We start from the raw sequence: 144,179 nt of genomic DNA, 5'->3' as shown, positions 1-144,179 counted from the left end.
CTTGTTCTTAGGACAAAAATAAGTCAATTAATGCTTACAGATCTCCAGAACCAACCTATCACTCTCAACTTCCACATTTACCAAAAGCAATAAAAATAGCTGCTTTGTTTGTGTTAACCAGGTAGAAAAAAGAAAACATGGCCACACACAATTGCAGTAGCAACAAACACATTGTGACATCAGTTCTCTTTGAAGAAAGACAAGTGCTCTGGGCATGTCACAGATGTGCATTGCCACACCCATGCAAAACAGATTCCATTCTGGGCACTGTTGTCTCTATTCCTGTAACTTAAAAACTATTATGCAGAGGCAGGATTTTCCACAGGTGATCTCCATGGTACGCGTTTCATTTCTGTGATGTGCTGGCGAAATGAAATAGAATGTACAACCCCACACGTACATTGTTTTGTCATCACAAGATAGAAAATCCAACTGGGGGGAAAAGTGGATAAAGAAAGTAGCTCTCAGCCTAGACGGTTTCATTCTGCCTCTTCCCAGCTCCGTCATTACCTTTCATCTTGTATCGCAATGTCTGAGTTCTGCATCCTTGAAGCTTCATGTCAACTCTTTATTCTTTGGCTCAGATCTTGCCTAGTTACGTGCTGAAAAGTGGGATGCAATTTTGGCTCAAAATCTAACATCTCATTAGTTTTCAGATGATGCAGCCTCGTCCTTGCACAGATTTCTCTTTCTCAGTCACGACATGACACGCAGTTCTACTCACTTCAAAGGAACGACCTTTCGGCTCAAGTGCAGTTTCTGCCACATGCAATTCTAGAGCACAAAATGTTTTGTTGATTTGGTGAACCGTTACCTCTTCTGTGTGTTGTTAGCTGTCTATTTTTATGCAAGATTTCCTTGTTAGTACACAACTGATGCAGAAAAGTCTCTTCTGCAAATCCGTGCCCCACTTACAGTTTTTGGAGACAATCTACCTTGTAATCCCACAGGTCAAATTCCAGTTCAAAAGATATCTAAACCCCTTGCCTTCCTAGGAAAATATGCTATTTTCTTCATCTCCAGCTAACGTCCCATTTGTCATTTTTTTCAGGATCTCATTGACTTGATGAAATGTCAGTAAAACGTAAGAAGTGACGAATTTATTGTAGTGATATATCTGTTCTGATTTTTATAACAAGCTGCGGGATTTATCTAGATGTATTTTCCCATCATTATTTTATTGAGGGAGATTTTGTTTCTTTTCTCCCAGTGTCTCCTTTGCCTGGAATATAGGAGACTGGTGTGATTTTGACTTGTCATTTCAATTAATTGCTGTATACTCACCAGGGAGAACCACACAAATGTTCAGCCATGGCCACCTGGACTCTGTGCCCTGAGAATGCAGATTTGACATGCAACATCATAACATGTGATGTTGTGCTTGGCAGAATGGCAGTGCCAACAAAGTGGAAGTAACAATCACTGACAACAGAAGGAAGCCCTTTCCTGCTGCCGGAAATTAATTCTTCTCAATTAATATGCATGGTGCGCTCTGGAAGCTTGTGGGTCCCTGGCTTGTTCAGCTCTGTCCACAATGATGTGGAAACCACAGCATCTTCGTGTGTCTGCAGCGTTTTTGCTGGTGTCACCAGGTTAGAGTTCTGTGATGTGCTGGAAAAGAACCCAAGAGAGGTGATGCCATTTGTTATGTCTGGGCTAAATGGCACTGTTTCTTAAACAGCTGGACTTGGCCAGCCATGTTGGCCATCAGGATGGTTGTTTACAACCCTTATGCAGCACCCATCTCGCCCAGGCAGTCAGTTATTTACTTATGTTCGGCTTAAAACCCTTAGAAGTATCTTCTCAGTAGTTGCAAATGTGCTCACAGTTTGCCCACAGTTTGTCCCAGCTTGGGTCAGCAATTTTTTACATCCTTTTAAATCACCCACACTATGGTTCCCTAATAGAATATTATCCATCTGGTAGCTTAAGGCAAAGTGCTGAAGATGCTCTGTATGTATTGGGGGCTCACATTGACTCTAATCCCACGGTTCCTCTTGATTCAAAAAGTCTTTATTTACTTGCAAGACCCTCACGTCACTGGTTCTTGCTGTCAACAGAAGGCAGATAATGTCATCTGCTTGCACAAGCATGGTTTGCTTTCAGAACAACTTACAGATGCCAGTGCTTATAATTTCCTACCAGCGAAGGATGGAAATTTTAAGAATACTGAAAATGTGGCACTAATTTTGCCCACAAATAGCTAGATCTAGCAGAATTGTAACATCCTTATTTCATGGAGTCCCCTAGGGACCACTGAATGGCTAACCATGTACTCGCTCCCAGAGAAAGTCTGAACAATGGACTAAGAAAAGAAGGTCTCCTCTCTCTCTTCCCACACCCAAAGATTCTCCTATCAGTGTCTCCCACAGAAATACCTACTGGTTGGCAGCAAGGATGCAGGTAAGACTCGTGGGCAGCCTGAGAGATCCATGAACACGCTGAAGCTGAGCTGGCCACCGACTGCAGCCAGGAGCCCAGGAAAGTGGAAGCAGCCCAGTTGCACTGGGAGTCAGTGACCACAGAAGGAACGCCGCCACCTCACTCAGGGCTTCATTCTGTCCTCTGGCTCTGTGTGCTCCCCAGATTCACAGGCTCTCTCCAGTGGTCCAAGGACCTTCTCAAAGTGAGAGTTAAATATATACTTTCCCTCATCCATTGAAGCCTTCTCTCCAAGGGTGGGTCCCAAGAGTCTTAATGTTGAAAATGCCCTCCAGGCAATTCTTGTGCTCCCCACTTATGTTGGGGAGCCACTCTCAACCTCAGCACAAAGATTGACTCTCAGCCTTTCACGGTCATTGTTTTCCATTTGGAGGGTCCCTTGGTCCTTCCAGCAGGAATGGAAGGACCATCCACAGAAAACCTCCTCCAGGGAGCCTTCCAGAGTTACCACAAAAAGAAAAGGCAGCCAGTTCCCCAGAGCTCTTCTTGTCTGAACCACTGGGTTGGCTTGTGTTGTAGAGATCCATGCACTTGCCTTATTTCTCCTCCTGTGCACTTTCCTAACCCCACTCATTCCTTTGGCACTTTCATTCTCTTTTGCCATGTTCAGACCTCACCTTTCTATCGTTTACCTAATATTTTCTTTCATCCAATTCACTGTTCAAGATCTTATTTATGTTTGCTATAAATAGAAATTGTATAACACCACTATAAATGGAAAACCATGATCACATTCCAGAAATGAAAAGTAAACAAAAAATAAATGTAACAAAAACAAAAGAAAGTTATTAAATTCTCATTTGATTGTGTTATAGAAGGCTTAGCTATATTCCCCATTTCTTTCTTTGTTTTAATAAGGAGGGAGAGATTAGCTATTCAAAAAATGTTAAAGAGAGACTGCCCCACACTAAAATTGAAAATCGTTTCTCATTCTTCTGAAAACTATCTCATGAGTAAGTGTTGATAGTAAGGATCCCGGTCTCTAAGAAACACTGCCCCAGACATCAAAATTTTCTAAAAGACAAGGACGATATTTTATGGGAGCTGTAATGATTCAAAGATCGACAAATTGCCACATCATACATCAACATGAGCATTTTTTAGTATCGTCATGTACATCTTTAAACACTTCTGGACTTCACACAAGGGCCGTGCATATGGAGTACACTGAACAAATATTTGTTGAGGGAATGAATGGAGGAATGTACAAATATCCGGGCTGTGAAATTGATTTTGTACCTTTCCTCAGTTTAACTGCTCCATTAACCTCCAGTGGTTCAGTTCAGGGTCTCTCTATGATTTCCTTTTCCAGGGTGGTGCGTCTCTAATTACACAATCCCAGCAGACAGCACCTGATTTGCATGTGATTTTGATTGTGGACAGTTTGTTCATTCATGGAAGACCAAGTGAATTTTTGTTTGTTTATTACGCTTTACATTTTTCATGCCGAATCACTCCTTTGGTGTATCACGGGTCATGAACCACACTGTTTATTGGAGCCACTAGTTAGGTATTAACCTTGGGTTTTGATTTAGGGTTGGACATCTAATATTAATCCTCCAGTTGCTAGTTTCCCTGTATCCGAGGGTGTGTGTTTACAGCTATGAAACTTAAAGTAGTTTCATTCAACCCAGAGCTCTGGCTGCAGCTCACTAAACAAATTTTTGATGCTATTTTCTTGTTAAGTTAATGGTAAATATTTCCATTCCTAGCTCATGAGGATTCCAAAACATGCTAGCAAATTCTATGCACCCCAAATCAGAGAGTTCTTTCTAAATGCTTGTGTAAACTATATGTGTGTGTGTGTACATATATATAAGAGATAGAAGAAAGTATTTGAAATGGCAAACCTAGTTAATGGTCAATCTCCAGACTGTTTATTGCAGCTCAATTTACAATCGCCAAAATGTGGAAACAGCCTAAATGCCCACCGACCCAGGAATGAATTAACAAGCTGTGGTATATGTACACCATCGAATACTATTCAGCTATTAAAAAAAATGGAGCCTTTACATACTTCACATTAACCTGGATGGAAGACATTATTCTTAGTAAAGCATCACAAGAATGGAGAAGCATGAATCCTATGTTCTCAATTTTGATATGAGGACAATTTAGGACACAATGTGGGTGGGGGAAGGGGAGAGCAGAAAGAGAAAAGAGGGAGGGGTGGGGAAAAGAAGAGCAGAGAAAGGGAAGGAGGGAAGGAGGTGGGGCCTTGGTGTGTGCACACCTTTTGGGGGCAAGACGCAATTGCAAGAAGGACTTTACCTAACAAATGCAATCAATGTAACCTGGCTTATTGTTACCTCAATGAATCCCCAACAATAAAAAAAAAAAATTTTAAGTAACAAGAAAAAAAAAAAAAGAAAGAAGTGGGTGATTTTTTAAGGTCTCTATAGGAAATATGTACAAGAAAAAAAAAAACAAGGCTTGGGGCCTGTGGCTCAAGCGGCTAAGGCGCCAGCCACATACACCTGAGCTGGTGGGTTCAAATCCAGCCAGAGCCCGCCAACAACAATGATGGCTGCAACCAAAAAATAGCCAGGCGTTGTGGCAGGCACCTATAGTCCCAGCTACTTGGGAAGCGGAGCCAGAAGACTCGCTTGAGCCCAGGAGTTTGAGGTTGCTGTGAGCTGTGATGCCACGGCACTCTACCCAGGGCAACAGCTTGAGGCTCTGTCTCAAAAAAAAAAAAAATGCAAATATTGTAACCTAGTTATTTATACCCTCACATTAACCTGAAAAAAATAAATAAATAAATAAATAATAGAGTTTCTATATAAATAATAAAAAAGGACTTTCTCCCTTTGCTTTGCTTTTATGTGTGTCTAGACTTTCTTTTCACAATAGTTTATTTTCAAAATTTAGAACCACATGGAGACTGAAGACTGTATCCGTTTGCTTGAGCTGCTGTAACAAAACACCATAAGCTGGGTGGCTCAAACAACAGACATGTGTTTCTTACAGTTCTGAAGGCTGAGAAGTCCATGACCAAGGCACTGGCTGACTCAGATACTAGTGAGGGTCTTCTTCCTGGGCCACAGGTGGCCACCTTCTTTCTGTGTCCTCAAGTGGTAAAGAGAGAGATTTTTCTCTTCTCTCTCTCTCTTTTCTCATTAGCCTTGGCAGTTTTACTCATCCAACAGCCCAAACCAAATAAGACCCATATATTCAACATATGTTTGAGAAGCTACTAGAGGAATGAGGTCAATATTTTATCCCAAAGTTAAATCACAAAATACATATATGGTGATATATAGCCCTTTTCCATATATAGCCCTTTTCCACTTCAAATATTATTATAACCTGCGTATGTTACCTAAGTAACATTGGAAGCACATTTTCCAGAAGGCCACCAAAACTCTCAAAAGTGTTTGACTTAGAAGGTTCTACTTCCTCTAATGAAGGAAGCAGATCAACACACGACTGACCACAAAAGTTGGGAGATATATCATGTAGGGGCCAAAAAAAAGCCAAGACCCCCAGAAGAAAAAAAAAAATAGGAGGACTTTCGGATATCAAAACTTACTATGCAGCTTTCATAATTAAGAAAATATGATATTGGTGCAGAGATAGAAAAATAGACCATAGGCTAGAATAGACCAGGTAGCTCTATCACAGACTCAGGCACATGTGGACCCTGCATTGTGGCAAGGTTGGCACTGCAAAAGGGTCGGGCAGAGGCAGTCTTTCAAAAAATGATGTTTGGACAATTGGGTGTCCATGTGGGGAAAAATAACACTGGATACGTACCACATACTATCCATAAAACTCAATTCCAACTGAATTATATACCTGAATGTGAAAGATAAAGCACTAATAGCAAAATAGCTTAATGATTTCAACCAGAGAAAAAACTGTTAAATACAAAAGTACTAACCATGAAGAAAAATATGTATATATGACAACATTAAAAATAAAAGCTTCCTAGTGAAGAATAAACTGTGGTGCGGGAGAAAACACCTCCACACGTTAGTGACAAAGGACTTCTTTGCACATTACACAAACAATTCCACAGATCAATAAGAAAAAGGCAGGTAAACTCACAGGAAAAAAAATGCAAAATATTTGAACAGGCGCCTCACAAAGGAAGATGAAATTGCCAATGGACATGTAAAAGTTCTTGATGTCATTAGTAATCAGGGAGGTACGATTAAAAACCACAGTAAGATATTAGATGCCAACAAATTACCAAAAATGAAAAAATCTGGCAGTGCCAATTGTGGGTAATATTGGGAACTCTTATACACATTAGTACTACTTTGGAAATAAGGTTTATGTATTTCCCCAGCAAACTTGAAAATTTTCATACCCTATGACACAGCAATTCTTCTCCCTGGGGCTTATTCACTAGGGAATCTGTGGACACGTGCACCAGCAAGGATAAACCAGAATCTTCAAAATGACATTGTTTACAAAACCCAAACAGCAAAATAGATACATACACTGTATATTCAAACAACAAAGGCGGCGCTTGTGGCTCAATGGAGTGAGGCGCCGGCCCCATATGCTGGAGGTGGCAGGTTCAAACACAGCCCCGGCCAAAAAAAAAAAAAAAAAAAAAAGGCGTGAACTAGAGCATAACAAAAACATGACTGCATCCTGCCAACAAAGTGTTGATTAAAAGGAGCAACATACAGATTATCTCATGCATATAAAGTTCAAACACAAGTGATATTGCGCCAGGGATGGTGGCGTGCGCCTGTAGGGTCGTTTGACCCAAAGAATTTGAGTCCAGCCTGGGTGATATAGTGAGACTTCCATCTCAAAAAAAAAAAAAATGAGAAAAACAAAAAGAGCTAGTCACCCACCTGAAGTTCCAGCAACTCTGGAAACAGTAAGATGCTTCAGCCCAGGAGCTCAAGCCTTTGGTGCCCTAGGATTATGCCTCGCCACTGCTGGAATACAGTGGTTGTCCAGAGCAGACACCGCAAAACCCTCCTCTCTAAAAAATACACATCCTCAAAAACACACATAAATGATATTAAACTGTATTCTTTTGGCATATATACATAGATGGCAAAATTATACTTTAAAAAAGCAAGAAAATGCTTTTCATAAAATACACACGTGGTTTCCTCTGATATGGAGGCGAATGATTGGGAAGGACACATGGGGATAATGTGAAAAGACTCCTGATACTACGCATGCTGACTTAGATGGTAGCACAGCATTACTTCTTTTATTAGTGTTAATCACAATGTACATTTTTATGTACTTTTCTTATGTTTGGTTTAATTTATTAATACTTAAGATAAAAGGAAATAAATGAAGGAAGAAATTATGACAACACAAGGAAAGAACAAAGGAAAGAAGGAAGGGAGAGTGAGAAAGAAGAGAAGCAGGAGAAGGGAGGAAGGAGTGACCAAAGAACAGGGAGGGAGAAAAACAAAACTGGAGACAGAAAGGCCAGTACTCTGACCAGTGTTCTACTTCAGACATTTATCAAAAATAAAAATAAGGATGTGTTTAAAGTTTTAGTTAAGACTGTTCATTACAATGTTGTTTCTAATAGCAAATAAAGAGAACAATCTAAAAGTTAGAAAATAAGAAAGCAGATGAGCATATGCATATGACCAAAGTCTGTGTAACAATTACAAATGGTATTAGAGAAATACAGTTATTGACCGAAATAACAGTTATTAGCACGGCAGACACAGAGATGTGCTGCCCAATACCCTCTCAAGGAAAAGCGTGCTGCCCAGCTGCAGGGAGTAGGGTAAGCCAGCCCCCTCCAGCTGTCAGCTCCTTCAGGCTTGATCTCAGCTGTGGAGAGCCACTGGAACACAGGCCTGGGACCAAGAGATGATCATGTAAATGAGGGCAGTGCCCCATGGGATGCCAGAGCAACAAATGGAGAGAGCCTTGGTCCCTGAATGACCGTATGGAGCACAGTGGCCCCATCAGCCTGGGATATTGCTTCTATCTTCTTTTTTTTTTTTTTTTTTTTTATTAAGTTTTGTTTTTTTTTTTATTGTTGCAGTTTGGCCAGGGTTGGGTTTGAACTCACCACCCTCAGTATATGGGGCTAGCACCCTACTCACTGAGCCACAGGCACTACCCTGCTTTTATCTTCTTAAAGCCATTATATTTTGAGGTATATTTGTTACAGCAGCTTTGTCTTAACTTATACAATTGTCTCTACTGCAAATCAAAACGTGTCATGTAAAAACAAAAATTCAGCTTTCTGGCGTGCGTTGAAAAATCTGAAGATCTAGTGGGACTTGTTGTAAAACAATCTTCCAGAGCTTGGTGGCTGCCCTCTCAGAGGGGCTATGTGGTGTGTAGCTCACAGAGCCCCCATCTGGTCTGCAGCACGCTTTCCCAGTACCTGGCTGGCCTAAGAGGCATTTTAGAATTAAACGCATCTGTGTCAGTACATTCACTTGTCCTGGAAGTTTCATTCTCCTTCCACTACCAATATTTTGCCTGCCCAAGCTGCTCAGCCCCGCATGGGAAGTACTGAGTTTCCTCACCCTTCTAGTCTTGCCCACTTGGAGTCCCACTTCCATGACTGCCTGGAAAAAACAACCTCCTCCTCCCACTGCCAAGTTCCCCAGCTCCCACTGACTTTGTCACCCTCTGCACTGCGAGAACATACATTCAATGACTGCTTCTCAAAGGCACATAGATTCCCAGAGCCAGAAAGAACCATACAGAAAGACCAAGAAATGGAAAGAAAGTATTTGAAATGGCAAAACTAGTTAATGGTCAATCTCTAGAGGAAAAAACCCAGACTCCTCCACACTTTGCCCTTTTCATTCCATCTCATTCATTAACTTCTCATTTAAAAAAAAATTTACAACAGCTCACAATAAGAAACCAACTTTACATCACAACCCTGTATCCACACAATAAAATTTCAAAAAACAATATTTACAGTTACTGTATGAGATGCACTCTGATATTTTCTATTCTATTCTATTTTCTTAAAATGCTATTCTTATTTTCACGGTGCATTAAAGGATTATAGCCCATATTTGGAAAGACAATCTGTTCCATGAGGCGTTTGGCCAGATGGCAAGGAGTCCCTGGCTCAGTCTCTTCGTAGTCCTGGAGCCTTGGGAAAATTACTTGACCTGTTTGAGTCTCGGTGTTCTAATCTGTAATATGGGATGATGATGTTTACTAGGTTGTTATAAGGAGGCAAGAAAAAATATATGAAGAGTTTACTTTTCTCAGAGTTTCATAATTCTCTTTACAGAGACCTTTCACGTCCTTTGTTAGGTAAATTCCCAGATATTTCATCTTCTTTGGCACTACTGTAAAAGGAATAGAGTCCTTGACTATATTTTCAGCTTGACTATTGTTGGAATATATAAAAGCTACTGACTTGTAAGTATTGATTTTTAGTAAAGTATCTCAAGAATGGAAGAAAAAGTATCCAATTACTCAATACTATTATGAAACCAATATATAATTACCTACACTTTCATACAAATGATAAAACACAACTAGAGTCCAGAAAGAAGAAGGGAAGAGGAGGGAGAGGGGATGGGAGGGACACTGGGAACAAGGAGGATATTTGGTGGTACCTCACCTAATGTGCACAATGCAAGGGTACATGTCAAAACTATTAAGAGTAGAGTATAAATGTCTTAGCACAATAAATAAGTGAGGTGAAGGTTATGTTAACTGCTTTGATGTAAGCATTCCACATTGTATATCAAATCAGCACATTGTACCCCATAAATGTATTGATGTACAGAGTTATGATTTAATAAAAAAAATTTTTTTAAGAGTTTAGCACAGTGCCTGGTACATATGGAGAAGTTAATAACCAGTAGCTTTGGTATTAGTTTTTCTTTGTATTTTTGTAACATATTCATCAACTGCATGGCTACTTCCCTGGAATACCAAGGCACCCGAAAGCTGCCCCCAGGGACAGTGTCCTATCATCTCCTAGATCGCTGCTTGGGAGACCCAACTTCAGGAATCAGCTGAGCTGATAGATTCCATTGGGACTCGGGGGATGAGAAGCCTGAGATGAAGGGAGGAAGGAGAGGCCCTTTCCCTCTTTCCAATCTGTGAGCACGTTCCCCCTGAGCACAGATTCAGAGGCTGTCCTACAGTCTTTAAGGTAGACCAGGAAAAAATTCCTAATATAGAGTCCAAAGGAAACAGTCACCTGGAATCGGCAGGGAGGATGGGTTAGGGCAGTGGTACTCAGCTTAGGGAGATGCAATTTGTTTGGAGGGCAGATTTTAAAAATTGCACACCAACACATGCGCTTACACTCACACCCTCATGCACAAGTGCACACACACACACACACACACACACACGTTGGTTGGTGAGAGTAATAGTATAACAGAGCAACAGGCCCATTTTACTGAGCTAAAGTCCACACAGCGATTAGCTGACAGTCACAAGTTAATCTGGATGTAGGCTGGGAACAGAGTTCTCAGCCAATGCCTTTCTCCCCCTGCAACTGCCTGCTGCCTCCTTGCAAAACACAGCCCGGGATGCCCCCTGCCTCGCTCCCCTGGGTGCAGGGGGGTTGCATATTGGTTTTGGAAAGCCACGGGTACTTAACCTCTGCTTCTATTTTTTGTTTAAGAACCAAGGTTGTTTTGTTTATTTTTATTTTTTGTTTTTTAAATCTCTGCTGAAAGTGGCATTGGTGACAGGTGATGCTATAAAGATAGCTGCCCTCCAGGGCTGCTTATAAGTAACCCCAGAGCAGAAATGCCTCCTTCAGTGATTCTGAAGGCACTACAGCGGCCCTGTGAAAATTCCCCCTCCTCCTTCCCACCTTTACATTCGCCTCATTTGATTCTGGAAATCAGAAAATAATCATGGAACCATTAAAACACTGTTGAATCACTGATTGATGAGAAACCAACCCATTTCATTGGCAGCTGGCACTGCTGGCGCCGCCTTGGCTGAGGTAGACACGGAACATTTTTAGGCCTAAAGTCCAGCCCCTCCGAGTCTGCAAAAAGCAGGAATTTTCCATATACGGGAGGCCAAACAACAGCTAAGGCTCTAAGTTTCTAAGCTTTTGTCAGTTTAAGTTACTGCTTTAATGCAATTTTAATAGGTAGTGATTTTATTTTGTATCTAATGAAACCAACGGAGGCTGAAAATAGACATCAGAATTTGGAAGATAATGAGTCTGTTAGCTCTGGTGCCAACATAGCCGAGCGAGGTACAGTACTTAAGGTACGAAGAATCGGCTGCTTCAGAAGCAGCTTTTATTAGCTTCATTAGGGTGGTCATCAAATGAATGATTTCACAGCAGAATTAACCAAAGAACGTGCAGGAGCTGCATCTTCTCCCTGCTAATTGGGCATATTAGCTACCTTAGAAATTCCGCATACAGATAAACTTGATAGACTCTTTGGGAAAGTGTTTCATGACAGAGGAGTTTATAGCAGAATTTTGAACAACACAAGATAAAAACTTTCCAGCCTTCTGGCTTCTCTGATGGTGGACCAAGGACGCCTGTGGATTTTATCCCCTTCCATGGCCATCAGGAAAGGTGTCATGTCATCAGCAGACAAGAAAGTTTGTAGGAGCTGAGGAAACAGCAGTATTAGATAGCAAAGTTAAGAGTAGGGTGTAGATTTGCCTTAGAGAGCTCCTGAGAAGCTGCAGGCTCTGCCAGACACAATGGGCTGTCCTGGAGCAAATTATCGGATTGCAAAGAGCGTATTGGAAACAGTCAGGGCTCCCAGCCGAGCTGGCTCCAGTGGAGCAGAGGGCAGCTGGCAGTGCAGAAGCCATCCACCCCAGAATGAAACCCTCCTTGTGCTGCCAGTGGGGCTCTCCCAAGGCCACCTGCCTGGCTTTTCTGGTCCAAGCACCCATATGTTTGGTCTCTCAACATTCCCCAACCACTTACACAAAAGCACAAAGCTCCTATTTCAGGAAAATTCAGACCTACACATCCAAAAAGGAAATTTACATTAGGAACTGGGTGCCATGGGACATAGGCAATCCAGAAAGAAGAAAAGAAAATGTAGTGATTAAAAAATATAATATGATCCCTAAAATAAAATAAAATAGAAGGAACGGTGGAGAGGATTGAAGACCAAGTTGCTGACTTTAAAGGCAGAGTTAAAATCTCTCCCAAATACGGCTCAGAAAAAAAGACAAATAAAAAATATGGCAGACAAGTGGAGAAATGGAAATTGTATTCAGGAAGTTTGACATCTATCTGAGAGTAATTTTGGTCAAACCGTATAGTCATAGTCATACCTGAAGAGGAAAAATAATCAAAATGATAACAGAAGATGCCCTTGAACTTTCATGTGAATAAAGATAAGAAGTTTCAGATTGAAAGGGTTTATCAAGTTCTGAACAAGATTTTTTTTTTTTAACAAGATTTTTTTTAAAAAGACTCTCATCTAGATACATCCTGTTAACATTTCCTGACTCCAAGGATAAAAAGAAAGAAAAACTTCCAGAAAAACATCAGATTACCAACACGGAACAAAAATCAGGCTTTTCTTAAGCAACACAAGACTCTAGAAGACAATCTTGCAATGTGTTTAATAGTTTAATGAAAAATTACTTCCAGCTAAAATTTTATGCCCTGGAAAATCTTAGAGTGAAATAAAGATGTTTGCAATCAATTACCACCAATGTACCCTATCAAAACAACTACACAAATTCAAAGAAAGAAATAAATTCTAACTTAAGCAATAAAAGAGGGGCCACTGACTACGATGTTGTATAAGTGAAGGAAACTGGGAGAACTGAAGGGAAAATTCATTAGGCTGAAATATTTGAAAAATTCTCCTTCAATGAGCAAAGATTATTTGTTACTTTTTTTTTTTTTTTTTTTTTTTGCAGTTTTTTTTGGCCAGGGCTGGGCTTGAACCCACCACCCCCAGTATATGGGGCTGGCGCCCTACTCCTTGAGCCACAGGCGCCACCCCCCTATTTGTTCCTTTTTTAAAAAGCAAAGGATGACATCTTGTGCTACCTAGCTGAAATCATGGTTGGCTCTCCTTATGACATAGTAACATGGTCGCAAATGCTGTCAATAGAATTAACTTACAGACAGAACGGGTGCTTTGGTTAGAATTGCACGAACAGGATGTAATTGCGCTAAACCATGACCTTGTAAATATGACAACTATAAATATAACAACCGTGGCTGGAGAAGTGGAGAGAAGTCAAAAAAAGGGACATACGAAGAGAGGAAAGGAGGAGTGAGCTGATAATCCACAATCTCCCCGTGGAGTGGAGCCAATTCCTAGAATTGGGCGAAATAGAGGTACAAGCATGTTACATAAATGTCTGACTGTAAGAATTTAGGAGAAAAACTACAGACAATGATTGCCTCTGGGGACAGGGCCCAGTAGTTGAGGGAGGAGATTTTTAATTTCCGTTTTTCACTTTTGTATATAAAATATATTATTTGACCATATGCATATGTTTCTTATGGAATAATTTTTTAATTAAAACATGAATTTTCACTTTTACAAAGCTGTAGTCTTTGCCAGCGTTTTTCATATTCAGTTGTTAGGAACGTACTGAGCTGAATGGCCTCACAGCCTTCACCAGATTACAAAACCCACTTCTCTTTAAGGAACTGCATTTAGCTGGATGTTAAAGATCAAAATGAAGTCTTAGAACGTTTTCTTTTTTCCTCTTAAGAGAAAAAAATAAGTAGCTCTGTGAAAACTCTAAAAAGTGCAGACAATAATACGCACGTTTAGACTCATTTACAAGCAAATGGTTCCAAAACTCATTACTATTGCCTCCAAATGTTTTCTGCCAATAGTAAGGGGAAACGTGTGCGCTGTTTTATCCTCTGCCTCTCTCCTTTCTGAAGCCTAATTTGGGAGCTCAGTGATGATTATAATTAATGATGATGGTGATGATTTTACATGTTGGGATTGGAGGTGAGGCTGGGCAGGAAGACACCCCAAGGAACCCCAACTCCCTGTGGCACCTGGGGTCTTAGCAAACAACACCAGAAGACCCTAGCACCTTTGAAGAAGTCATTAGAAACAGAGTGTCTAAGAAGCATCCCCACCATAACCCTGGAGTTTTTGTAGAGTAGCAATAAAAATTTGTAGAGTAGCAATAAAAATGCTCTTTACAGTGACTGCCTATAATTTTATGTTGCCACAGCATTCATTTTGAACATAGCTTTGATGTTCTCGTCTTAGTTGCCTTTGACACAGTTTCCAGGTCCCTGCTTCCTCCCAATTCCTCTATGTGGTCCATCCAGATATCTGCCTTATCCAATCACCTCCTAGCAGCCGCCTCTCCCTGGGACCTACTTGCCTAGCCCCAGTGACCCACACACACCACATGCTCTGTGTAGCTTGGCCTCACCGACCACCACTTGGTCACAGCATGACTCCATGGCACTACGCCTGCCTGCTGGGAACCTACCAACTAGATGTCCCCATGGGAAACCCAGCCAGGTAATGGCCTACACCACAGTGGAGCCAGGCTGCTCCCCACTCACTGGTTGGGCACCCATGCTATAGGCGGCTCCCCGCTTCCTCGCAGCCCTGAGGCTGCTGCCCTTCTCTCTCTGGCTTCCACCACACATGTGTGTGTTGAGTTGCCTCCTCCATATCTCCCCTGACGGACACATCTGAACCTAACTTCTTTCCCAGTCAGGAAAGAGTGGCTCTCTTTGTAGAAATGAACTTGACACAGATCAGACAAGAGCCAAAAGGGGGTGTGTGCTCAGAATGGGAGAAAATATTTGCAGGTTATACCTCTGATAAAGGTCTAATAACCAGAATCCACAGAGAACTCAAATGTATTAGCAAGAAAAGAACACGTGACCCCATCTCAGGGTGGGCAAGGGACTTGAAGAGAAACTTCTTTAAAGAAGACAGATGCACGATCTACAAACACATGAAAAAAAGCTCATCATCCTTAATCATCAGAGCAATGCAAATCAAAACTACTTTGAGACATCACCTAACCACAGTAAGAGTAGCCCACATAACAAAATCCCAAAACCAGAGATGTTGGCGGGGATGTGGAGAAAAGGGCACACTTCTACGCTGCTGGTGGGAATGCCCACTAATACGTTCCTTCTGGAAGGATGTTTGGAGAATACTTAGAGACCTAAAAATAGATCTGCCATTCAATCCTATAATTCCTTTACTAGGTTTATACCCAGAAGACCAAAAGTCACAATATAACAAAGACATCTGTACCAGAACGTTTATTGCAGCCCAATTCATAATTGCTAAGTCATGGAAGAAGCCCAAGTGTCCATCGATCCATGAATGGATTAATAAACTGTGGTATATGTACACCATGGAATATTATGCAGCCTTAAAGAAAGATGGAGACTTTACCTCTTTCATGTTTACATGGATGGAGTTGGAACATATTCTTCTTAGCAAAGTATCTCATTATTAGCGTCATTGGAAGAAAAAGTATCCAATGTACTCAGCTCTACTATGAAGCTAAATTATAGCTTTCACATGAAGAGTATAACCCAACTATAGCACAAGACTATGGGGAAAGGGCCAAGGAAGGGGAAGAGAGAGGGCAGGTTTTGGTGGAGGAAGGGTAATGGGTGGGGCCACACCTACGGTGCATCTTAGAATGGGTACAGGCGAAACTTACTAAATACAGAATACAAATGTCTACATACAGTAACTAAGAAAATGCCATGAAGGCTACGTTGAACAGTTTGATGAGAATATTTCAGATTGTATATGAAACCCGCACATTGTACCCCTTGATTGCACTAATGTACACAGCTATGATTTAACAATAAAAATAAATAAATTTAAAAAAAAAAGGGGGGTGGGTGGCACCTGTGGCTCAATGGGTAGGGCATTGGCCCCATATATTGAAGGTGGTGGGTTCGAACCCAGCCCTGGCCAAAATGCAACAAAAAAATAGACAGGCATTGTGGCAGGCGCCTGTAGTCCCAGCTACTCGGGAGGCTGAGGCAAGAGAATCGCCTAAGCCCAGGAGTTGGAGGTTGCTGTGAGCTGTGTGACTCTACCAAGGGCAATAAAGTGAGACTCTGTCTCTAAAAAAAAAAAAGCCACAAGGGCGTCTGCTAGCATAAACAGGTTTCCAGCGAGAGGCACACCTGGTGTGGTTGGACACGCATGCATTAGGCCATCCACCAAGATATTCCACAGACTGGCAGAACTAGTTGCCCCTAAAAAAAATAAATTAATAAAAAATAAAAAATGATATTCCACAGAAAGCATGCTGTAAATATCCAGAACCAAATCCTCTGGTGCCCAATCAGGGCAGGTAGAGTTGACAGCCACCCTCATGAGAGAGGTCTCAAGACCAAAATAGGAAAAAGCACAGCACTATTAAGAACAAGGATCTGTCCCTGATGTCAGCAATTTCAATGCCTTTATAATGTCAGACCTGGAACCTAACTCCTGGCCCCAAAGCTAAAGACATATCCATTGCTCCCCACCCAAGGCAGATGTTTAGCAGCTGCAGGCCACTGCTGGGGTGAAAGTCCTGTGGCTTAGAGCAGCTGCTTAAGAATTTAAATAGTTTCGGGGCGGCGCCTGTGGCTCAAGGAGTAGGGCGCTGGTCCCATATGCCAGAGGTGGTGGGTTCAAACCCAGCCCTGGCCAAAAACCACAAAAAAAAAAAAAAAAAAAGAATTTAAATAGTTTTTAGCAACTTCCTTGATGGTGTATGTGTGTGGGGGGAGAAAAGCATAATGAAATGTTAGAATTTTAATTTTTAAAAGTATGGGTTTGTCTCACAAAAAATAAAAATAAACATAAAAAAGGAGTATGGGTTTGTTTTTTAATTTGGAATAAATGAAAGCAGCTGAATGTCTGTCCTCTGCAGATATTGCAAGACCAAGTGTGGTCCCAGTGGTAGTTTCAGAGTTCCAATTTCTGTTCTCTAAAATCCAAATGGACACTAAAAATCTTGTATCATTTATGCTATAACTGAACTCTGCACCAGTCACTACTTCATAAGTTCTCGGTGTATGTGCACTACCCAGTTCACACTATGACCCTGTGGTCATTATTAGCGTCTCCAACTTTTAGGAGGTAACTGAGACAAAGACAGGAAAGTAACTTGCTTGAGGTGACACAGCTAGAAAGAGAATTGAGATTTGATCCAAGGTACTTAACTTCACCCTGAAGCTATGCTTCTCTAGAAATGAAGCTTTCAACCTTTCCATCTTTGTGAGGATGATTTGGTTTAAATAATCAGCTTGGCTGGGCATGGACTATAGATAGGGCATGCACTGTGGGAGGCTGAAGCAGGAGGATCACTTGAACCCAGGACTTCAAGGTTGCAGTGAGCTATGATAGCACCACTGCATTCCGGCCTGGGCAACAGAGTGAGATGTTGTCAGAAAAGAAGAAAAGAAAAGAAAACTCCTTGTACCCTCAGTGAATCCCAAACAATTAAAAAAAAATCATTATGAAAAATTCCAAGAAAAGAGGGGAGGGGTAGGGGAGGAAGAAAAACAGAATCATAGTTTATACCAGAAGGGATTTGGGGGGGTTTTGTGTTTTTTTTATTTTTTATTTTTTTATTGTTTGGGATTCATTGAGAATACAAAGAATTAGGTTATATTGACTGCACTTGTTAGGTAAAGTGCCTCTTATAATTGTGTCTTGCCCCCAAGAGGTGGGCCATACACTATGCCCCCCAACCCCCTCTAGGGGGATTTTGAATATGAGGCAGATTGTTACAATAATCCCCAGCCCCTCCCCCTCATTCACACCCACATGACCCCCACACCCCTTTGTAATGTGAACTTGAGGCTCCTCCAGTCAAAAGTTGGAGTCCATCTCCCCACACCTTGTTTCCGGGCTGAATTTGTCTCTTGCTTTGACAAGAGAAAGTTGTGGAAGTGAAGCTGTGCACCTCAGAGCCTAGTCCTTAAGGAGCCTTGCAGCTTTCAATCTCTTCCTCTCATCCTGTAACCACCATGGCATAAGAAAGCCCAGGATAGGTGGGCGGAGCAACATGGCAGCCGAGTAACAGCTTCCTTGCATCTCGGCACCCTGAGTCTGGGGAGATAGCACTCCAGGCATCTCTGGCTGGTGGGATCTGCCTATCATCACCCCTGAGAGGATACAGGGAGTCAGCGAGAGACTTCTGGACCCCAAGAGGAGGACTAAAACAGTGGAAAACCGGCAAGTGGTCGTGTGTGTTCAATCCGTCTAAACCCGCCGCAACTTCCACAGGCACGAGAACTTAAAGAGCAAGAGGAAGTGAAAGGAAAATTAGGGCAAGGAAACAGATAAAAGAAATCATTCATGAGGAAGAATCAGCAGAAAACTCCAGGCAACATGAAGAACCAGCCCAGAACAACCCCGCCAAGGGACCATGAGGTAGCTACTGCAGAGGATTCCACCTATAAAGAAATGTTAGGAATGACAGAAAGGGAATTTAGAATACACATGTTGAAAACAATGAAAAAAATGATGGAAACAATGAAGGAAACTGCTAATAAAGTGGAAAATAACCAAAAGGAAATTCAAAAACAGAATCAAATAAGAGATGAACGATATGAAGAATATAAAAAGGATATAGCAGAGCTGAAGGAACTGAAACAGTCAATTAGGGAACTTAAAGATGCAATGGAAAGTATCAGCAACAGGTTAGACCATGCAGAAGAAAGAATTTCAGAGGTAGAAGACAAAGTTCTTGAGATAACTCAGATAGTAAAAGAGGCAGAAAAGAAGAGAGAGAAAGCAGAACGTTCACTGTCAGAATTATGGGACTTTATGAAGCGTTCCAACATACGAGTTATAGGAATTCCAGAAGGGGAAGAAGAATGCCCCAGAGGAATGGAAGCCATAGTAGAGAATATTATAAAAGAAAATTTCCCAAATATCACCAAAGATTCTGACACACTGCTTTCAGAGGGATATCGGACCCCTGGTCGCCTCAACTCTAACCGAGCTTCTCCAAGACACATTGTGATGAACCTGTCCAAAGTCAAGACAAAAGAAAAGATTCTGCGGGCGGCGCCTGTGGCTCAGTCTCTAAGGCGCCGGCCCCATATACCGAGGGTGGCAGGTTCAAACCCAGCCCCGGCTGAACTGCAACCAAAAAATAGCCGGGTGTTGTGGCAGGCGCCTGTAGTCCCAGCTACTCGGGAGGCTGAAGTAAGAGAATCGCTGAAGCCCAGGAGTTGGAGGTTGCTGTGAGCTGTGTGATGCCATGGCACTCTACCGAGGGCCATAAAGTGAGACTCTGTCTCTACAAAAAAAAATAATAATAATAAAAAAAAAAAAAGAAAAGATTCTGCAAGCTGCCAGGAGTAAGCGCCAGTTGACCTACAGGGGCAAATCCATCAGAGTGACCGCAGACTTCTCTAATGAAACTTTCCAAGCAAGAAGACAATGGTCATCTACCTTTAATCTACTTAAACAGAACAATTTCCAGCCCAGAATTCTGTACCCTGCTAAGCTAAGCTTCAAAATTGACGGAGAAATCAAATCATTTACGGATATACAAACATTGAGGAAATTCGCCACAACAAGACCAGCTCTACAGGAAATACTTCAACCTGTTCTGCACACTGACCACCACAATGGATCAGCAGCAAAGTAAGAACTCAGAAATCAAAGGACAGAACCTAACCTCCACACTGATGCAAAAGATAAAACTAAGCAATGGACTCTCACCAAATAAGACGAATAGAATACTACCACACTTATCAATTATCTCAATAAATGTTAATGGCTTGAATTCCCCACTGAAGAGACATAGATTGGTTGACTGGATTAAAAAACACAAGCCATCCATTTGCTGTCTGCAAGAAACACACCTGGCTTCAAAAGACAAATTAAGGCTCCGAGTCAAGGGTTGGAAGACAATTTTTCAGGCAAATGGAATTCAGAAGAAAAGAGGAGTTGCAATCTTATTTTCAGATACATGTGGATTTAAAGCAACTAAAGTCAAAAAAGACAAAGATGGTCACTTTATATTTGTCAAGGGAAAAATACAAGAAAACATTTCAATTCTAAATATTTATGCACCCAATTTAAATGCTCCCAGATTTTTGAAACAGACCTTACTCAGTCTGAGCAATATGATATCTGATAATACCATAATAACAGGGGACCTTCCTCTTACAGAGCTGGACAGATTCTCTAAACAGAAATTAAACAAAGATATAAGATATTTAAATGAGACCCTAGAACAACTGTGTTTGATAGACGCATATAGAACACTCCATCCCAAAGATAAAGAATATACATTCTTCTCATCACCCCATGGAACATTCTCCAAAATTGATCATATCCTGGGACACAAAACAAATATCAACAGAATCAAAAGAATTGAAATTTTACCTTGTATCTTCTCAGACCATAAGGCACTAAAGGTGGAACTCAACTCTAACAAAAATGCTCGACCCCACCCAAAGGCATGGAAATTAAACAATCTTCTGTTGAATAACAGATGGGTGCAGAAAGAAATAAAACAGGAAATCATTAACTTCCTTGAGCATAACAACAATGAAGACACAAGCTACCAAAACCTGTGGGATACTGCAAAAGCAGTTTTGAGAGGAAAATTCATCGCTTTAGATGCCTACATTCGAAAAACAGAAAGAGAGCACATCAACAATCTCACAAGAGATCTTATGGAATTGGAAAAAGAAGAACAATCTAAGCCTAAACTCAGTAGAAGAAAAGAAATATCCAAAATCAAATCAGAGATCAATGAAATTGAAAACAAAAGAATCATTCAGAAAATTAATGAATCAAGGAGTTGGTTTTTTGAAAAAATAAATAAAATAGATAAACCATTGGCCAGACTAACGAGGAATAGAAAAGTAAAATCTCTAGTAACCTCAATCAGAAATGATAAAGGGGAAATAACAACTGATCCCACAGAGATACAAGAGATCATCTCTCAATACTACCAGAAACTCTATGCCCAGAAATTTGACAATGTGAAAGAAATGGATCAATATTTGGAATCACACCCTCTCCCTAGACTTAACCAGGAAGAAACAGAGCTCCTGAACAGACCAATTTCAAGCACTGAGATCAAAGAAACAATAAAAAATCTTCCAACCAAAAAATGCCCTGGTCCAGATGGCTTCACTCCAGAATTCTATCAAACCTTCAAGGAAGAGCTTATTCCTGTACTGCAGAAATTATTCCAAAAAATTGAGGAAGAAGGAATCTTCCCCAACACATTCTATGAAGCAAACATCACCCTGATACCAAAACCAGGAAAAGACCCAAACAAAAAGGAGAATTTCAGACCAATCTCACTCATGAATATAGACGCAAAAATTCTCAACAAAATCCTAGCCAATAGATTACAGCTTATCATCAAAAAAGTCATTCATCATGATCAAGTAGGCTTCATCCCAGGGATGCAAGGCTGGTTTAACATATGCAAGTCTATAAACGTTATCCACCATATTAATAGAGGCAAAAATAAAGATCACATGATCCTCTCAATAGATGCAGAAAAAGCATTTGATAAAATCCAGCATCCTTTTCTAATTAGAACACTGAAGAGTATAGGCATAGGTGGCACATTTCTAAAACTGATTGAAGCTATCTATGACAAACCCACAGCCAATATTTTACTGAATGGAGTAAAACTGAAAGCTTTTCCTCTTAGAACTGGAACCAGACAAGGTTGTCCTCTGTCACCTTTACTATTCAACGTAGTGCTGGAAGTTATAGCCAATACAATTAGGCAAGACAAGGAAATAAAGGGAATCCAAACGGGAGCAGAGGAGGTCAAACTCTCCCTCTTTGCTGACGACATGATCTTATACTTAGAGAACCCCAAAGACTCAACCACAAGACTCCTAGAAGTCATCAAAAAATACAGTAATGTTTCAGGATATAAAATCAATGTCCACAAGTCAGTAGCCTTTGTGTACACCAATAACAGTCAAGATGAGAAGCTAATTAAGGACACAACTCCCTTCACCATAGTCTCAAAGAAAATCAAATACCTAGGAATATACCTAACGAAAGAGGTGAAGGACCTCTATAAAGAAAACTATGAAATCCTCAGAAAGGAAATAGCAGAGGATATTAACAAATGGAAGAACATACCATGCTCATGGATGGGAAGAATCAACATTGTTAAAATGTCTATACTTCCCAAAACAATCTACCTATTCAATGCCATTCCTATCAAAATACCAACATCGTACTTTCAAGATTTGGAAAAAATGATTCTGCGTTTTGTATGGAACCAGAAAAAACCCCGTATAGCTAAGGCAGTTCTCTGTAGCAAAAATAAAGCTGGGGGCATCAGCATACCAGATTTTAGTCTGTACTACAAAGCCATAGTGCTCAAGACAGCATGGTACTGGCACAAAAACAGAGACATAGACACTTGGAATCAAATTGAAAACCAAGAAATGAAACTAACATCTTACAACCACCTAATCTTTGATAAACCAAACAAGAACATACCTAGGGGGAAAGACTCCCTATTCAATAAATGGTGTTGAGAGAACTGGATGTCTACATGTAAAAGACTGAAACTGGACCCACACCTTTCCCCACTCACAAAAATTGATTCAAGATGGATAAAGGACTTAAATTTAAGGCATGAAACAATAAAAATCCTCAAAGAAAGCATAGGAAAAACACTGGAAGATATTGGCCTGGGGAAAGACTTCATGAAGAAGACTGCCATGGCAATTGCAATAACAACAAAAATAAACAAATGGGACTTCATTAAACTGAAAAGCTTCTGTACAGCTAAGGAGACAATAACCAAAGCAAAGAGACGACCTACACAATGGAAAGGATATTTGCATATTTTCAATCAGACAAAATCTTGATAACTAGGATCTATAGAGAACTCAAATTAATCCACATGAAAAAAGCCAACAATCCCATATATCAATGGGCAAGAGACATGAATAGAACTTTCTCTAAAGACGACAGACGAATGGCTAACAAACACATGAAAAAATGTTCATCATCTCTATATATTAGAGAAATGCAAATCAAAACAACCCTGAGATATCATCTAACCCCAGTGAGAATGGCCCACATCACAAAATCTCAAAACTGCAGATGCTGGCGTGGATGTGGAGAGAAGGGAACACTTTGACACTGCTGGTGGGACTGCAAACTAGTACAACCTTTCTGGAAGGAAGTATGGAGAAACCTCAAAGCACTCAAGCTAGACCTCCCATTTGATCCTGCAATCCCATTACTGGGCATCTACCCAGAAGGAAAAAAATCCTTTTATCATAAGGACACTTGTACTAGACTGTTTATTGCAGCTCAATTTACAATCGCCAAAATGTGGAAACAGCCTAAATGCCCACCAACCCAGGAATGGATTAACAAGCTGTGGTATATGTATACCATGGAATACTATTCAGCCATTAAAAAAAATGGAGACTTTACATCCTTCGTATTCACCTGGATGGACGTGGAAGACATTATTCTTAGTAAAGCATCACAAGAATGGAGAAGCATGAATCCTATGTACTCAATTTGATATGAGGACAATTAATGACAATTATGGTTATGGGGGGGGAAGCAGAAAGAGGGAAGGAGGGAGGGGGGTGGGGCCTTGGTGTGTGTCACACTTTATGGGGGCAAGACATGATTGCAAGAGGGACTTTACCTAACAATTGCAATCAGTGTAACTGGCTTATTGTACCCTCAATGAATCCCCAACAATAAAAAAAAAAAAAAAAAGAAAGCCCAGGATAAAAGATCACATGGAGGGACGAAACCAGCATGCCAGATGTCCCTGGCTGACCCACCGGTGGAGTACTCACAGGCAAGAGCAGGAAACAACAGTGCAGTCAACCCACAGAATTGTGACTTCAGTTGTGCTAGTAAAGCAATTTACTAGGTCCTTACTGGCAGAATTAAGATAGAGCCACTGTTCCTTGCTGGCGGTTCAGGGTCTTACTATAGAAAGAATGATGTCTGTGCTTAAGAAGCTGCTAGGTATTGAGGGGTTTGTGTCCACTGTGCCCTAGAAGGGTTGGTGGCTGGCTCAGAGACCAAAGCCAGGTAAGTGGAAAACAGATCTCACTTGAGGCCACAGGGATCAGACTTGACAAAGTACCCAGGAGATCTCCCGATTAGTATCTGGGAGCTGAGGTGGAGAGGGAAAGGGCCTGCCCTGGGTGCTGGAGGGTTCCATCATCTTGTCCTGAGCTTAGACCAGGGTTTTTCAACTTTTTTATCTCATAGCACACTTGAACCTATAGTTAAATTTCCACAATACACTTAAATTATGTTGATAAAAAAAAAGTAAAGAAAGAATATACATGTGAGCTTTGAACTTTCCAAAATAATTTAAGTGATGATCTTTAAAATTTTTCACAGCACACCTAAGATCTCACAGCACACCAGTGTGCCATGACACACTGGTTGAAAGTCACTGGCTTAGGGCGGTGCCTGTGGCTCAAGGAGTAGGGCGCCGGTCCCATATGCCGGAGGTGGCGGGTTCAAACCCAGCCCCGGCCAAAAACCACAAAAAATAAATAAATAAATAAATAAGTATTTAAAAAAAAAAAGAAAGTCACTGGCTTAGAGGCTGACGAATGGGAGAAACATCAGCCAAGGGACTCCCCCCGCCAATGCCCTGAGCTTCAGATGAGAGGTTGCAGAACTGGGGTTACACTCCACAGACATCCCCTTGTTGGGGGCACAGTGGCCTCCAATGCCCCACACTGCCACCACCCTGGCCTGCTCAGCCAGCAAAGCCAGACAAGCCTGAGCTGGGGACAGTGGGGACATGAGGTATGGTTAAGGGACACTAAATGATGAGTGAAGGAAGAGAGGAAGAAGAAAAATGGAAGAGAAAGGTAAGAAACCCAGGGAGGGCTTCTGAAATGCCCTCTCTCCAACCTGCCTCAGCTGATCTGCTCTGCACCTGCTGGCCAAGAAGGGGGCAGGTGAAGCATCACCTGGGGGTCTAAGAGCAGCTCATGCCCCCCTCCAATCTGTGCCTTGACCCCCTCCCTGGGCCATGGCAGAAGGCTCCTCCAGATCCTGGCCCCCTCCAGCCTCTCTTCTCCCTAACTTTCTCCCATGGTGGTAGAATGAACTCCTCAAAACTCAAATCTAATGCCCCCTTTCCTACAAAACTGTGGCAGTCCCCATGGCCTCCACAAGCTATTTGCAACATCACATCTGAGCTATTTCCCCCCCATGGCCAGGAACACCTGTACTATCTACCTAGTGTTTTTCTTCTAAATGACTCACTTTTTGACTTAAATAAATGTATTTAAGTCATTCTAAGCAACAATACCCATGACACTGTGGGTTTGATGTGCTGTTTATAAGTTTTTCCCAATGTACATTAAAATAATTACATAACTGAAAAATGTAAATGTTCCTCGTGTGTCACATGAAATCATCCTACTGATGGTGTTTTACTCTGAAACCGTATTGGAAGTCTATCCGTCAGAACATTTGGATTGTGAAAACTAGGAACTGAATCTGATTATCATAAGTGAAAAGAGATTTTATTAGAAAGCTGTGGGGGAGAGAGGAGCTTCACAGGTTACAGAGGAAGGCAGAAGATCCAAGTTCACAAAGGATAGGGCCAGAAGGTCTGGTCAGTGGGTGAAGGGGCCACAGGAACCGGACTCCAGCTCCCTCCGTGCAGGGCACCGAAATGAATCCCAGCCAAGCGTTATCTGTCTCCACGTCACTCTGGGATTCAAGTTCCCCTTAGCTATTGGATCAAATGCAATTATACAATGGATATGGCCCCATCAAAAAACTGCTGCTCCCATTTAGAGGACTCTTGCTTCTCTCCACTGAAAACCCCCTCTGCAAAAAAACAAATGTTCATGGGTACAGCAGTTTGCCAACTTCACATGTCAGGTGGAAATAATTTTGTGTCTTTGGAGCAGATTTGGTTCTTTGGGAACATTTTTATGTTCATTCATTTGATGTTGAAGCTTTTTTAGGAGGAAGAGTGGGCATTAAAGGACATGAATAACATTGTAATTGTCTAGCTTTTAAAAACAAATCCAATTTAAAACAATGACAAGCATGTTCATCATTACAATATCCTGATTACTTCGGCCCAAAAGAAATTCCTTCTGGCTCACGTTCTGCCACCAGTTTGTTCCCGCCTGGTTTGACTAGAAAGTTCAGAGTCAAGTTTGGGTCCACTGATAGTAACTGTATGGTTTCTAGCTTGATTCCATTTTTCCATTTTCCTTTTTACCATTACTCCTTCTTCAACTCTATCTACTTTCTTTTATTCAACGCTGTCTGCTTTTGGAGGCTTGCAAGCTACCCTAAGTATGCTACATAACAAGCTGGGCGGTATAGCTGACGGTAACCACAAGGAAGGCAAGTTGCGCACATTCACACACAACCCGGTGAAATGGTCTGCTTTCAGTCTCGGTTTTGGCCAAAGCTCCATAGTACCCAGAACAAACCAATAGGTGTCAACGACTCCCACATCTCACAGGTTGGTGCTAGACCACTCAAACAAGACTCCCATAAGAGAACGTCAAAAATCGCAATCCTTAGCCCAGTACCACCTTGAGGGTATTAAAGAGCTGATGTTGCCAAGGCTGAGAGGTTTCAGAAAATGCTGTTATTGAAATGTGAAATTTTCCTCTCCCTCCCTCCATGGGGAGAAGCAGGAGGACAGCACACTTACCAGGGAGTTGTGGGGCGAGCGGAGGGAGTACATGGTTTCTCATGAGTCCAGGGGATTACCACTCTTAGAACACCTGTTCCACAAACTCAGTCTCAACTCACATGGTTAAGATCAAGGAATAAATTCTTCACACAACATTCATCCCAGGGTCCCTGGATACAAGTCGACGTGATTTCCACTGGAATCATTTACTTCAGATTGGACCACAGAATTGTTCTGCATTTAACAAAATGCCCCTCCACTCAGAAGCCTAGACTCCCCCTAGGGTTCTTAGAATTTTATTTTCTTGATCTGGAGGCTTTCCAAATTTCCTCTCATTTTGCATTTGGCTGGCACTGGTCTTTTTAGGCTCTGAGGACTTTCTCACAAAACATGTTGGCAGAGGCCATGCCCTGTGGCTGTCAGGTATTTGCAGAGTTTGAATAGGGAACGGGTAAGGAAGAAAATGAAAAAGAACAGTGGTGGGCCCAGGCAGCCAGGAAATCCCAACATACAAGTGTTACGAAAGTCTGTGAAACCTCTTGACTAGGTTATCAAACCAGAAATCAAGAGTGAAAAATCCGTGCCTGACTTTTTTATCAGCTGGGATGTTCAACAGCCCTACTCTTCCATGAAATGGAGTAGCTAAGAAAAGTCAGGGCTCTCATGGGGAACCCACCCACCTCGTCAAACTGGTAACCGCTTCAAGACTGGGCCTTTCTGCGTCTCCTTAGTGATAGGTTGTAGTGAATGTTCAATACATTTCAACTGTTGTGTTTGTAAAAACAGATCGTGCAGTTTAAAGCAAGTGGTATGAAATTCTAGCAGAGCAATGCACTCAAGAGTTGAATGTTTTTATTACAATTACGGAAAAACTAACAGGTTCAAATAATTGATTCAAAGTCAGAAACTGTTCCTTGTTTGGTATTCTGAAGTATGGCTTTAGAACATTATCTTTCCTGAAAATAAAAAGGCAACAAATGAGATTTTTTTTTCAATTGTTTAATTATTTTTCATTCACCTCTGGGAATGTGCCTGATAGCTCAAAAAAAAATGAGCTGTATCAAGACATCCTAGGGTTCCTTATTAATTCCACACACATTTCTAAATAACCCAACAGGATACACTGCCAACAACAAATGTTTCAGTCTGAGAAACAGGTATACTTAATGTTAAATTTATGGTTTGAGGATAAGGCTTGACATTCCACCTCTTAAGTTTTTTTTTCCCAGAAATTCTCAAAGGTAAATGTTGAAGGACTTTTTAGAAGAAAAAAAAAAGTTATGTTTTTGGGTTTTTTTCAATGAATTATCAACCAAGGGGAAAAAAATAGGCAAAAGATTTGAACAGACACTTTATCAGTAACCAATTCTCTTTCCCACATTTGGGAACTTCTCCAACATGAGACCAGAGTCCATATTCCACTAGAGAAGCCCAAAGGCGGCTAAGACTAACATTCCCAGACTGCATTGCATCTGGGACCCTGTGACCTCAGCTTGGCTTAGTGAGCTGTGTGCAGAGGCTGGAAGACAGAAGAATCCCGTCGGTGGCACAAGTGGCGCCTGATGACAGTCTATGCTGCCATGCCCGTTTCCACTATTCTCTGAGCCTGGCCCACCTGCTTTCCTATGGATTCGAAGCTGTCCAATAATTCTTTTTCTCCTCAGTCAGCACAAGTCAGTTTCTGTTGCATGCAACCACAAACCCTGAATCATACAGTGGGAACAAGTGCTTGGATAAGATGCCAGACCTCAAATGTCCCTCAGTCTCCTACCTAAATTACGGAACTAACACTAACTCTATTTCATCGAATTCTTGAGAAAATTACCCTATAAAAGTGCCAAATCCTTTGGAATTGTGAAGTGATATGGACAAAGCAAGTGTGTGTTACATGTTTTTGAACCAGCTTATTTGACTAAAAGTGCAAATTTCAAAGCCAGAGGACAACAGAAGACTCCGTGCAGAAATGCTGTTCCACGTCTGGGTTCCATTTCCTTCAAGCAGTGGGCAGGGTCCAGCCCACCAGCAGCCTGCCTGGATTTCAGAATTTATGGAGCCACCTAGGAGAAGAGGAAGATTTTTTTCACAAACCCAACAATGCCATCTAAAGCTTGGAAAAGCATTCCACTTCGCCCTAATTCCAGCTGTGTGTCATAGCTTCTCTGTGCCTCTCTGCCTGCCCTGTATCTTTTCTTAAGCCACTAGGGGAAACACGGGCCCTGGCTCTGAAATGGGTCCGTGTGATGCCTTCTCCCAGCTACAACCTTCACGCATGGCATCTGAGGTAGGGGCTAGGGATGTGGTGATCATGTCATAGAGAAGGACCCCAGAGGGAAAAAAAGCAGAAAACACAGGGAAACCCTAAACCTCATTCCTCATTCCTGGAAGAAAAGGTCGCTTACTAGGAAGAAATAAAAGAAGGAAAGGCAGCATATCTAGAGAATAATCCTGCATTAAGATTTTCCTTTTAGTCTTACAAGGTTGAAATGACCACAAACTTCAGAGAATACACGTCTCACACACTTTCATTTACAAATCTGTCAGACAGCAGCATATCCCTTCACTGCAAATATGTCAGAGAAGATGAACAAGAGATTGACTCTAGGCTGGCACCACAGGGAAGGAAAAGAGCCACCAGGGGCTCCAGGGTATCAGACCCAACAAGCTGCTCTGAGTTAACATTTCTCTGCTGGTGTCAATGACTTGGAAAGTCAATTCTCTCCACCAAGCCCTTTTCATAAGTTATGATGCCCCAAACCCATCTTATTTTTCACACCTGCAGATAACAGAAAATTCTGCAAATCAATCTGTCACCTGCTTGTACTCACATGTCTCCAAAGTCACACATGTGGAGATTCCTTTTAGGGGAAAGTGCTAAGAGAATATCAAAATCTGGACGCACACAAGGGAGACCTGCAGACCCGCTGCTGTCTCCACAAACCAGGCACCTCTTACAGGGCCCAGAGAGAGAGCAGCGGAAGGGTGACTTGCCCAATTCTGCAGGCTGAATTAGTCCATCCTCCCACACTGGTGGAGGGAAGACCCCAGGAAGCAAAGGTGAGCTCACAAGGTACTTACAGAATTACTATGAAGGCAGACAGTGCATGGGGTCCAGTTCTGACCTCTCCCTGTGTCCAGTGAGAGGGTAACCTCAGGCCTGTGCTCCCAAGGTAGGGGACGTTGAGCAGCACCCCAGCTTGCCCTACCACTCCCCCAGTGCCCAATGAAAGGCTTCCACTCAACTAGAGGGGAGTACTTCCCCTGCACACTTCAAATGTGTGCAGCCCCCTGGCCACTCAAGTCCAAACAGCATCTGCTCTTCCTAGACAGTGTGACACTGCGGGGGTGTGTGGGGGGGGGCCTTGCAGACCTTCACTCACCCACCATACCTCTCATGTCTCTGTACTTTCCATTCTATGTAGGTCACTACGAAAGTTTTGAGAAAGACTGTTATGGTCTATTATTTCATTTCAAAGGAACAGTCAATAGCATCCTTTCTGAGTCACCCGTGTGAGTTTCAGCTTGCTTGGTTCACTGCCATTACTAGGGAAGGCTTCCACCTGGATTTTATGTTTCGTGATTTTTCTGTATCTCAAAACTTTCAGAATGACCCACATATACAGTGCATCCCCCACCCACTCTACCGGACTGCAGCACAAAGAACCAACTCTTCAGAGAGTTTCAACAATTTGCGTTGGCATTTTTCAATATTATTTCTAGATGAGACACAACTTTATTACCATCTCCAGCTGCCCTTTCCAATTCCAATATTCTCATATTCTGCACATCCCAAGAGGCCCCTTTCCTGACAAAGATATTTACCTTAGATGTGTATAACTTCCAGGACTCTAAAACACGATCATAAAGCTATTAGCTAACATGGTGGCTTTTAGCTTCTTGAAAATAGAATTCATATCATTAAGTCTTTTAGGATATTCATCTTTGCACAGATTTTCTTTATCCCTTATGGGGGGGAACTTATTATAGACCATATTTTAGATCTACCAGGGGACCCACAGAAATGAGGTCTGTGTGGCATTTTATTAGCCCAATAGATTATGTTCAAGATGGAGAGGAAAATAAGCAAGTTAACATCCCCAGGAGACTTGTAATGGTCCAAAGCTTTCTCTTCAGGCTGAGACAGGAGGGAGAAGCCCTGGCCTGGGCAAGAGAAAAGTCAGGCTCCTAAATCTCTTCTTGTAGGGCTCCTGGAAAGGCCAGAAGGTTGTTGCTTTTCTGGAAACCAATTCTTAGAGGTCCCTTCTGGATTTGGGGTTGATCTAGACAGTGATTGTTAAACTTGAGCTCCTACCAGAACCATATGGGGTGGGGGGCTGGCTTGTTGAAACACGAATTGCCAGGCCCCATCAGAATTTCTGGCTCTGGGGTGGGGCCTAAGGATCTGCATTTCTAACCAATTCCTGAGGCTGCTGATGCTACTGGTTTGGGAACCACACTCTAGAACCACTGGGGTTTTAAGAGGGGTCACTGCCTTAGGACACTCTACAGGAGCCAGTAAACATGGGCTCTTACAGACACCAAATCTAGTGTCTCCTTGGGCTCCTGGCCCTCAGCCACCAGCTGGGTGCACTGACAGCCCTCCTCCATAGGAGTATAATCTTACCAGGAGAGCTCCCAGACCCCTTCTCTTTGACCTCAAGTCAAGTGTTGTCCAAGCAGCTCCTTCCTCACCACAAAGACAGGTGCTCACTGGCCCTGTCTGTTGTTTTTTCCTGTGCCAAGATCAGCTCCTAATTTGTGGGGCCCAGTGCAAAATGAAAAGATGAGGCCCTTTTTCAAAAATTAAGAATTTCAATACACTGATAGTAGAGCACTGGGCCAAGCACATGTACTTGCCCCCAGGGACTGAGCCCTGGGCCCCAGCAATTCAGACCAGCTAGTTCTGATTTCTTCCCTGCCCCATCCTCCGATCTCCCCCATGTCTTTGTAGGAGAATCCATCCTCTGCACCATGCCTCACCTCCTTGACTCTACACCTTCTGCCCCTCAAAAGAGGAGGCTGGGTTTAATATCTTCGGAGGGAAATATAAATACCTGTCATCGTTGTGAAAGGCTCCTACTCTGATACAGCAATTCCACTCCAAGGGATTTATCCTTCAGCGGACAGATTCCTTGAAGTGCTCTCACAGTGCTCAAAGCCCGTGCACTGATAATGTTTGTAACAAGAAAAAAAAAAAGAAAACTTAAATGTCTATCAATAGTAGCTAAAGTGAGACAGAAGTATAGCCAAGATGCAATAAACATAAAAAGTTGAAAATGCATGTGTGTGTGTGTGCGTGAACAGGAAAAAAGAGAAAAATTCAGGAAACCTAACCAACTGTTAGCCACTACTAGGAATTTTCACTTTACAGATTGTACACTCTAAATTTTAAGCATTATTATGTCTCTTAATATTTCTGAGTTAAGTGTAGAACTAAAAACACTGAAGAGTTTTACCCAAACTGTTTTCACCCAGAAACCTTGGCCACCAGTGTGGGCAGCTCCCAAACTCCTGGGCCTGTGCCCTCCAGCCCTCCACCTTTCACTCTGCACGGCTCAGCCCTGTCACTGGCCACCCTCCCTGCCCCCAAGCCTCTTAGGTACCCGACCTAAGCCTGATGACAGCTGGATGTGCCACACCTGAATATCTCATTCTCCCCAGAAATGGGCTCCTGTGAAAAACCTAATGAAAAAATAGAAGAAGCATTTATGAAGTTTCTTTTAGATCTATTGTCTTATTTATTTTTTCACTCTGAGGTAGTAGATGTGTCCTTATTTTCACATTTGGATTTTGGCTATGAAACAGGAGGCTCGCTTGACACCTCAACGTTAAAGGTGTCCCAAGGTATACTCCAAGTCCCATCTCTATCTTGATTAAACAGTGGCTTCTCACTTAACCAGGTCCAATGTGGATGTCCCTCCGTAGCAGGCCACCTTCTGCTTGGTCATTCAGAGTCCCAGGTCCCTGTATCTTTTGCCCGCCACCCACTACCCACACGTCCTCAGCACAGAGAAAGAGAAAGACCACAGAGGAATACAAGGGAGCTTTTATAGGCCTGGCCTGAAAAAGCACATTCCTCTGGGCACTGGAAGAGTGTGTGCTAGACAGAACAATGGCCCCAGAGATGTCCATGTCCCAATCTCCGTGTGAACTGTGAATATATTACCTTAAGCTACAAGGGACTTTGAGAATGTGATTAAAATGAAGAATCTTGATAAGAGATTATCTGAGAGTATAATGCAGGTGGGCCCAATGTGATCACAGAGGCAAGGGGGCCACAGGAAAAGGAGATGAGAAGGTCAAAGCTGAGGACTCTGCTTGAGAATGGGGGGAGGAGCCACAAGCTGGGGAATCCAAGTGGTCTGAGAAGCTGGAAAAAACAAAGAAATGGATTCTCCCAACACCTCCAGAAAGAACCCAGCCCTGCCAACACCTGGATTGTAGACTTCTTACATCCAGAACTGTAAGAAAACACTTTTGTGTCATTTTAAGCCACTAAGTTTGTGGTACTTTGCTACAGCAGCCATGGGACCAATGCAAGAGATCCAGCTCTGCTCCAAGAAGGAAAAGGCAACAGAATTTGGAAAATAATAGTGGTCTTTTCCTCACTGGATGAACCCATCCCCTCCTTTCAGCTGGGCTTGTTCTGACAGACTCCAGGCTGGTTCCCCTTGAGCCACTGTCTTTCCCACTCAGCTGCCAGAGTGAAACTCTAAATTATATGTCAGGTGACGTCACTCCTTCAAAGGAGTGGTTCTTACAGTAGAAAGTGCAAAATTCTGAAGTCTGACATTCCAGATGCTCTGTAACGTGGCTCCTGCCTGCCTTTCCATCTGTACCCCTCACACACTCTCTCTGGTGAGCATGAAATGTTGAGATGACAAATGCCAGATGTGGTCCAGGGCTTCTCCTCAGTTTCCCCCTAAGCCTCACCTCAGGCACCACCTCCCATCAAAAAAAAGAAAGCAGGAGAAGGGCTTGCAGATGTGTGTGAGGGGAGGGGAAAAAGACACTTCATATATGGATAAATACAACCCAAAAGAGCTTGTCAAAGTCTAAATCACTAAAAGTAAAGCCCAAATTTTTATTGATTCCTTTGGACACCAAAATTCCTTAGCATGCTAGGCTGGACAGTTGTCCCCGCCATCAAGTCACACTTATAGATGTCCTTGGTGGGAAAGCTAATCCACAGTTCTTCCCAGGGAAATGCCTAGGGTGTCCAACAGGAGACTAAGGGACTTGGAGAGATCCAGAGCCCATGCCTGTGGCTGAAAAGTTACAAGCAGAATGAAGACAAGCTCGGGTAAAAGTGGAGAGGCCCAGTCATGTCCTCTGTCACCACCCTGGTCCTTCTCAGCCCAGCGCTCTGTCTCCACTCTTGTCCCTTTACTCCACAGGGAATGCTCCAAGTCTGGGCTGTGTCAGGGGCTCTGCGCCCTGTTTCCTAACCCCTGTTCTTTCTAAATGACAAAGGACTGCAAGTCACTCAATCACATAATACTATAGACCTACAGAATTTCAAAATACATGTTTTTAGTAACTCTTGAAAAACTTTTGGAAAAGGAGGGAGGATAGTGAGAAATTATCTGTAAAGTCTACTAACCTACTACTACCATTTTAATATATTCCATTTTAAACGTTTTTCATATGCATATTTTAACATAATTAATAAATACAATTTTGCATCTGGCTGCAGTGTCCTCCCAGGCATCATTTAATGGCTTCATAATATTATTTCCAGTAAATTCTCAGCAATCTACCAAAATGCTCCCCTCCTTTTAGATGTTTTGAGCTACGTTTAATGTTCCACTTTGCAAATTAGCTCTGAGGTTGCACTTTTTTCTATATTTTAAAAATTATCTCCTCCGACCAGATTTCCAAAAGTGGAATTTCTGAGTCAAAATGTATAACAATATTTAGAATATGATCCATTTAGTCAAACTGCATTTTAAAAGGTTGTACCAATTTAAAGTACATTAAGCAAAGGAAAAGAATATGGAATTAAAATAATTTTTATCTCATATAAATGTCTAACAACCATTTCAAATATAGTTGTGTGACTTTAATTGGCAGAAAGGGGAAAAAAAAAAGGTGTTCTGGAGTTAGAAGGAACCTCAGAGACCCAGCAGTTCTTAAACGTGGCTACACTAAAGTTAGAGTTACCAGAGGAGTCTTACAATATCAAGAGGTCCACTAAACTTCCTTGGAGACCTGGCTGTTTTAGGTCTGCAGTGAAATATACAAGATGAGCATGGAGAATTTATCATATCAGAAAATAAGAAAAACTATGAAAGAGGAATGCTGTGTGTCAAAAAGATTCAGGAGGCCCATCAAAGCATGAGCGGATCAACAAAACGTGGTTTATGTATATCATGGAGTACTACTCAGCCACAGAAAGGAACTAAAGATCTCCATCCTAAATGAAGTATCTAAAGAATGGAAAAACAAATACCACATGGACTCGCTATTAAATTGGAACTAAGTGATGAACACATGTGCACAGAGGGAAGTTAAAACTCAGTGGAAATCCAGCAGGGAGAAAGGGGGAGGAGAGGAGAGGTGAAAACCTGCCTAACAGGTAAAATGAACACTTTCTGGGTGATAGACACACTTATAGCCTTGACTTAAGCATTGCAAAAGTGACCCATATAACCAAAAATGAATTGTACCTCTAAAATATTTTCCTTTTTTTTTTGGAGACAGAGTCTTACTTTGTCACCCTCGGTAGTATGCCATGGCGTCATGGCCTCAGCAACCTCAAACTCTTGGGCTCAAGTAATTCTCTTGCCTTAGCCTCCTAAGTAGCTGGGACTATAGGCACCCACCCACAACAACCCAGCTGTTTTTTGAGACGAAGTCTTGCTCTAGCTCAGGCTGGTTTCAAACCTGTGAGCTCAGGCAATCCATCCGCCTCGACCTCCCAGATTTACAGGTATGAGCCACCACACCCACCCCCTCCCCTGTAATATTTTGAAACTTAAAAAAGAGGGGGCCTCAAAGAGGCTTTCACTGGCCAAAAAGAGGAATTAATTCTAATGATAATAATTGCAGTGGATTAAAACACTTCCAATATATTAAAATCCAGACCGGGTGTGGTGGCTCACACCTGTAATCCAAGGCTGGAAGATCACTTGAGCTCAGGAGTTTAAGAACACCTTAAGCAAGAGAGAGATCTCTGTTTTAAAAAGCCCAGAAAATTTAGCCAGACATTTGTATGTAGTCCCAGCTACTTGGGAGGCTGAGGCAGGAGCATCGCTTAAGCCTAGAGTTTGAGGTTGCCATGAGCTATGATGCAACTGCACTCTAGCACTTAAAATGTTGGAGGCGAGGGTAACCTATGAGTCAGGCCTTCTATCATGATACCTGATACAACCTGGAATAAAGGAGTAGGCAAATTTGATCCTGGTGCGTCGTAGGAAATGGTAGGTTGACCTTTGATGATGAGGGAAGAGACTAAGAGCGATTCACTCCTACCCTGACCCCAAAAGGAGCAAATCTACACTAGAAGACCTGGCTGCTCCCTGGCCCAGAAGCTGCGGGTGCCTTCTCACTCCTGATGATGGACGTAGGAAGCTTAGGGCAGATATGGCTCACTGTCTCTCCTTGTCACATTTATTTTGACATTTGGTATTGCTCCTTAATCAAACACAAGATTTAGAGGATAAAAATCTTGAGGTGCAGTTTCTGATTAACTCCCATGCAGGAGGATCCCACAGCATTCCATCTCAAGAGTTGTTTGGGAGAAGAATGTTCCCCCTCAGCATACACCCAACATACAGCAGAGAAATAGAAACCTGTCTATGTGGTTTCTTGACTGTAGAGGACACAGCATGGCTTGGCTTGATTTTTAAAAAACTGGCTGGGGGCAGTGGCTTATACCTGTAATCCTAGTCTTTGGGAGGCCAAAGTGGGAGGATGGCTTGAGAGCAGGAGTTCAAAACCAGCCTGGGCAACATAGCAAGACCCCATCTTTTTTAAAAAATTTAAAAATTAACTGGGCATGGTGCCACACACTTATAGTCCTGGCTACTTGGGAGGTTGAAGAGGGGGCTTCCCTCTTGGGGGCTCAAGAAGATTGCTTGAGCACAGGAGTTTTAAGATTGCAGTGAGCTACAAAGACGCTACTGCACTCTAACCCAGGCAATGAAGCCTGTCTCACACGCACACACGCAAATCATCAGAAATGTCTTCCCTTCTATCTTCCCCAATCCTCATCCCACAACACACACCCACATGCCCACACTTGTACATTTATGCACAAAAAACCCCTAACCTGGCAAAATTACACATAAAAATTGAAAGCAGCTGAAGTCACCCAAAAATGTACATTTAAATTATTATACAATTTCTCTCTTCTATAAATAGTATAGGGTTTTTTTAAAAAGGAAGTTACAATAGATTCATCCTGGGAGCCTGCCCTCCTGCCTCAGCTGTCAGAGGAAATCAGTGTGGATCCAAGGACAAGGGTGCCACTCAGTGTGGCTTGTGCAAGTTAAGATTGCTTTAGACTGGCAAATCTCCTCAGATGACTAGACCAGTTATTCACTCATCTCTACAGCCTGCCAAAATCGGCCTGTTTTATAGATTTCAGAAACCTCCCCAGCAGGGAGCAAGTAATTTTATCCAATTTAAATTATTTTTTAAAATAGTATGTCACAAATTCCCTGATGCTGGCAAAGGTGTGGTGAAAAACCCATTCTCCAACACTCCAGGAAGTCTAAAATGGTACATTTGTGGGGGAAAAAAAGTTGGTAACATACATCACATGGGCTTGAAAATGTTTATATTCTTTATAACCCAAAATTTTTTAAATGAATGAAAACAAAAGTCCTATGCATAGTGATGTTCATCACAACATCATTTAGAATAGAAAAAAACAAAACAGCCCAAGTTTCTAACAACAGGGTCCAGGTGAAGTAAACTACAATACGTGATCATATGGAACCATTACAGTGGTATTTTCTACATGAAAAGCTAGGTCCATCCAGTGCCCCCTTCCTAAAACATGAACCTCCAGCAGCAGGACAGAGTCTCAAGAACCTGGGGCCTGGCCAGACTGCCCCATCAGCTGTGGCTGCCTTGCCTGCCACCATTCTCCTGTCCTGTGATTCCCACATTTAGCTTTCAAGATGTGCTGCCAATTCTCTGAGCCCCCAGAGGCTTCTTGAATTCCTTTTCTCTTAGCTAGTGATGGTCTCTCTCATTTGTACACCTGATACACCTTAGCCAACTCATTAGACTATGAAAAATAACATGTCCCAATCACAGTTCAAAAGTATGTGGAAAACTTTAACCCTCTGAGATTAGTTATGCTCAGAAAACACATAATGGGTCCTGCATGGAGATTCATGGCACATCCCCAAGGTTCTGAGAAGTGCTGCTGTCAAGCCTATTTAGCCTAGTTGAACTCCCTAACTTAATTGACCACACAACTCCTTTTCCCAAGTAACACCTATTATCACTCTACCCTGCAATAGGCATTTGCAGCTGTGGATGGTAGTGAACTAAAGATAGGAAAGAATGCTTTCATTGCCCACACAATTTGGAGTTTCCTCAGAAGCCAGCCTGAGGGTAGTAGGCCTGCTATGTCCTGATCATCTACTGGCTGGATTTCTGTGTTAAGAGAGGTCAAATGACACTAATCTTGGAGTGAATACTTAACCTCTGTTACGGAGGAAAGTTATCACAAGATCCAAGAAGTGACGAGAGGAGAAACTGAATTATTCATTAGGGAGCTGTTACATGCTTGGGCAGTGCCAGACACTTTACTTGTAAGATCCTATTTTATCTTCACAGCTGGGAACTTCCTTCCTAACCGGTTCCCCTGCTTCTCTGCTTGCCCTTCTGATTCTGTCTCTACGCAGCTGCCAGTGATCTTTCAAAACTGTATCAGGTCACTTTCTTGGTTCCAACTGTTAAGCTCTACCTAACCTCATCTCATGCACCACCTCCCTTGCTCAACTGTACTCAGGCTACACTGACTGCTTTCCATTTTCTAACATACCAGTGTTTTCCCCCTTTAAAACACACTTTCAGCTCCCTCAGCCTGCCGTCTTACAGAGCCAGCTGCCCCTTGTTACCCAACTCTCGACATGGAGCTTACCACCACCATGGGGCTCTCCTTTACCTTAAAAATATACCCCTCACCCACTTTCTTTCTTTTTTTTTTTTTTTCAGACAGAGCCTCAAGCCATCACCCTGGGTAGTGTGTCATAGCATCACAGCTCACGGCAACCTCCAACTCCTGGGCTCAAGCGATTCTCCTGCCTCCCAGCCTCCCAAGTGGCTGGAACCACAGGCGCCCGCCACAAAGCCCGGCTATTTTTTGGTTACAGCCATCATTGTTGTTTGGCGGGCCCGGGCTTGATCCGAACCTGCCAGATCCCTGTATGTGGCTGGCGCCTTAGCTGCTTGAGCCACAGGTGCCGAGCCGGCCCTCACCCACTTCCTATCGCCTGCTCTATCATACCACTGTGTTGTTTTTCAGTACATTTTTACCATCTTAAGTTATCCTGTTCAGTTTTTTGTCTGGCTCCTCCCATTAGTATGTAAGTTCCCTAACAGTGAGGACCTTGTCTATCTTATTCATCCACATACATCCCCAGAGCCCAGAACACTACCTGCTGCAGAGGAGATGCTCAACTTGTTGACAAACACCATGGAGCAGATGGCACACTGGTGCTGCAGATGAGGAAACAGACTCAAAATGTCTCAGTTAAGCATCTTGAACAAAGGCTATGCGCCCAAGTGACTAGAACCCAGGCTTTGCAACGGTTGAAGGCTGAAGGAGTCTTTGTGTTTCTGAAATCCAGGCATTACGTTGTACGGCCTGGTCAAGTTCCCATGGGCCACGCAATACAAAAATCTAAGTTTTCAAGGAGGCACTTAGCTTCTGTGAACTGTCTCATCGAGCCCTGTAGGTGCTAATCTAGATTCATTAAAGATGATCGTGATCAGAAACCTATCTACAGAAATCATATTCCACACAAAATATCCAAAGAGCTCCAAGGTCTTGAGGTTTGACAACTAGATTAATCACATGAGACTATGAACTGATTATATCTAATATTTCATACTCTCGCTTGTCTTTCTTCTTACATTGGGCAGCATTTAGTCAACAGTGAATATCTGTACAAATTAATCAGTTAGACAGAATACCTTCTTAGACAAGAGCAGCCAGTTTATATTTACCTTGTCTGCAAGGAAAAAACTGAAAGCTAAAAACATAAAAGAAAAAACTGAAAGCTGCAGAGAAAGTGGGGGGAAAGAAAGCACTACAAGGCAATCAGAAGAGGTAACAGGCAAGGGCAAGCCCTGTTTTCATCAACAGAGGTAAACTATCTTCCATATAGTCAAAATGAGCTTTGAAAGGCCCTCAAGAGTCCTTGGATCCCCAGTGGGCACTCTGCAAGAATACAAGATAAACTGACAAAGGACCAAAGTGTGAAATAAATGGGGGGGTAGATAGGGTAAATGTTAGTATACTGAGGCACTAAAAATAGGCTTTTTTCCTATAATTCAAGTTATATTAGGAGCTATGAGGTGGTGACCTGTGTAGTAAAGTACTTTGAATTCCACTATAATAGGCTCTAGAACTTGAAGAGAATCAACTGAACTCTTCACTGAGTAGGACAATATGTATGTGATGATCATTGCTCATGAAGATTAAGATAAGCTATTCTACAATACACTAAACAGATGTAGATAGCCGAATTCTGCAATTTATGAACAGCATTACAGACTCTGGAAAAGATGGTAGACAGAGTCTTTATCTTAACAGCAAACCTTTCTCTCACTCTTCATACATTGTTAGACGCTTTCTTTCTTTTTTTTTTTTAAAGAGATGGGGGTCTTGCTATGCTGCCCAGGCTGGTTCTTGGCCTCAAATGATCCTCCCACAGTTCTGGGATTAGAGGCATGAGCCACCATACCTGGCTGATGTCTTCATTATAAAATATTAACAAAATAAACAACATACTAGGTTTTATTACAAAATATATGCAAATGAAGAATATTCTAAGAAATTTTGACAAGTTTCACGTCAGTCATAGAAACAAACCAAAAGACCATTCCTTGCTTAAGGACTTCCCCAACACACCTATTTTAGTCAAATTAAACATGCATTCAGGGTAATTAATTCAGAATCAGTATTTTTAGATGTAGCTATTTCTTGAGAAATACTCGATAGTGGTATTTCTGCTTTGTGGCACTTACACATACATAGTATTTGGCAAGAATTAGACATGCTGCAGTTTTTTCTAGGGAGTATACATCCTTAAAATAGGATGCAGCAAAAGTCAAGGATAGCAATCTATGAAATATGTAAGCTACACATGTGACCTTCAAATTTAAGAGTTTAAGTTCACTCTAGCTAAATGTTATTGCAATTTTAGAACATAAAATATCCTTACAAAACTTTTTAGTGTTGGAATCTTTCTACAGGCTGTAAGAGGTCTATATTAGGCCGACTTATTTACTTTCCCAACAGTGAAGGATATGACTTATTATCATATCCTTCTTAAAATGTTAGCATGGCCAAAAGCCATCTGAGAAGCATTTTCCTAAATGCTCTTAAAAACTGCTCACATCCAATAGCTATTCCACAGTGCAACAAAACAAAATAAGCTGCAACAAGAAAAATCACCTAATACTTCATGTAATAGGAATATGTGGTTGTATAGATAGCAATCTCTATAGTAAGATGTGTATTCTTTTCAAATTCAATGTTTCAGCTATATGAGGGACCTAGCGTTTTTAATCAAAGTTGTGCTCCTCCAGATTCACGCATGTGAAGCAGCAGGAACTCCAAAGAGCTTTACAGACATCCTGAGGACATTTCTACAAAACCATTATTTCTGAATAGAATTCAAAGTGTATTTTCCTTTTCAAATTCTATAAAATATTAGCTCTCTATTCTAAAAGTCATTTTAGGGAACATTTCTTATTCCTGTATAATCTAAAAGTATAAATTGTAACTTGCAATCACATACTAAATATAAGAGCTTAATTACGCTCACATCACTAACCTTTTAAGTTTTCTCTAAGGAGAAAAACTCTTGTCCATCCATTCTGTGAAAATTGCGTATTGATGCTCAGCTCTGGTTATTTATATAGATTTTTCTTTTTTTTTTACACTGAACTTGGTCAAACAATCCAGCTCTTCATTATATTTTATACTATTCTCCAGGCTTTTTCTTGCATCTACCATATTTCAGCTGTATACACTTAGCTTTTCCTTTATAGGGTTCCTCCTCTCAGGAACTATCATTAGTCGATTTCCACAATGATAAATAAGATAAAAAGTATTTTTTTAATCTACTTAATTTTTTTTGAAAGGAGATTAAGAATTAAATGTCATCTGAAAGGGGGGCAATGCCTGTGGCTCAAAAGAGTAGGGCACCAGCCCCATATGCCGGAGGTGGCGGGTTCAAGCCCAGCCTCGGCCAAAAACTGCAAAAAAAAGAAAAAGAAAAAAGAAAAGAATTTGGGCGGCGCCTGTGGTCAAAGGAATAGGGCACCAGCCCCATATACTGGAGGTGGTGGGTTCAAACCCGGCCCCGGGCAAAAACTGCAAAAAAAAAAAAAAAAAAAAAAAGTTAAGTGATAAGCTTATAAAAATGATATCTCCAAATGATAAGCTTATAAAATCTGTCAACCAAATACAAATTAAGTATAAAAAATCCTTTTCAGGTATTAGTGCTATGAAATTGTGTTACTTTTTATTTTGTTCTAGTTATAAAATGCTCCCACCATTAGTTTTGGGAATATTATTTAAGTACCACTATATGACAACCATGTGCTGGTGGCTTACATGTCATTTCATCCTTTCAATGACCACTCAAGGTGAACATCCCCATTTTATAAGTGAGAAAATAAGACTCAAAAAGATCCTACAGCTGGTAGACAAGAAATGCAAACATGACCTCACAGCCCAGGGTCTTCCTCTTCTACCACCATACCATGCCACATCTCATTTAAAAATCAAAAAGCTTTCTAAAGCAGTTTGATACAAGAAAATCAGAAAAGTTATTTCTCCTCTTTTTGTAACAAAATGAATATCTAAGCAACAGCTGAGTTTACATGTCAAAAATGTTAGCTTCCTTTCCATCAGCAGTAAGTAAAAAAGTATTCACATACGGTCATAAGTAATAACAGTAATCCACTGTAATTTCATAATTGGTTTGCTTCAGAAGTATATTTGTACCCCATGCTATGAAGTATTGATGGGAAATACATCACATATAATCGTTACAAAGAGCACAAAGCACAAGAAGTTGTGGAAATGGCAAAAAAATTTAATAAAGTGGTGTGGAGTAGTTGGCATGTACACTTGGTATTACACATTTTCTTTTTAAGTTTTTACTAAGAACAGAAAATGCTAATGAACCTTTTGGGGAAAATCCTTTCAAATTCCATAATAGAGAAACTTCAAAAAAAAAAAAGTGGGCTCTACGTTGAACAGTTTTTTTCGTTTTTTTTTTATAGAGACAGAGTCTCACTTTATGGCCCTCGGTAGAGTGCTGTGGCCTCACACAGCTCACAGCAACCTCCAACTCCTGGGGCTTAAGCGATTCTCTTGCCTCAGCCTCCTGAGTAGCTGGGACTACAGGCACCCACCACAATGCCCGGCTATTGAACAGTTTGATGAGAATATTTCAGATTGCATATGAAACCCGCACATTGTACCCCTTGATTGCACTAATGTACACGGCTATGATTTAACAATAAAAATAAATTCAAAAAAAAAAGTGGGCTTCCGATATACATGCTATAATATGAACCTCGAGGACATTATGCTAAGTGAATTAAGCCAGTCATGGAAAGACAAATACTGTATGACTTCACTTATATGCACTACCTAGAGTAGTCAAACTTAGAGAAACACAGTAGAACGGTAGTTGTGAGAAGTGGGAGAGAAATGAGGAGGCAGAATGGCAGTTTCAACTTCTCAAGACAAAACAGTTCTGGAGACTGGTTACACAATAATGTGAATACCTCTAACACCACTGAAACGATTAAGATGGTAAATTTTGTTATAACATTTTATTATAATTAAAATAAATGTCTAAAAAAATAAAATGTCTTTTTCCAAAGAACCCAATGACTTATTAATGGTTTTTGTTTTTTTTTTTTTTTTTTTTTGGCCAGGGCTGGGTTTGAACCCACCACCTCCGGCATATGGCACTGGCGCCCTAGTCCTTGAGCCACAGGCGCCACCCATGACTTATTAATGTTATGTTTTATAAACAGAACATTTAGAGAGCTATACTGTTGATATTTGCAGGTTGACGGGTGTATGTGGATATACTACTCTACCTTTGTAAATGTTTGAAATTTTCCTCATGAAATAAACAAAATAACCTTTATAAGAAAGGGAACCCGTAGGGAAACGAAATTTCCTTATCAAGAGAAAATCTATGAAAATCAAGAAAACATCTATGAAAATGTTTAATTATAGTTAAAACGTGTAAAATGCAGTAACATTTCAGCTACAACTGATAAACATGGCACATCACTTAATTCACTTAGGAGAAAGCTGCTGAAAACTAGAATGGTCTTCTGGGCTTGTATTAGAAAAACTATATGGAGAAAATGACATAACAGTCTAAGTCCGCTATGAAAACAATGTATTTTTATTAAGATAATTAAAAGTCAAAAAACAACAACAAATGGGAAATTCCACAACCTTTGTTTGCAACTATATAATCTTTATGTAGAAAAACTATAAAGTGACAGTTTGATCTGGAAAGCAGCTCCACAATAAACCTATTCCTTTCATCAAGAGTTAACTAAATTATGGAGTCAGTTCACCTAAAAGATTTTGCTGTAGAATATTCCAGCAGAGCTGATTTCAACTATATTATTCTCATTTCTAACTATCTTTCCTGATATTTCATATCAACAGAGATATACAAGAGACTGTTGAAGTAAAAAGATAAAACAAATATTCCAAGCACAGTTACATGTGAAAATGAATGAAGGCATTGTATCTAGAGATCTACAAAACTATACAAATTACCAATTATACATATAATCCATTTACACGGAAGCTCTATGAGGTGGTACTGGAAAAAAAACACTGAGGCATTGAATTTGCAACAATGGAACAAGGCTCACTCTGAACAGCAGCACATTCCCACCTTTTAGTCTATCACAACATTTCCCTTGGAATTCCCATTTATTTGTATAAGACCTAAGACCTAGAAAGTGGACATGAAAATTTTTTAAAGCCAAAAGAATAATGAATTAAACACTCCCTAAAATCTACTCTAAAACATGCGCGTGAAATATGAAGACGCCAAGCACCTTGTAAAACAAGAGTTTTTACAGTCACATATTTCTTTCCACTTACACTAGCATTATCACTAGTGTCTGTTCTGAATTTTCTATAATTAGGCATCCCAATGATATGTAATAGAAGAGGAAAAAAACAACAAAAAAAATGTTTTTGTAAGTGGTATTATTTATTTTTAAAAACAACTTCCTCTGCGTAAGAAATCACATTGCTGTGGTCATCAGAATAGTTTAAATCACTTTGGCAATACAGACTTATTTGCTCTTATTTTGAATAACAATAATGATAAAACTATTATCATGGCCATATAATTTTTCAGAATCTGGGGCACCGAGGCAACTGTGTACAGAATATCTTTAATAAACCTAAATTTTATCATTATTAAAATTTTTTAAAAATATTTTCAAGTCATCAAGAATATTAAAGGTTGGGGGGGGGGGAACGTAAGCCATAAACAAGTATTTTCTTCAAGATTCTTTAATTGGGATAAAAGTCTCAGGGTAAGCCCATAAAGTCTTCAATAAAGAAAAATCAAGTCAGGGTATACTAATTTCTGCCAACTTTGGCAGAAAAGCCAAAAACATTCTAAGTCAAATAAAAACATTCTTTTGGGTCAGGGCTTTTTGTTGTGTGAGTTCTTTGATCAATAACTTCTCAACATGTTATAGCTCAGAAACTATCACATGCTTAGTACCAGCAATAAGGAGCTACAATGTCAGAGAAAGATTCACCAACATGATCCTTTTAGATCACAGGTCTCTCTCTCTCTGATAAAAAAGAGACGAACATTTATTTATTTTCTCTCACCTACAGAAAAGAAGAGAGTTAAATGGCATTTCCTGGTAAGGAATCTCTGTGTATATAAGTGTTAAGCTGCAAGGTAAAGAGCTTAAATCATGCCCTTCATAAGAAGTAGATGACAGAGGATTTTCTCTTAGGAGTTAACTGTGGTAGAGGACAGCACTGCTCTGACATAGCTAGAACAGTCTTTCCTGTACCTAGAAGACCATACCTATGAACATTTTAGTCAACCTGTAGAAATTTTGCTATGTAACTTAGTCATGTTCTTTAGGTAAGAAAAAGACGAATAACAAGCTATCATAAAAATATGGTAGAATGTCTTCCCCCTTATAAGTCACCAATTTCTGATCCCATTAAGCTTTCATAGAATCCACGGGAAATTAAATAGGCTTATTTGAGGTATTTTCTCATAACGTAAAATTGGAAAAAATCCTAACAATACCACTTGCAATTCAAGAAAAAAAAATCCAATCCTGTCTAATTAAGGTATTAAAAATGTCACAGAATATATATATTTTACTAGCAATCCCCACCCTCCCACCCAAAAGGAAGCCAATTTTACCCAATGTAAGATAAACTACTGATAGTTGTATCTGGTTCCAGATAAAGAGAACTGCTAAATTCCACTGGGAAAAACATTACAAATAAGCACCAAAAGCTGACCTAGTATTTTCTACTCAATCCTATTTCTTTAGGATATTTTTTTAAAAAGAGAGATCCCTTGCAACTTGACTAGAAAAATCATGACTTGACCAATTATTTCTAAGTCTATGCAGATAAGCAGTGAATGATGGAGAGCCAACATCACCAGCAACTTATCAACACTGTTTGTTGTTTTTGCAAAAAAAGGTAGATTATATAAAATTCCATTCTCCCAAGCAACAAACAGGGAAGAAAAACATGTTACTTTTTAAATGGCTATATTTATAGGTTTTTAAATATCAGCACCAAATATTCACTTTTAACTATTCTGACCAAGTTTTAGGAATTAACATCTCCTTACAAAATGAGTAAGACAGTAAATGATAAAGGAATAACTTTCAAGTAATATTTGCATGCTGATAAGAACTATTAAGTAAAATAATCTGATTGGCTCATTTTCAAAGCTACTGTAGACTTGCCCAGTTTGGAAATAGCATGCCTCACTGCTCAGCTAATATAGCTACTCCCCAAATTATGAGTAATCTATCTTATTTTGTGACTAGGCAAGATTAAGTAAAACAAGTTAAAGGGGTACTTTTTTAAAAGCAAGCTAAATCAAAACAATCCATTATTACAATAGTTTCCTACTTTCTCTTTTGAGGAAACCGCTGTATGAAGTGCCTAAATAAAAAACTAAAAGATTCACAACTAACAGTGTCAGTTCAAGTCTATATAACCCTTTATTATATTTATAGCAATATTATGATTAACATTATACAAGTTTTCTTATTTCTTCCTCATTCTACAAAATTTTATTCTCATTGAGTTCAACTCTGCAAATAGTTTAAATCAACTTTTTGAACCTTGAATTTATAAACCACTTAATTTGCTAAGTTTCCTGAAAAATATTTTAACTCTTACTTAAAGTTATAATGAAAACCAAATCTGTTTTAAAAAAAAAAAAAAACCACTAAGCTGTTTTAAACAGAAACTTATAGAAATATTCTGATACCAGTGTTTTAAGACAGCCTACAGAAGGCTTTATAAAAAGGCAACTATCATACAAAGGAATTCTATGGCCAACCATTGTTAGAAAATTTCTTTCATAAATAAAACTTCTTTCATGATAAAAGATGAACTCAAAAGATGGAGATTTAATTTTCTCCTAAAAATCAGATGCTCAGAACATGGATTGGGCATATTAAAATCACATCACTTCTTTGAAAAAAAGAAAAAAATGTTGCAGCCAGGCATTCCATTCACGAACACCATGCCCGTATCCACCTAGTCTTTTGATCTCTGGCTATTAGTATTATCCAAGAGAACTTCACTGAAGAAATTGGTTAGTAAACCTACCAAACAGGAGTCTCAGGTGCCTTAATCTGGATAATTAGTTATTATAAAACTTTTAGCTACTAGAACATCAGAGCTTATAAAGTGCACAGGGTATAAGGAAACACAACAGTAGTGCCAAACTCACTTATTAATATGACTATAAAGGACTTGGTATCATCAATAGGGCAAAAAAACAACATTATAGTTTTCTGTTCAGATTTTATTTGAAATCTAATTTAAATTGTCAAAGCTACAAAAGGGGGGGAAGACATCTGTATTATTTTTGCTAAGTCACAACATCCTAAAACAAAATACTATTACTGCCAGCAGATCCATTATACACACTTCTGATGAAATTCATTAGCACAATAAAAATTTCATCTTGAGTAACAGCCACAACGAAAGTAATTTACACAATATAAAACAATGACAGATCTACAGATGCAGTTACTCAGGAGTTTACACATGCATTCACAAACAAACAAAAAACCCCAGGAATGCCTTTCATTTGATTTTTGTTTTGTTTTTTTTTTTAAAAAAACAGACCGTTCAGGCACAAAACAAAATCGCATTTCCAATAAGTGACGGAATCTTAAAAATTTATGTCAGTGTTTGTTTTTCTTTGACTTTTTATGAGACCTGTGTGGAGATCGGGACTGAGATCTGGATTTCTTCCCTGATTTTTTAGGGGATCTAGACCGTGACCTCCTAGATCTTTTAGGTGTCCTTGAACCAGATGGAGATCTGAGGAAACAAAACAAAAAAAAAAATATCCCCCAATTTATCAAAATATTCAAGTGATCAAAACTGATTATCTTTAAATTATCTAAAATGATCTTTAACAGAGTACAATGAAAATCACTGAAATAAACAAAACTGAACTTTTCAAACTTATTCTGTCACACACATAAACACACAAAACTATATTTTGCGACTGCTACGCACTGCATCGATGATCATCAGTATAGCACTTGTTTATAATGACAGATTTCTGAGCCTTACCACTGCTCTACTGATTCAGAAACTCTATAAAGGTAGGGAATATTTGCATTTTTAACAAGCTCCCAGGTGATTGATACCCTCCAAATTTAAACCTCTACTCTACAAAATAAAGTTCAAAATTGCATCTAAGATCATTCACAAAATTAAAAAAACAAAGCAGCTTTGCATTCTATCATCTTGAGGAAAAAGCATCAACTACCGCAATATCATACAAGGGCATCATTCAAGACATTTTCCAAGTGTGGTTCATTTAGATTACCAATACACGTACAGCAGTTCCCAACCTTTTTGGCACCAGGGACCAATTTCAAGAAAGACATTTTTTCCATGGGGTGGGGGGGGGGCATATTCAGAATGATTCAAGCACATTACATTTCTTGTGCACTTTATTTCTATTATCATTACACCATAATATATAATAATTATATAACTCACCATAATGCAGAATCAGTGGGAAGCGCATGCTTGTTTTCCTGCTATACCAGCAGGCAGTCAGACCATCAGGCATTAGATTCTCATAAGGAGTGTGCAACCTAGATCTCTCACATGTGCAGTTTTCAGTAAGTTTCACACTCATGAGAATCTAATACACTCACTGCTGATCTGACAGGAGGCAACACTCAGGCAGAGCTCAGACAGCAATAGGGAGCAGCTGTAAATACAGATAAAGCTTTGCTCCCTCACCCACTGCTCACCTCCTGTTGTGCAGTCCGGCTCCTAACCGGCCATAGACCTAAATGGTCCGTGGCCTGGGGGTTGGGGACCACAGCACATACATATCTATACACATATATATATGCAAGTGCCAGTTATAAAAGTAAGAGTTATCTATTTTATAAATCTTTTACTAAAAATTGTTACAATAAAAAAATGTTAGCATATAAAACAGTTTAAAGAAAATTCCTCTACGTAACACCAGATATATAAAACAATTCTGGAACCACTTTTCTGTAACAAAAAGGAAAAAAATATATAAAATACTAAGTTACATACTGAAGAACTTTTTTGGAGTATGTTTACACAAATTTCTACCCAATAACTTGCTAATAATATTGCTATGAGAAAAAAACGTGTTTTTCTTTAAGCTTTGGCAAAAATAAAAAAAATACCCTATTAACACTAAAGAACAGAATGAAAAGAAAAACAGCGAATCCTATTGCACAGGAAATAGTGTATATGATGTTTAAAATTCTTGGCTAGTCTTTGCTGAAAGCCTTCTTACACTTTAGACATGGAAGGAACTGGGATAGGGAGGTAGGGAAGAAAAACCTAAAATGAAAGTGTTATCTCCTTGGTTTTCTAAACTCCTTTTAAAAAAGTAAGCCAACCAAATTATTTTCAAAAGCTGGTGAAATGACAAGGAAACCGGTATTTGAAATATTACCAAAAATGACTTGCATTTACCTTTTGGTTTTTTTGCTAACGTCTCTAGGAGAATCTTTGTGAGATGACCTCGACCGTGAGCTCTCTTTATGAGATCTTTCTGAACGCTCCGATCGCTCGGATTTTGGTGATGGGGATTTCACTCGTCTACCACTGCTACTGCGAGATGGGCTGGGGGATGTACTGTGTCTCCTTTTCCTATGGAAAAAGCCCCCCAAACATGCCACAAGTGAGCAAAAGATCAGATATTCATTTTCCTTTACTAAGTTAGCTAATAATTCCTATCACTTTAATGTATTCCCACTAGTCATATAAGCGTTATTCTGTAACAATATTCAAAGACCTTTATACCATGAATAAACAAGTCAAAGATAAGGTGATCAAGCAACAAATGAATATGACTTAGACTTTTCTTTGGTTATAAGAGGTATTATTTGAATAATTAGCAAATTTTAATTAATGTCTCTGGATTAAAGTACTTTTTAAAAAATATTAATTTCCTGGGCAGCTCCTGTGGCTCAAGGAGTAGGGTGCTGACCCCATATACCGGAGGTGGTGGATTCAAACCCAGCCTCGGCAAAAAAAAAAAAATTAATTTCCTGAACTGGTACTTTTATTATGGTTAAATGAATGTGGATAAGAGAATGGGGCATCGTGTTGACAAATTATTCTTTAATGGTTGGAGGTGGGACAGAAGGGAATATAAGGCAAAAGTAGAAATACCGTATTTTAACATTTGAGTAAGGTTGGTGATGGCTATATAGGAAGTCTTTATACTATTTTTGTAACTTTTCTATAAATCTGAAATTATATCAAAACAGTAATAACAAAGACAAAACAATGACAGACCTTTATTTAACCAACTGGTATAACTTTATTATTTGTAACTACTATAGAGTGACTGAGCCAGAATTTTTTTATTTGCAATCACTATGTTTTTGTATTAGGAAAAGCCTCAGTTCTGTTAACTGACACAATTTTCTTTACTAAATCAGAGATTCAGAAATTGTGAAAAAAATAAAAACTAAACAAAATGTTTTTGAATAGAATGAAGACTTAAAGTGAGGGGCAAGTCCCAATGGTCTATACAATCTCCTTTCAAGGTAAGACGGAAACTCAAGTTTACAGGTAGCATAGGGACTTAGGAAAAAAATGCTTATATTGTAGGCAAGAAGTAAGATCTTAGCAGGCTGCTTTGTTATTTAAGCCTCAGGTTGATACCTAATACTGTAACTGAATTCTTGCACTGAACTGAGGCTAAGGAAACCATATGAACCATGTAAAAGGATGATACCCCAGTTAACTACGCCAAGTGCCAACTAAATGCCCCATTTCTCAGCTAATTCCACCTCCTGAAGGTAGGAGCCCAATATGATTTCCATGAAAAAACAGTGCAGTTAGCATCAGTGATAAAAACATAAAATGAAATACCATTCCAAATCTTCAAATCAGTAATGCATTGAATAGGAGAAATGTTATACCTTTCTTTCCTTGTTGGAGTACATTCATCTTTTTCTTTCTTATCTTTGGATCGAGATTCCAATTTTTCTTTATCCTTCTTGTCTCTTTCTCGTTCTCGTTCTAATTCTTTCTCTTTCTCCTATTATTTTTTTAAAAAACAATTTGTCGTTTAAAAATATACCAATTTGGTTTGATCCCATTTATGTAACACAATATTTCTCTTCTGAAAAATAATTTTTTAAATCACCATTTTGGTATAATACCATTTTCAAAAAAATAAACTAAAATAAAACCCTACCTTTGAGAGAAACTATTTATTTCTTCTTTTTATACTGAATAATAATTGTGCTATTATTGAATAGCACTGAATAATAACAATGCTTACTACAGGCCAAGCAATGTACTAAACAACTTTCCACAGACAATTTCATGTAATCCTTTAAAACACCCCTAGGAAAAATACTACTATCCTCATTCTAGAGATGAAAATTGAGATTCAGATTAAGAATCATGTTCGTATTCATACAGGATAGTAAAGTCAGGATCTGAACCCAAGCTCTACAGCAGTTGAGTTTTAACTGATATGCCATGAGAGGAACCTAAGTGTGCCCTGAAAAATTTAAGATCATTAATTAAATTATTTTCAAAAAAAGTTCAAAGCACAGTAAATATATTCTTTTTTTACTTTTTTTTTTGATCAACATAATTTAGGGGGGAGGTTTGACAGAGGGAGGGTAAACGGTAGCACCACACCTATGGAGCATATTGCAAGGGTACAAGTCAAAACTTCAAGTATAGAACATAAATGTCTTAACACAATAACCAAGTAACTGAGGTGAAAACTTATTAATTAGTTTGATGTAAGCACTCCAAACTATATAAAAAAATCAACACATTGTACCCCACATATGCATAAATGTATTCATGATCTATGTGTATACGACTTTATAAAATGAAAAAAAATAAACTGTTACAAAAAAGAAAAAAAAAACATAATTTAAGTGTGCTGTGGAAGTTTAAATATAGGTTCAAGTGTGCCATGAGAAAAAAAGGTTAAACAACATTTATAGAGTCTGAGCTCTTCCCCTCCCAAATTAGAAAAAACTAACAATGCACTGGCCTTTCCATTATAGATAATAAAATAATCAGTAAAAAGTGATCCTTCTAACTTCATGGCAAGTGTTTTTTTTTTTTTTTTTGGAGATGGGAGTCTCATTCAGTTGCCCCAGGGCTAAGTGCTGTAGCATCACAGCTCAGAGCAACCTCAATCTCTTTGGGTTTAAGTGATTCTCTTGCCTCAGCCTCCCAATTAGCTGGACTACAGGCACCCGCCACAATACCTGGCTATTTTCTTGTTGTTGTTTGTTTGTTTAGCATGATCGGGCCAGTATGAACCCCCCAGCCCAGGTGCATGTGGCCGGCGCCCTAACCACTGAGCTACTGGCACCAAACCAATGCCAAGTTTATTTACCCAAAAGAGCTCTTATCAAAGGAAGATAAGATGGCTACTTACAATAATCTTCCATCAAACTTTATTAATGAGGAACAAGTGCCAATTGTATTAGATTTTTTTTTTTGAGACCAAGTCTCACTCTGTTGCCCCAGGGTAGAGTGCTATGGCTTCATTATAGCTCATAGCAACCTCAAACTCCTAGGTTTAAGAGGCAATCCTCTTGCCTCAGCCTCCTAATATAGGCACCTGCCACAACACCCAGCTAGTTTTTCTATTTTTAGTAGAGACAGAATCTTGCTCTTGCAAAGGGGGTCTCAAAAACCTGAGCTCAAGCTATCCAACTACCGTGGCCTCCCAGAGTGCTAGGATTACAGGTGTGAGCCACCACGCCCGGCTTAAAATATTAGAAATTTTAAGTTCTGGTTGATAAAAAATACAAACTGATTACATGTCTATACAACTATGTAAATCAGAGAAATAACATTTCCTTATCTTCAGATGTTACAACTGCCACTTCTCACTTGAAATTCTAATTTCTGTTAGTAACAGCATAATTAAAAGAATAGCTACAGATAACAAACCCACAAGACAAACTTAGTTCTTCACTAACAAGAATTTCTCTATTGGGCGGCGCCTGTGGCTCAGTGAGTAGGGCGCCAGCCCCATATGCCGAGGGTGGCGGGTTCAAACCCAGCCCCGGCCAAACTGCAACCAAAAAATAGCCGGGCGTTGTGGCAGGCGCCTGTAGTCCCAGCTGCTCGGGAGGCTGAGGCAAGAGAATCGCGTGGGCCCAAGAGTTAGAGGTTGCTGTGAGCCGTGTGACGCCACAGCACTCTACCCGAGGGCGGTACAGTGAGACTCTGTCTCTACAAAAAAAAAAAAAAAAAAAGAATTTCTCTATGATTTGTATTCATTAGGAAACGTATCTGATAACTGACTGTTACACTTTTTAAAAGGTAAAACAAAACATATACCAGATATTGGCAAATGTTTTTAGCATGTAGCCAGGTAGCAAGTATTTTCTGCTTTGTGGGCCACATACAGTTACTGTCACAACTACCCAACTCTGCCAGTGCAACATGAAAGCCACCATAAACACTACATAAGTGAATAATAAAACTGGCAAAGACCATATTTTGCTGAATCCTGGCACCCTCAGGAAAATACCATAAAAAACAAGGAAACTAAAGTGGCAATGTATGTGTTCTTCATTTTGAGGTTGCTTCATTTTGATGGTAATCAGGACTGGTGAACATCTCAAGGTATAATAACCTAATGTACTGAAACATACATGTGGTGCATTCCGGTCTATGAAAATTAGGTGAACTTAAGGAGTTCAGCAATGAAGGCTCTATTGTATTTTGTTATCCACAAGAATATGAAGTCCTTCAAATGCTTAGAATCCACCAGTGTGGTATTCTACCACTTGCTGCCCTCCTTGAAACAATGGGAATTGAGTCCTAAATGAACTTCTCAACACCAGAACTTCCTTAATTCTACATCCATCTTTGTGCCACCTCTCAGGGTTGTTAGTGTCTCACTGTCAGAAATGTGACTTCCTGAAGGGTCTTCCAGTTTCAAAATCATGCTCTTAGCAGGATTAATCTTCTAGCCCACAAATAGTACACAGAATAAAGTAAGTGTACTGTTGCCTTACGATTCATTTTTCAAGCTAAAATGTTTTTAAAATATCAAATTTCAAATATTTCTAATTATATCCCAAGTATTCAACATTTACATACCAAAAGATATAATTGTGAAAAGACTTTAAGCATACCAATATTCTAGGAAGTCAAATAAATAACTTAGGAAACACATTATTAAGTATACTTATTACTTACTCGTTGAAGAAGTTTATCTCTGTAGTGTTCTACTTGTTCCTGAAAACTCTGGCCTGGTTTCTTAGGTCTTTTCCCAGATTCCAATTCATCCTGAAACTTCATAACTTTTAGCTGTAAAACAAAGCATTTTATAAGTAAGTATTTTTATCACTATAGCTTCTCAAGCAGTGCTTTGCACATTTTCTACAGCACAGTGGTTAAGTTAACCACTATCAAAATACAACCTCATCTGAAGGCCATTTATCAGGCAAGCCCAACTATGCAAAATTCCACTGACCAGACATGAGCCTGCATGTTCTGCACAGCCATTAAAGAACTCAAAAACCATGCCTGTAAGAACCTACTCATCCTCTCTCAGTAGAATTATAATGAATTTGGTATCTGGTTCCCCAAATTAGAAATGCAAGGCAAAGTTGCTAAAGGAAAGCATTCTGCCAGCAAGACATAACAACCAACAGAACACAGATAAACAGATGGGGGGAAAAAAGGCGACGGCACTGTAGTTTAGCTACGTAGGGTCAAACACAGACCTGCACTGAATGAAGGTTTCTATTTACAGCATAGTGCAATCACCAGACATCAAAACACAAAGAGGACATCAAACACAGAGAAAAGGTTAAACCATATTAGGAATGTACTTTTTTAAGACAATAAGAATATATAAGTATTAAAAAGCCCAGAAAAACTTTCTATTTCATTTTTACAATTTACCTGTTAGAAGGCAACTGCATGATGAAAATGTGTCAAACGGTCTATAAAACCAGTGTATGGTGCCCCATGATTGCATTAATGTGCACAGCTATGAGTTAATAATAAAAAAAAAAAATAGAAGGCAAGTGCACAAAGCTATAGGATATTCACTACAGCACTGTTTGTAAAAGTATACCACCAAAATACCATGTTTACCAAAAGATTTGTAGCTAACTTATGTATGTATATATGTACGTGTTAAACCATATTAGCCACATATAGTTTAACACACACACACAAAAGTATATGTGTGGTGTGTAAATGCAAGCACAAACATGAGCCATGGATAAAAATCTGAAAGCATATACAAAAAACTGATATAATCAGTTACAGGAAAAGAAATGAGACTAATTTTAGTTTTTATTCTGAATATTGAAGTAAAAATATGTATTATACACATACAAAAATGGTAAAAATAGAAATTTATTATTCATTTTGACCTTAAAAATAAGGTTAAAATAAAAAATATCTGAAGGCTTAAAGGAACTCAAATTATCCAAGAAATTTACAAAGATGAGCATACCTTTCTCTTATACTAAGGGAGGACAAAAAAGCTAAAAAGCATGAGATCTTGGAGGCAGAGGTGGGAAGCACATGGATCATGGACAGTACCACGGAGATACATTCCCAAGCCGGTCCAATCTTGTTCCACATTTGACGACAGCAAAACATTTCTTTATTGCATATGCATATGCTAACATCTTATCCTATTTTGTTCAGACACTGGATGAGTCTTTTCTTTTTGTAGAGACAGAGTCTCACTTTATGGCCCTCGGTAGAGTGCCATGGCATCACACAGCTCACAGCAATCTCCAACTCCTGGGCTTAAGCGATTCTCTTGCCTCAGCCTCCCGAGTAGCTGGGACTACAGGCGCCCGCCACAACGCCCGGCTATTTTTTGGTTGCAGTTCAGCTGGGGCCGGGTTTGAACCCGCCACCCTTGGTATATGGGGCCGGCGCCTTACCGACTGAGCCACAGGCGCTGCCCTGGATGAGTCTTTTAAATGGACTAAATGCTACTATAGCATTTTATTTCTATTTCAAAAACAAGAACTCGTTTAAGCTTTTTCCCCCTTTTCTATTGGAAATGAGGCTTTCCAATAGAACAGAAACAAGTATAAATACATTTCCTGCATTCAAAGTGGTGTTACCACTATTTTTAACTTACTGAATATTTCTTTTAAATTCTCCAATTTAAATTCTATCTAATTTCACTTCTATGATTAGGGTCTTTTATAATCAGAGCTTTGAGGCTCTTTCCTTCCCTTCTTTCCAAACTCTTAAGACCAAGTGCTATGGTTCACACATGTAACTCCAGCATTTTGGGAGGCCAAGGCAGAAGAAGCACTTGAAGCCAGGAGTTCAAGACCAGCCTGGGGAACACAAAATCCTATCTCTACAAAAATGAAGAAATTATGTAGGCACTGTGGCACACACCTATAGTTCCAGCTACCTGGGAGGCTGGAATGGGAAGATCGCTTGAACCTAGGACTTTGAAGCTGCAATAAATCTTTTTAAAAGTCTGCATTTTTTTTTTTGTTTTATACTTATATTTTAAAATTCAGTAAGATGTAGGATTGAAAGTATGGGGGGGTGCATAAATGGCCAAGTTCATCACTATGTGAAGTCTCCCATGACCCAAAGGATTCTTCTGTAGGATGTATTTGTAGTAAAACACTTAAGAGTTAAGTGTCTAAGAGTCAAGCAACAGACTTGAATGTAACTTAGGAGAAAGTAGGCATTCCTAGAGAACCTTTTTTAAAAGCATCATAAAATCACTATGTTTTGTGCTGATATGTTCTAACTCGGGCTCTAGCACAAGTCCAACACACCCAGAAAAAAGATGACCAAGGGTCTCAACACAAAAAGAAGTGGTCCGTGCAATGGCCTTTTGGTTACCCATCAAGGTAACCCACCCAGGTATCACCTCTCCACGCCACTCCAGCATTCCTCAGGGACTAGGGCAGACCCTTCTCCTCCAATAACACAAAAGACCCACCACTAGTCTACTCCTCCAACTCCTGGTAGAAATGGGGTAACAGAATACGAAAAGGTAAGTGCTGCTGTAAGTGATATCTGAAGATTAAGTATTATTTCTGATCAATACTAGTGTCATATGGTTTATCAACAGGTTTTTTTGTGTTTTTACACAGAGTTAATTAGTATTTTCTGATACAAATCATTTGGTTTTTATTAATCTCATGCTAAAATGGTTACCTACAGTCATCTTTATTAGGGACGGGAATAACTTTTTTTTTTTTTTTGTAGAGACAGAGTCTCACTGTACCGCCCTCGGTAGAGTGCATCACACAGCTCACAGCAACCTCTAACTCTTGGGCTTCCGTGATTGTCCTGCCTCAGCCTCCCGAGCAGCTGGGACTACAGGCGCCCTCCACAACGCCCGGCTATTTTTTGGATGCAGTTTGGCCGGGGCTGGGTTTGAACCCGCCACCCTCGGCATATGGGGCCGGCACCCTACTCACTGAGCCACAGGCGCCGCCCGAGAATAACTTTTAAAAAGCAAAATTATAGTGTCGATACTACAGTATATAATAAAACTAATTTAGAACTTTATTCTCTATTAAATGATTCTCCAATAAAAGGATTAGTTCTCAAAGGATTTTTTTTTTTTTTTTTTTTTTTTTTCAGTTTTTGGCCAGGCTGAGTTTGAACCTGCCACCTCTGGCATATGCGGCCAGCACCCTACCCCTTTGAGCCACAGGAGTCGCCCTAGTTCTCAAAGGATTTTAAATCTAGAAACTGATACTAAAATTTAGGGGCAGAGAAGAGAGACAAAATAAGCACAGGGTTATGAAGCTCATGAGCCCTGAGTTCTAGTCCAAATTTGCCACTAGCTGTAGAAGTTTTCCATGTGACTAAACCTTTTTATTTTAAGACAAAGCCAAGATCTACATTTTAAAACTGAGATTTACTTCACAGTCCAAATCCCAGAAGGACAACTAAGTCATCAGTGGCAGTCACTATGAAAGCAGGAGAAACAATCACTGAAGATATAACAAAGCAGGGAGAGGCCAGATTATAAAAGAGCACATGAGGTATGGAAACCTATGCACATAAGGTACACCCATGTATAAACACAGAGTGTGGAAATGACAATGTTCATGAAAACCACCCAAGTTAACAAAAAAAACTAAATTATATGGTTAAGTTAATAAGGAAAAAGAACATTTTAAAAGGATTAAACAGTCTGCTTTGGCATTTCCAAAGAGGCAACTTCAATTATCAAGACAATACATTTTTACTGAACTCAGTCTCTGTTTCTATTCCAAAAGTTCCATTAGGTCAATAAAACAGAGCTTCTCAGTATGTGGAAGGAGTGAAAAGGGGGCATATGCAAGTAGGTGAGTGTGTCCACTGACACACACATTATTTCCCTTACGTCTTACTAAAAATGTGTTTAAATACACGCCAGGAAAAATTAGCCAACTTAATAAACCTGAAAATCCCTTATCTTCTAACTGGAATCATGCTGATTCTGCACAGAGTTAATACAAAATACTCCATTTCCTTTTTAATTTGGTGATATCTGAGCAAGAGGTAGGCATCAGCTTGTACAAGCTCAACAGTGACTATGTGGAGAAGAAGAAATGAAATGACTAATAAGACAGGTATTATAAATCGGTGAGAGGAACAGTAGTGACAAGTAGGCATTCAGAAATACTCTTTTTTTTCTTTGAGACAGTTTACTATGCCGCCCTCAGTAGAGTGCTGTAGCGTCACAGCTCATGGCAACCTCAAACTCTTAGGCTTAAGCAATGCTCTTGCTTCAGCCTCTCACATAGCTGGGACTACAGGCGCCTGCCAAAACACCCAACTATTTTTCTGTTGTAATTGTCATTGTCTAGCAGGCCCAAGCCAGGTTCGAACCCACCAGCCAACCTCGGTATATGTGGCCAGCGCCCTAACTGCTGAGCCAAGTCTTAAATGAATGGACAGAGTATTAAAACGCATTTTCATGCATTCTTTTAAGGTTCTATATTGCTACAGCTACTTCATCCCTAGCATTTACTGGGATTGTTTCATCACCTTGGGGCATTATAAACCTTTCTCTCTCTGATATGCCTGAACACCCTTTGATAAAACATTAGGATTAGAAAAAAAAAAAAAAGAGGATTGAAAAAAGAGAGGGAAAAGTCTGCTTGTGATAGTCTGGGCTCTCCCATACATGATCCCTCCCTTTTAATGTTAAGACCTACCTAGTGTCTACTCTCCTTCCTATCACTAAAGGTACATTTAACATGGGCCTACTGGGCAGTGCCTGTGCTCAGTGGGTAGGGCACTGGCCCCATATACCGAGTGTGGTGCGTTTGAACCCAGCCACGGCCAAACTGGAACAAAAAATAGCCGGGCATTGTGGTGGGCGCCTGTAGTCCCAGCTACTCAGGAGGCTTGAGGCAAGAGAATCATCACCTAAGCCCAGGAGTTGGAAGTTGCTGTGAGCTGTGATGCTACAGCACTCTACTGAGGATGATAAAGTGAGAGTCTGTCTCTAAAAAAAGGAAAAAAGGTAAAAAAATGGGCCCACTATAATAAAATGTAAACATAACTTGAATATGTCAGAATTTTTTTTCCTATTGTTCACACTTCCATACGAAACCAAAGAACATGAAGATTCAAAGAAAAAAAAACAGAAACTTCTGCTTTGTGTCTTTGATACATGCCACAAGAAAAAAAAACAGAAACTTCTGCTTTGTGTCTTTGATACATGCCACGTCTTCCTATTTAAAAAAAAAAAAATCAACTTCCTTCGCAATGATTTAAAAAGTGTCAAGTGATTCCTAAAAACTACCAATACAAACCTGCAGGAGAACTGGGGAGTAGAGAATGATACAAACACAGTATCAAGTACAAAAATAATTATGAGGTGATTACCAGAGAGCAAAACTCAAATTTATGCACAGGAAAATATTTTCCTCTTTTATTCTAAGCTCCATGGTCGTCACTCCTCATGGAAACTGCAGTGTAGAGGGTAAGACAGACATTAAACAAGCAAGCAAGCAAAGAAAACGCACATAGATATACATACATCATAATACATATAAAATCACATAAACAGAGGGAAGTAAACAGGTCCAGAAAGGTAAGAAAAGGCTACTGTGAGAGAAGGAATGCTTGAACTAGGAGGCCTGAAAAAGTCACCTGGTATAAACATTTCAAAGCAGAGAACAGCATGTGCACCAAGGTGTGATGCCAAGAGGGAGTTTAGTTTGGTGGAGAAAGTGAAAGGCCAGTGAAGTGTAGTTTAAATTTCATCACAATACTAACCTCAATTTCACGAAGTTTGGCTCGTTTTTCCTCACTCATTTCAGAGTACTTAGAGAACTTGGACTCAGTCATTTCTTCTTTGATTGGATTAGAGTACAGATGATGTTCTTCAGATTTAGAACTTTGAGTATCTTCTTCATCTTCACTTTCTTCTTCTTGACTTTAGAAATAAGCAGAATACATTGTATGGCAAGGCAGCAAAAAAAAAAGTGTTACGCTTTACAGTCTAGGTATTTTATTTTTCAGTGTTAGAGCTTAAGTAATGTTAGCAAAACATATGAGGACAATTCAACCTGATCATAATTTCTGCAAAATATTTCAACAATAATATTTTATAGATAATTTTATAACTATACTCTACAAACTGCTGACATGGGCATTTCCCTAACAAGCTAAATGCCCATATATTGAATCTACACAAATGCCCATACTGTGCTAGCTAGGACACAAAGGGACTTTCCTATTGTTCACACTTCCATACAAAAACAATAAAATAACGTGAAGATTCAAAGAAAAAAAAACAAACAGAAACTTCTGCTTTGTGTCTTTGATACATGCCACGTCTTCCTATTTTAAAAAAAAAAAAATCAACTTCCTTCGCAATGATTTAAAAGTGTCAAGTGCTTCCTAAAAACTACCAATACAAACCTGCAGGAGAATTGGGGAGTAGAGATTGATACAAACACAGTGTCAAGTACAAAAATAATTATGAGGTGATTACCAGTAGAGAGTAAAACTCAAATTTATGCACAGGAAAATATTTTCCTCTTTTATTCTAAGCTCTGAAGTATTACATTTAAATAACAGAATGATTATAATGTAATATTTTTCTTAGTAATGAATAATCAAAAGTAAAGGAGCATAACTTTCCCTCACATTAAACTCACATTTTAGAAATCACTTTTTATAGAACCCAAAACAACATTAGATGACAAAGATTCTAAACAAATGCATTTGATTAGTTAACTATGAAGTGAGAACATATAGCTTAGCATAACAAACTCAAAAGCTAAGAGAAACCAAAGCATCAAAACCAGAAACCAAAAGCTCTTTATTCACTGGAAAACCAATGGAGAACTAAAAACGATCCTCTCACAAGCTTTGTAAAAGTGAAGTTTTCCGCTTCACTATTATTTCAACCATACCTCTTAATGAAAATGAGAGTATTTACGAAAAAGAAACTGAGAATATTTGAAACTCAGATTCTTACTTTTGATTTTCCTCTTCTTCTGATTCTTCATGCTGGTCAAATAACTCCCATTTAGAAGTTGTTACAGCTGAATGGAAGGAAAAAGAGGATGTAATTCCATAAGGTAAATTAACATTTTTACAGAAACACAGTAGAAGCCAAGCTTTAGAATTGAAAAGTTTATATTACAGAAGTTTTTATCTATGTTTATCTATTCCTTGAATAGCCATTCATATGTGCTAAATCCTTCTTTTTCCTCACACCTATATTATTAATTTTATTCAAATTCATAAAGTGACAAATAATGTTATCCTTACTCCTGCGTTGGATGGTTAAGATTTATTTTATTAGAACCTACAAATATTAACACCAAGGACACAGGTCCAAGTAAGTTTGAAAGGCAGACCTAAACTGCATCTAATAAGCCTAGCATGATGGGAGGGTCAAAGCTTAGTTTCTCTGAAACTGACCTCTAAGTAGATTTCTAAGTAGGTACAGAGGTCCCATCTACATTTTCTACTAAAATGCTTTAACCCAAAAAGTTTTCAGTGATTTCTCTGATTACTCTCAAAGCTTCCAAACTGAAGGACCTAAGAAAACTATAACAGCAACACCAACCACAATAAAAACTAACTTTAGACACAAAATATGATAACAGTGGGTATTAATGTTGTAATGTATTAACAAAAGGAAAACACACATACACACAAACCTATCAATGATTAATTTACAAATACTTAATTTTTTAAGGCTCAACAGTTCTTGTGCTTTTACTTACCCTGTGCTTCCAATTCAGATTCATCTACAGCTTCCCATTTTGATGGGGCTACTTTAAATATAGGCTCATTCTTCTTCGAGTCTTCGGTTGCATCCACTATTGGGGGAAAAGGAGCCATTAACCCTAACTACTAGGAGATAACCCAAATTACTGGATTCATGAGTATTCACTGTATTATTAAAAAAGCAAAGCAAAATAAAGCTACACATTGACAAATAATGACAGTATTAAGAACAAGGATTATAATGTGACCAGAAAAAAAAAGCCCTTTTCTTGGCCAAAACATATTACTGGGTGTTTAAATTTTTTAAAGTCAGAAACAAAATAAAAAGTTAATAACTTGATATCTTAATGAAAAAGTATAACCTTTTTCTTTATATGGAAATTAAAGCATTTTGGTAATCAAACTTATTACCAAGATTTAATCAGTTTGAAATTTGAAATACAAACTTACAAGGCACACCATCAAGATCATCATCAAGACTTTTTATAGGGACTCCATCGAGATCATCGATGGGAGTAGCATCAATAGGAATGCCATCCACATCTTCCAGAGGTGCACCATCAAGCTCTTCCTCAATAGGGGCACCATCAAGGTCATCAGGTACATCCTATGGAAATGTGTACTGTTGTAACATTTTCCTGTTTCCTAAACCCATATTGCCATTAGATTAATATGCGATCCAGCACAAGCCCACTTAGCTGGATATCCACATCCCAGGTACAACGTAAGGACATAGTTAAGAATGTACTTTTATAATTAACTCTGCCTAAGAAGCAGTTATTTACCCATTTATCTGGTATTCCCCAACTGCTTCTTAGTGCCAGGTACCACATGATGTAATGATGAGCAAAAACAGATTTGGTTCCCCTGTCACAATGCCTGGTAAAGGTTGTTATTGTTGTTTGGGGGTGGGGGTGTCGGGAAATCAGATAATCACAACAATATACATACAACTGCAGCTATAATTAACTGTTGCAACAAAGAGATATACTATTAAAATGTATAATAACTCTTACTTAAAGAGGTCAGAGAAGGCTCTCTGAAGTTACTCTTATGCTAAGATCTGAATTATCTCAGGGAAAAGGAAGTTCCAGAAAGAACATGTATAAAGGCCAACATTAGGTAGAAACATACATTTGAGAAATTGTAACAAGGACCATGTGGGTTAGAGCAGTTATGCCAATTAGGATGACCATGTAGGAGTGTAAGGGAAAATATGATAGCCTGATTATGGTGGTGGAAATGAAAATGAAGGATTCAATAATTACCTAGCATGTCAAAAGTAACAGAATGGTAATAAAACAGCACCCGCTACCACAGAGCTCCAACTTTTCATCTATTGATAAAGCTACCTTTAATAAAATGAAATCATGCTATACACAGCGCCATTACTTGTTTCTACTAATGTACCATAAATCTTCTCAAATAAAAAAACACCCACCAATTTTCATTGAGGACACAACACAGAGAATCCCTGTTACATGTAATTTTGTCTCCTGGGCTCTAACAATAAAAATCCACTAATTCATGGTACACAGAAGATATTTTTCACAAAGAAATATTACTCCAATATGCAGCACATCACACCTTTACAGCACCCTCTGCCCCCAAAACAAATTAAAAAATAATCACACAAACACACTGAGTGCCTACCTCTGTTTCCTTTTCTTCAATAATATTTACAAGTCCTAAGAAAATATTCTGTAGTTTGATCAAAAATGGTTCTGGATAAATTGCCCAATCTTCCCATGCTCTGAAGCAGGTCATTACCCGTTGCTAGATAAATAGGAAACAGAAAATGAATTATTATTTTGGGCTATAAATCTCAAACTTCAATACATGAGAATGACCATCAACATTTACTAAATTTTTGGTTGAAGTGACAGTCTTTAAAAAGTTTAAAGAGAATATGTATTACTATTTTTTAATTTTTTTATTACTTTTTTTAAAAATCAATTGTCATCTTCCAATTAAAAAGGAAAAAACAAAGTAGGCTCAAAAGAGTAGGGCACCAGCCCCATGTACCAGAGGTGGCAGGTTCAAACCCAGCCCCAGCCAAAAACTGCAAAAAAAAGAAAAAAGAAAAAAAAGTAATAACCTTGAAAATAAACAGTTTAAAAAAACTAACTTTTTTCTTTACCATCTAAGATCAACTCCCACACTGTTAGTATTATAGTTGAGCCATGTTCTGGGAAATCACCCATTGAAACTTACGAAAACTGAAAATCAAAGTAACTAAGTTATCAACTGAATCCTTTATGGACCAATGAAGTATTTCATAATTCTGGCTAACATTTTTCTCTGTTCTTAAATATTTCCATAAGTGCTAACTTATTGTCAAATTCAAGGTCAAAAACTTTTAAAAATGGGAGTTGTCTGAATCCCCCAAATGGTGGTGTCACTGGGCATTTTTTTTGAAACAGCGTCTCACTTTATCGCCCTCGGTAGAGTGCCGTAGCATCACAGCTCACAGCAACCTCCAACTCCTGGGATTAGACGATTCTCTTGCCTCAGCCTCCTGAGTAGCTGGGACTACAGGCGGCTGCCACAACGCCCAGCTTTTTTTTTTTTTTTTTTTTGGTTGCAGTTTGGCCAGGGCTGGGTTCGAACCCTCCACCCTCCGTATATGGGGCCGGCACCCTATCCACTGAGCCACGGGCGCCGCCTGGGTCACTGGGCATTTTCTTAAGCTAGAAAGTTTTATCATCTCACTTATAAGTAGGAGCTAAGCTATGACTATACATGGTCAAATTGGTATAATAGACGTTGGAGACTCACAAGAAAGGAAGGTGGGGAGAAATGAAAAATTGCATCCTGGGTACAAAATACACTAATTGGGGTTATGAGCACATCAAGACTTTTTAACCTAGACTCTACCACTACACAGTGGATGCACCTAATAAAACTCAATCTGTACTCCCTAAATCTATTAAAATTCTTTTTAAAACATTTTAAACATGTTTCTCAAAAAAATAAATTCTCATTCAATTCTAAGGTTCTCGTTTATTTTTATAAGGGACAGCATCTTGCTCTGGTGCTCTGCAACCCAAGCTGGAATACAGTGGCACAATCCAAGTTCACTGAAGCCTGGAAATCCTAGGCTCAAGGAACTCTGGGGTTCAAGCAATCCTCCCACCTCAGTCTCCCAAGTAAATGGGATTACAGGAGCATGCCACCATGCCCACCTAAGTTTTTAACTTTTTGCAGAGATAGGGACTCACTATATTGCCCAGGCTGGTCTGACACTCCTGGTATCAAGCAATCCTCCTACCTAAGCCTCTCACGCTGCGGCCACACAGGCATGAGCCACTGTACCCAGCCTGTTAGGCTTTTCTTAACATTGGTCTATAACGCTGGAGGTTATAAAAATGTAATAACTGAATATACTTTCTAAACATGGCTAATTAAAATGTATGTTTCTTACTCTAGCCAAATATAATAATACCATTACAAAACAAGTGATTTTCCGAATACATTTTGTGGAAAACAAAAAAAACTATAAATTTTTTTTTCTTTTTTCAGACTGGGTCTTGCTCTGTTACTCAGGCTAAAGTACAAGAAAGTATCTTAGTTCATTGCTACTTCAAACTCCTAGGCTCAAGCAATCCTGCCTCAGCCTCCTAAGTACCTAAAATTACACATGTACATCACCATGCACAGCTTAATTTTCTATTTTTCTTTTTTTGGAGGGGTATAGAGGACCTATGTTGCCCAGACTGGTCTCAAACTCCTGGCCTCCCGCCATCCTCCAGCCTTGGCCTCCCAAAGTGCTAAGATGATAGGAAAGAACCACCATAGTTGACCTAAAGTTTGTAACTTTTTTTTTTTTTTTTTGGCAGTTTTTGGCCGGGGATGGTTTTGAACCCACCACCTCTGGCATATGGGGCCGGCGCCCTACCCCTTTGAGCCACAGGCGCCACCCCTGACCTAAAGTTTATAACTAACATTTAAAACTAAAATTAAGCACCTGACAAAATAACACTAGTTAATACATTTTAAAATTCCAGAAATTCTTTGATAATGACAATTAAAATGACAGAATTTTAAAACAGTAATTTCTAAACCATCTAAGTTTTTAATTTATGTCTTATATACTTTTCTAGCCCTCCTAAAGCCGTTCCACCCGTTTCAAGCACTAGGGCAAAAATAGTAAAACAATATACGTACCTTAAAGTTTTCAGATTGCAAATGGCCTTGAATTGTACGATAGGTAGCATTGAGGTCTGAAAATATCTGACATAACTTGGTTTCAAAACTGAAATTCAAATAATATATTCTTTAAAATGGAATTTGTTTCAAAATCTCTATCCCATCCCGTCCAACATGTTAGGCAATGAAAATCCCTCCTAGACTTAAAACACTTATAAATAAACTAATCAATGAGTTATTAAAAAGAACCGGATGTTTAAATTCCAGAACCGTAACTGAATTGCTTTAATTCTTATTCTGAATTTTTCTCCTGCTAATTCCTCACGTGTCTGAAGTATCAGTTCCCCTTATTAGCAAGAAACTTTACATCTAAGATATTTTGCACCATCTAATCCAATTTATTTTATAAAATAGGAAATTTACAAAAGTTAAGTTACTTGTCCAAGTTTAAAACAGACCCCACAACTCTAAATTTCCTTTCAATACCAGTTTCTAGGGAAAAGCTTCCTTGAGACTAATTTATAAAATAAATACACAGAACTCTAGGGAACTGAGGAAGAATTATATATTAATTACAATATAGCAACATAAATTCCTACCACCCTAGGAAACATTAACAATGAACTACAGTAAGTACAATAATCATGGGAGAATACAGATACTATAAATAGTTACCATTGTATCTATGTCTCTTATATTATGTTTGCCACTATAAGCATTGTTTTCAGTTTACTTATTAATTACATAAGTAGCTAAATATTCAATAAAGTTACTTTTAACTCCAGCTATTTCTTAATGTCAATAATTAAGAAACTAATATGAAATGAATGAAAACTTTCTAAAACATTGATGATTTAGCTTAGAGTGGGTTTTTCTATGAATGTAAGCCAATTGGTTAAAAAATTGTACAAACCATGAAGAAATTCAAATTTCCAAACACTCTTTTCCTTGGTACCTACTGGGGGATTGATACATTGATTCTAGGACGTCCCCGCAGATATCAAAATGTACAGATAAAATCTGCTCAAGTCCCTGACATAAAATAGCAAAATATGTGCATATAAGCTATGTATATCCTCCCTTATGTAAATCATCTCTAGATTACTTATAATATCTAATACAATATAAATGCTATGTAAATAACTATAATACTATATTGTTTAGAAAATGACAAAGGAAAGTTCTAAACATGCTCAGCACACCATTTTTTCCCCAAACATTTTCACTCTGTGGTTGGCTGAATCCACAGATGCAGAACCCAGACACAGAAAGCTGATTTTATTGCTTATTATTAGAGAGTATTAACAAAACAATCCTCTTCTATGAACTCCTTAGCCTTAAAAATTTTATTTTAGGAATATCAGTTTTATCATTATACTCACAATTTTCTATAATATGAAGCATTGGCAACTTTGGCTGAAGAATTGTATAAAACATCAGAAACCAAATATAATCTGGCAATCTGTAATACCAAAAGATAACACCAAGTGAGTTAAAAATAAAAATCAGTAGCCAAGAATACACCTAAAAAAGTTTTGCATTGTCATGTTTTATACTCAGCAGCATAAGGCCAATGCATGGCTGTAATTTAGTAATGATTACTACTAATTAGAAGAGTTAAACGTGGCATGAAGTTCAACATCATCACAACCATGACTTTGGCAGAGATAAAATTTAACTCATTTACATTTCAACTTGTTGATAACTTATATGTCAATGAACATAAGCTCCCCATGAAGAAGTGACATGAAACTACATGGGAAAGATTTAATCAGACAAGTTCTTCCTGCAAAAAGAAAACAAAATCCAGTCCAAAAAAGAGTCAGGTATTACCACCCCTTTTCTAAATTAAACGTTCATAAAGAGAAATCATTCCCATACCTTTTTAGGAAGGGGTGTCTTTAAGATGGACAATGATTCAGTAATGCAATCCACTATTTCTTCAGCAGCTTCAGCATTATTAAGACAGAAAACCATGGCATCTCCAATATCATTTTTCCTCGGAGTTAATCCCCGCAAGATTTCTTCTAATTTATCCCTCTGTCTGAATATAAATTTTTAAACTTGTATTAGATACAAATTCCAAATGCCACTGTAGACTTTGCTCATAAACTAATGTCTTTAAAACCTAAGTAATTCTAAGGACTGACACGTATTAAATATGACTTGTGTTAAATTCCTCATATTTGTTACAATTTTTTAAAGAATTTATAGAAGATTCTCCTGGACCTAAGAATTCCAGTGATTTTTTTTCAACTTACAAATTAAGTAAATTTTAAATTATGAGCATGTTTTCAAGAGTCTTTAAGACTGCCTATTATCCTATTATAATGAATAACAACCTTCATGTGCTTTACTCCCCTTTTCTTTGAAGGAAGTCTACTACTTTAACACTTCTGTACAGGATCACAACAGACTGACTTTCTCTGTAAACATAAAATTGTAAATATTTTAGGCTTTGTAAGCTATACAATTTCAGTCAGTTCTTCTGCTCCCATAGCACCAAACCAGCCACAGAGAACATGAAAGGAGTGAGAGTGGTTGTGTTCCAATAAAACTTTACCAAAGAAGGCAGTCAGTTAGACTGTAGGCTCAGTGTGTGGGTCCCTGGGCTGAAGTAATTGATGACTAGGTACACTGAGAACGAACAGTAATATTGAAAGTACTTTTTTCTGAGCAGTTCTCAACAGTAGGTTTAAAATATTCATAAACCATGCTATAAACAGACATACGCTGTCATGTAGGCTTTGAGAGCACAGGTATCATACTTCTTAAGGGCCCTAAGATTTTCAGGATAGTAAAAGTCACCAGTTACATTAACCCCTATCAAGAGAGTCAGCCTGTCCTTTGAAGCTTTGAAGCAAGGCATTAACTTAACTTCTCTGCCTCTGAAGTCCTAGATGGCATCTTCCAATAGAAGGCTGTTTCATCCACATTAAATACCTGTTCAGTGTACCTATACTTGCACTGTACTGGTGGTAAGTGAACACTAAATCATATGCTGCCAAAGTAGCCATTGCACGGATCACTACAAAGCTCTACACCAGGCATCCTCAAACGTTTTAAACAAGGGGCCAATTCACTGTCCCTCAGACCGGTGGAGGGCCGGACTATAGTTTAAAAAAAAAAAAACTATGAACAAATTGCTATGCACACTGCACATATCTTATTTTGAAGTAAAAAACCAAAACAGGAACAAATACAATCACACCGCCTTATGTGGCCTGCGGGCCACAGTTTGAGGACCCCTGCAACAGAGGATTTTGCGCAGTCAACATTTGATCCCACTAACCATACAATTTTTCTTCTTTATGCTGCATTCAGAGAATTCTAAGGGTCCCCAAATAACTTGTAAAATTCTGAAGTATTCCATCACTAAAGAAAGAAGTCAACCATATTTAAGAGATCATTGCTAATTTTATCAGTAGGATAAGTCAAGATCAATAGGATACACACTTATTTTGTTGTGTTCTGTTTTGAGACAGAGTTTCACTATGTTGCCTTCAGTAGAGTGCTATGGCTTCACAGTTCACAACTACCTCAAACTCTTGGGCTTAAGCGATTCTCTTGCCTCAGCATCCCAAGTAGCCCGCCGCAACACCTAGCTATTTTTTTGTTGCAGTTGTCACTGTTGTTTTAGCTGGCCCGGGCCGGGTTCAAACCCACCAGCCTCAGTGTATGTGGCCAGCACCCTACCCATTGAACACAGACACTGCCCAGGATACATACTTCTTATTTGCCAAGATGTTTACAACTGTAAAGCTTATGATACTTTACTATTTTAAACACTCACAAGTAAAAAAAAAAAAACACTTTATTTTAGGATCAACATCTTAGTAGGACCATTAATTAAAGCAACTTTTTTGAAAATATATTAAAAAAACTTACTCTTCCTTAAGTGCTCCCTTTTTACTAGGCTCCTCTACAAAAGCTTCTGTTTCTTGTTCTTCTGACATTCCATGCAGGTATGGATTTAATGGTGGTGGCCTCCAAAAAGATCCATTTTTGAACATACGAAAATCTTCCGTCCGCCACTTAGTTGGAGAATCTCCCTAATAAACATTCAGAAAGTTATTAGAAAGGTCTCATAACTCAGAGTCAAAAATTATTTAAGTAACTGATTCTACTTGCCTGAAGAATAGAATAAAGTTTCCACCTATAGTAAACATGGGCTGGTGTCTGGTTTTCAAATAAGAACCTAAACAAATAAACAAACAGAAAACATTAAATATCATATCCTATGGTAAACAGCTATCTTCAATTAAATATAAATAAATGAGAAATATTTTCTGATTATTTAGTTCCAAATAGAACTGAAAGCAAAGATCCTGGAAGAGAAATCTCACCCATTGCCACCTACTACCTATCTCTTTCCTTGCCCTGTCCTGGACTGCCTTAGTGACTAATGTTAATACTTAGAGAGCATGCAACCTGCTGAGTGTTAGGATCATTTTTACTGAACACTCATGTCAGATACTGTGTCTGGCACTGGAGAGATTTTTCCCAGTGCATAATTTAAAAAGCAGTGATTTTACACTATTTAAAGGGTTTTAAATTAGTGTCTTAGATTCCATGGCAATTTAGAAGATAAGCAATTTCCTTCTATAATTCATTTGACTATAATCTCACTTATGAAAAATTCATTGTAGTTTTCACTGAAAAGCATAATGAAAACTATTTTCTCCTAAAGAATGCTAAAAACAATGCTATTTAACTAAATCAAAATCTGATAGAAAATTAAAGTATATTCAACCCTGGTGATCAATGGGGTGACAGATGTCGCAGCCAAATGGCCCTCACATCCATAACCTAAGTATATTCAACTCTATAATGCCTAAAACGGTCTTCTCATCCCATTGTTCAACTAATCCTATACTTTCAGAACTTTATTCTACATAGTATTTATAATTCCCCCTCAAAAGTAAAAGTAGTTTCAAAATACACACCTGAACACAAATAAAATAGAGTAAATATATACAATGGAATATTAGCCTTTGAAATAAGCCACTCACAAAGGGACAAATATTCTATGCTTATAAGGTACCTAGAGTAATCAAGGGGGGCCAGGGCAATGCGGAAAATTACTGTCTAATTGTACGGTTTCAGTTTTGGAAGATGAAAAAAGTTTCAGACATGGATGGGGTTGATCGATGAATGAAAATGTAAATGTACTTAATGCTACTGAACTGTACAATTAAAATGGTTAAAATGGCAAATTTTATACATATTTTAACACAATTTTTAAAAATGTATACCTGAACATAGGATTGTTGATTTCTCTGTTCATAATCATAGCTTCAAACATTGGCCCTTCACGTACAACAAACTCTATCATTCGATGTATCAGGGCGAGCAAATTCCTACAACAACAACACAGTTAAAGAAAATGGATTCAGACCTACCACTATATAAAACTACACTTGACCTAAGCTACTATAATTGTGCAGAAAAAGATTATTCTGCTAATACCAAATTAATACCAAAAAAGTAACCTGGAGCGTATGTTAACACCTTGTGCATTAAGAGGGAGTGGGCAGTGGGGATAGGGGAGTGGGAAGGAAAGGTGAAGGGAGGGTGGGAAACCACAACACAGCCTCATAGTAATACACTTAATTTTCTAAATGCCATTTAATTTTATTTTCCAAAAGCAAAACATTAAATTATAAATCACAACTAACTGGAAAGCTGTAAATATATAAAATCAGTAACTTAAAGCTTGCATGTCATGACACCCATTTAAAATTTACACACTAACTCAGTTTTAAAAGAAAATATTCCTAAACCAAGCACTTTTGTCGTGGTACTAAAATATTATAACCACAACTATAATTTATTAAAATGCAAAACTATTTAACAAGTTTAAGACCTGATTTAATAAAAAATCCATCCAACTCCTGTGCTTTTCTGACACACATATCAGATGGAGTTTTTATTGAATCTGACCTTTAATGAGGCAACATCCCTTTGGACCACACTTCGAACTAGCTCACAATTCATGACACGAACAATTCTGCCCCTATATTACCAATCAATGAAGACATATATTGTGAAACTCTTAAGTGAATGGAGTCCTACTCCTTTCAAAATGTTCTACAATGGGGGACATGGTGAGATGCCCTTCCCACTTTCTAAGACAGTTTTCCAACATCTTAGCCAAAAATAAGCATATGTGCATAACTTTTTAAAATAATTGTTTTATTGGCTGGACTCATAAAAAGCCTTTATTTTTAGCCTGAAGCTGGGTCCTAAACCATGTGATCCCTTATTAGACTCCAAACACAATTTTAGACATCCATTATAGTGTCAGGCAAAATAGTTCAGCTTATTTATAAGCTGCTTTTGATTTCTCATTTTACCAGTCCCCCAACATACACAGCTGACAAACAATTGGAAAAACAAAAGGATATTGGCTCTTGGTACAAGGCATAAACCAAATTACACCTTTAGCATTCCCAGCTCAAATTACGTTCATATAACTGCTGGAATATAAATAAATATATAGTTATAGATTAAAACAGACTTTGGGGGTCTATAATGCCCTGTTTCAGAGTACATGAGCAGTAAAATAATCTAAGTCATTGTGACTATAATTATTTTCTTACACTTTTCAAACAAAGCCACCTAAGTGGACGCTAAAATTTCTCAATAGTAAAAAAATTAATTTAAGCCTTTAATAAAAGGTCAAAAAACTGTATTACAGTTTAACTCTTTACAAAAGGGAAAATATATATTTAAAACTATTAATTCAATCTCAAATTACTAACCCAAAAACATAACTTAATTTTTGAAAATTACTTTTCTTTCACAAAAGCATTAGTTAAACTCTGCAAAAATGCAGTCCTTGATATCCAAATGAGAATGTATTCTCAGCATCCATATAGTTAAAGGTATTATTTTAAAGGAAGGGAGGTAACATAAAATTATGATTCAGTTCCAAAATTCCCATTACTATGAGCCAAATTAAGGCAAAGGGAAATTGACAAATGCTATACATCATAAACTTGTGGGAATTAAGTCAAAAGCAACTTGACTTCAGTATTTAAGATACAAGAAAAATGGTTTAACAAGTTTATATCCAAAGGATCACTTCGACAGTGAGTTCAGACGTTCCAGCAAAATGTATAGTCAAAATCTTGTTTAGAATTAAGCTGAGCCACATGTAAAGCTACCAGTAGATCTATGCTTTTTGAATGGTACAAAAATACTTCCCTGTTAATGATTTATTAGTGGAGAAAAAAACACACTATAGTTTTAAATAGGCTTGTAACTGATAAAATCTATTTTTAGAAAAACTGAAACTTCAAAAGAACTTTTAAAATGTTTCATATGATTATTTAAAATCAAAATCTGACAATTAGTTGTTACTAACTTGACTTCAAGATTATTAAGGAATTGTTATCACACTTTTCTTAAGATAGTGTGTTTAATTTCTTATTTAAAAAATGGTGATTTTTCTATCGGAACAAAGCAGTGTAGTACAAAAAGATGATATACTTAAAGTGCATTATTTTATTTTAAAATGGTAATTATCTTATTCTGGGCAACAACAACAAAAAAAAATTGTCTCTCAGTTATAATAAAACCACATTTATTGGAGTCGATCGTACCAATGTCTGGTCAAAAACTGTATACTTTCCCAATCCATCCCATGATGTTTTCCTGGTCCCCCGCTGCCGCAGACAGTTCAGCTGGTGTTGCTCACCAAGGCCAATGTCAAAGAGAATTTGGTATTCTTTTGTGTTCATTTATTATTCAACCAGTGTTGTGTTCCTGTGTTTGGGAAAAGGCTTAGCTTGACTGAGCAAGAGCACACCTAAAGCATGAATTCTTCTGTTTTTAACAGTATGTTGAAAAAGAAAAAAAATAAATAAATAAAAAGAAAGAAAAATAAAAAGAATTCCAAATACCTTTGTTATTACGAAAATAAGTGTCCAGTATGTCCAGTGTTCATGAAAATAATAGGAATTTCTTCTTAAAATCAATTGGAAAAAAACAAGCTATGCCTTCAGTAAGGAGAACTCAAACCAAGGTTATATAGTAAATATACATAATACAGGAAACAGGAAAATAACAACAGACTGGGTCAAACTGCAACATGCTCTAAAATTTAAGATACATCTTAAGACAACTATTTTCCCATGACAATAGTCTAAATAAACAGCTCCAAATTAAAGCTAATAAACATATTCTAACTACTCAAGCTACAAAAATTCCCTTTATTGATAACAATAAAAATAAAAATGACGACAGAAAATTGCAAAGTACACTAACGTTAGTTAAATTTCACATATCCCCCCAAAAAGTACTGGGAAGGAACCATTGCTCAGTCAAGATACTACCTTTTCCTCAACACCATTTTTTTTAAATTCAGAAGGGGATATTGTCTATATTTAGATCAGTAATAATAAAGAAAAACATGTACCTTTCTGTTGGGATAACCACTTTGACTATGGCTTGCGACAGAGTCTGTATATGAAGTCACATCAGATAATAAACATAGAATATGTGAGTATTGTTAACAAGTAACAAGCAAAAATATACATATGCATTGAAAACTCTACACATCTAATCACAAGTTTTGCAGGCAATCACTGCATTTGAAGTAATTATATACTTAGCAATTACATAAATGCAAATGGATGTGTTCAGTGAACAATAAATGTTCACTAAATGCAAAGAATCAGAACATTCCTGCCAGAATGTACATCAATGCACTGATAAAGGTACTACACTGAGAATTATCAGATAAAGATTTTAATTTGTGAAATAATTAACTGTTTGCCTCTGACCATACAGTTCGCTACTTTGTTCCCAAGCCTTTAAAACCAGCCCTGTCATTGTAAGTGTAATTAATTCATTACAGAACCAACAAATTTTTGTAACTTGAAATTAAGTTGGTTTTATGTTTAATAAAAAGAAAATACTCACCCTTTGCTTTTACTAGGTTAACCATTTTTTTAAAAAACCATATATTCTCTCAAATATTCTAATACCTCAGACTGTGAGAACTAAATTAGCTAGCGCCATCCAAACAATTTTAACTGTTTAGGAGCTCTTTCTAACTGAAATGTCACTTAACCAAATACAAAGTATCACTTTCTCAAAACAAAGTAAATTTAGATACTGCGCTTAAGCAAACCTGGATACAACAATGGACAAAGGAAGAAAAGAAAAACTTAACAAGTGGTCAAAAAGGAATGGTAGCCACAAATAAAATATGACCTAGTATTTCAATACAGGGTCTTCCATAGGCTAAGGCAGGGAACACATCTACTTATTTCTTTAAGAGTTGTCAAACAGAATTACACACACATTTTCTACAAAATTTTTGAAAAGAAATACTACCATAGATTCAGTATTTACAAATTAGATGCGGCCCTATGTACATTTTTTAAATTACCTTCTCAAAATCCTCCTTGTTTTTAGGTGGTGGTAACATGGGAGCATTGGGGTTTTTTAAGCGTTCTCTAGGCTGCGCATTAAAAGGCAGTCCGGATGGAGGTGGGGGAAGCGTATGTTCCATCATAGAAGGCGGAATGTATATTGGATGTGGAGGAATAGGTACAGCTTTACCCCAACCTAACTTCATTTCAAAAGACATAATCATTTTTCCTACAAGAAAGAAAAGAAAGGTCACTTTGGTAACTTTAGAAAGAAAATATTTCCGGTGATGTGAATTAACTTCCACTTTTAATCTCTCCATTTTAGGTCCATTTCCTTCCTAGAATTTTTACAAATACTTTGCTGAACCAAAGAAATGCCTGAATTCTAGAAACGGATAACAAAAACTTTCTTACCATTTAAATTTTTTAAAGCTCTTTCAGCATCTCTTCTATTCATAAAGGCCACAAAGCCACAATTTCTCTCTCTTGCTCTTTCTTCATCAGTTCTAGGCCACATAATTTTCACACTGGCTAATGGTCCAAATCTTCCAAATTCTTGGCATAGCATTTCTTCATTCATCTATTGAAAAGCATAAGAGTTTTTAGTATGCAACAAAAGGAAAAGAAAGAAGAAAAATAATTCTGTGAATCAGAAAACAAAGTTTTTCCAAAACAAAAAGTAATGTATTCAGGCTAAAATTTTCCATTCAAGTACTAGGAATTCTCCATAAGTAAAATCCTAGCCTCATGGGACATTCACAAGTCTTTTCATACCAGAAACATTCTGTTTTACTCAAATAAGATGCCAGGGTGTAGAAGATAGGGAAATCAAAAATCACTTTTATTTCCCCTCTTCCTGTTTTAAGGCTCTAGGATCTAACTAAGCTGTTCAACAGCAACAGTGTTTGGGCATTTAGCAGCATTTTTCAGGCAAGACTCCTTAGCACATTTGGCTTAAGGAAGAAATAATTATTGACAATGAAAGAAAAAAAGGATCTAATCATCTTTTCTCTTTCCAACTACCAATGTAATTAAGAGCAAAGAAAACAGTAAATATAAAGGCCTAAAATATACATAATTTTAAAGGATATATTATATATAACAATTGCTATATCCCCATAACATAATTCACTACACTGAATCAGGAAAAGAATTAAAATATAAAAGACAAAAGCACAAATATTAGTTTGCTATTATGAGGATAAAAAAGAAAAAGGGACTCCATAAGGAAACAACTTATCATTAGAAGTAGGCAGTCTCAAAAGTTATTATCCATCACTGATAATACACTGCTTTGATAAATAATAAAAACAGCACCTAGCAAAACATTTTAAATTCAGTCCAGGTGCTGAAAGAGGAGAAAAACTCTTAAGAATCTGTAGCAAGATTAATTTGGGCCACACATGTAAGTCTCAAGTTTACAAGATAATCTTAGAGACTAATTCCACCAGGTCTGCCAACTTGAGAATCTTGCTGGTATTTTTATTCTTCTAAAAGTATAAAGCACATGAGTCAACGTTCATCTTACTTTACCAGCATTACCTGTGGGTTAATGTTCCCAAGGTACAAATTAGTAGTGCTTGGGTCTCCTACATCATGTGAGCCAGGAGCATAATCATCAAGAACTAGAACAGAAAGAACAAAAAAATTATAACCTGCAAAATATAAAGTTTGGACAATTTCTTGTTGGCTAAAAAAAGCAAAAAACTGTATTACCACCAGACGATCTATTTCTTCTTGAAGGCGCGTCCACTAAAGGGGAGTTTAAAAAAAAAAAAAAAAAATTTTTTTTTTTAGTTTTTAGAAAACAGTAGACCCCCTTTTATCCACAGCTTTGCTTTCCACAATTTCTGTTGCCCGTGGTCAGTGCAGTAAGATATTTTGAGAAAAACCACAATTATACACCTTTTTTAAAAGTATATTGTTATAAGTGCTTTACCTATTACTTAATCTCTTACTGTGCCTAATTTATAAACTAAACTTGGTCATAGATATGTACTTGTAGGTATGCATGTATAGGGAAAAACACAGTATATATCTAGCATTCAGTACTATCCAATTTCAGGCATCCACTGAGGGTCTTGGAACATATACCCCGAGGGTAAGAGTGATTTATGTAATTAATCACAAATAAATACATTAAAATAAATGTCACTTACTAGAACGACGCTGACCATCAGAATCTGACTGAGGAGGCTCAAATCGACTTAACCTGCCTTTTGTTTTATGCCTCTCATCACGCTCTTCTTGAATTCTGTTGAAAACATTTACAATCACTAAAAATGAGCCAAGATGTGTTTGTTCACATTTAGAATGATTAGAACTTATCAAGGTACCATCTTCAAATGACATGAAGTATCTGTAATTAAACACCAGTGCTGATAGCCAAGACTAAAGTATCCCTCAGCTATAACAGAACCATGAACAAATTTCTGATAATATCATATTAGTAATGGTAAGCAAAGAGGTGAGGAGGAAATTCAACACTAAAATCACTGAATTTGTCGTTTCTTGCTAAGGTCAACTTGCCCCTCACTGTTTCCACTGCAAACAGGACTCTGGACATTAGATAGCACAATTTAAGCAAATCTACATAATACAAACAACCCCGATACTGGACTAAATGCTAATTTAATTTCAAACATGTCACAAAAAACATAATTATAATATCTAAAACAACCTCATGGCAAGCTGGTCAATAATAACTAATTAGTACACTACATTCTTCATACCTGTGTCCTTATGTACCACCTCAATACCTATGATAGTTACTCTCCAGACTATAAAACTTACTGTTTTAATTCTTCTTTGAAGAGTTCCAAATTGCTTTTTTTCTTTTCTTTCTCCCCTTTCTTCAGTGGCTATGAAGGATATGACAAGTTATACTTCAAACAGAAGAAGTTTCTATAAAACTAGTGATTCGACAGTATCATTTTAAAAATCATTTCAGTACCAATTATATGTTCTAATTATTTAAACTGAAAAGGAACACAACTATTATCACTGAAATTCTAGTCCTCTTCCACTAAAATAACAAACTATTAAAACAATTAATTAAAATGATAACCAATAGTCTTAAAGCAAAGGAGGCAGAAACATTATCCCCCAAAACCTATAAAAGTTAAGCCTGGGCTGGGCACAGTGACTCATACCTATAATCCTGGCACTCTGGGTGGCCAAGGTGGGTGCACTGCCTGATCTTAGGAGTTCAGTATCAGCCTGAGCAAGAACAAACCCTTTCTCTAAAAATAGATGGGCATTGTGGCAGGCACCTGTAGTCTCAGCTACTCGGGAAGCTGAGGCAAGAGAATCACTTGAGCCCAAGAGTTTAAAGTTACTGTGAGCTATGCCACCACAGCACTCTACCAAGGGCAACAAAGTGAGACTTTGTCTCAAAAAAAAAAAAAAAAATTAAGCCTGAATACTGAGGGGAAAATTAATGAACATAAAATAACTGAACTGCCATGTAGAGAAACTGCCACAAAGAACCACCAAAAATATGCACTTTTCAAAGCAACCAACTTTGGAGAATATAAATTATTGAAAAAATGAGTAACATCTTTGGAATCTCTTTTTTAAAACTGCTTCTGGAATCCCTTTTTTAGAAGTATCAACATAATTAAAAATTGTTCTGCGAAACATATACTACACAGGCTAATAATTTAAATAATGTCAGTTTGGATTTTTTTTTTTTGCAGTTTTTGGCCAGGGCTGGGTTTGAACCTGCCACGTCCAGCATATGGGGCCCGCTCCTTACTCCTTTGAGCCACAGATGCTGCCCTAGTTTGGAATTTTTTAAAAAGACGGAACACCATTGTTTTACATTTACACCTATAATATAGCCACTTTTTGACTTGTAATACATAATGAGCATAGTAACAGCAAATGTTCATTGCTTAAAAAGCACAAGAGTATTATCTACATGTCCCACTGCAATTTAATTTCTCTCATCTAAGCAGATTACTAGGTTTAGAAAGTATCAAAACTCGACATCTACCCCCTAAAAAATGAAAAATAAAAAACCAAAGTCCTGCTTACAGTGGAAGTACTACAAAGGACCGTCAGCAGTGTCACCTCTGGACAAAAATGTTCAACTATGTAAGTATAACTTACAGGTTTTTTGGTTTCTATCACAAGAAGAGACGGTGGTCTTTCATTGGAAGACTGATTTGGAGGATTTTTTTGATCTGCAAATCTCGAAGATGGCTTATAGATTTTACCTCTCTTTTCATCTGTTTCATGCTCTTCTGAAATTTAAAATACTAAGTTTTAAAACTAATTTCACATTTGATTTTCGTTACTCATTATTTTTATTAAAAAACAAGTTAAATGCTTTCAGTATAAAGATTAAATTCAAACATTACCACCTTATCCTCAATAATACTAATTTAATCATTTTGCAGTAAAACTATAAAACAAATTAAAATTTTTGCAAAGTGCGCTATCTTTAAACTTCAAAGGGAACAAAATGTTTAAAAGTTAGCCAGCTTCACTTCCTTTCATTCTTTGTGATGCCAAACTGTCTCCCTACTTTTCTCTCCCATTTTCTGTTCACTCTCTACTTGTTCTCATCTGTCTTTCTCACATCTTCCCCCATTTCCTTCCTCCTAAAAGCAAATAAATGAGCACATTAAAAAAAAAAAAAGTTAGCCAGCTTCAGGCTCAGCACCTGTACCACAGTTGTTATGGCACCAGCCACATACACCGAGGCTGGCAGGTTGGAATCTGGCCCGGATCAGCTAAAACAACGACAACTGCAAAAAGAAGAATAGCCAGGCATTGTGGCAGGGGTCTGTAGTCCTGTCTACTTGGGAGGCTGAGGCCAGAGAATCACGTAAGCCTAAGAGTTGGAGGTTGCTGTGAGCTGTCGCCCTGGCACTCTACCAAGGGCGACAAAGTAAGACTCTGTCTCAAAAAAAAAAAAAAAAGGGCGGCGCCTGTGGCTCAAGGAGTAGGGCGCCGGTCCCATATGCCAGAGGTGGCGGGTTCAAACCCAGCCCCGGCCAAAAAAAAAAAAGCCAGCTTCGATAGCATCAATCCACACTTATTTATTTTCCTAATTAATATGACCACTAGAGGGCGCTAATTTAAAGAAAATGTGAAATTCAAAGCCTCTTTCCGTAATTATCTACCTGCAGTCATTCCATCAACACCAGGTTTGCTCAAGGACTATAATATTCACACTTACCTTTAGCTGCATTAACAACACCTCCTCGCACAAACGTTTTAACTTTATTACCGTCACTTCCTTCAAAAGCAGCAAGAAATTCCTCATAAATTTCAGCAGCTGCCTTTTCATCCTCCTAAATACACACAAAAATATGTCACATAATATAAAAATTATTAATATATATAGAGTTAGGCAGCACCTGGAGCTCAGCTGGCCACATACAGTGGGGCTGGCGGGTTTGAATCTGGCTCAGGCCTGCCAAACAATGATAACTACAAAAAAATAAATAAAAATAGCCAGGCATTGTGGCGGGCACCTGTAGTCGGCGCTACTTGGGAGGCTGAGGCAAGAGAATTGTTTAAGCCCAAGAGTTTGAGGTTGCTGTGAGATGTGAGGCCACAGCACTCTACTGAGGGCGACATAGTGAAACTCTGTCTCACAAAAACAAATAATAAACACACACACACAGAGTTAAATTCATCAAGGAATAATTCAAATAAATCTCCTCTCTTCCCAAGTTAAGCAGTCTTAATAATAACACCCCATCCTTAGCAACTATTAGATATTAATTAACACTGAAAAGAAGAGAAGCTTTGCTCCTCTATGGCAATTTGTAGAAAAAGAGAAGAATCCACCAAGTATAGGTTAGCAAGTAATTTTGTCTAAAGACAATTGAAAAGCCAAATGTATGACAAAAACATATAATGCTATCATATTATGCTATGTTTATTAAGTTTCCAAAGCATGATGACTTAATTCAGTGAATATAAAGATTTCTCCCTCAAACCACTAAAAGTTGAAGTTAGCAACATATAGTCCTAATAGGTGCCATTAAAGAAAAGAAGAACCTTGATGTTTTCAATTATAGATATTTTAAATGTCTCTGAAACATGTATAAATAAAAAGGCTAATGGAAGAGAGCAGGAAAAAAATACAAAAAAATCCAGCAGTATGTAAGAATTTAGTGTTCAATAAAAGAGTATCTCAAATCAGTGAGAAATAGAAACTTTTGATAAATGATTTTGTGATGATTATCTGAACTAAGAATCAATCTATTCCCTTTACCATATACCAGAATAAGCTGCAATGAACTGTATCTTCTTAAAAGTGAAACCATATAAATACTGGAAGAAAACATGAAGAAATTACTTTATAAGCTGGTCGCTGGAAAAACTGAAAAAACAGAAATCATAGGGAAAACTTGATAAATATGATTACATTAACAATAGTTTTCAGCTTGGAAAAAAAACACCAGAAGCAAAATAAAAGGATAACTGAAAAACTTGGGGGAAACAAACTGCACCTTATATAACATAGTGTTAATATAACTTACAGGAAAAAGAGGGTTCAGGTGTGAGCAGGTGGTTCACAGAAACAAACAGGAGAAAAAATGAGAGAAATGCCTATTTCAAAACTACAGAGATGCCATTTTTCACCTAGCAGATGGGCAAAATTCCTTCAATACCATCCTTTATTAGCACTATGAGGAAACAACCACTCATATACTGCTGTGAGCAATGCAAAATGTACCTGCCTAAAGAGCAATTGGACAATGACAAATATTATGTATTATTAATATCATGACAAAATTTATACATTTGCTATTCAACCTACTTATTTCCCTTATAAGAATATATCCCAGGCTGGGATCAACCTGCCAGCTCATGCAAGTAATCCTAACACTCTGGGAGGCCAAGGTACAGGAGGATCATTTGATCTCAGGAGTTAGAGATCAGCCTGAATAAAAGCAAGACCCCATCTCTACAAAAAATAAAAAATTAGCTGAATATGGTGGCATTTACCAATAGTTCCATCTACTCAGGAGGCTGAGGTAGGAAGATCACTTAAGCTCAGGAGTTAGAGGTTAATGGTCTATGATGAGCCAACCATACTCTAGCCTGAGTGACAAAGTAAGATTCTGTCTCTAAAACACACACGTGCATGAGCGCGCATGTGCACACACACATATTATATCCCAAAGATCTCCTAGAAAAATCCAAAACCCTATCCAACACTATCTATAACAGCATTATTTGTAATGGCAAAAGACCTCAACAGGATTTTAGTTGAATAAAATACTATATATCTACAGCCATTTAAAAAAGAGAGAAAAATGAAAGCATTATTAGATGAATGACAGCATGCTACATATAGTACAACATGGGTACAACATACGTACATACACACATGCTTACACAAAAACAACAGACCGGAAAATAGAAGAATTGAAACACGGTAGAGAGAACAAGGATAGAAGCTAGACTCCTTGGAATATACCTTGTGTTATATATTTTGACTGTGTGAAGTGAGAAATATTCTAAAGGTCAAGAACCTTTAAAGAACATTTCCCTACTCCCTATACACTTACTGCCCCTTAGACACATTCATTTCCAAGGACAATTCAAAATACATTTTAAATATTACCTTTTTCTTTAATTCTTCTTGTTCCTTTTTACTTAAAGTTCGTTTAGCTGTACTCATTTTTCCAATACTGAATGCTTTAAGTTTATTTTCTAGAAGAGGCTATGAAAAGAAATAAAAAGAACACTTTTATGTACACATTCTTAAAACTATCTATAGATTTAACACATCTAAACTGATAATCAAGTCTTCAGAAAGATTATTGTTTTTTTAAATTTCATTGTAAAGAAAAGCTGGGGCTACTCTACACATTAGGGGCCTACTTGCGGCTGGACTCTCACTTAAGTATTCATTTAACAATGTCTTTATTTGCTAGCTCAAGGTCAAAAACATACAAAAGCCCTTTTTACAAAAAAAAAAAAAAAGATAAGTCTAGAACAGACACACAGAAACCAGGGCTGACGCAAAAACAAAAAAAAGCGCATTTTCATGTTTTAGGCAAAAGTTGCAATGACAAAAATAGATCCTCAAACAGGGAGAGAGGGAGGAACACATTTCTATGGTCCAGTGGTAGGAATTTGTCATTTATAACCCTCGTTGCAGGTTAACTATCCATCTCATAATTGCCTTTCATAATTTAGTAAATTACCTCATCAATGATACTGATATTTGTGAACATAAGAATTTTATTTCCTTTGCTGAGAATGTATCACCTATAGTCTTTTTGGCTACAGCTCAAATAAAACTATATAAATTGATTTTTAAATATAAGAAAATAGTATTTTAGTGCTCGCTTCAGCAGCACATATACTAAAATTGGAACAACACAGAGAAGATTAGCATGGCCCCTGCGCAAGAATGACATGCAAATTCATAAAGCGTTCCATATTTAAAAAAAAAAAAAAGAAAGAAAATAGTATTTTAACAAAGACTTCATTTATATAACTTAAAAGTAATTTCATTCTGAAATATGGCCTGAATAAGTTATGTATAGACCTTTAGTTGTTATATCAATTACTCACTTGATTCACAAATGTTAAGAGGTAGGTTTATTAAATATAACCTAAAATACTGAGATCTGAAGGTTTCTTTCTCTTCTATTAAAATGAGAAGGTAACCAATTACAAAATGAGACTTTATCAATTCCACAATTATTAAACAAACTTGCCCTTCAAAGGTACAAAATGTAGGAGAAGCATTGCTGCAAACTATGTTAAGGTTATATTAAAATCCCTTTTAGGGAAATAAAGCATTTATAACCCAAAAGTCAATACTAGGTTTCAAAACTACATTCAAAATAATTTTTTCCCTCAAAATGGAAAGAAAAATATTTTGCCATCATTTAGTGTTTCAAATTCCAAAGTTTAAAGGAGTGATACAATTACATAAAAATTTAATAAAAAACAAGACAAAATTTCTGTGTTCAAATTTTATTTATACCCTAAGAGCTAAATTTAGAAACCCAAGAGAGAAATGATTAAGGAAATTATGGAGGATTTACTCAACAGAATGACATAATGACTCATCTATTAAAAAATTTGTTTATAGGGCAGTGCCTGTGGCTCAAAAGGGGTGGGGCGCCAGCCCCATGTGCCAGAGGTGGTGGGTTCAAACCCAGCCCTGGCCAAAAACTGCAAAAAATAAATAAATAAATAAACCAAGGTATTCAATCATCAAATTCCCTCAAGGACAGATAAAAATCATTAACTATCCTTTCTTTTTTTTTTTTATTAAATCATAGCTGTGTACATTGATATGATCATGGGGTATCATTCAATAGCTTCACAGACCGTTTGACAGACTAACTATCCTTTCTTATCTTTACTCACTCTTGAGAGATTCTGATGAGGAGAATCACAAAGGCTTTCACGGGTACTTTCATTCCTATGTTTTCTTGGGCTCTTAGGACGTGTCCGACTTGGCATATCACTATCTGAGGGTCCAGATGCATCCATCTTCAAGAAAAGTAAAACACATATAGTACTGGAAACTACAAACAAGGCCAAATACTGACAATTCATTACACACTATTGAAAATCACATCCCTTAGGCAGGGCACAGTGGCTCACACCTATAATCATAATCCTAACATTCTGGGAGGCAGAGGAGGGTGGATCGCTTGAGGGCAGGAGTTCAAGACCAGCCTGAGTCAGAATGAGACCTTGTATCGAAAACTGTTGTGGCAGGTGCCTGTAGTCCCCAGCTAGTTGGGAGGCTGAGACTAGAGAATCACTAAGCCCAAGAGTTTGAGGTTGCTGTGAGCTACAATGCCATAGCACTCTACCAAGGGGGACAAAGTAAAGACTCTGTCTCATTAAAAAAAAAAAGAAAAGAAAAAAAGAAAGAAAATGACACCCCTTAATATCACCTTCGATTTATGAGAAAAGTCCTTAAGACTAGGAAAATTTTCAATAGTTCTAACTTTCACTTAAAACTTTGAATTTTATACTTATGCCAATTGTTTTCCATGAAGTAACAGAATTCCTCCCCTTTCAAAAAAAAATGTCTGCCAGGCTCAGTGACTATGGCGCCAGCCATATACACCAGAGATGGCGGGTTTGAATCCAGCCCAGGCCTGCCAAACAACGACAACTGCAACCAAAAAAAAATAGCCAGGCGTTGTGGCGGGCTCCTGTAGTCCCAGCTACTTGGGTGGCTGAGGCAAGAGAATCACTTAAGTCCAAGAGTTTGAAGTTGCTGTGAGCTGTGACACCACAGCTCTCTACCTAGGGAGATAGCTTGAGACGCTGTCTCAAAAAAATAAATAAATAAATGTCTGCCAAATACCAAAGTCTGAGTGTAATTTGTCTATCAGTCATTCCCAACTAAAAATGGTTTTCCCTTAATAAAAAAAAACATGCAGCTAGTTTCAGTTCTCAACTCAAACAACTGCACAAGTACTTTTCCTCAAGACAAAGAGGACATTTTGGTAAGCTTAAGTGCCTTGTATATACTGCTTGCTTCATCATACAGAATATTAAAAAGACACATACAAAAGGTCAAGACCTAATAAAACAGATGTTTTACTGCTTTTACAAAGAACATTCTTTTTTTTTTTTTTTAGACAGAGCCTCAAGCTGTCACCCTGGGTAGAGTACCATGGCATCACAGCTCACAGCAACCTCCAACTCCTGGGCTCAAGCAAATCTCTTGCCTCTGTCTCCCAAGCAGCTGGGACTACAGGCACCCGCCACAGCATCCGGCTATTTTTGGGTTGCAGCCATCGTTGTTTGGCGGGCAGGGGATGTATTCGAACCCACCAGCTCAGGTGTATGTGGGTGGCACCTTAGCTGCTTGAGCCACAGGCACCCAGCCACCAAGAACATTCGTAACTGAAACTCGGGTATTTTTACTGTACCTGGTGAAAATGAAAACAATGACTACTGTACATTTTGGAGTCACTACTTTGATGAGTGCTAACCAATTTACCCACCAAGTGAATTTGCACCTCCAGATACATTTACATTGTTGCAACTGTCAAAACAGGGGAAAAGGCAAATAAAGCCTTAGTAGTATTTCAAAATATATTTGAACTTACAGGCCCTCTGTAAGACTCAGTGACCCCCAGGGGTTTGGAGACCACATTTTGAACGCTGCTATAATAACGTATGTAAAGGAATATTTATTGTAGTATTATTCATAATTATTATTCATAATTTTATTCAAAAGCTTTAAACAAAAAGTGTATATGCATTAGCAAATAAATAGCTTAATAAATAATTGTACTTTCCCATTGTGAACATTATGATGCTTTTAGAAAGAACAGATTAAAGCTATGCCAGTTGACCTGCAGGGATTTCTAACAGGTGTACTATGTAGTGAGAAAAGAGTATGTACAATGCAATCTCACAGTCACTACGTAAGTACATACAGAATTTTGTACTGTACAGAATATGGAACTATACACACTAGGTATCTAACATGGTTTGAGAGGGTTAACTTATGTGAGCAGAACACAAAAAATGAAGGCACCTGGCAAAAAGGGTCAAAGAAGAAAGGTACATACAATATAATTATATTGAGACTGGGCTCGGTGGCTCATGCCTGTAATCCTAGCACTCTGGGAGGCTGAGGTGGGTGGATTACCTGAGCTCATGAGTTTGAGACAAGCCTGAGCCATAGGGAGACCTCACCTCTAAAAATAGCTGTGTGGGGACTTTACCTTAACAAATGCAATCAGTGTAACCTGGTTTCTTATACCTTCAAGGAATCCCCAACAATAAAAAAAAGGTATTCAAACACACAAAAAAGTAAAATTAAATTAAATTAAAATAGCTGAGTGTTACGGTGGGTACCTATAGTCCCCGCTACTCAGGAGGCTGAAGCAAGAGAATCACTTGAGCCCAAGAATCTGAGGTCTGAGGTTGCTGTGACCTGTGATGCCAGGGTATTCTATAGAGGGCAAAAAAGTAAGACTTTGTCTCCAAAAAAAAAACAAAAAACAATATAATTATATTTATTTATCAAGTAAAATCACAGGTGTAGGACAGATACAAAGAGAAATTAAAATTTAAAGAAAAAAAAGACAAAGATTGCCTTTTATACTCACATGTGCATCTGAAGAGCCAGATGAATGAACATCTGATGATCTCGTCTGCAAGTATAAAAAAAAAAGTCAATTTAAAGGATTTTAAAACATCTTATTATATAAAACGATATATCTATTCTTTCCTAATTTTTCTACTCAGCTAATAAAACTAACAATGGCAATCTGACTTAAGAAAATACTATGATACAAAGTATATGCAAATAATTCTTTAAAATTCAAAATGCATTTTTCGAGGCCAAGCACCCATGGCTGTAATATTTTTTCCCTTGCTTTTTTTTTTTTTTTCAAGACAGAGTTCTACCCTATGCCCTGAGCTCACTGCACCCTCAGACTCAGGCTGTGGGCATGCTGCTGCCTCAGTCTCCAAAGCTGCTGGGATTACAAGTGCTTGCCATGTCGAACAGCTGGGTTTTTCAATCTCACAAGAGAGTGAGTTGTAATTCTAACCCAAGAGAGTGAGTTGTAATTCTAACCCAAGGCAGAAGGATCCCTTGAAGTCAAGAAGAATTCAAGAACAGAATGTACTTTTCCAAAAAAATATGATACAAATGCTAATGGAATATGCCTGAGACATAGTTACCTTTTATAGTATAGACTAGAAACTTAACCACCATTTTTAGAACAGAATTTTTGTGCAAAAGCTCTTCCCAATCATAGATATATTGCTTACTGACACAATACACATGTTGAGCAACTTCTTGCTGCAAGGCAAAGAAACCTCCCCTCCTGTCTCCAACTACGTAAAGCCACATAAAGAAATTTACATATAAACCCTTGCTGTCTATTAAGAGGAACAATTTTACTGCAGAAAGAGCTCAAGAAAATAAAAACCACTATTATCAAATCCCCGTAGGCCATCATTTACAACTTGTTTTAAGGGGACTGCATCTACTTCAGCAGGCCACAGGCATCCGGGGACAGAGACAACAAGCTTCAAGACTATTAAATAAATAATAGCATTGGGCAGTTAAACTGTACTTATTTTTTTTTTTTTTTTTTTTTGTAGAGACAGAGTCTCACTGTACCGCCCTCGGTAGAGTGCTGTGGCTTCACACGGCTCACAGCAACCTCCATCTCCTGGCTTAAGCGATTCTCTTGCCTCAGCCTCCCGAGCAGCTGGGACTACAGGCGCCCGCCACAACGCCCGGCTATTTTTTGGTTGCAGTTTTGGCCGGGGCTGGGTTTGAACCCGCCACCCTCGGCATATGGGGCCGGCACCCTACTCACTGAGCCACAGGCGCCGCCCAACTGTACTTATTTTTATTTAAGTATTAAAAGTGAAATCAAGGATCACAAACATCTCACCTGACCCTAGCTCCCAGGTCAGATTTTCTTTTTTTTTTTTTTTGTAGAGACGGAGTTTCACTTTATCGCCCTCAGTAGAGTGCCGTGACGTCACACAGCTCAAAGCAACCTCCAACTCCTGGGCCCAGGCGATTCTCCTGCCTCAGCCTCCCAAGTAGCTGGGACTACAGGCGCCTGCCACAACGCCCGGCTATTTTTTTGTTGCAGTTTGGCCGGGGCTGGGTTTGAACCCGCCACCCTCGGTATATGGGGCCGGCGCCCTGCTCACTGAGCCACAGGCGCAGCCCCCAGGTCAGATTTTCAAATAAATGTTAAGTACTGTATTAATTGAAGAGAAAATTAAGAATTGTATATTACAGAAAAAAGCAAATAAAGGAAGAGCAACATGGATCTATACAATACTACTTTATTAACCTTGTCCAAATAGAGGATTAACAACTGTTAGTCAGACTGTTATACTAAAATCAATTAACTCCTCCAAATTCCACATACTGAGCCTTAGTCTGGGCAAAAACCAGTAAGACAACCAGGCAATGAGATAGCTTCCATCTCATTCTTTTTCCCAATCCCAGTTTTTATTGTGTCCCCTCATTCATGTTCTTCTCCTAGCTAATCTTTTTTTTTTTTTTTGAGACAGATCTCTTTCTGTTGCACTGGGGAGGGTGCCATGGCATCATACGTCACAGCAACATCAAATTCCTAGGTTTGAGACATCCTCCTGTCTCAGCCTCCCAATTAGCTGGGACTAAAGCACCTGCCAGAAAGCCCCACTCATTTTTTCTATTTTTAGTAGGGACAGGGGTCTCACCCTGGCTCAGGTTGGTCTCAAACTCCTGAGCTTAATCCACCTGCCTCAGCCTCCCAGAGTGCTAGGATTACAGGCATGAGCCACCACACCCAGCCACTCCTACCTAATCTTTTTTTAAAGATCAAGATGGTATGGAAGAAATTTTTTTTTGGAGACAGAATCTCAAACTGTCGCCCTCGGTAGAGTGACATTGCGTCATCATAGCTCATAGCAATCTCCAACTTTTGGGCTTAAGTGATCCTCTTGCCTTAGTTTTTCTATTTTATTTATTTATTTATTTATTTATTTTGAAGACAGTCTCACTTTGTTGCCCTCGATAGAGTGCCTTGGCATCATAGCTCACAGCAACCTCCAGCTCTTGGGCTTAGGCAATTCTCTTGCCTCAGCCACCCGAGTAGCTGGGACTACAGGCGCCCGTCGCAACCCCCAGCTATTTTTCTGTTGTTGTTCCAGTTTGGCAGGGGCCGGGTTCGAACCCGCCGCCCTTGGTATATGGGGCCGGCACCCTTCTCACTGAGCCACAGGCACGGCCCAGTTTTTCTATTTTTAGTAGAAACGGGATCCCACTCTTTCTCAGGCTGGTCTTGAGTTGAACTCATGAGCTCAAACATCCATGCACCTTGGCCTCCCAGAGTGCTAGGATTATATAGGCCTCAGCCACTGAGCCCAGCCTAAGAAATTTTTTATATTTAAACACACTTTGAAACACACTTTGAAATTCATCCATTTACAGATATTTAGAAATTAGAAAATCCAACAGAATAAATAACAATTATTGTCAAAATAACAAATTTGGTCAAGTAACTGAATGGACTAAAAAACCAAATCAACTGCCTTCCATTATACCAGTATTAACCTGCTAGACAACAAAAATAATATCTTAATCATAATAGCAACAAAAAATATAAAACACCTGAAAACCAATATAAGGAATATATGCCATCTCTGTGAATGAAACACAAACTTTAGCAAGGATTATTTAACTCACATTTTGAAAAGATACATCATATTAATGGATGGAAAAATAATATGAAGGTAATGTCAATGAAACCCACATTTGTTTAATATTTAAGACAATTTCATTCAACAACTCAAAATAACAAAGGGAAATCTTTGCAAAGTGGCAAGGGAATTGCTAATAATTCTAAAGTTCACCAAGATGAATAAGCATACAAGAGAGTGGCTAAGAAAGCCCTTCTTTAATCTTCTACGCCACCATATCCAAATCATCACTCCTAGGATATAAAAAGAAAAACTACAAAAACCAAGGTACTGTTCCTGTTTCCACACAGTTATATCTTTCCTGACTCTTAAATCATTTAAAAGACGAATCTCTATAACATTAAACAATCTCACTTGCCCAATTAGTCACCAAATTAGTAAATAATCTCTAAAACAAAAGTAAACAATTCAAAAGTAGCACTTTCTGAGCATTCCAAATAATACAATTTGATGAATTTGCAAACAGAGCAATAACAGCATGGCTTAGGACGATGTACCGGCTGATTTCAATTAAACCTAAAATGTCATTAATCATACTTAACTGCAAACCAGACATTTTCCATAGATACACAGCTATAGCTACACAGCATTCAAAATGGAGCTTTTTTAGGCTTAAGAACAGTTGGAGAGATGCAAATAGCAGTTAATAAGATTTTTAAAAGACTAACCAACTTCTAAAGCTAGAGGTCAAGATAAAGGTAAAGATAACACTACTTCAAAAGCCTTTTCCTTTTAACCAGAACTGAACTACAGTTTGGGTTTGGGCTTTTTCTACTTTAACTGAATAACAATGATTAAAGATCTTAAGTCTACAGCACAATTCTCATCCAAATGAAAAGACTCAAAAGCAAGAAATGAGAAAGGAAGTTTGAGGCAATAAAGCAACATACACACAAGAGAAATTTATCTTAGGCCAGAGAAAGCAGATATTACAGATGTGCAGCAGGACAGCAAGAAAATCCAAAAGGATCATTCTGATGGCTGCTAAGGGGATCAAGATGAAGTCAACTACACTACATATCTTGCTGGCTCCGAACAAAACTAATTTTTTTTCTGGCTGCTTCTATTTTACTTCAAGTGAAAGACCCACACGTTTCCAAATTAGCAAGCTATCCAGAGCAACATTCCTCCAACACCATTCTGCTTAGAGAGCTCTCCATTCCCATATCTGTCTCCTCTCACCCTCTAAAAGCATCAGCTTTCATCTCCATAATCTCTCCCATAGGAAGCATTTCCAGTTCTTAACCTGCATTCTTGGAGGTCTCCTGGGTTTCAATCCCTTCCCAAACTTCCTCCTGGACACTTTCACCTAAATGTAAGCTCCTCAAATCCAATACATCCAGAATTACTCCCAGACTAGCTTCTCCTCTTGCCCTTATTTCTGACACTGGATCATAACTCTCAAACATTCATAATCTGGAAGTAGTAAACACATTAAGCACACAAGTTTTGGAATCAGACTTCCTGTTTTAGCACTCACCAGCTTTGTAATCTTGAGCCTAGTTTCTTTAACTGTACAGCTAAACGGCACCTGCCTCATCAGACTGTTGTGAAAGGCAACTATACGAACAGCGGTTGGTACCTAATAAAACTGCTCACTGTTAGCCAGCAACGGCGTTATCATAGGGTCATCCTGGATTCCCTCCTTATTCACCATAATCAACCCAGTCAAATCCTGTTCATCTCATCTCTAACAGATATTCCATAAGGACACTTCTTTTCCTTTTTAGACATGATTGTGTTTCAACCCTTCACTGGGCATCTCTTATTGGGTTGGTGCTGCGCCTTGTATTAGAGATACATGGTAAAAATAAGACATAGCTCCTGCCTCTATGAGCTATTAATAATAAAGAGACAAGTAAACAATATAGCTCTGCCACAGAAGTACAGAAGGTAGGCAAATCTTGACTGGGCAGGGGCTAGGTTTTTAGGGAAAGCTTTCCAGGAGAAGATCTGAAATGAGATTTTTGAAGTAATCTTCAATATCTATCAGCACCACTGCAATAAAATAACTGCTGGTCCTCCTCACCCTCAAGTTCTCCCTAAACCATGCCTCTGGAATTGTTTCCCTAAAGGACATTCTTGACTCAAATTTTCCATGGCTCTCTAATTTTATTTGCCAGCATTCAAAAGCCCTCCACAATTTAGCTTGAACTTACTCTTGCTGCCTCAGCTCCTTTTATTCCCAGTGCAAATGCCCTATGCATCAACTAAACCAAACTATTTATCAATCCATTTCCTAGAAACTTACTTTCTTCACCTCACCCACCTATCTCTTTATACCTCTACCATCAAAAGTCTACTAATTATTCAGAGGACCCAATCAAATTCCACTATGCTCTTGAAACTTCCTCATCTTCCACTCAAACAGTTGTTACTTCTTTCTCTGAACTTTTACAAACTTCTAATAGCTCTGCTTTGTCCTATTTTATGTGTTTACTCTCTTCCACTAGACAGCAGGCTCCCCAAAAGTGGATAATGTCTTATTTAACATGTTCTGCTTCAACATCAAGCACAAGACCTAGCAAGTAACAAAGCCTCCATTTATACCTGTTGACTGAACTTGTCAGAACAAGCACCTACCAAACAAAATTACACTTCACATTGTCAACATACTATGCTCTCCATTCATTAATTAGTAACCGCTACCTAGCTTAATACTATCATCCAAGCCAAACCAAGGTCTCTCCTCTCAAAAAAATGTTTTACGATTAAGATAGGTGCTATGTGTAAGTTAAGTAACAAACCTAAAATGATTATTTTAATTACATCCACAGTATTACCAATACTACATGAAAAGTTGTAACTACATTATGAACACCCTGTAGTTTATCCAAAATGAGGAAGGGCCTAGTGAAACACTTAATTCCTTGGGAATAGACAGATATCTAACAGTATCATTAACCTCAAATGCTATTGGCAAATGTATCTTGCTTTTAGTAAAATATTCAGTACGTGGCTGCTATACAATAAAATGTTAAAACTACTTAGAATAAGAGGCAAATAATTTGCAATATTATTTTTCATTGTAGTATCTTGTCACAGGTTTTCATTTTTATTTCAAAAATGATGCTTTTTGTAAAAAAAGATAGATAGGTGTCCTCAACTTCTTGCACACCAGATAAGCCCTTCTCTCATTTCCCATTAAGGCAAATGGATATCTTAGATTTACTTTCTAGGGAAAACAAAGCTTCAGATAGCTCTGCTTTACAAATCAAAAGAAAACAGGGCGGCACCTGTGGCTCAAGGAGTAGGGCGCCAGTCCCATATGCTGGAGGTGGTGGGTTCAAACTCAGCCCCAGCCAAAAAAAAAGGGAAATACAAATCAAAAGAAAACAAAGCTTCAGATAGCTCTGCTTTACAAATGAAAAGAAAACAAAAATTAGACTTACAGAAAGCAATTTATTCAATCCAGTAAGATACAAACTTTTTTTAACCACATCAAGAGTCATTTTCTAGCACCAGTGCCGCAGATTTAAGTTTCTAAAAAGTACCAATCAAGAAAACGGAGGTTCATAATTCCAACTTCGACCCAAAAAACTAACCACCTTATATTGAGGATAAATTTTCTTTTTTTTTTTTTTTTTACTTTATTAAAATACTGAGTTTATTTCCCAGGTATATTTTTGTCTCACCATTTCCATGTCTGACCACCACTACCACTATGTCCTATCATAACATTTCATACATACGTAAAACCAAGCAAAGTGTGTAATTCCATCTTTAAAAACTAAACAGGCATTTTGGACAACATATTCTTGGCAATGGAACCTGGACAACATTTATCAAACATGGTAGGGAAAGTTCTCATTCTGCATTATAAAAAAGACAGCCAGATATCAACTATTATAGAAATGAAATAAAATGGAAAATTTTAACAAACTGTTTTGAACTATTTTCCTAAAGAGACTTCCTCCACTGTCAGATATCTTGAATAGCCTCCTGTCAGTCATCCAGAAGCAATTCTTTACATAATTCATGAACCTGGCTTCCACTTTGGGAAGAGAACCACCTTTTTCTATAGTTGTTTGCATTTTTTTTTGCCTTAATGCCTTCTACAGTACTAGGTCCTTTCGGTGTTTTAGATTTTTCCTGTTTTTTGAAGGATTCTTGACCTTTAATCTCGGTGTTGTTGGTTTTGAATCCTTTCTTATTCTGGTTTGATTTCTGTGCCTTTTTGGCTGGAGATTCCTTCACTGGAGCTTTTTCTTCAATTTCTTCATCGTCAAAATCATCATCTTCATCTTCTTCACCATCATCTTTAGCAGCAGCAAGTTTTACTTTTCTCTGTGGAACTTTACTACCACCTCCAGGAGCAGATCGCTTTGCAGACATACTTAAGAGTTTCACATCTTCCTCCTCTTCATCTTCTGACTCTGATCTTTTCCCACAACTACTAAGTGCCGCCCACTAATATGCACAGGCCCTGAAATGCACTTCAACCGTAAGACCACAGGTGGTGTTATGTCAAATCCCCCAAGAGAAACCATTGGCTCTACAGACATGTTCAAAGTTGCCAGTGTTACCTTAACTGGACTACCTTCATAATTCATTGCCTCTGCTTCAACAATGTGCAATTCATCCTTTGCACCAGCCCCTAAACTGACCATTCTTAAAGGTAAGTGGTACTCATCTTCATCATTATCCACCTTTTTCTTCTTTTTTTGAGACAGAGCCTCAAGCTGTGGCCCTGGGTAGAGTGTGCTGTGGCATCACAGCTCACAGCAACCTCCAACTCCTGGGCTCAAGTGATTCTCCTGCCTCTGCCTCCCAAGTAGCTGGGACTACAGGCACCTGCCACAATGCCTGGCTATTTTTTGGTTGCAGCTGTCGTTGTTTTGGCAGGCCCCGGGCTGGATTCGAACCTGCCAGCTCAGGTGTATGTGGCTGGCACCTTAGGCACTTGAGCCACAGGCGCCGAGTCATCGTTATCCACCTTAAAGTAATAATCTTTGTTGGCCTTTAGTTCACAACCGAAAAGATAGTTCTGAGGCCTCAAGGGGCTCATGTCCATGTCCACTGAATCTTCCATGGGGTTGTGGCATGCACTTAGGTAGGAGAGAAGGCAGACTGAGATAAATGACTACTGCTCCAAGAACAGCCATGCAGTACAGAATCACACTAGGGAGTAGGATAAATTTTCAACCATACCATAATAAAGATTTAGTTTAAACTAAACTGGCAACCTACAGAAAGCCTAATTTTCAAGGTTTGTGTTTTGTTTAATCATACTTAACATATTTACTATCATGCTAGAAAAAAAAAATTGTTTTCCTTGAGGCCACAGTGTTTTATTAGCTCAAGAGATCCATGAATTACATACACTTCACAAACTCCGGGGCCCAAAATTAGCGTACCTTAAATACAATTCATATAACAGTTGATGTGTTAAATCTTTGGGTACCACAAAAAATGAAAACTGGCTATAATAACTATCTAAGGATTACAAGCCTTGAACAGATCCTCATTTTACTCATTTCTTAAGTGATATTTTTTGTTATTCAGCAAAGGCAGTTAATCAAAATAGTTCCCAAAGTGATTTAGCACTGAATGTCCAAAGAGGCTAGTACTAATTTCTATTTTACCTACTGACCTCTCTAACTCAATTTTTGACAATATGGGTTTTTGCCATTTTTTAATAGGCATGGTTTAATAATGAAATATTTTATATTAGCAATATCACATACAGCACAGGAAATGCAAGAAAATACCACATTCTCCTCATCCTCATTTTGCTGCACAAGCAACCAATTCTTAAAGTCAAAATAATAAATTTTTATGAATTCTAAGGGAAAATGTTTGGCAACTTTATAAGCAAATAATTATAGACACTCTTTGTCTCTCCTCTCAAAATCAAAGTTATAACAAGGCATCAACACCCCTCCCCCACCAAATAATATTTTAGTCCAGTGATAAACAGGAATAAACACATAGGAAAACTTCAGCTCATCTCTAAAACATTTGCTGAATGTCTTCATTTGCTAGACTTTACAAAGTACAGCAAAATTACACAAAAAATAGCATGTAGTTTTCCTCAGGGACAAATAAGCATAAAGTCATTTGACTCTACATAAAAATAATTTTAAAGCTAGAATGAACTGTAGAGATTATCTAATCTATTTTGTAATTAAGAAATGTTAATGATTTTTGTCATATTGTATCTTTTAAAATTAACATTTTCCTCAATGTCTAGAAATATGATTACTAACCATCCCTATCCATATCAACTGGAATTTAACTATAAAGAATCATAAAACAGAAGTCTCTGGTCACTGCATCTGTACTGTAGAATACAAACCACTAAAGTGTTCTCTCCAAAGGAAGGGAAATCAAACAGAGAGACAAAGACTAGAAAGTCCAAGTACTGCAGCATTAGTCAAAATTATCTTACACTTTATCAAATAAATTTTGGACCGTATTAGAAATAAAAAGCAGCAATTCTGGGGCAGCACCTGTAGCTCAGTGAGTAGGGCACCGGCCCCGTATGCTGAGGATGGCGGGTTCAAACCCAGCCCCCACCAAACCGCAACAAAAAAATAGCCGGGCATTGTGGCGGGTGCCTGTAGTACCAGCTGCTTGGGAGGCTGAGGCAAGATAATCGCATAAGCCCAAGAGTTAGAGGTTGCTGTGAGCCATGTGACGTCATGGCACTCTACCCAAGGGCAGTACAGTGAGACTCTGTCTCTACAAAAAAAAAAAAAGTTTGAAATTGCTAAGAGGTATGACACTACAGTACTCTACCAAGGGTGACAAAGTATGACTCTGTCTCAAAAAAAAAAAAGCAGCAATTTTGGCATTCATTTTGATTGCTGATAACTGAGATTCCAAACCTCAGGGTTAAAATTTATTCTGACATTCTGGAAAACCAAGTACTTTTTATTTCTTTTCTTTTTGAGAAAGAGTCCCACTTTGTCACCCTCGGTAGAATGCCACAGCATCAGGGCTCACAGCTCACAGCAACCTCAAACTCTTAGGCTCAAGCAACTGTCTTGCCTCAGCTTCCTGAGTAACTGGAACTACAGTGCCTGTAAACGCCCAGCTATTTTTAGAGACAAGGTGTCACTCTGGCTCAGGCTGGTCTCAAACCCATGAGCTCAGGCAATCCACCCGCCTCGGCCTCCCAGAGTGCTGGGATTACAGGCATGATTCACCGTGCCGGCCGAGTACTTTTTATTCCTTCTAAGAACAAAAAAGAGGGGAAAGGAAGACTTATTTTGTACTTAATAGACATTAATTCCTTTAACCTTTAAATCAATCATACTAAAAGGAATTATATGCTTATTAAAAAATGAGGAAACTGAGGTTTGAGAGTATAAGCAATTTGCCTTAATTATTATCAAAAATATAATCAAGTCAAGGATTTGAACACAAACCTCTTGTTATCAAAATCCACTACCTTTCCACTACATATGCAGACTCCGTATTAATGAAGAAATCACATCAATACTATTTTAATCAAGATACTCTAATTTCTTTTACAGATTATCAGTAAGAAATCTGTTAATAGCATCAACAGATGATAATCTAAATAATTAAGGGAACAGTCACACATTCATAATCATGAGAAGTACTATTTTAGAAGAAAGCCTGAACATAAACATTCAAATGTTTTCAACATATCTAAGGCCTCAAATATAGGAAACTTAGAATATCACTTTGAAGCTTATGCATGAACTATGTAGCTAGCTTTAGTAATAGCTCCCAAACAGTAAGTGGGACTGTTCTTATCAAGAATCTGTTAAGAAGAGTGAGGTATCCACCTATTCTCCCATAACCCCCAAGGAAGGGGAGAAGGGGAAATGTAATGGGGAGGGAAAAAAATTGACATGTAACAAAGGTATGATGTAAAGCAATCAAAATTGGCCCCCTACCACAGTTACCATGTAACTGATGGATGACTGGTAAAACCATCACTAATTACAAACTATTTGGTAAAAATCACCAAATGGTATAAGGATTCAGATTATTAGAAAGCGAGTATAAAATGGATCATTATGTTTCTCAGAACTGGAAACACAAGACTCTCTCCTTGTACCGTAAACTTAACTTTCTAATAACCGAAGTATAATCGTATATGTTCTCTAAGATGTAAAAGTCCTTAGAACCTATAAGTGTTACACACTGTCCTGGATCAGCATCAAAAAGCTTAACAAATATCTCCTGGTAATGTCTACTACTTTTAATATCGTATTTGAGATGAGAAACTCAAAGCCATAAAGAAGGAAATGACTGGCCCAAGATGGCAACTGAGACCCGCTGATAAGCACAACCTCATAAACTACTTCTACAACTCACTGGTTTCACAATACCTGCACACCGCTCCCGGTAAACTCAGATGCAATTTACTAATCTTGGGTAGCTTCCAATTCTACGGAAGCTCTCTTGTCAGTGGAACACTGAGTCCTAGCCCCTGAAGAGAAGTGCTACTTTTTTACTTCCCCTAAAGTTAGTTAAAGACCACGTGTAGAGTGCAGCATTAACCTTGACTACGCAGCACTGCAAAGGAGAGTTGCTCCCGCCTCTGCACTTCCCACCCCGCGTCCTTCCACTTAAAGTCCTTCCGTCACAGCGAGGGATCCTAGAGGTTATTCATCCCCTGGAGGCACAGAAGGAAACCAGGGAGGCCGGAAATGAAATTAAAAAAACCAAAAAACTGAGAAAAAAGCAGCAGACACTTAAATACTAGGAAGCGATTCCCGCGTCTCCCAGGCACTCACTGTCCGGCGCCCTCGGACACAACACACTGATACACAGGGGCGCGTTTTAATGGTTTCGGACCTCAATCTGAATTCGTGATGACTCAAACGTCCAGCGCGGGAAGAACTAGTCCGGCCACAACCTCCTGGACACGACACTCGGGAGCCGAATCCAGGCTGGGACTAAGGGGAGACGCCAGGCCTCTCAACCTGCGCACCACACTACAGCGGCGCCCGGGCCTACCGTCGAGACCAGAACGCGGACGCCAACCACACTCGCCTCTAGTAGGCCAGAAGCATCTGTAATTCCCAGGCTCCAGTGATAGACCCACTGACTTATGAAGTCCTCTAAAGAAATTACCTTTGAACTGGCCTTCTGAGATCCGCTTGGCGTTTTGTCCGCCATCTTGAGCTTTGCCCCTCCTTCGGCGACGGCAGCAGCACGGGCGAGTCGAGCACCGAAAGAGCCGATCTCCGTGAAGCCCGCCAGGGGCGCCTGCAAGACCGAATAGTCAACTGTCGAGATAAAGAGTTCAAGCGAAGCCGGGCCACGTCACTTCCGGTGTCGCTAACTTCCCCAGCCCCTTCCGCTCTGCCTTTTTTCTTGGGACGCTTGGAGCCTGCAGGCGTTTATGAGCCGCACGGTTTAGAGACTTCCTTGTCCCTCTTGCTATGTCGCTGTCTTATCCCAGCACCAACCCTGGATAGATGCCAGCCAATTGTATGTTCTGGGCGGGAAAGGAAGCGCTCCTTAAAGAAGTAATATGTTGGCCATCTGGAAAGAGCTTTGTTTCAACTCAGAAAATACGTTTGGAAGTGACCGGTAGTCAGGCGATCACACGTGGGATCAAACTTGCAGTCTGCTTATGTTAAGATGGTGACTGTTGAGATAGGATTGTGGCCGAGAAGACGAGAATTTCACCAAACCTGAGCGTGATCCGATAGACGCTGTGCAGGGCGTCTGCAAAATGGGTATGTGGAGACAGTGAATGAGAGAAAATCGTAAATACAGTCGGTATTCTATAATAAATCTATCGCATATGTTAAATTGTGTGATTTTAAACATTGCATTTTATGCTTTTCTGTTGCTTTCATTTTTAATCACATGAATGAAGGAGCACCATGAACTTTTCTCTTTTGGGGGGGTGTCGCCCTCAGTAGAGCGCTGTGGCGTCACAGCTCACAACAACTTTAAACCCTTGGACTAAAGGGATCCTCTTGCCTCAGCCGCCGGAGTAGCTGGGACCACAGGTGCCCGCCGCAAGGCCCGCTATTTTTACAGGTGGGTTTCAGTGTTGCTCAGGCTGGTCTCAAACTCGTGAGCTCAGGGCAACGCACCTGCCTCCGCCTCCCAGAGTGCCAGGTTTACAGGCGTGAGCCACCGCACTCAGCTTGTGCTTAGTACTTTTTTTTTTTTTTTTTTAATTCTTAACCAGGATCTGGGTTAGGAAAGCTTGCTTGCTAAGGTCATGCCTGAACCGAGTCAGGCAAGGAAAGTGGAAAGGGTAATCCAGGCAGAGGAAGTAGTTGACGTAAAACGTCGGGCGTCAATCAGTACAGTTCGTCGCGCAGGACACCATAAACAGATGACGTTCGTTAGACCAGGTGTGAACAAGGACCAGGCTGGAGACGTGGAAGAGAGCAAGTTAACACCGGACCCTGAGATAACCACTGTGCTCAGGAGTTAGAATTCTATCCTGAGATGAAGATTGGCTTTCAACAGGGTTGAAGTGGTCATATTTTTGTTTTAAAAGGTTCAAACCTGGGCGGCGCCTGTGGCTCAGCGGGTAGGGCGCCGGTCCCATATGCCGGAGGTGGCGGGTTCAAACCCAGCCCCCGGCCAAAAAAAAAAAAAAAAAAAAAGGTTCAAACCTAGCCCTGGCCAAAATAAAAAAAAAAAGATTGCTCTGAGGAATGAGGTGGGGGTAGGAACTGGTCATGGCCCTTTCAAAATATTTTTGAAATATTCTATTCAAAATATTTTTGAGCCCCGTTTTGTATATAAAAGCCTGTCTAAAGGGTTATAAGACTTATACAGAGCCAGATAAAAATACACTATCTTGACATGATTTAAAACTTAATGAACAATGGAAGAGACAACACGCAGCTAACATTATGCATAATTAAATTGATGCCATAAGAAGGACCAATAACTAAGGAAACTCTGAAATAAGTAATTCTGAGACTAAGAGTGTGGAGAAGGGATGGGAAGCTTTCACAGAGAATTTTAAAGCATTTGAGCCAGTTCTAAAGAAGTAGAATTTTTGTCGGTTGGTGGGGTGGGGTGTGAAGGAAGTACTTAGAACAGGATTTGACACAAGGCGACCCCTCAGGAAAGATTAACAACAGACTATGCCTTTCACTGAGGAATCTGCGAGCCAGCCCTCATGTTCTGTATGAGGGGATAAGGGTAGAAGAACAGAAAACAGGAAATAAGCAAACAAGAAATGCTCAGAAAGTGACGTGTTGTACATGACATGAAAATAGAATGCTGCTTTGAAATCTCCAATCCAGTTGAATTTGTTTTCAATCTTGCATCCTATCACACTTTGTCAGTTCTGGACTACTTCCCTCACTCTTGCCCTGACCTGTAATTGTGAAGTCTAAACAATCTTCAGCTCTTAAGGAAGATGTCACTTCTTCCCCCACCAAGGCTAAGTCAGAGACCTTGTTTCTGTTTCCATAGGAACCTATACTTTCCTACTCAAGGAGCTCATCACACTAGATCTTAACTGTTTACAGTCTAAGAAAGTGAAATCATCAGCTGAGATGAAGGGAGACTCTGTGTGCCTAGTGGTGTTCTGGCAATGTCACAGGCTTTCACCACCAAGCCCAGCTAAGTTTTTTTATGTTTTGTAGATGAAATTTCGTTATTTGCCCAGGCTGGTCTCAGACTCTTGGGCTCAAGTAATCTCCCACCTCAGCTTCCCAAAGTGTTAATGATTACAGGCATGACAAACTGTACTCAGCCTTAGTAAAGGAGTAGCACTGGAGATTTGATCAAAAAGCTGCATATATTCACTTTGCAGTGACAAAATCAGCCTGTGACATTGCCAGAACACTACTAGGCAGAAGCAGGATTGCTTAATACCAAGAGTCAGAGGCCACACTGAGCTATGATGACACCCCTGCACTCTAAATAACCCAGGTAAGAGAAAGAGACCTCTTCTCAATTACTAAATACAGTATTAACCCTAAAGAGCTGGCAGCGCCTGTGGCTCAATGAGTAGTGCACCGGCCCCATACACCGAGGTTGGCGGGTTCGAACTCGGCCCCAGCCAAACTGCAACAAAAAAATAGCCAAGCGTTGTGACGGGTGCCTATAGTCCCAGCTACTTGGGAAGCTGAGGCAAGAGAATCACCTAAGCCCAAGAGCTAGAGGTTGCTGTGAACTGTGATGCAATGGCACTCTACCAAGGACGACAAAGTGAAACTGTCTCTTAAAAAAAAAGTTAAAAACAAAGGAATGAAGACTTCTTCCCCAAAGCAAGTCAGACAAGTGTGACCTGACTATAAGAAACACATAGGTGGGCGGCACCTATGGCTCAAAGGTGTAGGGCGCCAGTCCCATATTCCGGAAGTAGCAGGTTCAAGCCCAGCCCTGGCGGAAAACCACAAAAAAAAAAAAGAAACACATAGGCCTGGGGCGGCACCTGTGGTTCGGTGAGTAGGGCATCAGCCCCATATACCGAGGGTGGGTTCAAACCCAGCCCCGGCCAAGGCCAAAACTGCAACAAAAAAAATCCGGGCATTGTGGTGGGCACCTGTGGTCCCAGCTGCTCAGGAAGCTGAGGCAGGAGAATCGCCTAAGCCCAGGAGTTGGATGTTGCTGTGAGCTGTGATGCTATGGCACTCCACCGAGGGTGATAAAGTGAGACTCTGTCTCTAAAAAAAAATGAAAATAAAATTAAAAAAAAAAAAGAAACACATAGGCCTTTATTAAGGCCTAATTAAATAGACTTTTAGAAATTTAAAATCGTAATTTGAAGCAGAGTTCTCTTTAATACATTTAAGTCATGAAATTATGGCCCTATTACTCAAACTACAAATTAAAGAGGGTGAGACAGCCCAAATGGAATTCTATAGGACCTGAAAGTTTTAATTAGATTCACAATTATTGCTAAGAGACCACATACTGGTAAGAATCATACAATTTACTCAAGTTAGTGTTACCTTTTTTCAGTCATTCTAAAACCGTGCCATTTTTCTCTTGTGTGTTTATTTGATATTCCCCACACCTGCCATTTGTTTTTAGGATTTTCCCTGAAGCAACTACGTTTAATGGAATTTATAGAGTAGTGCCATATACAGTCCTTGGAGGTGTTTTGGTTAGTTCAAGGGAGTTTTTTTTTTTTCTCTGAAATTTGAGCTTGCATTTTAAAATTCGGAGATTTTACATTAAAATCAGGGTTTCCAGCTTTTCTTAAAAATGAAAACATCTGGCAATACGGCAATACTAGGCAGGTGAGATGGCCCACAGCAACTTTTTGAGAAAGGGGCTACACATACCACCTAGCCGAGCCTTTACCACACATGGTGCTAGCTTGCAACCATTACAGTCTCCTGACATACAATGTAATTCTTACCCAGTGGTGATGATTAACATTAACAACCAGTCTCCCAGGCACCAACAAAAACTGGCTTATTAGGCACTTAGCAGTGCCTAGGGCTCATAATAATTGTTAGAGGCCCCCTCACCCAAAATGTTTTAATGTTGTTTTTTAAAAAAAACAGGAAAGTGGAGTGAAACGGACAGTTAACATAAATAAAGCTGTAACCCCAGCATTTTGGGAGGCTGAGGCAGGAGGATCACTTTAGGCCAGGAGTTGGAGACCTGCCTAGGCAACATACCTAGACCCTTGTCTCTAAAAACTGAAAAAAAAAAAGAAATTAGCCAGGTATGGTGGCTCGTGGCTCATGCCTCCCTGTAATCCCATTATTTAAGGAGGCTAGGGGGTTTGGGGGGTATTGCTTGAACCCAGGAGTTCAAGGCTGCAGTGAGCTATGATCACTCCACTGTACTCCAACCCAGAGAACACAGACCCTATCTTTAAAAACCAAACCAAAACAACATGAATGGCTGCATGCTAAAAAATAGACACCTTAAAAATGATTGCTAAACCTCCTATTATGCCAATGTACTGTTCCTACTTGGTGATGCTTTTATTCTAGAAAAAAACTAAGCAGCTTTCCCTGCTATCTAGGCTTCAGGATATAGGGTGTTGAAAGCACAATCCCATCCATTTGTTCATTTGGCATTTATTGAGTTTCCAGTACTTGCCAGGGTTCTGAAGAAAGAAAAAGACAGCTAAAACCAGATTCAGCCTCTTCTGCCAAGAGAGATCTTAGCTGCTTCTAGGAATAGTCAGGGAACAGCCTTCAAGGAGAGTGTGGTCTGTAGTAAGTGGAAGATTCTTTCTGATGAGCTCCATTGCCTGCCCTGCAGTCACCCCGCAATGCTAGTCATACAAGCAAGATTGAAGTGGCAACAGCAGCTTCTCTCCCCTTTCGTTTCCCACCAAAAAAAAAAAAAAAAGCCACCTGGCTTACTTACTGATTATAGAATTCCTTCAACAATAGTAATTAGCAGTGGCTTTCCTTTTTATTTATTTATTTTTTTTTTTAAACAAAGTCTCACTATGTCACTCTTGGTAGAATGCTGTGGCGTCACAGCTGACAGCAACCTCAAACTCCTGGGCTTAAGCAATTCTCTTGCCTGAGCCTCCCAAGTAGCTGGGACTACAGGCACCTGCCACAACGCCTATTTTTTGGTTGCAGTTGTCGTTGTTTAGCAGGCTGGGGCTGGGCTCGAACCCGCCAGGTTCTGTGTATATGCCCGGCGCCCTATTCATTGAGTTACAGGCACTGAGCCTGGCTTTCCTTTTTAAACTGCAAATGCCTAAGAGGTAAGAGATATGTAAAAATGGTATCAAAAAGCCTATAGCCCAAGAATAAGCTGGTGACATTTTAAAGATAATAGAAATTGCAATTTTAACTATGGTCCTGATGAGAATACCCTTACTGTGTAGCCATTACTCTGTTCAACAAGGTTAATAAAACCCAGGATGGCCCAGATGGAGTGATGTGGAAATGAGGGTTCCTAAAGAGTGTGTGTATGTGTGTGTGTGTGTACATATGCATGAGACAAAGGAAAACTCGAGGTACCCATGGCAGTTCATGAGAACCAGCAGACGCAACATCTGGGGAGTACTGTGTTACCACAGCCTAGCCGTCCTAGGTGAGCTTGACTTGGGCCCATCACAGGCCTCACTACACCTATGACCTGGCTTTGGCCAGTAGGGAACCTGTGTATCTCCACATGACTGACACTCTTGAGACAAAACCAATATAAAAGGCCTGGTGAAGAATGAAGTTATGAAGAATAAAGTGAAACAAGACTATTTCTCTTATCATTTATGATTTCATTTGGTTGTTAGTAACAGAAGTCTAACTGCAGTGGTCTTAAAACACATAAGGCTTGGAGCAGTGCTTGTAGCTCAGTGGGTAGGGGGCTGGCCCCATATACCGAGGGTGGTGGGTTCAAACCCGGTCCCGGCCAAACTGCAACAAAAAATATAGCCGGGTGTTGTGGCGGCGCCTGTAGTCCCAGCTACTTGGAAGGCTGAGGCAAGAGAATCACCTAAGCCCAAGAGCTGGAGGTTGCTGTGAGCTGTGGTGCCACAGCACTCTACCAAGGGCAACAAAATGAAATTCTGTCTCTTAAAAAAAACACACACACACACACACATAAGGCTTTATTTATTCTGACATTGCTATAAATGGTAAGTTTCTATCAAAAAATGTGGCGACTTTTTCAAGTTTTGTTCCATTTCCTTCATATTGACTTTGCACATTTCCTGTTACTATAATTCTTAGGTATTTTATCTTTTCTGTTGTCAGTATAAATAGAATGAGTTTTTGCATCATTTATATATGTGCTAAGTAATTGTTTATCTATTGTTATACATTACTGTTGTTTGATGTGTTTATTGAATTATTTGTGTAATTTTTCAATTTATTCTCTTAAGCTTTCATGTATACAATCATACTTGTAAATAATTACCAGTTTATCTCCTCCTGTCCCATTTTTATATCTTTTGTCCTTGCATAATTACATTAGCCAGTACCTCCAGAATAATGGAGTATTATTGGTATAATAACAATACCATCCAGAGTAAGATGGATGCTTTAACATTCTTTTCTTGTTCCTGACTTTAATGAGAATGCTTTTAGTATTCTCATGAGGATAAGGATGACTTCTGGATTGTACATTGAAATATATATCAATTTTTTAGCTAACTATGGAACTGAAAATACAGAATTTAAAATTCTAATAAAAAAATTTCAGGGACCATGAGGATATACCAAAGAATGCCAATAATAGGGTCAGAGAACCCTATTAGAGAAATACTGTTACAGGATTGTGTCAAGACAAAGCAGGACATCTCCATGACTTGGTAAGATAAGAGAACAAAGTAGAAATGTCCTCCTCTGCACCAGTGGGAATGGGCAGTGTGAAGGCAGGTTTGAAGGAAGACAGGTATATACATGTATAGTTTTCTTATAATTTGCTGCTGTAGCAAATTACTACAAAATCGGTGGCATATAGCAACACACATGCATTTTCTTATAATTCTGGAGGTCAGAAATACAAAATACGTTGGCAGGCCTGTGTTTGGAGGCTAGAAGACAAAGCTTTTCGTTGCTTTTTCCAGCTTCTAGAGTTCTCCTACATTCCTTGGTTCATGTGGCCTTCCTCTGTCTTCAAAGCCCACAGCATAGCTTCTTGTCTCTAACATCTGCCTTCATCTTTACATCTTCTCTAACTCTACTACCTCCCTCTAATGAGACCCTTGTGACTAGATTGGGTCCACTGTAATGATCCAGGATAATCTTCTGTCTCAAGAGCCTTAACTTAACCATACCCACAAAGTCCCTTTGCCATGTAAGATAACATATTTGCAGGTTCTGGGGATTAGGACATGGACAGCTATTATTCAGCCTAGCCACAGGATCTATTGAATTTTTTTGTTTCTGTATTTTGTTCCTGGCTGGCAAGGCACAGCTTTGATCCCACTAGAGAACTGACATGGGGATGGTCCTAATAATATAGTCATCTGTAATCAGCTGAGTTCTGAAGTTGATACTGGGGGATTCAATGGATATAAGGTGTGGCTCCAATGAAGATGAGATTAGACAGGTCCTTGTTGTCAAGGGGCTTACATGTAATAAGCGAAAGCTGAAATTTTAGCTTGATTTGTTCACTGCTGTGTCCACAGTGCCTAAAGCAGAGTAAGTACCACATAGGTACTCAATGAAACATTTGTCAATGAACTAAATCATCATTAGAGGTTTTTTTGGAGCACAGAAGTTTGGCCTTGATTGAGAGGAATCAGGAAAGCCTCCATGAGGGATTCTGTACAACCATTGGGAGTATCTGTCCAGCTTTCAAGATTTTGCTAACTCTCAGAAGTTGCTACAAGCTTCTCAGAGAGCATGATAAAGACCTTAACACAGTGTTGCCACACTTACAGAAAATTCAAAGTATGCTAATTTTAAACACACTTAAGTCTCCCGTCCTGTACAGACTTTGAAATAATAATCCCTTCTTATCCTCAATTTTAAAAAGAATTTTTTTTTCAAGACTTTTGTAATTTCTTGGCAGGCAGGCCGAAGGGACTACCCCGACATCATTTACTATTTTGCCACATGGTGGCAGTGCAGCAGCTGCTAAAAAATACCCAAGGTCTGTTGCAGGTTTTCTGCAAACACAGAACTCCCATGGGTGGACTCGGTGCTTCTCACATCAGTTGTTATATTTCAGAATCTTTTTAATTTCCTGTTAACAATTACCATTGTTAACCAAGCTTTCACTGAGCAATTGTGCTTCTCCGGGTGCCAAAAAATATTCTAAAAAAATAACTCAGAGGGGAAGTTAAGTGTGATAAAACTGTGGTATACTGTGTTGTTCATTACGGGAGAACAATCAGCAATATATTAGAGGTCACAAAAATATGAGAGATAACATTAGAGATGAGATCTCTCTAAAGTTGAGCCTGCTCTGCTGCTCCGAGAGGGCAAGGACGCTGCTGAACCCCAGCATCTAGCACAGGAGGCAAACAATAAATAGTTGAATAAATAAATGAGCATTGAAGATGACCAACTACTTTATAGCTCCGAACCATACAACGACCTCAGCTTTACTCACCCACAGGAAGTACCAAAAGGTTCCTGAAATCAAATTCCAAATTCTCATGAGTGAGGTTCGTAAAAGTCCAGCTCAGGTGAGCTGCTCATTCTTGGTATAACCAACAAAGTACAACAGATGGCACTCAGAGGCTCTGAATGAATGACAGTTTCGGGGGGGAGGGGGAGACATGGGGATGAGACAAAACTCTGTAGATTCTATGAATAATTCACGTACATGGGTGGTGCCTGTGGCTCAGTGAGTAGGGTGCTGGCCCCATATACCAAGGGTGGTGAGTTCAAACCCAGCCCTGGCCAAACTGCAACAATAAAAAAATATAATAATAATCCACGTACAACTATTTTTCAAATGTTTGGATATGCTTCTGCAATTGATAGTCTATTATAATTTTTATTGTAATAAACGCATATAAAACGTACTGTTTTAAACCATTTTTAAGTGTACAATTCAGTGACATTAAGTACACCTTGTTGTTCAACCATCACTAGATCCATTTCCAGAACTACTTCTCCAATCCGAAACTCTATACCCATTAAACAATGACTTCCCATTCCTCCCTCACCTCAGCCCCTGGCAACCTCCATTCTACCTTCTCTCTCTATGAATTTAACTGCTCTAGGTGCCTTGTATAAGTGAAGTCTCGCAGTATCTGTCCTCTTGTGACCTTCTTATTTCATTTAGCATAATATCTTCAAGCTTCATCTGTCTTGTAGCATCAGAATATCCTTCCTTTTCTGAATAATACTTCAGTGTATGTCTGTACCACAGTTTGTTTGCTCATCCATTCATCTGTCTGTGGGTACCTGAGTTGCTTTCAGCTTTCAGCTGTTGTAAATAATGCTGGTAAAAACACTGTCAAAGCATTCCTGAATTTATGGCAGCGACTGTCATTATGATACTCTCAATCAGTGGTCCTAAAAATATGCCTCCTGTCATGTGGGGATCAGCAGAAAGATTGGCATTAAGACCTCATGCTAGACATTGTTTTGAATTAGAACAGGAGTATGTTCAGAGAAGAGGAATCAGAGTGGTGGTGTTACATCTGAAAACCAGTTCTAGGAAAAAGAATGATGTCAATTAAAATCATCTTCCTGGAAAAGAGCAGACTTGAGAAAATGATGGGCGCTATTTACAAGGAACAAAGACTTTTTCCTTGTGACCCCTTGAGTCGGACAAGAAAGCTTTGGATGGAAGCACAGCAACAGATTCCTGATTTCAGCTCAATGTACAAAGTATTTTTTAACATTTGCAAGTGTTTAACAGGCTGGGCACGGTAGCTCACACCTGTAATCCTAGCACTCTGGGAGACCAAGGCAGGTGGATTGCCTGAGCTCAGGAATTTGAGACCAGCCTGAGCAAAAACAAGACCCTGTCTACTAAAAATAGAAAAACTGAGGCAAGAGGATTGCTTGAGCCCAAGAGTTTGAGGTTGCTGTGAGCTATGACGCTATGGCACTCTACATGGGGTGACAGCTTGAGACTCTGTCTCAAAAAAAAAAAAAAAGAAGTGTTTAACAATGGAACACTCTACGTTAATTAAGTAAGTATTTCTCTATGAAAATATGCAGCAGCTGACTGGTTATAAAAATAATTCCAGAATTTGAAGTCAACAACAGTATCTGAGATATGGAAGACTTCTTTACCCTAACATTCTCTTTCTAATGCCTGAAACATCACTAGAAAGGACAAAAATGGCCAGGAATGTAAAGTTTCCAAAGTAAATAATTATTCAGCCTAAACTTGGTTTGCTACCTTTTGGTGTCATTATCCTCCAGAAGAAGTTGGCATCTGTTAAGCTAACCACTGGGTTCACACAACCCTCAGAGGAGAAAACATATCCCAGCTTATAACAACAAGAGCTGGAACAGATCACCAGGGACACTGAGGCTTACACTCAAGAGGCCCATGCTTCCATTTGCAAATTATACAGGGAAGATACCCTGATAAATCCAGATCAAACTAAACAAATAGCAGAGCTTTGTTCTATTCTTAGTTAATAATTACTCCAATTTGTCAAGATTTTGATTTTTAAGTTTTTCTTCTGTGATTTCTCTTTTCCTTATTCATTAACAATTGTGAAAAAAAGTAGACAATCCTCATACTTCAAGGTTGATAAATAAATTGGATTGACCCCCCCCCCTTGGATGGCAATTTAGCCATCATAGCTATCCAAATGTGAAGTTCACACTCCCTTTGTAAGAATTTACTTCCAGATGCACTCTCACACAGGTAAAGAGGGTGTGTAGCAAAATACTAAAATGCCCTAAATATCCATCAGTACGGGACTTGTAAGAGGGTACGGCATGTCCATAGATGCTTTTTGTTGTGATGCTACTGAAATACTATGTCACTGTTAGGAGAATGCGAGGGATCTTTATGTATTAAGTTAAAAATAAATGTTTAAGTATGAAAAACGTCAAAATAGAAGGAAAACATTAAAATGCTTGAAAACTAACAACTGGTAAATCCAAATACTATACCTGACAATAGAATAAATGGATAAAATTTTCTCTTCAGTTACTAAGTGGAAAGAGGGTAACTCAGACTCTCCAGGAACCAAATGGAGTTGCCACGCTAGCAAGTGCTATATTGTGAACTGAAGACAAAAGCTCTATTGATTTGTAATAAGAATAAATTCCCCATATAAACAGAAGTTTTCAATTTTATTTGATTGGAAATATATGTATATCATAAAATTTAAAAGGGACAAAGCAGTTTACGGTGATAAATCTGTTTCTCCCCACTTTCTTCCCTTTCTCTAACATAAAATAAACTTATGTTTTATATTCTAAAAAAAAAAAAAAAATTAAGCAAAACTGCAGGTGAAGACAAAAGTCCACAAATAGTGTGACAGAGAATACAGAACAGAGGCTTTGAAGCTAGATTGTTCTGCATTTGAAACTCAGCTCGCGCACTTCGTGGCTGTATGCCTTTGGTCAAGTCTGTCTGTCCGTCTGTCTGCCTCTCCCTCTCTCTTTTTCTTTCTCCCCCCCGTACCCCCACACTCTCATCTGATTTCTTCATCTATAACAGTTAGTGAGAGGGTTTAATGAGATCATTTCTGAAAAGCACCTAGCACTGGTAAAAAGGAGATAATTATATTTGGTGAATGATTGGAAAAAACATTCCCCTGGATCTACAATCTGTCTTCTGCTCTTGCCAGCCTTCCCAGACAATCATTTTGGTTCTAAATTCCTGCCACCCCCTCTAACTAACTACAGAATGTGGTTACCAGTGGAGTCAACAGGCTCATTAACTCTTTGCACACGGTTTTGCCAGAATCATGAGTTGCCAACTAATGCAAATTAATTATTTACACTCGTTTGGGTTTATTCTTTTCCCAAAGTCATTCTTTGAAAAATAAACAAAATGTTACTTTGCCTTTTTTCCCCTTTTATTATCAGGGATTTTGAAATAGCCTAGGACTAGGAACAGTAGATGGAGGAATTCATTTATTTGATTAATGGATACCAAATTATTATGGTTAAGTTTACTGTTTCAGACTACAGCTCCATGGCGACATTAATAAATGTGATTGCTTTTGCTAGAATATTTGTTAATCCTGTGGTTTAGCGTGCTCATAATGGAGCATGCTTCTCCACTGACTTTTAATGAGCTTACTCCACTGACTAGCAGAAAAGCAAAGAAAATAATTTTATGGGTGTACACATATAAGAGGTAGTTTTTAAATCTCCTTATGTTTTCATTGTATGTCATAAATGTATGCTTAAATTAATTTTTGCTTTCCTCACAGGCTTTTCTCTACAGATCTTTTTAAATTTTAAAATAAACATCTGAGGAATAATTGCTATGAACTGAATTGTGTTGCCTACAAAATTCACATGATGAAAGCCCTAATCCCCAACATGCTGGTATTTGGAGATGGGGCTTATGAGGAAGTGCTAAGGTTAAATTAGGTCATAATGTGTAGCCCTCATGTGATAGAGCTGGTGCCCTGATAAGAAGATGAAGGACCCCAAGAGCTCCCTCTCTCCACCATGTGAGAAGCCTGCTGTCTGCAAACCAGGAAGAGAACCCCCACGGGAAACTGACCCTACACGACCTTGACACGGCCCCTGTGAGAAAATACATTTCTGTTGTTTAAGCCATCCAGTCCCTGGCATTTTGTTATGGCAGCCCTAGCAGACTAATACAATAGAACTCTTAGATTCTAAAATAATATGATTTATTCCCAGCTATTGGGATATTAAAAGATTTTATTTGGCTCAGAAGCCTTAATTAAGATGATTTGTTTTAGCAGTCATAGGGTTTTGCCTTGTGAGTAAATAATTCAAAACTGAAAAAGAAGTATAATAATCATGATTGACTCAAATCCTTTCCATAGTTACAAAGCAAAATAATGTCACTTAGAAAATCATCAGGGCTCTCTTTCCACTCAAGGACAACACAGTGCCTAGGTGTCAAATCAATTAACTCTTGTGTATCCTCTTAGACCTTCGTCTGCCCGCATACAAATCTGTAAAAACCAATGCATGTATACGCAAGGCTGTTTTTTTCATATTTCTTATATAATAACATAAAATTAAAGGGTCCTGGGTTCAAGAGAGTGGACCAAACATACATATTTGCCTCCCGCTGTTTCAGAGACCATCGTTGTATAGGATTTTTTAATATTTTTAAAAGGGACTGGGTTGAGGGGGTAAAATTAAAACATTAAAGATAGGAGAGAAAGCCACCAATGGGTATATATTTCTGGAAGACAGATAAAGCAGAAAAAGCAGAAACCCAGAATACATCAGAGAGGAGGATGCAGATGAGGTTGACCAGAAATCCCTCCAAGGATGTTTGACAAGAACACCATATCTAAATAGCTTGGCGGGGCGTGAATGTTCAATCAATGCAGCTATTGTGTCATCACTCTGGAACTTGCTTTTGTCACTGTACGTCAATACATATACGTGTATCTTATTCTTTCGTAGAAGTGTAATAATTCCATAACGTGTTCATCCATTTCCTTAATTAAGAAACCTTCAGATCACTTTGGGGCTGTTTTCCTGAGCATAACGTCTACCAAAAAAAAAAAAGTACAGCAAATTTCCTTATACATCTATCCTTTATTTATTGGTGCATTCATTTCTAGATTTTCAAAAGTGGGACTGCTGGGTCAAAAGGTATGTGCAAATTTACTTTTTCAATTAAAAGTAAATTGCCAACTGCTTTTATTTTCCAAGGATTATGGTAGATCACCCTCTCCCCAGCAGTTCGGCAGGCTGCCTGTTTCTCCATCCTCCAGCCAGTGCTGGATTGCATCAATCTTAGAAATTGATAATTTTTTTTGTCAGCCTGACAGATAAAGAAGATAAAATACTATTATTATAATTTTCATGTTCCTGACTTAGTGTAGTCGAGCATCTTTTTATACATTTATTAGCTATGTGAAATTCTTCATTTGTGAACTGATTATTCATATCCTTTCTCCATTTTTCTTTGCCCTTCTTTTTCTATTTTCTTATGAGATTATAGGAGTTATTTGCATTTTAAATATATTTAATATATTTAAATATATTTCTTGTCTGTCCTATACTGACTTTGATTATAATTTAATGCTAGGCAGAAGTTTTTAATTTTTATAGTGTTGAACTCATCGGATTTTTCTTTCATGGCTGCTGGGTTTCCCATCTTGCTATGAGAACAAGTTTTCCCCAGAGATTGTACAAATACCCTCCTATGTTTTCTTCCATTATTTTTATTCTTTTATGTCTTAAATTTACATCTCTAGTATACCTGGGATTTACTTATAAATATTGTAAAGAAATATAGTAAAAGTAACAACAATAGCTAGCGTTTATTCAGAAATTTCTAGATGTCAGACCCTCTACAAGCATTTCATATACTCCACATAGATAAGAAAATTAAGGAATGGACAATTTAAAGAAATGACCAAATTTATACAGTTACTAAGATGAAAAACTGAGATATGAACTCAACCAATCTCACTTTGGACCTTGCTCTCCTAAATACCCAAATGAACAGATAATTATACCAACCCCATTATATAAACATCCCTTTCCACTTAATTAAAACAAACTTCATGATACCCGTCCTCAGATATAGTTGGCCCATTTCTGGATTCTACTGCAGTTGTGTTACAACCATACTGCTTCAATGTTAGTAGTTTTATATGATACTTTGTTTTTGTTTTTGTTTTTTTTTAGAGACAGAGTCTCACCTTATCGCCCTAGGTAGAGGGCCGTGGTGTCACAGCTCACAGCAACCTCCAACTCCTGGGCTTAGGCGATTCTCTTGCCTCAGCCTCCCGAGTAGCTGGAACTACAGGCACCTGCCACAATGCCTGGCTATTTTTTTGTTGCAGTTTGGCCGGGGCCAGGTTCAAACCTGCCACCCTTGGCATCTGGGGCCAGCGCCTTACCCGCTGAGCCACAGGCACCGCCCTATATAATAGTTTTTCTCTTACTACTCTTTCAAATTTATCCAATAAACTTTTGCATATTTTTATTCCATACAAACATCTAAATCATTTTTCCAGTTCACAATAAAATATATCTGCATATTTTGACTTGGGTTTAATTAAATGTGTCTAGCAATTTGTTAAGAATTGACAAGTATGTATTAAGTTTCTCTATCCATGAATATGGTGGTACTGCTTCATTTACTTAGGTTCCTCAATAAGATGTTAGAGTTTCCTTTTAATTTTATTCTTGTACCTTTGGTCTAAGTTGTTTCATAATTCTTGTTACTGTTATGAATGGGATATTTTTCCTCACATCTAACAGGCAATTGCTAATATTAAAGAAAGTCAATAATCTTGGCATATGAGGTCTGACAATTAAGTTCACTCATCCTAGAAAAAGTGCTCCAAATAGTTACAACCCAAGAATAGGGGGTAGGGGCAAAGGGAGGAGGGGAGAGGGAGGAAGATTGGTGGGATTACACCTGCGGCGCATCTTGCAAGGGTATATGTGAAACTTAGTAAATGTGGAATGTAAATGTCTTAGCACAATAACTAAGAAAATGCCAGGAAGGCTATGTTAACCAGTGTGATGAAAATGTGTCAAACGGTCTATGAAACCAGTGTATGGTGCCCCATGATCACATTAATGTACACAGCTATGATTTAATTTAAAAAAAAAAAAGAAAAAGTGCTCCATACCTCATTGCTGAGTAACACTATGGTCATCTTCAAAGTAGCTGGGAGCTCTGCACTGACACCAGTGCCTAGTCCACACGTCAAAGCAATTTTGGAACTCTTTCCAGAATGGCCACCAGAGCTGTCATTGTATTACCCTTGATATCCTGAATGTCATCAAAATGTCTTCCTTTCACTATTTCTTTTACCTTCAGGTGAAGAAAAAAGTCACTGGGAGCCAGATGAGGTGAGTTTAAGGAGAGTGTTCCAAAACAGTTATTTGTTTACTGGCTAAAAACTCCTTCATAGACAGTGTCACATGAGCGATTTGCTTTTGTTCATTGGTGAGCTCCTCTGGGACCATCTTTGCACACGCCCTTCTCATGCCAAGATTTCAGTAAAGATTTTCCTAATTGTTTCTCTACCGATGTTTACTTAGTCTGCTATGCTTCTCACAGTCAGCCAACAATTTTGGCACACAATTTGATGAATTTTTGCAATGTTTTCATCAGGTTTGCTTATTACTGGCTTCCCTAACCTCTCTTCATCGGTGACACTTTCTCTACCCTCAGAAAAATATTTAATCCATTTGTGCACTGCTGTTTTCTTCATGCAATTATCCCCATAAACTTGGATTAACATGTCCCTTATTTCATTTCCACTCAGTTGCTAAGTTTAACAAGAAATTGAAGGTTTGTTCATTGCTCTAATTCAAGCTCTGATACTCTTGTGACAGCACACATAAGCAACAATAATAAACACCACTCAGCAAGACACCACCACCCACAGACATGAACACAGCTGTGAGACAGATACACCAAGGTTATGAAACAGCTGTGAGACACTGATACACCAAGGTTACGAAACTTTACTGTTTGTACAGTGCTGCCAACAGAAGTGGACGCGGGTTACGTTCTTAAACTTAATTATCAGACCTTCGTATTTATCTTGTATTCAGCAAATGAGCTGAAGGCTCTAGTTGTTTTCATTGTTTCCTAATGGGTTATTATGCATTTTCTAGTTTTCTACAAAAAGCATATCCTCATTTCCAATATTTACACAAGTTGTTAAATTTATAGAGATGGAATCTCATTATACAGGCAGCCCCGGGTTACGAATGAGATAGGTTCTCCAGGTTTGTTCTTAAGCTGAATTTGAATAACAGTTGAGGATGGCGCCTGTGGCTCAGTGAGTAGGGCACCGGCCCCATATACCGAGGGTGGCAGGTTCAAACCCAGCCACGGCCAAACTGCAACAGCAACAAAAAAAATAGCCGGATGTTGTTGTGGACACCTGTAATCCCAGCTACTTGGGAGGCTGAGGCAAGAGAATCGCCTAAGCCCAAGAGCTGGAGGTTGCTGTGAGCTGTGATACCATAGCACTCTACTGAGGGTGACCAAGTGAGACTCTGTCTCTAAAAAAAAAACAGTTGGAACAGGTAAATTTACCTATTACCTGTTATTTCATAAATGCAAGCTGTACATCAGTCAGATATTTGTAACTCAGAGACTTACTGTAATAGCTCCTGTTCCTAAGTGTGAGTTGTACCTAAGTCAGATGTTTATAACTTGGGGACTGCTTGTATTTTAAAACCTTAAAAATTACATTGAATAATAGTGATGAACATGGATATCCCAACTTTGTCCTTGATTTTAATGGCAGTAGACTTAATTTTTCACTCAATAATATGATGTTGTTGATGGTAATTCATAGTCTTTGTTAGGCTTAAGTATTTCCTTCTGTTCCTCTTATACTTGAAATTTTTATTGGAAAATCTCCTTAACTTGTTTTTAATCTATCACTGTAATCACATAATTTTTTACCTTTAACTAGGTAATATTCTGGATTATGTTGATATATTTCCTAATGTTATAAAGCATTACAGTTCTGGATAAGCAGTACATGATCATTCTTATGCTTCTTAAACCATTCCAGACCATGAAAAAAGATAGAAAGCTCTTTAGGTCACTATATGATTTTACCATTTCCTTAATTCCAAACCTGCCACAAAATATATAATGCAGTAATTATAGAACAATCTTACTCATGAAGATAGAGCTAAGCCAGCCTAAATAAAATATTAGCAAATTAAATTCAGCCCTGTTAAGAGAATGATATGAGAGCATAATTAGGAAACCTAAGAGATTCAACCAAAGAAAAAAATACTAGAGTGAAGGAATTTGCAAAGTTGTCTAGAGAGTGGCGCCTGTGGGTCAGAGGAGTAGGACACCGGCCCCATATACTGGAGGTGGTGGGTTCAAACCCGGCCCAGGGCAAAAACTGCAAATATATATATATATATTTTTAAAAAAAAGTTGTCTAGAAACATCATACATATCAAAAATCAGAAGTTTTTCTACACACCAACTACAACCACTTAGAATTGGAAATGGAAAAATAGCTATTCTCTTCATACAGTCATTTTTTTTTTTTTTTTTTGCAGTTTTTGGGCGGGGTTGGGTTTGAACCCACCACCTCTGGCTTATGGGGCCAACGCCCTACTCCTTTGAGCCACAGGCACCACCCTAGTTTTATTTTTTAACAGAATTTTTAGAAGAAAAATTATTTTCAGTGTTATTTGGAAATTTATGAAGCATAACCTTGAAAATGGAAAGTGGGGCGGCGCCTGTGGCTCAGTCGGTGAGGCGCCGGCCCCATATACCGAGGGTGGCGGGTTCAAGCCCAGCCCCGGCCAAACTGCAACCAAAAAATAGCCGGGCGTTGTGGCGGGCGCCTGTAGTCCCAGCTGCTCGGGAGGCTGAGGCAAGAGAATCGCTTAAGCCCAGGAGTTGGAGGTTGCTGTGAGCTGTGTGAGGCCACAGCACTCTACCAAGGGCAGTAAAGTGAGACTCTGTCTCTAAAAAAAAAAAAAAAAAGAAAAAGAAAATGGAAAGTGAACATGGGTGGAGCACTGCGTGTTGTCTCCTGATTAATTCAGGCCAGACCAGCTGGAGATAGAGCCCTGGATGCATGCTGACTCATCAGGCCTTCATCCCCTCAACCGTGAGCTCAACAAGTGCACCAGCCAAATTCAAAACGGTCCCATGGCTGCCAAAAAATACTGATTAAGTTTCATTTCACAAGAGAGTCTTAGAATTAATTTCCTTTTGTTCAAGCTGGCCTTTACATCAAGGGCATGGCTGATGTTCACTTAACGGTCTGTTAAACGTTGTTACTGTATTTTTTAAACAGCTCTATGTATAGCTTAGCTAGAAAGTCCCCTGATGAGGGAAAGAACTAGGTTATCTCATGTATAGAAAGTATCCTATTTCTAGGAATACATTCATTCATTTATGAATTTAACAGATATTTGTTGCACACCAGGTGCTGTCCCCAGACACTGGGGATAAAACAGTGGCAGCACAATCAGGACAGGTCCCTGCCCTCAGGGAGCTTATGAACTAGTGGGCTGAGGTACCAAAACTGTGACTGACACATCCCTTTCCTCTGGAACAACAAAACAGACCATAATTGCTGAATGAGGAATTAGTTATTGCCACATCTCATGGAACAAACAGATTTCTTTTATCATGAAAAGACCTAGTAACAGTATACTCAGTAATCACCGGTGCTACACATAGAAGATTCCTTTTCCAGTCCCATTCTATGTCCTGCTCTCCTCCACTACCACACGGGGCACAAGTTTCCCAAGGAGAAAGAGGGCACTTCCTCTCTGCCTTCTCTCTGGGGCTGAAGCCAGCATGAGTCAGCTTGCCCAGCACAGACTCCTGCCCGGGCCTTGAGGCCGGCCTTGCTACAACCTTGATGGCACAGGTATTCTGTCTTCCAGGGTCCAGGAAGAGGTGGGTACACATCTGGTGAATAGGGAGTGTGAGCCCTACTTGGGCTTGGGGTTGACAGCGCAGTGACAAGAAACATCTAGGTTTTATTCCCCCAAAAAAGAAGTGTATTAGTTATAACAGCAGCCACTGAACTGTTCATATATTTGATCACAAAATTCCATTTTGGGGAATTTAGGTCAAGAGAACAACCTAAAAGAAAAAAAAATGTCCAAAGATGTTTTCCCAACAGTGCAATTGTGAAATTCTCAGCATCCCAAGTGCTTCCAAAGGAGAACTATAATGTGATCTGGATGAAACATCATAGAGGTATTACAAATAGATGGGAAGTATACTGTTATTTCGTGGAAATACCTACATTAAAATAGAACATAAGATAGAATTCACCCATGGATTATAATTATATGAAGCATCTCTAGGTATATTAAGATTGGAAGGGACTTTAGAGTACTGCTGATGGCTTAGAGTTCAGTGAGTTTTCTCTCCTAGAAATTATTTTTTAAAAAAACACTCTTTTATGCAAATAAGAACAAATGGCAGCTGCCCCTTCCACACACCAGAGCAGAAGCAGCTGGCTGCCTGTTGGACTCTGTCTGTCGGTCTGTCCTCAGTTCCCGCTGCTGTAGGTCCTGATTATGAGCCCAGGTTCCAAGGCCCCGTCATCTCCTAACAGACCACTCTGATGTTAGCTACTCAGACCGAGCATTGTGTCAACTCTGGGTTTCTGGTTGCTGTGGTCCATGGCCCTTCAACCAGGCTGGCTGGTGTTTCCTGAAGAGGGCCACACTCCCCACTCGAGGCTGACCACTTGCCTGGAGCACCGAGGGATCTGGTTTGTGTTCTCCCACTGGGACTGCTTCCCAGACCTTCAGGTGGAGCTGTTCCCTTCACACTTCCCACTGTAGTTAACTGGATTATACCCTGATGGCTCCCCTGTTACTAAACTTCATCCCTTTAAACCTCAATGGCTTTTCATTTCCAGAGATCCATATTAAAAGATAAACACACTTGAGCATTGTGCCACCTTAAGCAACTGTTTTGTAATAGTGTGACAGGAATAATCATTATCATTTATTGATACCTATACTAAGTTTGGCACTTTTAAGATGTCAACCTTCACAACCTTGCAGGAAAGCATTATGGATGATTTCCCTTTGTAGATCAGAGGGTTAAACAACTTGCCCAAGGTCAGACACGGTACATGACAAAGTCAGACTTCAAACCCAGGCCTGTCTGACTCGGAAGCCAGGGCCCTTTCAAACACCTCTTATTTGCACCCTATGTAGCTTCAGAGAAAGCACAGGGCTAAGAATCAGAACCCCAGCTGTGTGACCTTGAACAAGACGGTTAACTTTTCTAGGCTTTGGGTTCCTCATTTGTGAAATAAGGGAGCTGGAATTAAAAAGTTGCGCCTAATACGGGCGGCGCCTGTGGCTCAGTCGGTAGGGCGCCGGCCCCATATACGGAGGGTAGCAGGTTCAAACCCGGCCCTGGCTGTACTGCAACCAAAAAATAGCCGGGCGTGTGGCAGGCGCCTGTAGTCCCAGCTACTCGGGAGGCTAAGCCAAGAGAATCGCTTAAGCCCAGGAGTTGGAGGTTGCTGTGAGCTGTGTGAGGCCACGGCACTCTACCGAGGGCCATAAAGTAAGACTCTGTCTCTACAAAAAAAAAAAAAAAAAGTTGCCCAGTAGGAAGACTAGAAAGGGTTCTGGAAATAGGCAAGAAGGCCCTCCAAAAGCCTGCTTTTCCCATTTCACCCCAGAGACCACTGACAAGCCCCCACAGGTCCCCACACAGCACGATTCTTGGCATTTATTCATTCACAGCACAGAAGTGGAGAAAGGGCCACAGGCAGTCACCACAGTCAAATTTTCCCAAGCAGCACGTGGAGAAACAAGCATGGGACTCCTGCAGGCACAGAAAGAGAATCCTCTGACAGTGATCCACTGGCAATCTCAAGCTCTATGATATAAATACTTTTCAATACGATGTGGGAAAGACACAGTGGAAATGTTACTGGGTGCAGGATTAGCAGTACAGAGGTCCTCTTGAGACAGCGTTAGGGAGCTCTGAATTTATAGAAAGGGAGGGAAGAAAGAAAGACATTCAGATACAGTTTTTGCACTCAGAGCTAAATAACACCTTAGGCTCTGTCACCAAAGAAAACATGTGTAATGCAAATGAGAAGAAACACTACATTTGGAATAAAACCCCCCTGAAAAGGTCAGGCAGCGAGGGCATAAATAGTTTTTTTTTCCCCAGGAATTACCACTGGGTACAACCTTCCTATACCATCATACACAGATATATAACTACCCTTTTGAAAATACAAAACTAGGGGCAGCGCCCGTGGCTCAAGGAGTAGGGTGCTGGCCCCATATACCAGAGGTGGTGGGTTCAAACCCAGCCCCACCAAAAAAGAAAATACAAAACCAGACTTTTCTGGGTTTCTTCCTGAGCACATTAGGTAAAATGAAATCCAACCTCGGTCAAGGTGGATGCTGGTAAAGCTCAGCCGCCACTCATCAGTTATCAATGCTGAACTCAAATCTTCCTCCACCTCTCACAGACTCACACTTCTCAGAGCTTTTTACCTTGCTGAGTCTTTGCAGCCAGCACTGGGCCAGGCTCTGCCTTTAGCCTGCACACCCATGGCAGGCTACCAGGTCACTTGGCACCTGCAGGCACTGCCAGGTTCAACGGAGGCCATGTGGACAAGGCCTGCAACAAACTTGGCAGCAGCCCAAGGCCAGGCCTCTCCTTTTGTTCTTCCCAAACAGGGTTGGCCTCAGGGCTAGGCGTGTGCCTGTGAGACAGGCCACCCCAAGCATTAGTGACGGGAGTGGGCACGGGCCTGTGTGTAAACCTGAGTTTCTCTCTAAAGCTTCATGCCCAGCTGCACTCTCACTAGCAGGTTAAAAATGAGTGTGCAGCAATCTTAAAAAATCTTATGACGCTTTTTTGTAAAACTCCAAGAATTTAAAAGCCAGACTTTAAAGAGGAAGATGTTAACTTCCAAAAGCTCAGGCGATGAGAGGAGCACGCGTTTTTTATACCTGCATGACACTGTGTCTGCTCTGACATTTGCTTCTCTCTATTTCTGTTAAGGTGGAAACATGGTGAGACAGAATCCTAAACAGACTCTGCCGAGCCGCAGGGGTGCTAAATGATGCTATTAATAGAAGAGATTTGAGGAATTCTTTTTGATACAAACTACTTTGTTAGAATTGACCTTTAAAATTCAAATCAATGTACTGTAACCCTTTCCTACCTTACTAGCCCTTGTTTTATGTTTCTTGCCAGAAAAATTACTAGTCCAGCAAATTAATATTCCAGAGACTCAGAGGAGCAGGTTCGGGGGTATATGGCAAGCATCATCTTTTTGTGCTGTTTTTAAGGTCCCCAAAAGATCGATTCTGAGTGCAGGAACCACTGCCCTAGTCACTTAGGTTCATGGCCAACAGCTTTTGTGTTTTCTATTTTTGGTTTAGCATTTCTGGGTTGTGGAGGTCAGTTAATCAGAGAAGATTCTTTGTATTGACCCCTGTATTGAGCAGGGTCAATACAAAGATTCTGAGTTGAGCCTAACTCTGGGCCTAAAAAGTTGGGGGTGGGGGGGATGTCTTTTATCATTCCACAAATGTTTATTAAGTGCCTCCCACGTGCCAGGCACTCTGAAGGGGCAGGAGGCAGAGCAGCAAGCACAGCCTCCACCCTCACGGAGCACAGACTGCAGCACGGGAGAAAGAAGTGAAAAAGTCTGTAAGACACCATATAGGACATAATGTCAGACAGTGAGAATATGAAGAAAATAAAGCAGGTGAGAGGCCTGTGCTTTTAGGTAAGGGGGGCAGCAATGTTGAATAGAGACCTGAATGAGGGAGAACGTCAGGGAGGAAAGCATCTGAGGCAGACAGGGGCAGAGAGAAACAGCGAAATCGCAAGGGCCCCCGAGCAACTGCCAGCCCACCAGTGAGCCAGGAAAAGGCACCTGCGTTTTCTGGAAAGACAGCCCACTCCCAGGCTCAGAGTCCGACCAGCAGAGCAGGAGCTGCGCAATAGATCCTCCCTCTCCCCTCAGCTGGGCCAGTGTGCAGGGGGCATCCAGGACACGGCTGCCAAGAAGCTCTCCCAGCGGTGTGTGCTTGGGATTAGAGGAGCAGCCGGAAGCCGGTGCAGCCTGGGAGGACAGAATGAGGGAGAGTGGTGATGGGCAAAAACTCACTCTTAAGAAATCCTTTTCTGGGCGGTGCCTGTAGCTCAGTGAGTAGGGCGCCGGCCCCATATGCCGAGGGTGGCAGGTTCAAACCCGGCCCCGGCCAAACTGCAACAAAAAAATAGCCGGGCGTTGTGACGGGCGCCTGTAGTCCCAGCTGCTCGGGAGGCTGAGGCAAGAGAATCGCATAAGCCCAGGAGTTGGAGGTTGCTGTGAGCTGTGTGATGCCACGGCACTCTACCTGAGGGCGGTACGTGAGACTCTGTCTCTACAAAAAAAAAAAAAAAAGAAATCCCTTTCTTATCTGACTAATCACCTCTAACCATGGAGGACATAATTCAAAGGGAGTTCCTCTGTTGAGTTCTCCTTCTATCCCGATAGAGTGACAGTTTTCTGCCATCAACTAGGAGGCTGACGTAGGATTTAAAAACCACATCAGCCCTAATGATGACAATATTCCAGTCTGGAAGCTTAAGGTTGGCTATTTCCATGCCTGTCTCACAGAGACAAATTTTCTCCTCCCTCCCCCTTTTAAAGCAGAAAACAAAGTAAGCTCCATTCTCAGCATCCAAACCTATTTGTCAATTATAAAGTAAGTGAGCATGGACATTGCTATTGCATAGAAGAAATCAGAGAACATGACATACAAGCCAAGGGACAGACAAATTCTCCAAAATAAAGGGATGAACAAGTGTGAGTGACCCATGACTCTTAGTTTTACATGGTTTGATTGTCACATGGTGCTTAACCTTCACCCCAGCCCTGACTTCTGTGGGCTAAGGTCAGGGATGGGGTGCAAATGCCTAGCACAACACCTAAAAGCAAAACATCAACAGCTTAATGGTGTTTGAGGCTGCATTCAAATGTTTCAAAACGGCTAAACCAAATAATCACAAAATGGCTGCATTAAAATATTGTGGACCCATTTCCCCTAAAACCGAGAACAGGGATGATTGCAGCTTAACTTTGTTGCACTCCAACTCACTCCTCTCTCTTCCACACTGAGCGACCAGTACTAGCTTCGTACATCACTGGTATTTATTACTGTTTGCTAAATAAACAGCTGGGGGCCGTCCCCTGAACACTCACTATAGATTCATTCAAAAACTCCTACCAGTCCTGGGAAGTATCTCTGGACAGGGAGCTAGAAGGACTTGAGAACGGGGCATCTAGAGTTGCGACAGAAGGGAGAAGCAGGGCAGGAACCAAGAATAAAACAAAACTAATGCATTCAGACCACGGAACTCTCAGAATACAAGGGCCAAAGGAAACATGCAATGGGTGACCATAAGCATGTTCCTGGAAAAAATACTCCTTGTTCACTGTGTAGAAATGACTTAAATGTTCTGGGGAGACTCATCAGTAACCCAAAAGTCTTGTGTTTTTCACACGAATGGGGCATAAGATGAACATAAGGTCAATGAAACCCATTCTTTCGAAATCAATATTCATAGGATATGATTCTTTCCATTAGCTTAGTGACTGGCACCTAGATAATTGTGCTCATAAATATTTTCAACAAAGAGAAACGGAACCTCAAAGAAAAGGAAAATCATTACATAAAAAGCTAAAGGGAACCAATGATGATGGAGTTGAATTGAGCCCCAGAACCTAGTGACTGTGATGCCTTCCCTTTCGTATTAATTATGCAACAATATCATAGTATATTATCCTTCTTTCTGTATTAATCAATTACTACAATCAATAACATTATGCTAAATGCAAGGATTGTCTATGAAATCACAGAATCTGCTATTTGCCTTTCTGCAGCAATCTCAGGGACAAGTTCCTGAGGATTAACACATCTTACTCATTCGAAGGAAATGTTCTTTATGTTCAATGTGCCTACTCAATATCCAGCAATCACATTCCACATGTACACGTGCCCTGTTGGCATCATTTGGGGGAGACTTTCTAACCAGATCCAACTGGTGCCCTTATTCAGTACCACTTTATGGCTGAGCTTTGGGCCAAGGTGCAACAGTGTGTTTTTCTCATCCATTGTGCTCGTTTAATTATTTACAAAATTTTCCAACAAAAATAATGAAAAAAATCTTAAAATGGAGAGAGAAGTCATGAAAGACAGTAAGTCCTTTTAATTTTTTTTTTTTTTTTTTGCCGGGGCTGGGTTTGAATCCGCCACCTCCAGCATATGGGACCGGCGCCCTACCCCTTGAGCCACAGGCGCCGCCCAGTAAGTCCTTTTACTAAAGACGTTCATGGCTAGCTACACAACAGTTCTCAGGAAGTGATGTCCTACAGAGGAAAGAGGGGGAACCTGGGTTTGACTCCAGCCCCACCACCCAATTGTTAATTGTTAATTTCTCCATGCCTCTGGTTTTTGTAATGGTTAGCCCTGCAATAGGGCGGAGGAGGGGGAAAAGCAGCCCGTTTTAAAAGACCTTTTTTTTTTCTCTAGTTTTAAATGAGTAATTGACCCTGGGTCTTCTGCGGAATGCCAGCACCTTATCTCAAAACTACTTGTAACATAGCAACCACAGTTTTTTTTTTGCAGCCAGAAACAAATAGTTTTTTTTTGTTTGTTTTGTTTTTTTTTTTTTTTGGTTGCAGTTTTTGGCTGGGGTTTGAACCCACCACCTTCGGCATAGGGGGCCGGTGCCCTACTCGTTGAGCCACAGGTGCCACCAAAAAAAATAGTTTTTAACAAACTTTGTAGTAACTCTTTAATTGCTGGAAAGACAGAGTTTGACTGCAACACTACAATGTTAAATATCTCCCACACAGAGATATTAAGGGCAATGGGAGACATAGGGGATATAAAAGAGAGAGAAGGCTCGGCACCTGTGGCTCAAGCGGCTAAGGCACCAGACACATACACCTGAGCTAGCGGGTTCGAATCCAGCCTGGGCCTGCCAAACAATAATGACGGCAGCAACCAAAAAATAGCCGGGCATTGTGGTGGGTGCCTGTTGTCCCAGCTACTTGGGAGGCTGAGGCAGGAGAATCGCTTGAGCCAAGGGGTTAGAGGTTGCTGTGAGCTGTGATGCCACAGCACTCTACCCAGGGCGACAGCTTGAGGCTCTGTCTCAAAAAAAAAAAAAAAAAAAGAGAGAGAGAGAGAAGATAAAAAGGCTAGTTAGCAGGGTGGGGAAAGCGGGGCAGAGTCGGTCTTTCACCAGGGGTTGAGAGATTCTCAGCAGCCACCCCTGGGTGAAAGTTAGCCTTTGTGCCCCAGCCACAACCAGGGAGGGCCGCCCTCCGAGTCTCACAGCCTCCGGTCGGGGTCAGTTCCAGATAGAGCCAACCAATCCAACATGCACTCCTTTGTTCTCACAGCCTCCAGGTAGGGCCAGTCCTGGATAAAGACAGCCAATCCTAAACCTCTTAAGTTACCTCAGTCCCTGCACCGACCAACCCCTCAACTTGGTCCCAGTTTCCCCTGGGAAATTTCCCCCACGTTTTGTTGCACCCCGAAATGCATCAGGCCAAAAAGTATAAAACCCACCATCATTTCTACCTTGGGGTAGTCCCCTCTGAGCAGAGTTCTGCTGGAGGTACGGCCCAAGCATGCTTGAATAAAGTCACTCCTTTGTTTTTTGCATGTGTGTCTGGTGATCTCTCAGTGGCGGAATTTGGTCTTAACACCACAGTTACATCTGATAGTGTATTTACCTTGCAGAGAGTATTCTGAGAATTAAGGAAAACATATGTAAAACTCCTCTATCATGGCACCTGAATATGTATGTGATCAAAAAACAAAACAATTATCATAAATGGGAAGACAGTTGAACTTAGATGACTTTAAGGATTAAGTGATATTTCTGCTGTAAGATTTTAGGATTCTAAATTCTAACCTTCTAAAGGATTAAAGTACTGAAAAAATTTCCCTGCCACAATGTGTTGAGTGCTTACTATGTACAAAGCACTATGTTTCAAAGCAAACTGTCAATAAATAATGGGAAAGAGGGGCTCGGTGCCCGTAGCACAGTGGTTACAGCACCGGCCACATACATTCAGGCTGGCAGGTTCGAACCTGGCCCTGGCCAGCTAAAACAACAATGATAACTGCAACAAAAAATAGCCAGGCGTTGTGGCGGGTCCCTGTAGTCCCAGCTGCTTGGAAGGATGAGGCAGGAGACTCGTTTAAACCCAAGAGTTTGAGGTTGCTGTGAGCTGTGATGCCACGGCATGCTACCAAAGGCAACACAGTGAGACTTTGTCTCAAAAAAAATAAAATAAAGTAATTGGAAATAGGAACTCAGTAATCTGACACACTGGTATAAATGTTCCTCAAGTTAAATAAATGGAAGCTATCCAAAAGGCCTTACCAAAAACAAGCAATGACCTATGAAAAACAAGTCTCCTCCCCAAAGGGTGACTCTGTATTGAGTTCAACATAACTTATAAATATGAGGTCTTTGCAGGAAGACAGTAGAGACTCTGGTCAGGAAACAGGAAGGGCAGTCTGGGAGAAACAACTCCACAAAGGGGACTGCCATTCTAAACCTAAGGCCCTGTGGAGGTAGCTGAAGGCCCCAGGACTTGGGCAGGTCTGGTCAGAGGGTGGGGACTGTTGGCTGACAGGCGGTGACCCCTAAAAACCCCTTTTAGCAACCTGAGCAGCAAGAAAGGAGAACCCATCCTGGACTTGGGAAAGGGGGTGGAAGCAGGCTAGGCAAACAAATGCAATGCACTAGCTCAACAAGCAGGGGGTTTTGTGTTTGTTTGTTTGTTTTTGAGACAGAGTCTCACTATGTCGCCCTCAGTAGAGTACTGTGGCATCACAGCTCACAGCAACCACTCTTAGGCTTAAGCGATTCTCTTGCCTCAGCCTCCCAAGTAGCTGGGACTACAGGCACCAGCCACAAGGCCTGGCTATTTTTGTTGTTGTTGTTGCAGTTGTCATTGTTGTTTATCAGGCTAGGACTAGGTTCAAACCCGCCAACCTCAGTGTATATGGCCAGTGCCCTAACAACTGAGCTACAGGTGCCAAGCCAACAAGCAGAGCAGTATTTTTATTTTGTTTTTGTTTTTTGAGACAGAGTCCTGGAGTCCTACTCAGTTGCCCTGGAGAGAGTGCCATGGTATCAATATAGCTCACAGCAATCTCAAACTCTTGGGCTCAAGTTATCCTCCTACCTCAGCCTTTGAAGTAGCTGGGACTACAGGCACCCGCCACTACGCCTGGCTTGTTTTTCTATTTTTTTCTTGTTTTTCTATTTTTTTAGTAGAGATGGAGTCTCACTCTTTCTTAGGCTGGTCTCGAACTCCTAAGCTCAAGCAATCCACCCACCTCACCCTCCCAGAGTAGTAGGATTATAGGTGTTACCCACTGCGCCCAGCCTCAACAAACAGTTTGGATCACACACCCTTACCGGTCAAAGTGTTCTGACCCTCCCTGTGCCCTGACATATTTACAAATTACCTCAAAGACTACGTATTAAGTGCATCATAAAACTTTTACAGAGTATAAATATTGGAAAGGATGAGACCTATTTAAACAGAAGTTGTAATATTTCATTCCTCCTCTTCATTGGTTTTCTTGGGTAGTCACTTTGGAAACCCTGATAGAGAATAGGTAACCTTGCTGAGAGTGGGGAGAATGGCACTGTCACTCCCTGCATAGAACTTTAAAAGGCAAAAGCATCCTCAACAAATTTCCTGTAGCTTTTCTTCAAAAGAGATAGATCCCTGTCACTCAGGAAAAGGCAGATCACTCTCACACTGCTGTCTCTTGGGCCTCAGCCCTCTACCTGACTTTCTGATGGCACTCGTCTCAATGGTTGCCACATCTAATACCATGACCTTTTCCACCATTAGGAAGCTCAGATCCAATTATTTGTTAGTGACTGTATTTGACCTGGGAAGAGTTCAGCTGATAACAGGATGGCTGTTTTAAATTCGGGAAAAGGGGATGCATTTTGTTTAAAGTGTATTTTCTAAGGAGGGGGACTGAACCGTACAGCATTCTCTTTATATGGTCTTGGGTGCAGTTAAGCACAGATTCTGTACTGGTTTGTTTGGTTGGTTTTTGGCAAAAAAAAAAAAAAAAAAGACTAAAAGAAAAAATTTCCTCTGAAGACAGTGTATTGCTAGCCAATAACATAGCACATTTTTCTGCAGGTTGTATAGATATCTAATTGCCCTCATTGTACAACATCAAATTTACTGTGGAATTTTTACATATGCTTCATTTTATTACTGTGAAGAGAAATACAAATACACCTGCAGTTGGTCTAATACGAACGTCACCAAAACAAATGGGATCAGAAAACACATTTGTCCCACTTGCTATAGCTCGTGCCTGCTGTCAGCCAGGACCCCTAAGCACTCAAATGCACAGACTTCCATGGAACTACCAACACTCCATTTGTGGGCTCAGTTTGATGGGATTTCAATTGGAAGAACGAAGTGGTTTCTGCCTTGAAGCACCAGCAGTAGCTTTCCAGTGTAATATCTGGTGATTCTTGTCTCAAAAAATTTGTAGTCAGTCCTGGTTACCTTAGAGATGCCTTATCTCCCAGTGCACTTTCGGGAAACGGCCACCAGCCCACTGCTTCTATCTGTTCAGCCAAGCCCATTGAATGCTAGCGTGGTTCCTTCTGACAAGAGACAGTTTACCAAACTACAAAACTCAGCCCGTGTAGAATGTCAGGAACACATTGTTTTATCTCAATTTAAAAATTAAGAAAAATTAATGCTATAGATTGATAATGATTAAGGAAAGGTCATGCTGCTGTATTACTTTATAAAATAGGTCTTTTCTGTTTCCTTAGTTCCTTTTTACTTAGTTTTGTCAAGGAATATCAAGGATAGTTGTCTGCGTGGTGCACCAGAGAACTTTCACAAAAGCCACTCACTCTATGTCATCCACTGGTTTTGTGCCTTACTTTGGGTAAGGGACCTATGAGAAAGGAGACAGGCAAACATCACAAAGACTTTCCGAAAGATTTACAAGATGTTATGACAGATTATTCTATAAAATACTTATTTTTTAAAAGATCCTATTTTATTAGAGTCAATCTCACTATTCTTACTTATAAATACTATTTTATCTAACTAGTGTTTTCACATACTCTTACAGTCAATTCCATTGTTTTGCTTGAAGTGAACTTTCTATTATATTTTTCCTGATTATGTAAGTGAGCTGATTATGCAAGTAAGAGGCTGGTAAATATGGGATTATAAGATCAACATTTTTTACAAGCTACAGCTACAGTTGTTCGTGGAGTTGACAAGGGGAATATAAAAAAAAAATGTTCTGCTCTATCTTGACTTCAGGTTTATCGTCCCTATGCTTGATTTAAATGCCTGAATCTCAGTTCTTTTTACAAATTAGCATGGGTCCTTAGTCCAAATGTGAAAGGAAATTAGATTTTAATTTAAAACCACAAGACTACCTACAGTTAGTGGGAAAAAAGAAAACCCTAAAACAAAATACTGCTTAAATAACCACAGCAAAAAACTCTTTTTTATTAAAAACCATTGATTGGGAATGTGTGATAGTTCAAAAACACCGACCAAAGCATACCTTTGGCCTAATTGTGAAAGAGTTTGCTAAATCAGTTACTTCTGTAAAATACATTTACGAGAGAAGGCTAAAACTTCTAAAGAGACTGTTTCTAGTATCCTTAAGTAATTTTAGACATTTACAATACTGAAAGGTATCCTAGTTATAAATAATTCTTACCCATAACTTAAATCCATCTTGAGCCTCTATGGAGTAAATCTTCCTTAACCTACTTATAGGATTTGCTGTAGTGATGAAAGTAGCCTTTCATTTTTACAATGAAAATGAAATGAATTTTAAAATGAACATGAAAGCCTTTTCCTAAATCAGAAACTACCAGTTTCCTCAGAACAAAGCAAGTTTAATGTCCTGGTTTAATACTTAAAATATAGAGGAAGGCCTGCCTAGGTTTAAATCCCCCTTCTACCACTTGGGCATGGGTTTTATCCTGGTGCTTCCATTTCCTCGTCTGTAAAATGGAAAACATAAAGCCTAAAAGATTTAAAAACTGTAAAGCGCTTTGAACAGTGCCTGGCCCCTTAAAAGTTACCTCTCATTGTATTTACACAGGTCAGAAATCCAAGCCAGACTCAGTCACATCCCCAAGACATCACTGAGATAAACTGCTGTGAGATGGTGAACATTCTAGAACATACAGATTTTTTCGCCCCTTTCTTCAAGGCTCAAGGACACATTTTCACACCCCAGTTCATCACACGTTTTGATTCTTCAAATCCCCTTTCTTCTTGCCTCCAGCCACCCAACCTAGCCTGACAGGAATTTTTGGTTAATTATATATAAATTTTATCCAAGCCAGCCCCTTCCCTGTCTCTACGAATTGGTCTTCATTCTATCAGCTCTGCTTTGGAACTCCTTAAAACATTCCTCGGATCGTAGGAGGCTTTCCGGATAGCCTGGCCGTTACGTGAAATTTTTCATTAAAATGTAGAGTTTGCGCAGCCTGTTCTGAGCAGTCGGACTTTGGGCTCCAAACAAGCTTCCTAGCTAAAGACACCAGAATGAGAAGATGGGTGAACTGCAGCTCCAAGGGCTCGTGAGCACAGTTAGAGAACAGCTTGGGGACGGTTAGCTTGGACCGGACAAGGGCAACGGAAATGAGAGGATGGTGACGCACCTGAGTAAGTCCGCTAGACCAAATGAGATAAACTAAGGCTTGATTCAGGGCGTAGAGGGCGACACACACGTGCGCGCGCGCAAAGCCGAGAGAGGAGCAGTTCCAGGTATCTGACAATGACCCAGCCCAGCTCTGGACAAAGCTCCGACATTTCCGTGCTGTTCCCCCGCCCTGGCCACCTCCAGAGCTCACTCTTGGTGCATCTCTCCGCCCTGCCCCGCTTGGGCACGCTGGGCGCCCTCCCCTCCCCCCGCGGCCGCCGCTCCCCGCCCCCAGCGAACGCGGCTCCCCAGTGTCCTTTAGAACGCCGGCGCGGCTGTCGGGTTTCGAACCCCAGCGCCGACCCTCGCCCTTGGCCCGCGCAGCCAAGTCGCTGAACAGCCTTTAGCCTCCGCATCAATCATTAACGGGTCGGCTCGGGCTGTTGCGGCTCGAGGAGGGGGATGGTATGGAACTCGAGACTGGGGACAACTCTATCCCCCGAGGCGGCCGCGAAACCCTAGCCGGGAGGCCCCCCTCCCTTCCTCAGCGCCTCGACTCGCACATCCCCGCCTCTCGCTCCGGGGGCGGCGGCAGAGGCGCCCGCACCGCGCGATGCCCAGTCACCGCAGGGCCGCCGCCGCAGTCCGCCGCCACTGCTGCTGCTGCTGCCGCAGCGCGGGCGGCCGCGCGCCGGTAGCAGGGAGCTTGGCAAGGGGGCCGCCTGGCCTCGCGCGCTCCGTGCTCCTGCCAGTCGCCGCGCTGCCTATTAATTGATTATTTTATTCATTTATTTTTTTAGGAGCGGCTGCTGGGAGGCGCAGGTCTTTTCCTGAACCTGCAACGACGCCCCTGGCGCGGGCACAAAGGCTCCGACGGCGGCCAGCGGGGTCTGCCTAGCGCCCGGGACCAGGCGCCAGAGGTCGCCTGCGCACGCCCCAGCCGAGCCCCGGGCACCATGCCGCGGCGCCTGCAGCCTCGGGGCGCTGGCACAAAGGGCCCTCCCGCCACGGGCCCAGCAGCGTCGGCGACTTCCCGGCACTCCCACCCTGCCGCCTCGGGGGACCCCCCAACGTCTGCCAAGCCGCTGCTGCGCTGGGACGAGGTGCCCGACGACTTCGTGGAGTGCTTCATACTGTCGGGCTACCGGCGTCTGCCGTGCACGGCCCAGGAATGCCTAGCCTCTGTGCTGAAGCCTACCAACGAGACGCTCAACTTCTGGACGCACTTCATCCCGCTGCTGCTGTTCCTGAGCAAGTTCTGCCGTCTATTTTTCCTGAGCGGCGGCGATGTGCCCTTCCACCACCCGTGGCTGCTGCCGCTGTGGTGCTACGCGTCGGGAGTGCTGTTGACCTTCGCCATGAGCTGCACGGCACACGTGTTCAGCTGCCTGTCGCTGCGCCTGCGCGCGGTGTTCTTCTACCTGGACTACGCGTCCATCAGCTACTACGGCTTCGGCAGCACGGTGGCCTACTATTACTACCTGCTCCCAGGTCTGAGCCTGCTGGATGCCAGGGTCATGACCCCGTATGTGCAGCAGCGCCTGGGCTGGCACGTGGACTGCACACACCTCATCGCTGCCTACCGCGCTCTGGTGCTGCCTGTGGCCTTTGTGCTGGCGGTCGCCTGCACGGTGGCCTGCTGCAAGAGCCGCACGGACTGGTGTGCCTACCCGTTCGCGGTGCGCACCTTCGTCTTCGTCATGCCTCTCAGCATGGCCTGCCCCATTATGCTCGAGAGCTGGCTCTTCGACTTGCGTGGCGAGAACCCCACACTCTTCCTACACTTCTACCGCCGCTACTTCTGGCTGGTGGTGGCCGCCTTCTTCAACGTGAGCAAGATCCCTGAGCGCATTCAGCCTGGCCTCTTTGACATCATAGGGCACAGCCACCAGCTCTTCCACATCTTCACCTTTCTTAGCATCTACGAACAGGTGTACTATGTGGAGGAGGGCCTCCGCCAGTTCCTCCAGGCTCCGCCAGCTGCTCCCACCTTCTCGGGCACCGTGGGTTACATGCTGCTGCTAGCGGTCTGCCTGGGGCTGGTCATCAGGAAATTTCTAAACAGCTCCGAAATCTGCAGTAAAAAGTGAGCCTCTGCCTTGGAGGAGGCTGCTGGTTCGCCCACCTGTTTCTTTGGAGTGTCTGTTGTTGCTTTTGTTGGTTTGTTTTCGAGTTTTGTTGTGTTTCCTTCTTTACTCGAGGAGGATGCTGCAAAATCGTAGAGGAAAAGCTCACTGCTACCAAGGGCTCCCAGTTCATTTGGGGCTTTGGAAAGGGGGGAGGTGTCAAACAGGAGGGAGGTGGTCACTGGTTTTTGCTCCCAGAAATAAATTTAGATGGTGTCTGTGACATCCAGGGTTTTTTCAAAGGCAGCGAATAATAACGCAGATAAAACCCCAAAGAGTTGGCTTTTCCCATCATCTGTGCCAGTGGTAATAAGGAGTAGCCCTCCTGAGGTCAGGTATGCAGTAATGAGGGTAAATAGACAAAATCCCTGGGTACTTGCATTTCAGTCTGAGGAATGCTTGGATTTGTCAAAAGAATGGAGCTTTGTAGGAAACAGGCACAAAGACACAAACCCAGGGCTTAACCTGCTAGAAAATGCATGGAATGTGAACACAAGTTAATTATTTCAAAATGTTTCTCAATGTTATTTAAATAGTAATATATACAATGATTTTTCATAATTTATCAAAGCCTGTGATATGCACTGAATTTTCTTTGTCACATAGATTTGAATTTTGCAGCCTTCTGCATTGCATACACTTGAACTGGACATCAGGGCAAGCTGCTTGATCATTCTCAACTACTTTTTTAAACAGTGTTTTCTGAAGGCCTATGTGTGTCATGATACAACTGTGAATTATATGACCTTAGGGGACTCTGGTTAAACTATTGATGAGCTTGAGTGGTTTGTGTTGATCTCAGATTCCTATTTATTTTAATGTATTCCACAGAACCCATCCTGAGTTTTTTGTTTGTTTTGTTTTTATTCTTTTTCCTTCTCTACTTACTTAAATTGCCACTGGAATAAATGTGCCTTTTGAAGCAATGCCCAAATGACTAATCCTCAAAAACAGTTTCTTGCATGGGGAGACCAGTAAGAATAAGCTTTTCTAATTTACTGCAAATCAAAGTTCAACATTCCATCCAGGCGGGAAGGACAGTGTTGTTGGTTTTTAAGGTGTTGGTAGGACCAGAAGCAACCTACAGGGGCGTGCAGAGCATTTGGCTTTTCTACAAGGAGAAGCCAACCTGCAATGTGGATGCAGTTTTTAATGCAGCCCTAGGGGGAGGAAGAGAGGACACTATTCTAGAGTGATGCCATTTATCCTTGCTTAAAATTTAAAATGTAATATTCAGGAATAAATGAGTTTTATTATGAAAATCAGGAAGCATATCATTGAATTGTAACTGAAATTTTTGAGTTAAATTAGATTACTCTTGTCCAGTTAAACACTGAAGTCCCATTTGGATCCTGAGGATGGAAATGATTGGTAGTCACCATAAATCCTTGAAACATTCATGAACATGTCCCGAGATCCTTTCCAACAACCAGACTGGCCAGTGTTGTTTAGACACTTCTTATTAATGCTAAACTGTAATGGAGATGTTCGCTCTAGATTAACGCAAGCCATTAAGGTGGTTTATTTAAATACTTATCACATTTAGTGGGAAGTCATTTTGGTTAAGAACCAAGTGAGTCATTGAATCAGAAGTCTTGACTTAATAGAATAACTTAGATTCAGCACATAAGGTGGATGAATACTTTCCTCAGTACTGGTAGGCCCGCATTCCTAAAAAGATTGGTGTTTTTGTTTATGCTTTTAATCACTTCTGCATTTGTAAACAGAGGTTAGCACAGTTCCCCGGAGGAACCAATATTTTTGTATGTATGTATTCTTGTGTGTATTAATTTGCACACAAATTAAATTGATATATGTCTATATTTAATTTAGAACCTCTTACTGGGATTGTAAATAACTTTGCACAGTTGCTAATGAATGTCAGTGTCCTTTGTGAAGTACAAGAAAATTTCTGCTAGGTTACAGAGGCTGATAATTTATACTTACCACAGATGTTATTCTTTCAGCTATAACTTGAGTCAGTACATATATTCAAGGACAACTGTGGAAATCAGGATATTTCCACATGCAAATTTATTTGCATGTCATTGCTGTCTGTTCCAGAGCCCCAAAGAATATTAGTTTGGAAGATAGATGGATTGAAGAGTATTTTATAGCTTCCTTATAAATGGGACCTCCCTTTCAGAAAGAACTTGTAAGAAGACTTCTAAAGAGGATTCATGAATTTAAGAAAAAGAACTGAACCCTAAATTTGTCATTTTAAATCTTTGTTGTAGATCACCCGCGTCCACAAACAGGCTTCTCTTCTTGCTCTGTGTCATTGACCTTAAGCAGAGGCCACTTAAGGATAATATTATGCCCATATCATTTTCAGGTGGTTACAATGCATAAGCCCAGTGAGATGACACACTTTTCCCCATGAAGATTTCAGCACCCAGTGTGTCCCAGAGAGAATGAGGACTCACTTTCCTTTTCTCTTTGTCCTTTCCCATTCCATCTTAGATTTTATATATTGCAAATAATATTAAGAGGAGGATATTCTAGTTGAAAACAATGGCTTCACTTCATGTTTGCAAACACTTGCCCCATAACTGCTTGAACCAGGGTTGATTTGTTAAATGGTATAAGTTACTTACTAAATTACATCAGATTTCTGTCAAGATAAATACATTTTAGAAGGAAATGTTTACTTAGAGTCTCCCCATTTGCATAGAACTATGCAGGTTTATTACACATTTCAGGGGTAATGTGGCAATCAGAATAAAGTATCTTCAAAAGTATACTTCAAAAAAGTATCTTGTTAATATATTTCGCACTTTGCATTTTGCCACCATCATTAAAATTCAGTTTTTGTTGTGTTCAGCTGTTTGAAATGTAGGACGAATTATAAATAAGAATTCGTTCCATTATCTCTCTACAACCTATTTTGGCAGCAGAATTTTGAAGAATATTATGTAATACAGTTCATTTGTGCTTGTTAGTCATGATCTGGCTGACATCTCAAGGAGCAGCAGCATAGAGCCGGGCCTGGGAAACGAGGGTGTTTGTCTTCAGTGCGTGTCACCCGGTAGGTTGGTGTCTGGGGCTGACTCAGACTGACTTAGTTGGCTAAAGTGGTTTCTTTCTTCCTTGCCTTCTTGCAGCTCAGGTGAAGAGGATGACCTTCCCAGAGAGAGGAAGTGAGTTCTTCAGTCATATCATGACTGGCTTGTAAAAATAAATGTGATCTTTTCCACTAGCCGTATACTTCTATAAATAGCCCAGGGAGAAAGTATGGGACTACAGAGCTGGTCGGAGTGGCCTTCCCATGTTTCCATTCATAAATCCTGCCTGTAAGTGCTTGCAGTTTAAAAACCCATTTAGCTTAATTTGTCATGCAGCTTTGTGGGAATCATTTTTAAGAATGTGAAATTTGGACATCGAGGCGATTTTAATACTTTTTTTTTCTGATTTGGTGCTGAATCTGAGGCCTAACAGCAATAGTAAACAGAAACTTCTATCTTCAAATCTTTTCATAAGTTAATTAATCTGCACCCAGCTGTAGTAGGAGACAGGTGCAATAGGCGTTATCTCCACATTAAGGTTTTATAGTTGGTCCAAGGGGAGAGAATTAAGTTTTCAAACTGGGAATGATTGTGTCCTCAATTCTGAGTATTTACTACTTTGCACAGCGATGATGCGCAGTCAAGCACACAGACACTAATTGGGGATACACAGACACTTTATTATGCAGGTATATCTATGTGTATGGTACTTTACTTGACTACAGTTTTTAAGTAAAGCAAAGATATATCTCTCTTTGAAATTAGATTATAAATCTTAAGCAAAACATTGTCAGCCAGTGAAATGGTTTTTATCCATGTGTTCTTCAGCTGTCTGAAGTTTGCCACTGCTGACCTCACTCTGTCAGTGTCCTTTGAGCTGATGTTCATTCACTCATTCATGTAATCCGTTTAGCCATCATGAGCAGCAAGGATCCATCCATATTATTACAACCGGCACCCTCTTTTTTTTTTTTTTTTTGTAGAGACAGAGTCTCACTTTATGGCCCTTGGTAGAGTGCCGTGGCATCACACAGCTCACAGCAACCTCCAGCTCCTGGGCTCAAGCGATTCTCCTGCCTCAGCCTCCCGAGTAGCTGGGACTACAGGCGCCCGCCACAGCACCCGGCTATTTTTTTGTTGCAGTTTGGCCGGAGCTGGGCCTGAACCCGCCACCCTCGGCATATGGGGCCGGCGCCCCACTCACTGAGCCACAGGCGCTGCCCAACCGGCACCCTCTTGTCTTCTTTTGGAACTGAGTCAGAATATCCAGAAAATCTCTCTGGCAAGGGACCAAACTCTGACCTTGGCCACAAACAGAATGTATAACACCACTGAGTTTGGGTCTTCTTTTTGTTAGTGTAAGTGCAGTGCATAGAATCTTACTTCAGATAACATGCTAACTTCCCCCACCATCAGTTTCTTTCTTTCTTTTCTGCCTGCTCTTATGCCTATGGTTAAAAATAACTTGAAAACTGAATATGCAGGTCAGGTGAGAGGCTAGTGGGCATATGTACAGAATGGTGTTCATGCCATTATGAAGTGTGGATCATCCTAAGTGCCTAAACTGTGATGTCACTAAGTCTGAATTTCATAGACAGTGTAATAAAGTAACTAACAGACCTCATGTATATGAGCCTAAATGCTTAAATCTCCAAAATTATCTAGGACAAACTAATCTTCTCTACCCTTTGACCTCTTTTAAGATCTTTGTGTTACATCTTAGAAATATGTTTTAGAAAAAATAAATCTGGAGGAAATCATTAAAAAGTGGCAGATGTATTTTTCTAAAATGTGTTTTAGAAAAAAATCTAGAGGAAATTATTAAAAAGTGGCAGATAGGAAGAAAGCATGGGAAAGGGAGAGCAAGGAGGATTAGATTCAAATAGAACAGGAAAGCAAGTTCGGCTGTGCACTGTTTGCCTGAGTTTTAAATTTTGTCCCTAGAAAACTTACGAATTCCCAGAGGGTTAGTGTTCAAATGGGTAGGCAAGGAATTCTGTTTGTCAGCTTAACCACATCCTCCAGCTTTTGACCTGAGCACTAATGCCCAGGTATATTATGAGTAGTGTATTTGTCCCCTGGATGAATGTCTTTAATTTTTCATAAAATTAGGGCTAGGCAAAAAGGCAGTAGGGGATAGCACCAGAAAATTATAAATCACCTTTAGATACTTCCTAAAGTAGTGCTGCTATTCTCTGACATATATCTCCTGAAAAAAAGCTACCAAGCCTAGACTGAAAAAGGAACCATTCAGTGGTTGCTGCTGAGTACCACTGTCTCCCTCTGTGTGGCCACACCTTCCTGTCAAAATTTTGACTTGTTAAGTATTATGAATAATTGTTTCTTAATCATGAAAAGGGATGGTCAGTTCTATTCCAAAAAGCTAATACAAATTTCTGTTGTGGTTGCTGTTGTTTTTGTTTTTAAAAAAAGGACAAATGCATTTTTAGTTTGCAGATTTCTAAGCAGTTTTCAGGCTTTTTTTGTTTTAGAACAGCTCCTTAAGCATCTGTGAGCAAGTTGCAAAATTGGAGTGTTTATTTATAGGCCAAGGACCAAGAACCCTCATTTAGCTATTAATTATGGCAGGGTGTAACTTTTGAAAGCCCTGAACACACACCTATATGCAACAATATGCTCGCTTATTTACTATTTAACTCAACGGAAAAACAGTCTTTTCCAGGAGCTTTTGAAAATGTTCCCCCCATGTATTGTGCTCGACAATGTAATGCATGAGCTTTAATGCTTTCTGTTCTTGAACCGCCTCTGGAAGCTATTCCAAACATGGCATTTCTCAAGGAAAATTTCTTGAATGTGCAAAATTATTCTCTAATGTGTAAAAGTGACAAGCCACCTTTTCTCATGCCTTACAAATCCACCCAAACGCAATAAGCATGAAAGGCCAAGGGGCAAGGAGGGGGTGTCTTCAAGTGGTTATTTAGCCTTGCCATAGAGATGATCCTGCCCCTTACACTAACCTCAGCACTGAGATAGGACACCATGTAAATAAACCCTTGTTCCTCGGTGAAGGACAGGGACACAATTTCATTTCTTAGTTAGAAAGCATAATCTGTTTTTAAACAATTCATCCGTGGGGAAAATTTTTTTTAAGAGAACTATTTTAATTTTATATTTAAAAAATTAATAATAGCAATTCATTTGTAAGAACAGGCCTTCGCACATAGATGAGAACCAGTGCTTTTTGGAAAGACTCATCTTTGTCCTGGGAGTTTAATCAACTTGAGCTCTTACCCAAATGATAAAGACCCAGTGGGTCTTTAAAGATGTAAATAATGTATAGTTTAAAGAAGGATAAATTTCATTCTTTAAAAGAAGAAAATACATGTTTTCTTCTCTTTAAATAACTTCTAGGTGTGTAACAAGGTAAAATGTAAAACTTTTTACAATTCCAGTTAAAAACTTTATTAAATTTATTATCCCAGCATAGCTTAACGCAGGAGGTCGACTTTTCCGCCAAGTTAGTTTTCTTTTCTGGAGGCTATGAACAAAATTATTCTAACGAAGCAACTGAGTCCCAAGACAATAAAGAAGTGAGGCACATTTTACTTTGATGAGGGTATAAGCACAGTGAATAACATTGCCAATAAAATGTACGTCCCTGGACACTGTCCCTTATTTCTTTAGAATGGAAAGAACAACAAAGCCCAGGCCATTGCTACATGGACCCGGAAAAGGCCTTCTGTGTTTCAAGGCTGGGGGAGGATTCTGTGGCTGGCTTTTATTTGCATAAAGCATGTGATAGCCCTGAATTCTCATCCTTTAGCCTTCTCCTAGGCCATTTCTGCCATCTTTGATGCCTTCTCTTTCCGCAAATTCAGCCTTGAAGACCAGGCTTTCTACAGGATTCTATGTGTATTTAGGCCTTCTCCTACCATCTGCCTTATGAGGTTCATCCATTTCTAAACTAAGGATTTGAATATGACGACTGTCTTCAGATTTGTAAGAATGTACAAACAGCAGGTCTCCTTTTGCAGTAAAGGGCATTACTTGAAGGTGGACACTTATTTTTTTCCTCAGGTCAGAATCAGAGGGAGCATTCAACAGCAATCAAATAGAAACTTTCTTGTTCCTTTGTTGTTTGTTCTTGTTTCTGAAGTTTATTTAATGGTCATAATGGAGGGAGAAGAGGGGATTAAAGAGTAATGAAGGCATAAAGAAAGACGTTTTTCCCGCTGCTTGCTAAATTAATTTTTAGGCTACCCAGACTCTATCCCTTACCTATGTCCTAAAGAACTGTCTTTAGTTACCTAGAGAAGCATTCTCAGGAGACGCGACCTTCTAGACATGGACTACAACGTGGTTTCCAATAAATAGAATATACTGACAGAAAAGCATTACTTAATGTTCTAGTACATCGTAAATTAAACAAAATAATCTATTGAAATAGATAACACTTTGGCCGGTTCTGTGCATGTAGCTGAACAAAATTGTGATTCTTCCTTGTTATATGGTTTGCTATGATTTTGGTTTTCTGAGACAATTGTTCCCTACAGTCATGAATATGAAATTCCATATAAATAATATAACTATGCATTTTTTGCTGAAAAACAATTGTGTAAAATGAGAATAAATTATTTATAAGCGCATTTGTACGCTTCTGTGCATGTTTAGAAGATATCGTTCAGCAAAACATACCTAAATTAATAGGAAAATATGTGTAACACTAATAAACATGGTATGAATAAGAAACAAACATTACCCTTTTTATAAAAATCAGTAGGCAAAAGGAATGAGTATAAGTTTGTCCTAGATAAGCACCCTTAGTAAATTACTTTCTATATGATAATATTATTAATAGTTAAATGAAAAAAAAAATTGTGAGTTTCTTTGAAACCATATCGTCTAAGAAAATAACATAATTCGAGTTATGACCTTTTCCTTACACTTCCTTATCTTTCAAGGACTTAAGTGGTCCATGGACTTCTGTGCAATACAGCTTGTCCCAAAACCTTGGTGATTTGTGTGATTTTACAGTTTCTCTGCCCCAAATAACCCCAGCAAGGGAGATCCAATTTTAGTTCTTATGGGGGAGGATTCTATGGCTGGTTTTTATCCTCCCCCATAAGACTACCACATGCTTTATGCAGACAACCAGCCACAGAATCCTCCCCCATAAGAACTGTAGTTGGATCTCCCTTGCTGGGGTTACTTGGGGCAGAGATACTGTAAAAATCACACACATCACCAAAGTTTAAAAAGTCATTGTCATATTTATTGTTTTAGTTAGAGGTTTTTGGTTATCAGGAACAGAAAACTTTACTGTCAATGAATCAAGAAAGGATTTACAGGAGGGACATTGGGGAATTCGTAGAGAGCACAGAGCTGACCGCCATGCTTCAGGATGGGTAGTGGGCAGAGCAGTGCCAGAGGTTCCAGCCAAGCACTCCTGCCTCTCTGGGGTATGGCTACCAGATGAGCCAACTTCAGGGCATTGCCACGAGATAAACCAGCTTCAGCTATTCTCTGGCCCCGTTATGTCTGTCCCCAATTCAGAT

At 39.7% G+C, this 144,179-nt stretch overlaps 2 protein-coding genes, 1 non-coding gene and 1 pseudogene across 8 annotated transcripts; 2 read left to right on the top strand and 2 right to left on the bottom strand.

Annotated features, from left to right (window-relative positions):
* Window positions 1–27,919: 27,919 nt before the first annotated feature.
* On the bottom strand, window positions 27,920–101,119 carry U2SURP (U2 snRNP associated SURP domain containing). Of its 5 annotated transcripts, none has more exons than XM_053599202.1 (28): window positions 100,975–101,119; window positions 88,803–88,847; window positions 86,083–86,208; window positions 84,317–84,415; window positions 81,911–82,025; window positions 80,836–80,969; window positions 79,516–79,583; window positions 78,882–78,976; window positions 78,439–78,474; window positions 78,265–78,347; window positions 77,137–77,302; window positions 76,740–76,951; window positions 75,762–75,805; window positions 72,595–72,699; window positions 71,467–71,537; window positions 71,228–71,387; window positions 69,221–69,383; window positions 68,722–68,801; window positions 67,358–67,445; window positions 64,844–64,966; window positions 63,641–63,797; window positions 63,187–63,282; window positions 62,430–62,496; window positions 61,220–61,379; window positions 55,184–55,294; window positions 51,910–52,028; window positions 50,450–50,626; window positions 27,920–29,030 (listed from the first exon to the last, which is right to left on the bottom strand). In XM_053599202.1, exons 1-28 carry the CDS (start codon window positions 101,017–101,019, stop codon window positions 29,012–29,014), a joined length of 2,964 nt encoding a protein of 987 aa, XP_053455177.1. In that variant the 5' UTR covers window positions 101,020–101,119; the 3' UTR covers window positions 27,920–29,011. The 5 variants fall into 5 exon arrangements, with proteins under 5 accessions (XP_053455177.1, XP_053455175.1, XP_053455176.1 ...); XM_053599200.1 differs by lacking the exon at window positions 27,920–29,030 and adding an exon at window positions 48,246–48,787; XM_053599201.1 differs by lacking the exon at window positions 27,920–29,030 and adding an exon at window positions 48,246–48,787 and having other exon boundaries at window positions 78,442–78,474.
* Window positions 85,040–85,146, top strand: LOC128592870 (U6 spliceosomal RNA). The gene has a single exon (XR_008382082.1). It is a non-coding gene; the product is annotated as a U6 spliceosomal RNA (small nuclear RNA).
* Window positions 95,770–97,234, bottom strand: LOC128591596 (nucleophosmin-like; annotated as a pseudogene).
* A 32,297-nt stretch (window positions 101,120–133,416) lies between the features above and the next one.
* PAQR9 (progestin and adipoQ receptor family member 9) lies at window positions 133,417–136,592 on the top strand. Of its 2 annotated transcripts, none has more exons than XM_053599551.1 (2): window positions 133,417–133,555; window positions 134,333–136,592. In XM_053599551.1, exon 2 carries the CDS (start codon window positions 134,489–134,491, stop codon window positions 135,620–135,622), a length of 1,134 nt encoding a protein of 377 aa, XP_053455526.1. In that variant the 5' UTR covers window positions 133,417–133,555; window positions 134,333–134,488; the 3' UTR covers window positions 135,623–136,592. The 2 variants fall into 2 exon arrangements, with proteins under 2 accessions (XP_053455526.1, XP_053455525.1); XM_053599550.1 differs by lacking the exon at window positions 133,417–133,555 and adding an exon at window positions 133,843–133,997.
* The last annotated feature ends 7,587 nt before the right edge of the window (window positions 136,593–144,179 follow it).

The sequence above is a fragment of the Nycticebus coucang genome, chromosome 8 (assembly GCF_027406575.1).
Source record: "Nycticebus coucang isolate mNycCou1 chromosome 8, mNycCou1.pri, whole genome shotgun sequence".
Lineage (NCBI taxonomy): Eukaryota > Metazoa > Chordata > Mammalia > Primates > Lorisidae > Nycticebus > Nycticebus coucang.
This window is presented reverse-complemented; position numbering and strand designations above follow the sequence as displayed.

Coding starts and splice junctions, on each gene's coding strand:
- U2SURP (XM_053599200.1), bottom strand. CDS start 101,019: ATGGCGGACAAAACGCCAAGCGGATCTCAGAAGGCCAGTTCAAAG. Junction 86,209..88,802: donor CTGGCTCTTCAGATGCACAT/GTGAGTATAAAA, acceptor CTTTTCTTGAAG/ATGGATGCATCTGGACCCTC. Junction 78,475..78,881: donor TGATGGTCAGCGTCGTTCTA/GTAAGTGACATT, acceptor ACTCCCCTTTAG/TGGACGCGCCTTCAAGAAGA.